We start from the raw sequence: 144179 nt of genomic DNA on the forward strand, positions 1-144179 counted from the left end.
AGGTGGAACAGCAGAACTGGTGGATTGTGGGAAAAGACAATAAAACAGTTTGTAAAAGTAATAAAATATTTAATATATGCTTTGAAACCCTGGTATATGCCAAATCTGTGCATGGAATAGAGTCCAAATATATAACTCCACTATGAAAAACTGTTCAGTTATTTACTTGGAATTATTTAACTTGCTGATTTTATTTATTCCTGTATTGATCATATCTACTTTACTCTGTGCATTATTATGATCACTGATGTCAACCCATTATAGGCCATCAAAACCAGTCACTTTGTTACTTATTTACATCAAGGGAACATTTTAACAACAAGCACACCATCTGCACGTTAACAAAAGGCTGAGGGAAACAGGAGTGCCTAGGGAAAACAAACATGGAGCACAGGAAGAAAAACAGAAATTTCCATAAATAAAGTATTGATCTCAGGTGGCCAGGATCAGAAAAAATTGGGACAGTATTCCTTACATTAACTTGTTTGGAAAAAATAAAAAATTGGGAAAGGGGCATTTTAGGGCTAGTAATGAGGTAAAAAAACTAAATAATTACGTGATTCCAAACAGGTGATATTAAAAGGTGATTGTAATCATGGTTTGGTACAAGAGCAGCATCCAGGAAAGGCTGAGTCTTTGATGAGTAAAGATGAACAGAGGATTTCCAGTTTGTCAAAAAATGTGTGAGAAAATTATTTAAATGTTTAAAAACAATGTACCTCAAAGAAAGATTGGAAGGGTCTTGCATATTTCTCCCTCTACAGTGCATAATATAATTAAACGACTCAAGAAATCAGGAGGAATTTAAGTTTGTACAGGCCAAGAACGCAAGCTTAGGCTGAACGCCTGTGATCTTCGATCCCTCAGACGACACTGCATCAAGAACCGCCACTCAACAATAACTGATATAACCACATGGGCAAGGGATTACTTTGGCAAACCTTTGTCAAGCACTACAATACCCTCCTCACTCCCGAGATTGGATGCTTTGAAAACAAACAATATCCTGTAACAACACTTGTTCATTTCAGCCTTTTAAATGACATTATACAAAAAAAAAAAAGAAATTTTGCTTGGGGACTGTGAATTATTCATGTATACTGGACATTTGGAATTAAGAGCATGAAATGTGCAAGATTCTGAAAAAAATTACACATTATTATTACCATTATAACATGTGACATATCAAGTATTGTACATTTATGGCATAATGTAATACATGTTTATAATATTAAAAAGCATATACTAGTTTATACAGAAGTTAAAAATTACATTTTAATTATTTATATGAATATTTTAAATATTTAATTCAAAACTTTTAATTTTAAAAACTCAAACCTTAAAAAGAAAATCAAACTTTTTAATTAAAACATTTAGCTTTGTTCATTTCCCCTTTTCTTATAAACAAACTTTCCTTTTATAGATATATTTTAAAAACAAGGAACATTACTAAAACATAAAACAGAATATTCAGTTTGTCAATATTAATTTTAAATGTTAAATTATCCACATATCTATCTTCCAATATAAATATTTTGAAAATAAATGATATCTAAATTATTCAAATCAAAACCTTTTGCATTTCAGCTTTGAGTTTTTCTTTTCTTTTTTTAACGGGACCTTGTGTGGAACTCATAAAAGCAGTTTCGTTCAACTTGAATGCAAAGAAATACATTACATTTTAAACATCTTATGCTTGATTTTTTGGTGCAGCCAGGGTTTCTGCACCTCTGAAAGCTGGTGCTATCACTACCCACCACTGGCAAGTGCTCTGCCCCACTGCATCGAACATCTTGGCTTAGAATCACTTGACTTCTTATCACTATCCTGTTGATATTCATCCCACTACTCTCAACACTGCAGTCTATTACTATCATCTAGTAATTTAAGCACCTCATCTACTGTCCTTAACATACACGAAAAAGATATGTACAGCATGAAAAATGCAAAAAGTAATACTGATGCACATCTTCTAATTCATAGATAGCATGACAAACTAAACAACATTCAATATGTTAAATCCAAATGTCCAGCTGGCTGGACATAAAACATTTGCTCGAAATTTAAGTATGCGTAAATACATATTCATCGCTTTTATTGTTACCAGTCATTACAAAAACCTTCTAAAAATACATCATTTCTAAAACACTTTGGTTATATGTGCACATTAATAGATAAAAACGTATGTTTTGTTCGGTCACGGAGGCAACAAGCGTCTTTCTCAACAGCTGCCATCTTCGGGTCTTTTTTCAAGAAGCTTAAAAAAATTCTCAATGTCTTTGACCAACCAGTAGAAAGACAGAGTTGTGTTGGAGTGTCTAAAAGTGAGTGTGACCAAGTAAAACTTCCTGTCGAGTTATAAAACCCAGAAAAAAAATGTCCAGTATACTGGACATTAGGAGTGAGGAGGATACGGAGTTACATGCACAAATGTCATAGTTAGACCAATTGGAGCTACTTAAAAATCTCCTAAGTGTGTGTGAATGTGTGTGTACGTCTGCCCTGTGATGTCAATGAATCAGACCCACAACGACCCTGATTAAGATAAAGTGGTGTTAAAACAGATAATAAATGAATGAATTAGAGACAAATGATTTATTCTGGTTTGAAGTGTATACATCTGGTTTTTTTTCTTAATGTCTCAGGTCATAGAGCTTTAACAATTTAATGCACACATTAGAGTCAATAAAGCTTATAAATGCAACATATTCATGTACAAAAATATCCATAAATCTAAGTTAAATGTTCTGGAAAAATTAAAGTGAGGCGTTTGCAAATGTAACATTCATTATTCATTGTTCTAACTATATATGCACAAGAAATCAAAGTTGATGAGCTTCACCTATAAAAGTATAGGTTTAGCCTACTAACTACAGTACATGCAACATGACATTCAGACAGCAGTCTTGCAAAGTCAGCATTAAGAGCTGTGAAATTTGCAACTATTTACTCATCATCATCAGTAAACATTACATTATCATTAGGGTGTCGATGGATCCAAAGCCTAACCCAGAAACACTGCCTGTGAGGTAAAATAAGGTTTTCATTACACTTGCACATTTGTTCTAGACTCTTGTTTGTACTCCAAGTTTTTATTCCTGGGTACTATCCCAGGTGTGTATCTCTGGATCCAAAAAACTATAAGTCAGTGGTTTGCTTCAAGTAATTTTGAGAGTGAATCCTAGGTGGTGGAGGGGTAGCAGAACCATGAATGTAAATACAAAACAAATAAAATAGATAAGCATCATATGAACATTATATATCAGCATTAAACTCACTGTATTACACTGTACATGAAGCAGAGAAAAGCTGTTTTAGATGTTTTACATTCCCAAATCAGAAAAAAGTTGGGACAGTATGGAAAAAAAATAATTGCCAAAGTCCAAGCACAAATTAGCCAAGTGAGGCCAAATACAGTCCAAATTTTGAGCACTGCCTCAAAGTCCTATTTTGTACATGAGTCTCAGATTTGGGTTGATTGACATACTGTAGCTACACTCAGTAAAAAAAAAGTTTTTTTTTATTATTATTATTAAGTAGTAGAACTTTATTGTCACTATAAATTGCAACAGGTACAATTACAGCGAAATTAGTTATCAACCCGTCCAGAACATTCAATATGACAAGGGGGGTGGGGGAGACAGAACAGGAAAACAGGATAAGAAACAAGAAATTATAACACATTGGGAGAGTAGGAGATAAAAAAAAAACAGCAACCAGATTGTGCTCCCTGAGGAGCACACTATGGTAACACAAAAAAAAGCCCCTTACAGCACACAAGCACATGTAAACATAAGAACATAACATAGTCACACAACCAGCCACGGGTTAGGGATGTGGGGATCGATGAAAAGTATCCAACTACGACAAGCAGCCATCCGGCGATTCACAGCCATAACCAGCGGGCGCTGCAGACCCGTCCTGCCGTATTGGTGGAATTAAGCTAAGAGTGGAGACGTTGGGTTGGGGGTTGGGAAAATGTTCTGTCAGCTCTTCATTCCTGTAAGCAAAAAGTCTGTACAAAGTTTGCGATAAGATTGCGTTTACAGCAGTTGCTACCCAGAATGAAAAACAGTCAGAGAGCAGGGGAGGGGAGGTACGAGATGACCCGTAGCAACAGATCCTCTGGAGGAATTTCCTTATCAGCAAGGCCGATGCTGATAACAGGGGAAGCCAAAGAGCAGAAATGACTTGTTTTTTAATCTGAGCACGAGTAAAATTTCTTTAACACATGCTCTCAGATCGAGTCAGTCTCTGGTTCAATCCGTTTTGCAAAGCCGTTAGTTTCTCCAAGATGGAATCCATATTGCGATTTATAGTCACAGTCTGAGTTCCAACGGCTCTGCCCATCATATCAATCAAATTGGGCAGTTTCTGGGGACCTTTGACAAATGACCCAACTCTTTTAATTTCCTGATACAGCAGGGTTAAGCCTAATCCAATAAGCAAAAACCCCACAATCAAAGTTCCGAATAGGTAAACATCCTCTACAGGGGTTGGACAAAATAACTGAAACACCTGGTTTTAGACCACAATAATTTATTAGTATGGTGTAGGGCCTCCTTTTGCGGCCAATACAGCGTCAATTCGTCTTGGAAATGACATATACAAGTCCTGCACAGTGGTCAGAGGGATTTTAAGCCATTCTTCTTGCAGGATAGTGGCCAGGTCACTACGTGATGCTGGTGGAGGAAAACGTTTCCTGACTCGCTTCTCCAAAACACCCCAAAGTGGCTCAATATTATTTAGATCTGGTGACTGTGCAGGCCATGGGAGATGTTCAACTTCACTTTCATGTTCATCAAACCAATCTTTCACCAGTCTTGCTGTGTGTATTGGTGCATTGTCATACTGATACACGGCACCGCCATTGGATGCACATGGTCCTCCAGAATGGTTCGGTAGTCCTTGGCAGTGACGCGCCCATCTAGCACAAGTATTGGGCCAAGGGAATGCCATGATATGGCAGCCCAAACCATCACTGATCCACCCCCATGCTTCACTCTGGGCATGCAACAGTCTGGGTGGTACGCTTCTTTGGGGCTTCTCCACACCGTAACTCTCCCGGATGTGGGGAAAACAGTAAAGGTGGACTCATCAGAGAACAATACATGTTTCACATTGTCCACAGCCCAAGATTTGCGCTCCTTGCACCATTGAAACCGACGTTTGGCATTGGCACGAGTGACCAAAGGTTTGGCTATAGCAGCCCGGCCGTGTATATTGACCCTGTGGAGCTCCCGACGGACAGTTCTGGTGGAAACAGGAGAGTTGAGGTGCACATTTAATTCTGCCGTGATTTGGGCAGCCGTGGTTTTATGTTTTTTGGATACAATCCGGGTTAGCACCCGAACATCCCTTTCAGACAGCTTCCTCTTGCGTCCACAGTTAATCCTGTTGGATGAGGTTTGTCCTTCTTGGTGGTATGCTGACATTACCCTGGATACCGTGGCTCTTGATACATCACAAAGACTTGCTGTCTTGGTCACAGATGCGCCAGCAAGACGTGCACCAACAATTTGTCCTCTTTTGAACTCTGGTATGTCACCCATAATGTTGTGTGCATTGCAATGTTTTGAGCAAAACTGTGCTCTTACCCTGCTAATTGAACCTTCACCCTCTGCTCTTACTGGTGCAATGTCAGAGTCAGAGTCAGAGAGGTTTTATTGTCATTTCAGCTACATACAAGTACATATTGAAACGAAACAATATTCGTTCCTCTAGGATCACGGTGTAACACGGTACAAAAAGTGCAAGACAATACAAAACAGTGCAAATACAACAATAATACAAAAAATCCTATAATAAATAACTACAAAAGATATTCCTAATTATCCCTAATCTAAACAAGTAATTAGAAGACAGGACTAAAGACAAGTGTTAGTACATGATGGTGAATAGATGGTACAATGGTTCATGAGGTAGTGACATGTTGTACATTAGCAGCGTAAAATTGGCAATGCAGATAAGGTGCCTAAAAAGTAAATATGGTGCAAAATACAAGTAAGGTGCAGAAATTATTGTGCATTTCCAGGAGGTGTGCAAAAATGCAAGTAACAGTCAAAAATGCAAGTAACAGTCAATACAGATCAGTGTGTGGCAGCAGAAAATTTCCGGAGGAAATTTGATTTACAGTTACAGTTGATTTACAGTCCTGAGTTTAGAAGTCTGATTGCTTGAGGGATAAAACTGTTACACAGTCTGGTTGTGTTAGTCCGGATGCTGCGGTATCGTCTCCCAGACGGGAGCAGAGTAAAAAGTCCATGTGATGGATGGGTTGGATCGTCCACAATGCTGAGAGCTTTGCGGATGCAGCGGGTGTTAAAAATGTCCGTGAGAGATGGAAGAGCGACCCCGATGATCTTTTCAGCTGTCCTCACTACTCGCTGGAGAGTCTTGCGGTCCGACGCAGTACAATTTCCGAACCAGACAGTGATGCAGCCGCTCAGGATGCTCTCGATTGTTCCTCTGTAGAACGTGGTGAGAATGGGGGGTGGCAGATGAGCTTTCCTCAGTCTTCTCAAAAAGTAGAGACGCTGCTGGGCTTTCTTGGTGATGGAACTGGTGTTAAGGGTCCAGGTGAGATTCTCCTCCAGATGAACACCGAGAAATTTGGTGCTCTTGACGATCTCAACAGATGAGCCGTCGATGTGCAGTGGGGAGTGGTCCCTTAGTGTCTTTCTAAAGTCAATGACCATCTCTTTGGTTTTATCCACATTCAGAGACAGGTTGTTGACTTGGCACCAGTCCGTTAGATGTTGTACCTCCTCTCTGTACGCTGACTCATCGTTGTTGCTGATGAGTCCCACCACAGTTGTGTCGTCTGCAAACTTAACGATGGAATTCGAGCTGTGCATTGCTGTACAGTCGTGCGTAAGCAGAGTAAACAGCAGTGGACTGAGCACACAGCCTTGGGGAGCGCCGGTGCTCAGTGTGGTGGTGCTGGAGGTGTTCTTACCGATCCGGACGGACTGAGGTCTCTCAGTCAAGAAGTCCAGGATCCAGTTGCAGAGAGAGGTGTTCAGGCCCAGCGTGCTCAGCTTTCCAATTAGATGCTGAGGAATGATGGTGTTGAATGCTGAGCTAAAGTCTATGAACAGCATCCTGACGTAAGTGTTCTTTCTGTCCAGGTGTGTAGAAGCCAGGTGAAGTGTGGTGGATATGGCGTCGTCCGTTGAGCGGTTAGGACGGTACGCAAACTGCAGTGGGTCCATGGTGGGAGGCAGTAGTGTCTTAATATGCCTCATGACTAGTTTCTCGAAGCACTTCGTGATGATAGGCGTGAGTGCTACGGGACGATAGTCGTTGAAGCATGACACAGATGACTTCTTTGGCACGGGTACGATGGTGGTCGTCTTGAGGCACGTTGGAACGATGGCGCTGCTCAGGGAGATGTTGAAGATGTCAGTGAATACATCTGCCAGCTGGTCTGCACATCCCTTGAGCACTCGGCCAGGAATGTTGTCTGGTCCAGAAGCCTTCCGTGGGTTGACTCTGTGCAGAGTTCTCCTCACGTCCGCTGTGGTGAGACGAAGCACCTGGTCGTCACAAGGTGGGATCATCTTCCTCGCCAACATGTTGTTCTGCGCCTCGAACCGAGCGTAGAAGTCATTCAGCGCATCTGGAAGGGAGGCATCACTGTCACAGACGGGTGGAGTCGTCCTGTAGTTGGTGATGGCCTGGATGCCCTGCCACAAGCGCCGTGTGTCACCGCTGTTCTGGAAGTGGCTGTGGATGTTCTGGCCGTGTGCGCGCTTTGCTTCTCGGATCGCCCGGGACAGTCTGGCTCTCGCTGTTCTCAGAGCCGGCTGGTCACCTGCTTTAAAAGCGGAGTCTCGGGCCCTCAGCAGTGCACGCACCTCTGGAGTCATCCACGGCTTCTGGTTGGGTCTGGAAGTGATGGTTCTAGTGGTAGTGACGTCCTCAATGCACTTGCTGATGTAGCAGGTCACTGAAGTCGTGTACTCCTCTAGATCAGTGTAATCGCCGTATGTTGCAGCCTCCCTAAACATGTCCCAGTCAGTGCACTCAAAACAGTCCTGAAGAGCAGAGATGGATCCTTCTGGCCAGGTTTTCACCTGTTTCTGTACAGGTCTGGAGCGCCTGATGAGTGCTCTGTATGCTGGAATTAGCATTACAGAGATGTGGTCTGAGTATCCGAGGTGGGGGCGGGGCTCCGCCCGGTACGCACCGGCAATGTTCGTGTAAACATTATCCAGCGTGTTCGCTCCTCTCGTAGCAAAGTCCACATGCCGATGGAATTTAGGGAGAACAGACTTGAGATTTGCATGATTAAAATCCCCAGCGATAATAAACAGTCCGTCTGGATGAATGGTCTGTAGTTCGCTGATGGCTCTGTAAAGTTCGCTTAATGCTTCCTTCGCGTTCGCGCTGGGTGGGAGATACACCGCGACAATAAGCACGCTGGTGAATTCCCGTGGTAAATAAAAAGGTCTGCATCTAACAACAGCAAATTCCACCATCGGAGAACAGTACGCCACAACAAGCACAGAGTCCTTGCACCATTCGGTGTTAATGTAAACACAAACGCCTCCTCCTCGTGTTTTACCGGACTGAGCTGCATTTCTATCGGCGCGATACGATGCTAGCCCGTCTAGCTGAATGGCACTGTCTGGAATGTTGTCGCTAAGCCATGTTTCAGTGAAAATTAAAACACAACAGTCTCTGTGTGTTTTATGTGCAATTAATGAAGATTGGCCACCAGACTGGTCCAATTTAGCCATGAAACCTCCCACACTAAAATGACAGGCGTTTCAGTTATTTTGTCCAACCCCTGTATGTCCTCTAATGAAAGAGGTGCCAGGCACACAACCCTCCACTTCTCCCACGAGTCCATCACGTATCCCGCCATCTGCGTTCCGCCGGGGCATGTGGGTTCCCTCGAACCCGAACTTCTCGATGAGAAGATGGTGTCAATAGCATTCAGAGACCATTTAACCAATTCCATAATTTGTTCTTTGAAGAGCAGTGCTAAGAAAATCCCTGTAGAGTAGAGTAGACGAGACAAGACGATACAGGAGAAGCCAAGCAGGAAAGATAAGGGAGGAGAGAGAAGTGCGACCACCTTCCACGAGAGCAAGAGCAAAATCCATTTATAAGTTCTAAATGACATGTACAGTACAATGACCGGATTTAAACTCTAGCAGTAGTTTGAATTCTTGAATTCTAAAGTTCTTTCCATAGATTTTCAATTGGATTCAAGTCGGGGGATGGACTGGGCCATTCTAGCAGCTTTATTTTCTTTCTCTGAAACCACTTGAGAGTTTCCTTGGCTGTGTGTTTGGGATCATTGTCTTGCTGAAATGTCCACCCTTGTTTCTTCTTCAGCATCCTTGTAGCTGGCAGCAGATTCTTATCAAGAATGTCTCGGTACATTTCTCCATTCATCCTTTCTTCAATTACATGAAGTCTACCAGTACCATATGCTGAGAAACAGCCCCACACCATGATGTTCCCACCTCCAAACTTCACTGTTGGTATGGTGTTTTTGGGGTGATGTGCAGTGCCTTTTCTCCTCCAAACATGGTGTGTGCTATGACATCCAAAGAGTTCAATTTTGGTCTCATCTGACCAGACTATATTCTCCCAGTATTTTATAGGCTTGTCCAAATGTTGTGCAGCAAACTTTAAACAAGCTTTAACATGCTTTTTCTTCAGAAATGGAGTCTTGCGCGGTGAGCGTGCATAAAGGCCATGGCGGTTGAGTGCATTACTTACACTTTTCTTTGAAACAACTGTACCTGCTAATTCCAGGTCTTTCTGAAGCTCTCCGCGAGTGGTCCTTGGCTCTTGGACAACTCTTCTGATTATTCTTTTGACTCCTCTGTCAGAAATCTTGCAAGGAGCACCTGGCCGTGGCCGGTTTATGGTGAATTGATGTTCTTTCCACTTCCGGATAATGGCCCCAATGGTGCTCACTGGAACATTCAGAAGTTTAGAAATACGTCTGTAACCAATACTATCAGTATATAAGGTTGCGAAGGTCTTGAGAGAGCTCTTTGCTTTTACTTATCACGAGATGCTTCTTGTGTGACACCTTGGTAATAAGAAACCTTTTTGTAGGCCATCAATTAGGACTGTTTTGGCTTTCCATGCCTTTTTGCACCTCCTTTTCTTCATGTGTTCAATACTTTTTCCCTGAGTCATTTCACTTTATTACACATAACTGAATTTTTGGACTTATTTGTTTTGACTGCTTTATATGTGTGGATTACTTGGGTTGTTACCAACATCTGGTGAAAATTTCATGTCAATAGTCCCATTAGAAATAAATTTACTGAGAAAAATGTTGATGCGTTCAATACTTATTTCCCCCGCTGTATATGGAATGAAAAACTATGTATATGGAATGAAAGCTGATATATATATATAAGGAATGAACAGCAAGATACAGTATATAGAATGAAACTGATATATACGGAATGAACACTGATATATATGGAATGAAATGGAATGGAATGAAAAAGACACTGTTTTTAATTACAGGTAAACTGAAGGTGTGGACATTTCTAGGGATGCATCCTTAAACGGAACACAAACCCACAATGCTCTTGAGATTTGAGCATTTCTGCACTGTTCAATAAGCCACACACTGGACAAAATTAGAATTTCATTTCACTTTCATGAAGTATTGGGAACAATACCCAGAGGACCATGTACTCAGCTTCAGAGGGCCATCCACTCCTCACATCATAGACAGCATTGGGAATAACATGTGCTTAAGAACTTACATACAATGACAGAGCTCTCACTTTTATGCAAAGATCAACAATCTTGATAATACAGTGCACACATTTTCAGCTGAAATTCACCTGGAATTCAGATGTGCGCTGATATTAGATGCTTCAGATGGCTGCCAGAAATATTTTTCTTGATGCTGTTTTTAGCTCTTGTAAATGCGACCTTGAGACAGTAAACTAAACAAAGAGGACAAATTAAAACACTACTAAGAACATTAGGTATTTATATAGAATAAATGTGTCTAATTCCTAGCTAAATACAAAAGGTCTGAAATTAAGAAACATTTACATGCGTACTTGCGTAATGTTTCCCACTTATTTACTGTATATGGACAAAAAAATTTTTCTTCGTGTGTAGTCAGATAAAAGGAATGGCTGTTCCTTGGAACATTCATTTTTACTTTATTTCTCGAGAATATTACTTCAATCATTAAGAACAACCAAACACTTTGTCTGCAATCAAATAAAAATCAAAGTAAATGTAAGGAACACTGCGTTTTTATTTTATTTGCATTTTCCATACTGTCCCAACTTCTTCTGATTTGGGGTTGTAGATTATTTCTACATCCTTTTCCCTTTATTATTTTACAAGCACCAAGTCAATAGATTTTCTTGAGATTGTGTACTGGTAGATTCCCTGCTTTAAGAAACTGTACACTCTTATTGAGCTGTGCTTAAATTTGTCAAACAATTTATTTTACACTTTATGCCACAACAATAATTTAATAAACCCCAGTCTTGGAGGCCCACTGTCCTAGAGAGTTGTCCATGTCTGATTTGTGTTATAAGCTAATTACCAAGCAACACATATGCTAAATAAGGTGTTATGGGAGCAGGAAAGCCCAAAGACATACAGTCAGGTCAATTAGAGCTATTAAAATCGCCCAAGTGTGAGTGTGTGTCTGCCCTGTGTTAAACTGGTGACCTGCCCAGGGTGTTTCTTGCCCATAACCCAGTAAAACAGATTCACAGACGATGCGTGAATGAATGAATAAGCTATACCTTATGTCACTTGATAACCAGTTCATTTCTACCTTGCATTATTATGCTTTAGGTCACTAGATTGCATCCATCCCTTGGTTAGGCTGCATGCCATTTCCCTCCAGTTATTTATAAGCTTGATGTCAGCATATTCCACTCTTTCATGTTCTCTGTGTCACTTGCAGCATTACGTACCACTGTCATACAGGTCACAGCCATGGCTGCAGTCCAGCATCACAGGAAAACACCTTTGATCTGCTGCATGTTACGACAGAAAAAAAAAGGTTGTCCTGTCCTTCCTGTTTTGGATTAAGTGCATCCTGACATGTACCAGCTGGGCACCACCACTGCAGTGGCCAGCCTAAAATATCAGGCCAATTTTAACAGGTGGCTATTTTAAAAATATTTATAACCTTAAGTCAACATTAAGATAAGTAATTAATTTTACAGCAAGTCAAGTTTATTTACATTTAAAAGACAAGATTAGCTATATTGTGAGATAAATCAACATCAGAACAAAACTGTGATTAAAAATAAAACTAATAGATACAGATAAAAAATAAAAATAAGATAATAATAAAATGTACAATCCCAACTCAGAAAAAGTTGGGACAGTATGGAAAATGCAAATAAAATAAAAATGCAGTGTTCCTTACATTTACTTTAATTTAAAAGCAGACAGTTTGAACACAAGATATTTCATGTTTTGTCTGCTCAACTTCATTTCATTTGGTAATATACCTCCATTCCTGCAATTCAAACATGTAACACATTACAAAAAAAGTTGAGACGGGGGCAAGGGATTTGCATATTTCTCCCTCTACAGTGCATAATATCATTAAACCATTCAAGAAATCTGGAGGAATTTCAGTGCGTAAAGGCCAAGGGTGCAAGCTTAAGCTGATCCCTCAGATGGCACTGCATCAAGAACACTCACCAATAGCTGATGTAACCACATGGGCAAGGGATTACTTTGGCAGACCTTTGTCAAGCACTACAATATGGAGTTACATGCACAAACGCCACTTAAACCTTTACTGTGCAAAAAAGAAGCCTTATGTCCAGAAGCGGCATCAACTTCACTGGGCTCAAAGGCATCTAGAATGGACCATCACACAGTGGAAATGTGTATTGTGGACAGATAAATGAGCATTCAAGGTCTTTTTTGAAAAAAATTGACGCCGTGTGCTTTGGACTAAAGATGAAAAGGAGCAGCCAGACTGTTATCAGCAACAAGTCCAAAAGCCTGGGTCTGACATGGTATGGGGTCATGTCAGTGCCCTTGGCAAAGGTCATTTACACTTCTGTGATGGCAGCATTAATGCAGAATAGTACATTGAGATCTTAGCGCAACATATGCTGCCTTCAAGACGTCATCTTTTCCAGGGACCATGCATTTTTTAACAAGACAATGCAAAACCACATGCTGCACACATTACAAAGGCATGGCTGCAGAAGAAGAGGGTACGGGTGCTGGACTGGCCTGCCTGCAGTCCTGACCTGTCCCCAATAGAGATTGTGTGGAGAATTTTGAAACAAAAAATGTGACAATGACGACCCTGTACTGTTACAATTCTTAAGACGTGCTTGCAGGAAGAATGAGACAAAATAAAACCTGAAACTCTAAATCACTTGGTATCCTCAGTGCCAAAACGTTTTTTTAAGTGTGATGAAAAGGAATGGCAACATTACAAAGTGCTAAATGCTTTACTGTCAACTTTTTTTCTGATTTGGGGTTGTAATAAATATGGTGCAATCTTTAAAGACTATTCTTGAAGACTAAAAGTGCTTAAAAACTAGGCTCTGTCAATATTGCTTAGTGATTTATCGGCAAGCAATAGTACCTCACAACCTCACAAACATTGCAGCTGCATTTTAAATCAGTCAATTTTTTTTATCTAGTCAGAAGCCCATCAAAATACAGAATAACTTTGGATTTTAGAGTAATAAGATTGAAATTAATTAAATGTACTTTAAAAAGCTCACCAATGTTCATTGTGTCTTCAAATGTGTTCTCGTATTTTGGTACATGCACATATTTGTAAACAGAATAGGGAAAAAGTAGTTAGAGAATAGAAAATAGGAAATATTTAGGTGTCCAGGCACCAAAAGTTCTTAATCGCTACTGTTTCGGTTGGGGACATCAAAAAATAAATGCATGGATGAAACCGCAGGTCATATGGACATGAGACTTGGTCAAAAGTTAGAAGTCTTACAGCCTAAGCTCAGCCCATTTTTTTTCTGATGGTGTCGCTTTAGTGTACTTTAAGGTCCATATCTATGGATCTATGTTATCTATGTTATCTATGATAACTTGTCTCATTCATGCCTTACACAAAAGCTTAAGAACCATATAGCCACCCACTTAAATTTTAAGCTAATTTTGCAAATTATGCAAATTCACACAATGTTTTGAGTGCAAATTAGTTCCTGGGTTTTTACCCCACTGAGCCATAGGCACTTGAAATTATGAAAAAAAATAATGCTGTGCACTAATTTCACATATATAGAGAGTTTTAAAACACCTCACTCTCACTGCTGGACTGAGAGTAGTCCACCAACTAAAAATACCCAGCCAACAGCGCCCCATGGGCAGCGTTCTGTGACCACCGATGAAGGTCTAGAAGATGACCAACTCAAACAGCAGCAATAGATGAGCGATCGTCTCTGACTTTACATCTACAAGATGGGCCAACAAGATACGAGTGTCTAATAGAGTGGACAGTGAGTGGACACGGTATTTTAAAACTTCACTCATACCAGTACAACACAAATATATATATATATATATATATATATATATCCCATTGGATAATTACTGCATGGGTGATTATGTTTCAGCTGGCAACAAGTTATTTAACCCTAACTGATGCAGTGAGTAGCTTCTCATTTGTTAAACAGCCATGTCGAAAGACACATCCTGTGGTTGTGGAAAATCTGTTTCAGAAGGGTCAAATTATTGGCATGCATCAAGCAGAGAAAACATCTAAGGAGATTGTTGAAACTACTAAAATTGGGTTAAGAACTGTCCAAAGCATTATTGAAAAGTGGAAGGACAGTGGGGAAACATCATCTTTGAGGAAGGAATGTGGTCAGAAAAAAATCTTGAATGATCGTGATCGGCGATCACTTTAACGTTTGGTGAAATCAAATTGTAGAAAAACTACAGTAGAACTCGGGAATATGTTTAATAGTGAAAGTAAGAGCATTTCCACGCACAATGCGAAGGGAACTCAAGGGATTGGGACTAAACAGCTGTGTAGCCTTAAGAAAACCACTTGTCAGTGAGGCTAACCGGCAAAAACAACTTTAAATTGCTAAGGAGCATAAAGATTGGACTCTGGAGCAATGGAGGAAGGTCATGTGGTCTGATGAGTCCAGATTTACCCTGTTGCAGAGTAATGGGCGCATCAGGGTAAGAAGAGAGGCGGCTGAAGTGATGCACCCATCATGCCTAGTGCCTACCGTACAAGCCTGTGGGGGAAGTGCTATGATCTGGGGTTGCTGCAGTTGGTCAGGTCTAGGTTCAGCAACGTTATGTGCCCAAAGGCACGGGCACATTCCAAGATGACAATGCCAGGATTCATCTGGCTCAAATTGTAAAAGAGTGGTTCAGGGAGCATGGGACATAATTTTCACACATGGATTGGCCACCACAGAGTCCAGACCTGAACCCCACTGAGAATCTTTGGGATGTGCTGGAGAAGACTTTGCACAGTGGTCCAAATCTCCCATCATCAATACAAGATCTTGGGGAAAAATTAATGCAACTCTGGACAGAAATAAATTTTGTGACATTGTAGAAGCTTGTGGAAACGATGCCACAGCAAATGCGTGCAGTAATCAAAGCTAAAGGCGGTCCAACCAAATATTAGAGTAACCTTTTTTTTGGCCAGGCAGTGTATATATACTTTATTTGTATACGAAAATATATAAACATGGTTGCTTAATGTTCACAAAGAACAATAAGTAAATGAAATACAGCCACACTGCTTGATTTCTCTTTCTCTAGACCAGGTTAATCAGGTTGATATAGAGAGCAGTTTTAAACCAATCTGCCTTTCTCTCTGTTATTCACTCTGTAAACTTCATTACCATGGCAGCAGCATCTGTGCATCTTTATGTCAGCTGTTATGTGATATGTGAAGGGTTCTTGGCCTGTCCAACATGTCCTACATTGTCATTATTGTACATTACCTAAGAAGCCACAATGAAACAAATAGTGTTTATGTGTGACCAGTGTTTTATCTAAAAAAGTGCAGTGTCACAAAACTTTGGTATATATCACTAAAGATTAAATTAACACAATTGATCTGTCTGAAAACGTAGTGATCTCTCTACATAGACAGCATTTACAGTATCTCAAAAAAGTGAGTACACCCCTCACATTTCTGCAAATATTTCATTATATCTTTTCATGGGACAACACTATAGACATGAAACTTGGATATAACTTAGAGTAGTCAGTGTACAGCTTGTATAGCAGTATAGATTTACTGTCTTCTGAAAATAACTCAACACACAGCCATTAATGTCTAAATAGCTGGCAACATAAGTGAGTACACCCCACAGTGAACATGTCCAAATTGTGCCCAAAGTGTCGATATTTTGTGTGACCACCATTATTATCCAGCACTGCCTTAACCCTCCTGGGCATGGAATTCACCAGAGCTGCACAGGTTGCTACTGGAATCCTCTTCCACTCCTCCATGATGACATCACGGAGCTGGTGGATGTTAGACACCTTGAACTCCTCCACCTTCCACTTGAGGATGCCCCACAGGTGCTCATCAATTGGGTTTAGTCCATCACCTTTACCTTCAGCTTCCTCAGCCATGCAGTTGTCACCTTGTAGGTGTGTTTGTGGTCATTATCGTGTTGGAAAACTGCCATACGGCCCAGTTTTCAAAAGGAAGGGGATCATGCTCTGTTTCAGAATGTCACAGTACATGTTGGAAAGCCAAACAAGTTTATCTTGGTCTCGTCAGACCACAGGACATTCCAGTAATCCATGTTCTTGGACTGCTTGTCTTCAGCAAACTGTTTGCGGGCTTTCTTGTTCGTCAGCTTCCTTCTGGGATGACGACCATGCAGACCGAGTTGATGCAGTGTGCGGCGTATGGTCTGAGCACTGACAGGCTGACCTCCCACTTCTTCAACCTGGTAGCACTCATGTGTCTATTCTTTAAAGCCAACCTCTGGATATGACACTGATCACGTGGACTCAACTTCTTTGGTCGACTCTGGCCTGTTCCGAGTGGAACCTGTCCTGGAAAACCGCTGTATGACCTTGGCCACCATGCTGTAGCTCAGTTTCAGGGTATATCTTTTTATAGCCTAGGCCATCTTTGTGGAGAGCAACAATTTTATTTCTCACATCCTCAGAGAGTTCTTTGCCATGAGGTGCCATGTTGAATATCCAGTGGCCAGTATGAGAGAATTGTACCCAAAACACCAAATGTAACAGCCCTACTCCCCATTCACACCTGGCACCTTGACACATGACACCAGGGAGGGACAACGACACATTTGGGCACAATTTGGACATGTTCACTGTGGGGTGTACTCACATATGTTGCCAGCTATTTAGACATTAATGGCTGTGTGTTGAGTTATTTTCAGAAGACAGTAAATCTACACTGTTATACAAGCTGTACACTGACTACTCTAAGTTATATCCAAGTTTCATTTATATAGTGTTGTCTCATGAAAAGATATAATAAAATATTTGCAAAAATGTGAGGGGTGTACTCACTTTTGTGAGATAATGTATGTCATCATACACGTCTCGAGAAGACAGCTGTCTACATTTTTAGACATCTTAAAAGGCTGCCTACCAAGATGCCTTTCTGACTAAATAACAAGAAAGCATCCAATGCAGCAGTGAAGGCAATCCAATAATTCAGTGTGGCACAACTTTTCTCATGAAAAACTACAAATATGGCGGATGAATGCAGAGCAACGAACAAACAAAGTTCTATTGAAATGTAAATAAATTCTTATTGATTTTTAATTTGTATAAAGGTGTACAAGTGTAATTTATTTGCAAATTCGGCTTCTCATGAACAATTTGTCCATTTTTGGTACACAGAGGGAGATGTTAGCTGGCATGCTAGCAGGTTGTGCCGCCTCAGCCCATTGGTTTGAATAGCCTAAGGCTACCTGTGTTTGCTTAGTAAGTGAAAACTTCGGTGACGTAATCACCATAATCACTTTTTTTTTTTCCTGTTTTTCTCCCAATTTTTTCCCCCAATCTAGGGGGAAAGGGGGGTATCTACCAATACAACCCTTCACTGCTGACTGAGGAGATTCGCAACTGACACACACCCCCTTCGACACATGATCAGTACTGACTGCCTTTTTTCACCTGCACAAGCCGAGTTCATATACCTACCAGCCTTGTGTACGGAGAGCCAAACCCTGATCAGCATTATTCCCCAAGTCTGCACAGGCGTCATCAATCAGCCAGCAAAGGTCGTAATTGCAACAGTTATGAGGAACCCTGGTCCGGCTTACCAACCCTGTGAACAACCACCAATCGTTGTTCATGTGGCTGCTCAGCCCAGACGGATGGCAGAGCTGAGATTTGATATGATGTATTCGAGATCCCAGCTCTGGTGTGCTAGCGTGTTTTACCGCTGCAGCAGCATAATCGCTTTCTAAGTAGTGCATCCAAATAATCTCCTTCATGAGTTCGATGTCTTAGTAGACTCCTGCTACTTAGGCAGCTGCCTAGGTTGGCAGTAAGCAGCAAGTCACTAGGTTTTCAGAGAGACCAATTGTTTTAAATAAATAAATAATCAAATAAATAAAATATATTAACTTCTGTTAAACAAATCACTTAAAGTTTAGAAAAAATCAAGTTGCCATTTGAGGTGTAAGATATTGCTGTAATGTCTTGCCATGGGTGGCATGGTGGCTCGGCAGGTAGCACTGTTGCTTCAATGGAAGATGGTCCTGGGTTTGATTCCCAGGTGGAGCAGTCTAGGTCATTTCTGCATGTTCTCCCTGTGTCTGGGCGGCACGGTGGCTCAGTGGGAAGCACTGTTGCCTCACAGCAAGAAGGTCCTGGGTTCGATCCCCAGGTGGGGCGGTTTGGGTCCTTTCTGTGAGGAGTTTGCATGTTCTCCCCATGTCTGCGTGGGTTTTCTCCGGGTGCTCTGGTTTCCTCCCACAGTCTAAAGACATGCAAGATAAATTGGAGATACTAAATTGTCCATGACTGTGTTCGATATAACCTTGTGTAAACTGATGAATCTTGTGTAATGAGTAACTACCGTTTCCTGTCATGAATGTAACTAAATTGTAAAACATGACGTTATAATCCTAGTCCAAAAACATGTAAGTCAGGTGAATTGGAGAAACAAAATTGCCTGTGATGGTGTTTAACAATAAACTTGAACTAATAAATCACATGTGATGTAACTACCTCCCCTGTCATTAATGTAAGCAAGATGGTAAAATCCTGTTCTGCCATTCTTGTATTAAATGAATGTGTATAATTTATTTCATCTTAAAAAAAAAACACTAGCAGCTGTACTGGGGAATTACGAAGTTCGCAGTGATTTGAAGTAATTTGTATTTTATGATCATGAGGTATTTTTTATTTACAAAGATTAATTGTGACTGAAAGCATGACAAAGATAAGTCTGGCTGTAATATGGTGGCTTAATGTATTAGGGGATACTGCTTGCTCAGCATCCCAATAACATCATGCATATGCAAATATGAGGAGGAAAAACAAGTGCTTCTCATTAAATGGGATTAGCTCTTGCACTTACAGTATATAATATAAATGGCAATTTTTAAAAAATTACAATTAAAAAAGTGTGTCATGGCTGTGAAATAATTATAGATGCTACAAAACATGCATTTAGGTCTATTAAAATGTATTAAATGCTTATACAGTGAGTGCCCAATTAAAGTAAACATGATTTTATTTATTTATTAGGATTTTAACATCATGTTTTACACTCTTTGGTTACATTCATGACAGAAATGGTAGTTACTCATTACACAAAGTTCATCAGTTCAATATCAAACACAGTCATGGACAATTTAGTATCTCCAATTCACCTCACTTGCATGTTTTTGGACTGTGGGAGGAAACCAGAGCACCCGGAGGAAACCCGAGCACCCGGAGGAAACCCACGCTGACACGGTGAGAACATGCAAACTCCACACAGAAAGCATCCGGATCGCCAGGGGATTGAACCCAGGACCTTCTTGCTGTGAGTCGACAGTGCTACCCACTGAGCCACCGTGCCACCTAGTAAACATGATTTTCACTCAACCACTTATCCAATCGGGGTTGCGGGAGGGTGTTGGAGTCTATTCCAGCTTTTCAATGGGCACAAGGCACAAAGTAACACCTTGGACGTGGTGCCAGTCCATCGTCGGAAAGACACACATACACACACACCCATTCCCTTATAGGGCAATTCAGTGTCTCCAATTAGCCTGACTGCATGTTTTTGGACTGTGGGAGGAAACCAGAGCTCCCGGAGGAAACCCACACAGAAACAGGGAGAACATGCAAACTCCACGCAGAAAGGACCCGGACCGCCTCACCTGGGGATCGAACCCAGGACCTTCTTGCTGTGAGGCAACAGTGCTACCCACTGAGCCACGCACTGAGCCACCGTGCCACCCCATGTAAACATAATTTTCACTCACTCACTTTCTTAACCACTTATCCAATTAGCCTATTTCAGCTTTTCAATGGGCGCAAGGCACACAATAACATCCTGGACGGGGCACCAGTCCATTGCAGGGCAGACACACATACACACACACCCATTCACCTATAGGGCAATTCAGTGTCTTCAATTAACCTTACTTGCATGTCTTTGGATTGTGGGAGGAAACCGGAGCTCCCGGCGGAAACCCACGCAGACACAAGGAGATCAACCCAGGACCTTAACAAGTTTAGTAATCAAACAAAGTAAATAAAACATCTACAGCGTGCAATGGAAAAAGATAATAGAAAGGGATAGCAAAGAAGTTAAAACTGGTTTGGCACAGGCCGCATCCAGCGTGAGTCCAGATGTGGGGCTTGCTCTGGAAAAGGGCCTTCATGATGACTCTGGGGCAGCTCCCTTTTCCAGGGTGGTTTCCTAATGACAAAGTGTGATGGCATTATGCAGAAAACTGGACCAGATCAAGCACGGATCATAGTTTTAGAGAAAGCAAATTGCCATCAGAGAAGCAAATATGCCATATAGAAACTGTGTATACCTGTGATAAATTCACCTGGGGTGAATTAATGTTTAATAAGGTGCAGGTGACCTAAGGTGAGGTCAGTTAGAAGGAAGTTGGACATCAATCATCTGTGCCTCCATGCCCCCTGTACTGGCTATATTTGGCACAGCAGAAGGACATAATATCGTAATGCCTAGTTCACAGTACACGATTTTTGCCCTGATTTTCTTTCGCCGACTGGTCGCCACTAGATGTGGCAGCTCGGGAGCAACTCAGCATTTGCTCGGGGCTCGAAACTCGGCTCTCGATCTCTATGTGTGAACTGTTCAAGAACTCGATCCAAGCGGCTCGAGAAAAATACTAGATAAATGCTAGATGTTAAATATCTGAACCAGTCGCCGACTCAAAATCCTGTAGTGTGAAAGGTGTTGCGAGCAGGTTGCAAGTGACAGCGAGTGCTATGTGGAACTACAGCCAATGAAAACGCCAGAAACTGGGTGAGGGGAAACCCGGGGGAGGAGTGTAAAAACGTGGGACAGGGGCATAATATAGTTTCGGCACACACAAGCTTTACAGTATTTTGTGATCTTATCGTCCATGCCAAACCATAATACCAACGCTGCATTGCAAAAATATTTATTAACCTCCAAGCCCAATCCACTTGGATTCATTTATTTTTCCTACTTGCTTTTATGTTGCACATCAGTGCACAAACAACTTTGATTGGACTTTGGACATGGTGTCATTAAACCCCTCGTCACTTCTCGCATGTGTTTTCGTGACTGAACGTAGTTTGGGAGACCAGATAGACTCGCCTGAGATTCCTCCTGGTGATAGATCGTGTAGTGCGTGACCCCCTATCGTCGATCAGTCGTGTAGTGTGAAATACACAACAACTTAAGACTCCCGATTGCAAGAGATCCAGTTGTTGGTTTGGAAAGTCGTGTAGTGTGAACTTGGCATAACCAAGCCCCCTCTTCAGCCGATCTACAAATGTAAGCTATCTGCTGTTCCATTGTACTGCTGTATTCTAATCCTTTGTTCATACTAGAAGTTGAAAATGATTTCTCTATGTTGTGCATCTGTTGTGCTCTCTTGTTAAAGACACTGACCAAGACCAGTATTTGACCAATATTTACATATTGTGTTTTACAATGTGCTTTAGTTTCTTTATAAAGCCTGGGAAAAGATAGCAAAATTTTTGATTTACCAGAGCCAGTCAACTGAATGTGCTATGCCTAATCTGCATAAAATTAATACAATCTTAATTCAATGTTACCACTGAGACATTTTTTTACCCTTAATGGTATAAACTAAATTAAACTTTCATATTTCTTTACTTTAATATCATTACGTTTAATAGTAAGTGATAAACATGCAGTTCAGCGTGATTTGATCTAATTGTGACTGCATAGATGAAGGAAAATTATAAGCATAATGAGTTTTAATGTTGTGTCTGCATCTACTTCTGATTTCACTTGAGTTCATTCTGTTCTGTTCTCACTGCTATATTTAGTTATTCATATATTTCAATTAGAGAAAATGTACAAACTACTTACTTTTGTTCACTGAGAGTTTATTTGGGTTTCTTACTGCCCTTCCTTCCATAACATCTCTGTATAATCACAAATTAGGCTTTACATGACTTGTAGTTTCACCAAACAGTGGGGCAGTGGTAGCCTAGTGGGTGCAGCTTGGGCTATCATTTGGAAGATTGATGGTTTACATCACACTGTTGGGCTCTTGATCAAGACCCTTAACCTGGCATTCTGACCCCAGCTTCCCAACAACATGAGATATGTGGAAAAATAATTTCATTGTACTGCACTGCACTATAAACTATATTGCCAAAAGTATTCACTCACCCATCCAAATAACTGCATTCAGGTGTTCCAATCACTTCCATGGCCACAGGTGTATAAAACCAATGCTTCTACAAACATTTGTGAAAGAATGGGTCGCTCACAGGAGCTCAGTGAATTCCAGCGTGGTACCGTGATAGGATGCCACCTGTGCAACAAGTCCAGACAAGAAATTTCTTCGCTACTAAATATTCCAATGTCAACTGTCAGTGGTATTATAACAAAGTGGAAGCGATTTGGAACGACAGCAACTCAGCCACGAAGTGGTAGCCACATAAAATGACAGAGCGGGGTCAGCGGATGCTGAGGCGCATAGTGCGCAGAGGTCGCCAACTTTCTGCAGAGTCCATCGCTACAGACCTCCAAACTTCATGTGGCATTCAGATCAGCTCAAGAACAGCGTGTAGAGAGCTTCATGGAATGGGTTTCCATGGCCGAGCAGCTGCATCCAAGCCTTACATCACCAAGCGCAATGCAAAGCGTCGGATGCAGTGGTGTAAAGCACGCCGCCACTGGACTCTAGAGCAGTGGAGATGTGTTCTCTGGAGTGACGAATCACACTTCTCCATCTGGCAATCCGATGGACGAGTCTGGGTTTGGCGGTTGCCAGGAGAATAGTACTTGTCTGACTGCATTGTGACAAGTGTAAAGTTTGGTGGAGGGGGGATTATGGTGTGGGGTTGTTTTGTTTTGTTTAGTTCCAGTGAAAGGAACTCTTAATGCTTCAGCATACCAGCAGATTTTGGACAATTTCATGCTCCCAACTTTGTGGAAACAGTTTGGGGATGGCCCCTGCCTGTTTCAACATGACTGCACACCCAGTGCACGAAGCAAGGTCCATAAAGACATGGATGAGCGAGTTTGGTGTGGAAGAACTTGACTGGCCTGCACAGAGTCCTGACCTCAACCCGATAGAACACCTTTGGGATGAATTAGAGTGGAGACTGCGAGCCAGGCCTTCTCGTCCAACATCAGTGTCTGACCTCAACAAATGCGCTTCTGGAAGAATGGTCAAAAAACAAATTTATAATTGTTTATGATCTGGCTGTAACTGACTTACAGTGATGGCTTGAAATCAGAAACTTGAAGCTGGTGTGGTGGTCTGTTGTGGCAATGTAAAAGCATTGATCCAGGTGTGTTTTGGAAAGTCTGTTTTTATCCTGGCTCATAACAATGTTCAAGCTCTCTTTGTGTATCTAAATTGGGGAATCATGTTTATTCAGAAATCAATTTTAGTAACATACTTGTGTTGCTCTTTAATGATCTGATTTTGACATGTCCAATAATTCCATTTTAAACTGATGGTTTGTTTGTTTATTAGGATTTTAACATCATGTTTTACACCTTGTTTACATTCATGACATAAACGGTAGTTACTCATTACACAAGATTCATCAGTTTACAAGTTAAATGTTATTCATTTAATGCCAAGTTCACACTACACAACTGGATCTCTTGTAATCGGGAGTCTTTTAAGTCGGTGTGTATTTCACACTACACGACTGATCGGTGATAGGGGGTTTCACACTACACAATCTATCACCAACTGGAATCACAGGCGAGCTTCTCTGGTCTTCCAAACTATGTTTTTTTTTTTTTTATTAAAACAAACGCAAGAAGTGACGAAAGGTTTAATGATACCATGTCTAAAAATGTACGTCAACAAGTAGGGAGCGATCAAAGTTTGTCTGCTGATGTGCAGCGTAAAATCAAGGAGAAATAAAATAAATGAATCTGAGTGGATTTGGCAACACGAACAGTATGGATCGTTCTATAGTGATTTGGAGGTTAATAAATATTTTATTTTTATGTTATGTTTTGTAGAGAATGATAAGGTCAGAAATACTGTAAAGCTTGTGTGTGTGCCGAAGTATTCTGATATAAACTATATTATGCCCCTGTCCCACCTTTTTACAACTCCTCCCTTGCGTTTCCACTCACCCCATATCTTGCGTTCTCATTGGCTGTTCGATATAGCACTCATTGCCAGTCAAGCAACTCAGATCCAGATATCTGACATGCTAGAAATCTCGATTCGAGCCGCTCGGGACGAGTTGCTGAGTAGTTCACACATAAGGATCGAGTGCTGAGTTTCGATCGCTGAGCGAATGCCGAGTTGCTCCAGAGCCGGCAAATCTAGCGCTGACCAGTCGACGAGCGAAAATCAAGGCAAAAATCGTGTAGTGGGAACTAGGCATAAGATGAATCGATATTCACTTTAAACAGAGGGCAATGGTGCTAGTTACGTCACCTGGTTGACAGCACTTCACAAAGTTGCCAGGTAGGGGTATTTTCCAGCCACATTTATTTATGTGAGGATACTTTCTTTATTTGTATTATTCATTTATTTATATAATGTTGGATTTATTTCATTTCAGTTTTTTTTATTTTTTATTACACAATAAGCATTATTTGGCATAGTTTTTACCTACCTCAGAAATAAAAGTGCATTCATTATTCAGATAAATAAAAAAAGATAAGCACAAATACAGTATTTTATTTTATTATCTTTAAAGATAAATAATAAAAAGAAACTGTCATAATTTGTCTTCAAATTCATTTTGTTTAAAAAAAAATCGGGGGAAAAAATCGTATCATGATCCCAGTATCGTGAATCGTATCGCATCGTGGGTAGAGTGTATCGTTACATCCCTACTTGCATGTTTTTGGACTGTGGGAGGAAACCAGAGCTCCCGGAGGAAACCCACACAGACACGGGGAGAACATGCAAACTCTGCACAGAAAGACCCGGACCGCCCCACCTGAAGATCGAACCCAGGACCTTCTTGCTCTGAGGCAACAGTGCTACCCACTGAGCCACCGTGCCGTCCACTGATGGAAGAAGCATTTTTGGCCTCCGCAGTCTATTGGAAAAGCTTTCAACTTTGTGTCGAAGTTTAAGGTAAGCTTTTTTAAATAACTGAATGTCTGTGCCCCTGTCCACAAAACAAGGTCCATAAACAAACATAATTTAAGAAGATCCGAGGAAGGCCAGTAGTTTGCACAATGCCATGGTATTCTTTCTATTTTACTAATTCTGGAATAAACTGGTTTGGTTTTCTCTAGGTACTTTGTTTATATCTTACATCCTGTCCAAATGTGTTACTTTTAAAATAAGTTATGCTTTATTGTTTTAAATATCTGAAAATAACAAGGAAGGCATTCACTATAGTATGTGGCTCCTTTACTGGTCCAGCCATTCAGGTTGGTAGTTTAATGAATAATCCCTCTTTCTCTTCTGATTCAGTTTATATGCTATATTTGCTGTATTTTTTCCTCTTTCTGCACCAGCTTCAAATCTGACCTATGGATAAACAAAAAGGCAGATAAAAATAGAAACTGTATGGAGGAGGAGCAGAAGGAGCGCTGTGTGTGTGCAACCTGACCGTTGGATGCCTCTAGTAGGCCGAGGTCATACTGAAGGGCTCGCTGAAGTGCCTCTTAGGGCTCTTATGCTCTTTCGTCTTCCACTTTGCTTTTCCCTTTGCATCTATTTACTTCTTCTGGCTCAAAGTTGTTGTTTTTTTCTGTTATGGAGCCTTTCTTTTGGACACATCTGATTTAAGGGTTCTAAAGCACATGCACACTGTACTCAGAGGTAGTGTGTGTGTGTGTAACTGTATTTAACATATGGAAAAGCTACAGCATAGGAGATGAACAGCTGCAGTTGCAACTTCGCAGAGCTTAAATAAAATAAAAGTAAACCAGTTTCATAGCCTGCCAGCTGACCAAGATATGCAAACTGCCAAAATGACTTAAACTGGTCCGATATGGAAAAATGCTTTAATGTAAGTTAATATAAGTTTATTAGGTTCAGGCATCTTAACCACACCCATTGCTATGAAATTTATTTTATGTAATAATGCCAACTTTGTTACAACAGTTTGGAGAATAACCTTTCCTGTCTCAGCACATAGATGTGGTTTGATGAGGTTGGTGTGGGGAACTGTGCACTCTAATCTTTCCAGATCAGTACCTGACCTCACAAACGTACAAATTCCCACATACACATCCAATTTCTCTTAAAATACCTTTACAAAAAAGTGCAGGCCATTACAGTTGCAAAAAAGCTAGGGGTGGGGGTTGAGTGAGGACAACACTGTATATTAGTGATCATGACTTCAGACCGTGTTATGCTACAAGCTTATGGCCAGCTGTCCACATACTTTTGGACATTTAGTGTACGTCTAGCTTATGTACCCTTAGCACTTGAGCCTTGAGTATCCACTGGCCACCTTATTTAAGCTACAGAATTCCAATTGGAATGTTCTGTGAACTTTTATTTTATTTTATGTTGTAACTGTGAAACACATGCCAGCCAGTCTGGTTGGCCCAGAGGCCCTTATCCTCATGTCCAGTCACAGCAATGATTATTATTATCTGGACCTAAAAAAATCGAATAAAGACTGTATTGCAGGGTCAGTTGGTAAAGGATTGAAACCATGTATTATGGAACCCTGTATTCACTTAATGGCTTGAAGTCATATGCTCCTGTCTTATACCTAGTGTTTCCAGTTAACTTTCTATCTGTGACCCTGAACCGAGTAATTACATTAGTAAAAATGACAGAATGAATGATAAAGTATTGGGTGGATTCTTTATTAGCGTACATAAATCAATATGTTGGACTAAGAACGATAGCAGGTTCAAAATTTACCATACCAATATGACTTCTTTTTTTTCTTTAAGTCTCACTTTTTTTATTTTCTTTAAGTATTTAAGTGCAAGTCAAACACGTTAACTTGTCAAATTCATTAATGATTCAGTTTTTTAATTGATTGTTAATGTAGTGGCTGAGAGGAACATTGAGAGAAGGAATACAGAAACAGCCTAGGCATTGGGAGGTGCACTTGTCAGTGCGCTCGTTAGTCTACTAACTAGCAGCTAACTGCTAATAAAATAATTGTAAAAATATGTAAGTAATATTAAGCAACGAATCACCATGTTCAGCAAACGTTACCATGTGGAAGTGAGTTTAAACTCGAAGAAGTGTTTTAAATTGCCCTGATATGTAATCGCCTCTCTCCTGTTCACACTGACAGAACCTGTCTGTGCTACTGAGCTGCTTGAAGCAGTCTGCCTGTTTTATATGACTCAAAGAGCCAATCAGAAATAAGCAAAGAAATAACTTCATACTGAACAGCAAGCCTTTGCTTGCGTTGTGCTTGGGGGGTGGGGGGATGGCAGTGAGAAAATCTGGGGGGGCAATGTCTATCCCAATCCCAGGTACCGGCCCTGCAGGAAGGTCATCCGGCATAGAGTTTGTGTCAAAACAATGACAGATTAAAATACAGTTTAAGTTTCATTTCGTTTTAATTTATTAAATTGTAATATAATATTTATATAAATGCTTTATGTTGATATGGAATTTATCCAAAACTCTGTAAGTGCTAGCCATGTACTCTTAAACTTAATACAATTTCATCCAAACTGCCTACATATTATTCAATAAAAACATAGCAACATGGTTTTACAATCTATCGGTAATCAAAATTTACTTTATGGGAGCAGGTAACATTCTTATTGCATCTTGTACTAACTAAACATTACCAAATAATTATAAAGTATAAAACTTTATGTAGATATAAGATGTCATTTTGTTTATGAAGTTGTAAAGCAAGGGCGGCACAGTGGCTCGGTGGGTAGCACTGTTGCCTCACAGCAAGAAGGTCCTGGGTTTGATCCCCAGGCAGGGCGGTCCAGGTCCTTTCTGTGCTGAGTTTGCATGTTTTCCCCGTGTCTGCGTGGGTTTCGTCCGAGAGCGCTGGTTTCTTCCCACAGTCCAAAAACATGCAGTCAGGTTAACTGGAGACACTGCATTGCCCTATAAGTGAATGGGTGTGTGTATGTGTGTCTGCCCTGCGATGGACTGTGTTACTGTGTGCCTTGCGCCCATTGAAAAGCTGGGATAGGTTCCAGCACCCCCACCCCGCGACCCTGACTGGATAAGCGGCTGAATGAGTGAGTTTGAGTTTTAATTTTTATAAAGTTTATTAAATTGAAATTTTATATTTATTTAAATGCTTTACGGTGATCTTTATCCAAAACTCTAGAAGTGCTTTCCATGTTAAATTTAATACAATATTATTCAAACTGCCTATATATTATTCAACAAAAACATGGCTTACAATCTATCGCTATTAAAAATTTACTTTATGGGAGCAGGTAACCTTCTCATTGCATCTTGTACTAACTAAACATTACCAAATGATTATATGGTATAAAACTTCATGTAGATATAAGATGTAATTTTTTTTATGAAGTTGTAAAGCAAAGACTAATTTCTAAATTACAAGTCACGTACAGTAATGCTAAGTTGTTTCGTTCATTGTTTATTAGAATTTTACTATCAGTCTAATTATTCGCCACAAATGATCACCAGTGACTCCTGCTGTTTGGTTGTAGTTCTGAGGCTATATGTAAGATTCTGCCTTGAAGGTTGGCACAGTGCAGAGGAGTCCCCAACTGGGAAAATGCAAAAAGGGGTAAAGACAACTTCATTAATTAACCACCTCATTTCCTTCCATTCCTGACTTTTGCTGTCAACTTTCACTGCTTCTATACACAAACACCAGATCCCAGATTCCATTACCCATCATGCTTTATCTCCTTATTATCATTGGCTCTATAGGTTGAAATTACATTTTTCTTTTTTGCTGATAAGGTTGATAAGGCCATATTGTTTTTTCTTACTGGTAACTTGTTTTTCACTGGAAAGAGAGTTAGGGAGCAAAAAGTGACAGAGAGACCAGAACAGAGTGAATGACCAGATGATGATGCCCCCAAGCAAACTCAGCCAGACATTTAAAATTAATGATGTAATCTGGGCCATAAAGCAGATATGGCCTCAGCTCAGACAGAAAGAGAATGAACGTGGAACTTTCAACAGAATCTCTTAGAGGCACTACCAGGAACAGTTAAAGCAGGTTCTGAGTGCCTTAGGGCTTAGCCTAGAGTTTATTGGAAAAGTTCCCTGTGTCTGTTAGGAAGTTAGCTTTACATAGTTATAATTTAGGATTGACCACAGGTGTATCGTTGAATCATCAAACTAGTACAATCCCAATTAACTCAAAAATGTCCACAATTGACTATTTTGTTAGTATTTCATTTATTTATTCATTCATTTATTTATTAAGGTCAGGTTCCCAGTAAGTCTGACACTATATAAAAACACAGGACATAAGGCAGCAACACACCCTGAACTAAGTTAAAAGTGCTAATCTACCGGTGGTGCAGCAGTATAACTTCAAAACTCAGCTCTGCCATTCAGCAGGCTGGGCGCCTACATGAACAACGATTGGCTGTTGTTCCAGGGGGGTGTCGGACAGGACCTCATTACTGATGCAATTACAACTACTAATGCAATTAATGCAATTACGACTACAACTACTGTACTGGCTGATTGATGGTACCTGAACAGAGACGAGAGCTAATGTGTTGAGCAGGGTGTGGCTCTTCGTACACAAAGCTGATCTGCATATGAACCCACCTTGTGCAGGTGAAAAGATGCAGTCGGCAACTGAACATGTGTCAGAGGGGGCGTGTGTTAGTCTCGGCTCTCCTCAAATGGGGTGGACATACAGTGCATCCAGAAAGTATTCACATTTTGTTATTATTATGTTACAGCCTTATTCCAAAATGGATTAAATTAATTTTCCCTCAAAATTCTACACACAATACCCCATGATAAAGTGAAAAATGTTTGTTGGATGTGCCATCCTGGAGGAGCTGGACTACCTGTGCAATCGGTCAAGGACACTAGCAAAATGCAAAACTAGAGAAGAATCAGTCAGGAAGGATAAGGAGAGAGTATTTGTCTGTTGCCACCACCTGCAAAACCATTCCCTTTTTGGGGGTTGTCTTGCTGTTGCCTCTCCTGTGCACCCGTTGTCACTTTCATTTGCACCTAAGCAGGTGAACTTGATTCACAATCACTTATGCTTCCTAACTTGGCAGATTAATATCCCTGAAGTTTAACTGACTTTTTGTTATACTGTGATGATTAAGTGTTCCCTTAATTTTTGTAAACATTATATATTAAAATACAAAAATGGTAGTAGGAGAGAAGTAAGTACAGCAAAGAGCAGAACAGAGTAAGTACTAGTCAAATTATTGTGTTGCTATTAAATTTTCATTTTGGTTGATGGACTATTCTCAGTCCAGCAGGGACAGTGAGGTGTCCTTATCCACAACACACACTAACACACCACCATGTCAGTGTCAATGCAGTGCTGAGAATGATCCACCACCCAAATAATACCTACTCTGTAGTGGTCCTGGGAGAGTCCAGACCATTGAAGAACATGCATGTAAGGGGGCTAACAAAGCATGCAGAGAAACAGAAGGACTACAGTCAGTAATTGTAGAACTACAAAGTGCTCCTATATGGTAAGTGGAGCTGATAAAATGCACAATGTGTGTAGAAACAAGGAGGTGGTTTTAATGTTATGGCTGATCAGTGTACACACGTGTACAGTACAATGAAATTCTTTCTTCGCATATCCCAGCTTGTTTGAACGGCGCCCCTGGAGCAGAAAGGGGTTAATAAGGACATTGCTCAGCTGGCAAATGGCAGAGCTGGGATTCAAACCCTCAACCTTTCAGGTGATAGCCCAAAGTCCTACTCACTAGGCTACCACTGTTCCCAATGTTTCTACATGCTTGCAACCTGAAACACCTGAACTCAATTATTAAAAGGGGTATTCACATATTTTAGCTATATAGTTTATGTGCTAAAGTGCAATGGCTGCTATAGTCAACTGTACTCTGTCTTTCTGCAATCATTGCACCACTCTCAAGAAACATGACATTTTAGTGCTCATTAGCACAGCAGAGCAAACACTGCAGCAGAATCAACACAGTGCTGCTTGCTCTCCCCTGGAGGCCTTGAAGAGAGCTGATTAAATTTGCCTTTTCCACTCCTGTGCACTTCTTGCCACATTTCCCTTTGAAAGAAATGTTGGAGACAGCAGATTTGTTCTGTCGCTTTTATGTCAGGACTCAGTTAATCCTATACGCTTCTAATGGAAAGTGGTATGAAAAAGAGATGATGTTAATTGTGCATATGTTTCGTGAGCTGTACCCGCTGCGCCAGTATTTCCTTCCACTTTGTTGCTTTTCCAAATATTAAAAAAGGCTGAGTGCTTGTACAAGTTAACAGCTTATCCAACCGCATATGTGTTGAATAAAGCATATGGATTGCATATGCATTTATGTTCCACTCTGTTGGATAGAGAGGAGTAAACATTATGGATTCATTTGCAAGCTGTTGAAGAGTTGAGGAGATTAATTACAGTGTGCACAGATAGCACCATGACACATTTTTACATTTACATTTTCAGCATTTAGCAGACGCTTTTATCCAAAGCGACTTACACAATGAGCAATTGAGGGTTAAGGGCCTTGCTCAGGGACCCAACAGTGGCAACTTGGTGGTGGTGGTGGGGCTTGAACCGGCAACCTTCTGTTTACTAGTCCAGTACCTTAACCACTGAGCTATTACTGGCCCACCCTAATGACACCCTAATGTAGTGGCATTAATTGGCTCTACATAGAATCAAATAGGCACACACATGCAGTGCATTAGAAAACTATGTATTTTTTTTCCACATACTTTTCTCACAACATAGGATTTTACTATAAATCATACTCTTTTTGTTTGTACTTAATTACAAAAATTTTGGTAGCTATTAATAGTAGATATTTTTATTTTATTATTTTAAATGTAATTAATTTTTGGTACCATCATGGATCAATGCTATTTATCTTCAGTGGTGGTGTCAAGCAATTTTGAGTTCTCACCACAGTAATGATTAAATGGTTAAGCTTAGGATTTTTCTTCATTTTTCTCCCAAATTGGTGTAGTCAATTTGCCTTCCGCTGCTGGGGGATCCCTGATTGCAGTCGAGGTGGGTATATTGCTGCTCACACCTCCTCCGACCCACATGCAGCCCCCCCTTTGTGGAACCCTTTTTCACCTATGCACTCTGCACAGAGGCCTCTTTATCTGCCAATCAGGGTCCTTACACAGCGTTTGAAGACCCACCCACATAGTCCGGTCATCCCACCCTAGCAGAACTGTGTCTGTGTCAAGTTCAGAATCTCGGCACTGGTGTGCTAGCGGAATATCGCGCTGCGCCACCTGGGCGCACCCCAACTAATTTGAAATGGAACAATATAAAGGCATGATTTGAGGAAAAAAGTCGCTATACTGTGCATTGTTTTCTATTTCTGACCAGACCGACAGTCCAAACTGCTCAAAGACCTCCCCAATACATGATATTCTTACCCCAATATCTTTCAGTAAGGATGGTGTTATCTAGCTCATGTTACCTGGTAGAACAACACCACGCATATTGTTAAAAATTATAAACACTTCAGTTTTATCAGACATTCAGACATTTATTACAGTGTCTTTCAAGTGATGTTTTGGTAAAATCCTTTGAATAAAAGCTTTGTCCATGTAACTGTACATAAAAGTCCTGTTTGTATCGAACCATGAATATGAACAATACTGCTTTCATTTATAGCCACTGATTGCTGTAACTTAGTCTGAATGACAGTTGGGGTCACAGTACATATTTGTACTTATTCTCCTTTTACAAATGAACATCATAGCCTAGGCCAGTGGTCCCCAACCACCGGGCTGCGGACCGGTACCGATCCGTGGGTCATTTATTACCGGGCCGCACAGAAATAATAAATAATTAGAGATCACTACAAGAGCAATTTTAATTTCCAAAACTCGCTGCTCAGGTGGCGCAGCGGTAAAAACACACGCTGACACGCTGAGCGGTCACATGAACAACGATTGGCCTGTTGTTCATATAGGGGCGGGGCATTAAGCTGGATAGGGACTCTCTCATAACTGATGCAACTACGACATCTGCTGGCTGGTTGATGGCGCCTGCACAGAGGCAGGGAAAAGAGTGCGGATCAGGGTGTGTCTCTCCGTACACAGAGCTGATCCGCAGCTGATCTCGTCTAGTGAAGGTGAAAAGATGCATACGGCTGCTGCCACGTGTCGGAGGGGGAGTGGGTTAGCTTTGTTTGCCTCAAATCAGAGCCAGGGCCGGCTTTAGTGGAGAGGAAGCATGACACAATCGGGCAATTGGACGCGCTAAAAGTCGGGAGAAAAAGGGCATAAACAAATGCATAAACAAAATATACAAAAATTAAAAAATTCCAAAACTCTTCGGGTGTTATTGTCCCCAATCACCACTAGGTGATCTCGTGCATCGAAAAAAAGCTTAGGATTCACACTGATTTTCCATTCTATAGTTATTCTATTTTAAATCCTCCCGCCCACGCCGGTCCTTGAAATTATATCTTGTATGAAACCGCTGGCCTAGGCAGTCTGACTAATGTCTTACTTTAATTAAGGACTGAACTTATCTTTGAGGTATGTTGAGTGCCATTTAGATAGATTTTGTATTATTAAGGTGCTAATAATAAAAAAAAAATTTATTTGTTAGTTTTTTTGTGCAAATAACTGAGTAATAACTAAAATAACTAAATGTATTTGGCTTTTTCGTTTAATTTGACCTAGGGACATGCTTAGCTCTTCAACTCTGGTCACTGCTTGTGGAGTATTATGGAGTATTATACACTTTGATCTAATAAATTCATGAATTATTTTCTTGTGGATGAATGAAAAAATGAATTTTATGAATGAATGATTAACAAACCATATACAGTATATACAGTAGGGCCAAAAAGTATTTAGTCAGCCACTAATTGTGCAGGTTCTCCTACTTAGAAAGATGAGAGAGGTCTGTAATTTTCATCATAGAATTTATTTGTAAATTATGGTGGAAAATAAGTATTTGGTCAATAACAAAAGTTCAACTCAATACTTTGTAACATAACCTTTGTTGGCAATGACAGAGGTCAAACGTTTCCTCTAAGTCTTCACCAGGTTTGCACACACTGTAGCTGGTATTTTGGCCCATTCCTCCATGCAGATCTCCTCTAGAGCAGTGATGTTTTGGGGCTGTCGCTGGGCAACACAGACTCCACAATTTTTCTATGGGGTTGAGGTCTGGAGACTGGCTAGGCCACTCCAGGACCTTGAAATGCTTTTTACGGAGCCACTCCTTCGTTTCCCAAGCGGTGTGTTTGGGATCATTGTCATGCTGGAAGACCCAGCCACGTTCCATCTTCAATGCTCTCACTGATGGAAGGAGGTTTTGGCTTAAAATCTCACGATACATGGCCCCGTTCATTCTTCCCTTAACACGGATCAGTCGTCCTGTCCCCTTTGCAGAAAACCAGCCCCAAAGCATGATGTTTCCACCCCCATGCTTCACAGTAGGTATGGTGTTCTTGGGTTTTTCTTCTTCCTCCAAACACGACGAGTTGAGTTTTTACTGGTTTCATCTGACCACATGATATTCTCCCAATCCTCTTCTGGATCATCCATATGCTCTCTGGCAAACTTCAGACAGGCCTGGACATGTACTGGCTTAAGCAGGGGGACACTGCAGGATTTGAGTCCCTCTCGGCGTAGTGTGTTACTGATGGTAGCCTTTGTTACTTTGGTCCCAGCTCTCTGCAGGTCATTCATCAGGTCCCTCCGTGTAGTTCTGGGATTTTTGCTCACCGTTCTCATGATCATTTTGACCCCACGGGATGAGATCTTGACCCCAAGGGAGATTATCAATGGTCTTGTATGTCTTCCATTTTCTTACAATTGCTCCCACAGTTGATTTATTCACACCAACCTGCTTGCCTATTGTAGATTCACTCTTCCCAGCCTGGTGCAGGTCTACAATTTTCTTCCTGGTGTCCTTCGACAGCTCTTTGGTCTTGGCCATGGTTGAGTTTGGAGTCTGACTGTTTGAGGCTGTGGACAGGTGTCTTTTATACAGATAACGAGGTCAAACAGGTGCCATTAATACAGGTAACGAGTGGAGGACAGAAAAGCTTCTTAAAGAAGAAGTTACAGGTCTGTGAGAGCCAGAAATCTTGCTTGTTTGTTATTGACCAAATACTTATTTTCCACCATAATTTACAAATAAATTCTTTAAAAATCCTACAATGTGATTTCCTGTTTTTTTTTTTTTCTCATTTTGTCTCTCATAGTTGAAGTGTACCTATGATGAAAATTACAGACCTCCCTCATCTTTCTAAGTAGGAGAACCTGCACAATCAGTGGCTGACTAAATACTTTTTGACCCCACTGTATATATATATATATATATATACTGTATATACTGTATATATATATATATATATATATATATATATATATATATATTAGTAAGTAAGTAGTAAAGTAGTAGACACTGTACAAGATATTCATAAAAACCCCATGTGCCAGCCACCATTACAACAAACTGTAGAACAACTTTATGAACGTTTTTAATCATTCACTTTGTGCATGTGAATAGTGTCTATTCTTCATTCACTTATTGCAAATGAAAACAGCGAGAGTTAAGTTTTAAGAAAGTGCTGTTGTTGGCTTTGGCAGGACCCAGCGTGTTGTGTATGTTGAACGCAGTGTGTCATCTTTTTAGTGCAAGCTTCAATAAGCAGTTGGTAACTAAGCGGATAAATTGAAAACAGTTGGATTGTCTAAATGAATGCATTGCTGTAATGCATTGTTTAGATACACCAGATGTCGATGTTTCCCACATAAGCCAGGCTTTATTTTCTGCGCGCTAATGAATTTCGCTACAGCTACTGAGCAAACTTTTCTGCTGTGCTATGTTAAATGTGGCACCTAAAGTGGTAAAAAGACATCATTTTTTATTTAAGCCACACTGTGAATGTGACTGTAATGACTAGCGAACGGTCACAACTACATATGTTTTAATTAATTAAATCCATCAGTAGAGATGTGTGATTTGTCACGACAGTTGCACTGCATGCTGCATTTCAAATGCCTTTTATTTTACTTACTTATTAGTAAATTGCACAGACAGCTGCCAATGTATTAGGTACACCTTCCTTGTATGCTTACTTAAAGGCCATTTTATTGGGAGCACCTACCACATACAGATGGTAATTAAAGGGCACCAGAGCAGCATTAGTGCACCTTAGCATACATTTCCTAAGTAGAACATTTTTGTATAAAATATTTGGTTAATTATAATGGGGGTTAAGCTTTTAGGCCAGTAATCTCTTGTACCACATAACCACTCGCCCACCTGTCAAAATGTAAAGAACGACTCCTATTAAACTATACTAAATTACTTTTGTCCAAATTTCTGTTAACCAACACCTCTATTTTGCACATTTTCTTGCCTCATTATAAATTAGGTCACAGAGACCTGCTTAGCATGTGTATACATTTTAAAGAGCATAACCGGATGCATAGTGTTTAATTAACAGCATAATTTAACAGTATACATCAACAGAGTTGGCAATAAGTTGGCAACATATGTGGAAAAAACTCATTTAATATGCAAGGAAAGTTATTCACAGCGAAAGCTATTTGTGACAGTATAAATTAACCCCCATGACATTTACACTCACAAGGTTACAAGATTTTGTCCTTATAAGGCTCTTTGAGAATGGGTTTTTTTTATCGGGCCCATGCTTTTTCTTTAAAATAAATACTAACATTTAGGCCAAATGACAAATAACTAAGTGCATTTTCTGAGCAATATATGGTGCTGTTATGTACAGAAAGCACAAGACAAAAATATGTCAGATTCATATGAAGTACTGTATTTTCATGTTACCATTTTATGCCATTTATGATATTTTACAGATGCAAATAACAATTTGTACAGAGGCATCAATAAGTAGTTACAGAGGCCGCACAGGTGGCGCAGCAGTAAAACACGCTAGCACACCAGAGCTGGGATTTCGAATACATCGTATCAAATCTCAGCTCTGCCATCCGGCTGGGCTGGGCAGCCACATGAACAACAATTGGCTGTTGTTCAGGGTGGGATGAGCCGGACCAGTTTTCCTCATTACGACCTCTGCTGGCTGATTGATGGCACAGAGTTGGGGAATAATGCTGATCAGGGTGTGTCTCTCCGTGCACAAGGCTGATCAGCATATGAACTCGCCTCGTGCAGGTAAAAAGAGGCAGTCGGTACTGAGCACGTGTCGGAGGGGGCGTGTGTCAGTTGCAAAGTTCCTCAGTCAGCAGTGGAGGGTTGTATCGGTAGAGGTGAAGCGTGACTACACTACGGGAGAAAATGGGGGGGGGGGGATTCGGGAGAAATAGATAGATAGATAGATAGATAGATAGATAGATAGATAGATAGATAGATAGATAGATAGATAGATAGATAGATAGATAGATAGATAGATAGATAGATAGATACAGTGTATCACAAAAGTGAGTACACCCCTCACATTTCTGCAGATATTTAAGTATATCTTTTCCTGGGACAACACTGACAAAATGACACTTTGACACAATGAAAAGTAGTCTGTGTGCAGCTTATATAACAGTGTAAATTTATTCTTCCCTCAAAATAACTCAATATACAGCCATTAATGTCTAAACCACCGGCAACAAAAGTGAGTACACCCCTAAGAGACTACACCCCTAAATGTCCAAATTGAGCACTGCTTCTCATTTTCCCTCCAAAATGTCATGTGATTTGTAAGTGTTACTAGGTCTCAGGTGTGCATAGGGAGCAGGTGTGTTCAATTTAGTAGTACAGCTCTCACACTCTCTCATACTGGTCACTGAAAGTTCCAACATGGTACCTCATGGCAAAGAACTCTCTGAGGATCTTAAAAGACGAATTGTTGCACTACATGAAGATGGCCAAGGCTACAAGAAGATTGCCAACACCCTGAAACTGAGCTGCAGCACAGTGGCCAAGATCATCCAGCGTTTTAAAAGAGCAGGGTCCACTCAGAAAAGACCTCGTGTTGGTCGTCCAAAGAAGCTGAGTGCACGTGCTCAGCGTCACATCCAACTGCTGTCTTTGAAAGATAGGCGCAGGAGTGCTGTCAGCATTGCTGCAGAGATTGAAAAGGTGGGGGGTCAGCCTGTCAGTGCTCAGACCATACGCCGCACACTACATCAAATTGGTCTGCATGGCTGTTACCCCAGAAGGAAGCCTCTTCTGAAGTCTCTACACAAGAAAGCCCGCAAACAGTTTGCTGAAGACATGTCAACAAAGGACATGGATTACTGAAACCATGTCCTATGGTCTGATGAGACCAAGATTAATTTGTTTGGTTCAGATGGTCTCAAGCATGTGTGGCGGCAATCAGGTGAGGAGTACAAAGATAAGTGTGTCATGCCTACAGTCAAGCATGGTGGTGGGAATGCCATGGTCTGGGGCTGCATGAGTGCAGCAGGTGTTGGGGAGTTACATTTCATTGAGGGACACATGAACTCCAATATGTACTGTGAAATACTGAAGCAGAGCATGATCCCCTCCCTCTGGAAACTGGGTCGCAGGGCAGTGTTCCAGCATGATAATGACCCCAAACACACCTCTAAGACGACCACTGCTTTATTGAAGAGGCTGAGGGTAAAGGTGATGAACTGGCCAAGCATGTCTCCAGACCTAAACCCAATAGAACATCTTTGGGGCATCCTCAAGCGGAAGGTGGAGGAGCGCAAAGTCTCGAATATCCGCCAGCTCCGTGATGTCGTCATGGAGGAGTGGAAAAGCATTCCAGTGGCAACCTGTGAAGCTCTGGTAAACTCCATGCCCAGGAGAGTTAAGGCAGTTCTGGGAAATAATGGTGGCCACACAAAATATTGACACTTTAGGAACTTTCACTAAGGGGTGTACTCACTTTTGTTGCCGGTGGTTTAGACATTAATGGCTGTATATTGAGTTATTTTGAGGGAAGAATAAATTTACACTGTTATATAAGCTGCACACAGACTACTTTTCATTGTGTCAAAGTGTCATTTTGTCAGTGTTGTCCCATGAAAAGATATACTTAAATATCTGCAGAAATGTGAGGGGTGTACTCACTTTTGTGATACACTGTAGATAGATAGATAGATAGATAGAACCACTAGTTATTGGTAGTTTTTTATTGTGGTTCTGTTCTACTACACAATGTGGTTAAATGGATCTGACAAAGGGTGCATAGCAACAAATGTGCTGATCTCTACTGCAACCAATTACCATTAAATATATAAGAATGCAAGCACTTGCTGGCAGCTGCAACAGCATACTCCAAGCTGTTATGATAGAATTTAAACAGTGTGTGTGTGTGTGTGCCTGGCCTGGGATGGACTGGTTCCAAAAGCATCCGAGGATTCCAAAGCATCCTGTCACTCACTGGATGTAAAATGATTGTTCTGTCCAGGCATTACAATCAAGTGGCTGTAGCACTGAAATCAAGTGGCTTAAACAAACTGGATAAAGCTATCACATTGTATGATTGTACGATGGTGTCCCAACAGCGGAGCAAAGACTGTAGCAGAGTGGATTGGATCAGAGCTACGTCCCTGGCTGGAGCAGAGAGGTATGGAGGGATGTTCTAACCTGAAACCTACTGTAGCGGAGTGATGTCCTTTGGAGCGACAAGATTAATAACAAGGCAAGGCAAGAAGGCATTCTCTTTCAATGTTAGGCCTTCAGTCTTCTAGCTCTCTACATGGCCAACTGGATTATGCTGAATAGATGTATGTGATTTGGAAGACTAAACATTTCTTGGGGTTGACACCACCTCATGACTCAAGACTTGTCTGTCAGGATAACCTTAAAGTTCTTTACTGTCTTAAAACATGGGTGTTCCTCCAAGATTAATTTTTCCGCCTATTCGCATGGCCTAAAAGCAATGTAATGCAAAAAAAAAGCAAAGCAAATGTAATAATGCACTTTCTCTCATTTGGTCCACACTAAACCTTATGTAGTTTTTGTATTAAAAATACAATTATACAATTAAAAATTGTGCTTCTGGTGGTAGTGAATCAGTAGCAAACCTTGTCTCTTAAACCACAGCCCTCTGTCCTCCAACCACGCTCACCCCATCTGAAAAAATATCCAACCTAGTTCAATGTGTCCAAAAACTTACCTTAGCTTGTGTTCCTTAAAATAAGAATATATAGCCATGTATTGTTCTATTAAGAATATAAAACAAACAAAAATTAAGATAAAAACTGAAATGGAATTGTGCACACAATTTTGGGTCATGCAACTCTCTAGGTAGATATTATTGCAGCTACAACAGTGGGCAGAATTTGTTATAACATTAGCAATAACAAAGTCTGCCCATTTGGAGGGATGAAATGGAACTGAAACAAGACAACTAGACTTTGCAAGACATAAAACTATGCTAGCACACGAGCCCCGAGATTCTGAACCCCTCAGTTCGAAACTTGCTGTTGCCACCGGTCGGCTGGGTGCCATATAGCAGGCATAACTGGCAGTGCCTGCAGGGCGGGAGGACCGGACTATGTGGGTGGGAGGACCGGACTATGTGGGTGGGGTCCTCAAACGCTGTGTAAGAACCCTGATTGGCAGATACAGAGGCACCTGTGCAGAATGCATGGGTGTAAAAGGGTTCTGCTGAGGGCTGTGAACAGGTTGAAGGAGGCGTGGGCAGCAATATAACCTCCTCGACTGCAATCAGGGATCCCCCAGCAGCGGAAGACAAATTGACTACGATAAATTGGGAGAAAATTGGAGAAAATGCATAAATAAAATAAAAAATAAAGAAACAAGAACAGTACTATGAAGTGTCTTGTTGGCTTATTAAACAAAGGAACAAACAGAAGTATTAATTGGCAAACTAATCAGAGATACAGTGAAAAACAGAAGTAGACAATGACAATGAGCTAATCACAGACGAGGTGAAAACCAGGCTTGGGAAACGGAAACTGAAAATAAACCAAATTCATGTAGAGCGCAAAGAGGGGGGACCAAGGAGGATGTTACAACAGGGCTTTGGTCAGCCCCCTCAGACATCACCAGTCTTGACTGTGCTGATTTTTTTTCTCTTTTTCTCTGAATTACCCTGATTGCATTTCGCTTCACCTCTACCGATACAACCTCCACTGCTGACTGAGGAGCCTCACAACTGACACACGCCCCCTCCGACACGTGCGCAGTACCAAGTGCCTCTTTTCACCTGCACGAGGCGAGTTCATATGCGGATCAGCCTTGTGCATGGAGAGCCACACCCTGATCAGCATTATTCCCCAAGTCTGCGCAGGCGCCATCAATCAGCCAGCAGAGGTCAGAATTGCACCAGTTATGAGAAACTCAGATTCGGCTCATCCCACCCTGAACAACAGCCAATTGTTGTTCATGTGGCCGCCCAGCCCAGCCCAGCCGGATGGCAGAGCTGAGATTCAATACAATGTATTTGAAATCCCAGCTCTGGTGTGCTAGTGTATTTTACCGCTGCACCACCTGAGCAGTCTGTGTTGATTTCTTGCTGGCCGATAGCCGTATCAGCTGTGGTGGGCTATGGTATTAGACAGCTGCACCACTGAAGCATGTGTTGCGCGTTATAAAGCTCAAAATACAAAAACGAAGGTCCTGCACTGTTAAGCAGTTCATACTAACTTTTTTTAAATGTTGCAGGTGTAATTTTTGGAATAAGAATATATCTTATGAATCTTTATCTATATAAGTTAATAAATTAACACATCAAATAATTTGTTATGGTTTTTGAACTGATTATGCTAATACAGGGAAAGTTATTTTCCAGACTGATGATGTGTGGTTTACATCAGTCTGGGTTTAAAGAGGCAGAACGAATAAGATATAATGAGACAGATGGCTACCTTAATAAGCAAATCCATTCAGATTCAAAATATCAAATCAAGAATGTCACATTTTGTGTGCTTCCACACATTTTCTCATCTTTCTTCCTCACTGTGCATGAGGGTCAGTATTGTCACAGTAATCAAATCATCCTCATTTACCCAGAGGTAAAACTAAATGATTTTCTCTTTTGCAAACCTACAGTAATTATGTACCTATGAATAATTCACAAGACAGGGGTTGGAATAATTTTTAATCAATGTTAAGTCGATGACAGTGAGAGAGAGAGTGTGTAGGAAGCCACATGTCCTACTTCCTCTCTCCAAATGGTACTGTGTTGTTGTTGTTATGGCAACATGTGTATGTGTCACCTCGAAGTTCGGTTTCTTCTGGCTAATTTGGCTAATTAACAGTGTGACTGTGGCTCACTGGGATCTGCACACATGTGCCTCATATCATTCCAAAGATGCATACAAACACAAAAACACATAGTACTGGTATATCCGCACAGTGTTTTTATGTTTGTGTCATGCTACAAGCCAGTATTTGTCACTTTCATGGTTTGTGTGGGGAGTGACAGGAACACTGAGGTAAGAGTTTAGTCTTTTTTAGCACAACCAATCCAACAATAGATAGTTTATCCTGAAAGTAAAGTACTTCAACAAGTGTAATGGTAGCTTTTACAAATTCTCTCTCAGAAAAAAGGTTCAGTAGACAAAGTAATACAGACCACCTGGTGAACCCACTACTAGTCATCCTAATGATCATTTCCTAATTCACCCCTCTCTCCTATTACAGCTTTTGCCTAAACAACACCCACATCTGCCATAGTACACGATGATTGCTTAGAACTTCCTCCTCTATCATCTCTTGATTGACAGTCACTTGTGTCTTATAAGTGTTAAGCTGCTTTGCTTCGCGGTTAAGAAAGTGAGTGAGTAAGACAAAACATGAAATATCTCAGGTTCATACTGTCTGCAATCAAATAAATAAGTTGATGTAAATGTAAGAATGTGTACATGCGTTTTTTATTATTATTTGCATTTTCCATGCTGTCTCAACTTTTGGGGTTGTAGATATACAGTAGATATATAGGTATAGATATAGCTAGATAGATGCCACTGAACATAGTGGCACTGAACTGTTTATAAATTGGATAGAATGCATAAGAAACATTTTTTTAGAAACTTTTGCTTTATCTCTTGCATTAAGGCTTTGTTTTTGGGTTAGTCCAGAAATGGACTAATGCAATGCACTAATGAAACTGGACTAATGCACATTTTAAATTTTTTTATTTTTTTATTTTAAATAATGAATGTTAAATGATCTAGGCCATCGAGAACAATCGCCATTTTAATATTTAACAACGCAACATTTGTAAAGGCACTATTATAGTGGTAAACATGTAATTTGGAGTGAAATGTGCAGCAACAATGACAAGTAACATTCCGTATATGTTATAATGAAGTAGCTTTGTAGTAAAAGCATGCAGTTGCTAGACTGGCCTGTCTGCAGTGCAAAATACAACAACAGTCTGTTAGGCAGGTGAACTATCAAGCAGGAAAAAAACATAATTTTTACAACCAAGGCGAACGCTGGGGGGGTGGGGATTTGCCCCAACCCCAGATTTTCTCACTTAGTCTTAGTAAAGCCGTGTGTGCGCATGCATATCAGCATAACAACCTGATTGTTACTCTGCTGTTTGTGTAGCGCAGTGGGCAGAGCGCAGCGCACATATTTTTCCGCCCTAGGTTCAAATCCAGCTTAGGGCAAAACTAAAGTAACACAAGCAGGGCCGGCACTGCTTGTGTGTAGCAGCGCCAAAACTAAAGTAACACAAGCAGGGCCGGCGCTGCCAAGCAAAGCAGTCCAGAACTGGGGCTGTTCACAAAACAACAATTCATGTCCACGAGGTGTGAACAATTACAGTACATTTAGAAAAAAACTTGTGTGTGTGTGTGTGTTTTTGAACCCTCTACTGTTTTTTTTAACCAGTTACAAAAATAATTTAAGCAGAAGTAGGAAAATAATTTAATTCTGAACCATTCAAAACTGTGTGTGTGTGTGTGTGTGTGTCTCTGTGTGTGTGCGGCTCTATCTATTGGAGGCACATAATGAAGATGGTGTTAATTGGGCCCGGGACATTGGGGAAGAAAATAAAATGAGACATGAGGACTGGAGACTAGGGAGGGCAAACTGAGCATTAAAGTTAAGGATTTAGTTTTAAATGAGGCCATCAGCCATCACCCACTGCAGCCAGTTAATGAGGACATGCTAAAATTACACACACACACACACACACACTAAGGCTAAATGTCTAATGTCAACACAGCCTAATCAGACCAAATGTATTCATTGAACAGTAGGTTAATTGCAAATGAAAGGTTTATCTCGTAAGGCAAATATATGGATAAATATCAAAGTATATCATAGTAGAATATCAAAATATGGTATTTAGAGTATGGTGTTTTAATATTTAACTTAGTTTTCTTCCTGTTGTCCTTTAGAATCCAGGTTGCCTTACTTTGACAGCATTTACTGTAAAAACTTTGCAGTGGCCGCTCATATGGCACAGCGGTAAAACACCTAGCACACCAGAGCTGACATTTCGAACTCGTCAGGCTGGGCAGCTACAGTGTATCACAAAAGTGAGTACACCCCTCACATTTCTGCAGATATTTAAGTATATCTTTTCATGGGACAACACTGACAAAATGACACTTTGACACAATGAAAAGTAGTCTGTGTGCAGCTTATATAACAGTGTAAATTTATTCTTCCCTCAAAATAACTCAATATACAGCCATTAATGTCTAAACCACCGGCAACAAAAGTGAGTACACCCCTAAGAGACTACACCCCTAAATGTCCAAATTGAGCACTGCTTGTCATTTTCCCTCCAAAATGTCATGTGATTTGTTAGTGTTACTAGGTCTCAGGTGTGCATAGGGAGCAGGTGTGTTCAATTTAGTAGTACAGCTCTCACACTCTCTCATACTGGTCACTGAGAGTTCCAACATGGCACCTCATGGCAAAGAACTCTCTGAGGATCTTAAAAGACGAATTGTTGCGCTACATGAAGATGGCCAAGGCTACATGAAGATGGCCAACACCCTGAAACTGAGCTGCAGCACAGTGGCCAAGATCATCCAGCGTTTTAAAAGAGCAGGGTCCACTCAGAACAGACCTCGCGTCGGTCGTCCAAAGAAGCTGAGCGCACGTGCTCAGCGTCACATCCAACTGCTGTCTTTGAAAGATAGGTGCAGGAGTGCTGTCAGCATTGCTGCAGAGATTGAAAAGGTGGGGGGTCAGCCTGTCAGTGCTCAGACCATACGCCGCACACTACATCAAATTGGTCTGCATGGCTGTCACCCCAGAAGGAAGACTCTTCTGAAGTCTCTACACAAGAAAGCCCGCAAACAGTTTGCTGAAGACATGTCAACAAAGGACATGGATTACTGGAACCATGTCCTATGGTCTGATGAGACCAAGATTAATTTGTTTGGTTCAGATGGTCTCAAGCATGTGTGGCGGCAATCAGGTGAGGAGTACAAAGATAAGTGTGTCATGCCTACAGTCAAGCATGGTGGTGGGAATGCCATGGTCTGGGGCTGCATGAGTGCAGCAGGTGTTGGGGAGTTACATTTCATTGAGGGACACATGAACTCCAATATGTACTGTGAAATACTGAAGCAGAGCATGATCCCCTCCCTCCGGAAACTGGGTCGCAGGGCAGTGTTCCAGCATGATAATGACCCCAAACACACCTCTAAGACGACCACTGCTTTATTGAAGAGGCTGAGGGTAAAGGTGATGGACTGGCCAAGCATGTCTCCAGACCTAAACCCAATAGAACATCTTTGGGGCATCATCAAGCGGAAGGTGGAGGAGCGCAAAGTCTCGAATATCCGCCAGCTCCGTGATGTCGTCATGGAGGAGTGGAAAAGCATTCCAGTGGCAACCTGTGAAGCTCTGGTAAACTCCATGCCCAGGAGAGTTAAGGCAGTTCTGGGAAATAATGGTGGCCACACAAAATATTGACACTTCAGGAACTTTCACTAAGGGGTGTACTCACTTTTGTTGCCGGTGGTTTAGACATTAATGGCTGTATATTGAGTTATTTTGAGGGAAGAATAAATTTACACTGTTATATAAGCTGCACACAGACTACTTTTCATTGTGTCAAAGTGTCATTTTGTCAGTGTTGTCCCATGAAAAGATATACTTAAATATCTGCAGAAATGTGAGGGGTGTACTCACTTTTGTGATACACTGTATATGAACAGTGATTGGCTGTTGTTCATACTTGGCAGGAAGCCAGATAGGGACCTCATAACTGATGCAGTTACAACCTCTGCTGGCTGGTTGATGACGCCTGCACAGAGTCGAGAAATAACATGGACAGGGTGTGGCTCACCGTATACAAAGCAGATTCGCATAAGAACTCATCTCGTGCAGGTGAAAAGATGCTGTCGGCTGCTGCACACTTGTCAGAGCGGGCGTGTGACAGTCTCGCTCACCTCAATCAGAAGTAGGGATCAGCATCAGTAAAGAGGAAGCATAGTGCAATCGGGTAATTGGATACGAGTAGACTGGGAGAAAAATTGGGAAGAATGCAGTGTAGGGATTTGGTTGCCCTGGTTAAAAACCATTCTGTGTAACGTACAAATATTCTATCAGTACTTAAAATAAATATTAATAGCAGTATAATGACACTATCAATAACATTTACATTTACTGGCCGAAAGGAAGGAACACCCAGGACACGTCCACACGCACGCACACACACACACAGCAATTTTAATAAGTCCAGTTGGCCTGGCCACGACATTGGACTTGTATGAGGAAATCAAAGCACCCAGACGAAACTCACACAGACACAGCAAACTCCACACACAAAAGGACCTCTGTCACTCAGCGATAACACTGCTCCATCATGCTGTTCTGTTGTTAAGAAAAAAAAAAAATAGTAAAAGCCATAACTAATAAGTACACTCCAGCAGCTTTCTTTTCTAGCACTTTACTAAAAAACTGGGACTGCAGAAACAAAACCCTTTCTTACTGTCACTTACAGAGGAGTAATTATTAAAGTACTGCATATGAAATACTAATTTTGTTACTATCTATATTGCATTTTTTTAATGCTTAATTGTTATATTACTCTAATAATTAATTAATAATTTGATATTCAGATGTGTGAACAGATTAAAATTACACATGCAAAGATTTGCATTTATCAAAAGAAGAACTGTGACAAAGCAATGAAAACATTCACTCACAGTTTCACATAGTGTTGCTGACAACATGAATTAGGATTTTCAAAAAATCTTAAATGAGAACACAACACATATAGAGATAAGTCATTATCTTCTTAAACACGCTTCTTAACAACATGTTTAATGAGCTGTTTTGACTGCAATAATACAATGTTCTTGTGCAATGGGCCATGTCAAGTAATTTAGTAACGTCAGACAGTAACTTGCAATTTATTAACTTAGTGTTTTCCTTATTTTTTCTACTAATCATATAGGACACACACCAGCAGCACTCATATGATATGACTGAAAGCCACTGTACATCTGTCCATTTTAATTCAGGACTAGAGTCAATAAGTACTAATTTACTTGTGCTCTGAAATTCTTTGCTATGTGGCTAATGAACAACAGATGGTCATTCAGTGTTTTTTGATCATTAACTTCCTGGAACATTACAAACGTCCTCAGAACCCTGGCTTGTATTTTTTTTTTTATTGTATAATAATTGTATTTTTGTATAACAATATAGAGGTCTAAATAAAGGTTAATTAGAATGAAATCAAAAGCATATTAAATCAAACCTAAAGTTATAACCAGAAAGCAAATGGACATAAACAATACTAATACAGATTAGAACTAAAGTAATAAATAAATAAATACATTAGTTCCAGAACCAAAACTAATCAGACTGACGTACAGGCTTTGGTTATAAAAAATAAAGACAGAACAAAAATGGTTACAAAAGATTATAAAAATAAGGACTAAACAAAAAACAAGTGGACTAAATACTAGAAGTAGTCAAAAATTAGAGCTCTAAAGAGTGAGAATAAAGATAGAAGTCAAAACTGAAAATTACACAAGTATAATATAAAAACATTAAAAAACAACAGTTAAAAATCTATTTAAAAATACAGTTAAACCTCAACTTTACCTTTACTTCTGTATTGTTTTCTTACACTTCCTAATTGTGGAAATGCTTGATTTTGGAAAACCGTATTCCTTAGCTGTTGTGCCATTATTTCCTATGGAGTGTGGCGGTGCACAAAGCTTAGTGTGACATTGTACTAAAAAAACGAGCTAGGAATTTTGTTAGTGGACAGAACCTATGAGCAGTAATAATAAGGAGTGGTTTTTGTTCCTGTGTTCTTTTAATACATAGTCACATCAAGCTGATTTTTTAACGATAGACTCATTTGGAAAGCTGATTCTCACCATTTCTTAGAACCCCGAGCTATAACACAAGTTTAAAAGTGAAACAGGAGGAAAATCCAACTGAACACTGACAGTATGTGTGGATGCTTTCAGAGTGGATTTGACTGTTATTTCACACAAATTCATATTCGTCTCATATTTGCAATTTAAAATTAAATAAATAATAATAAAAAAAGCTGAACAAAGCGGCAGTCGCACACACCGAGTGTAAAGGAAACGTTAAGTTTCAAAGATTTGGAGTTTAGGGACGTCGAGTTACAAGTACAAAAAAACACTATTTTAGACTGGGAACCCAACCTAAAATGTATTTATATTTAAATAATTATTAATTTATATCTAATAATCTTACTACATAATAATCCTACATTAAGAGACTGATTAAATACTGGGACTATAAAAGACTGGAACTAAATGCGCCAAAGTTGAATTCACTGGGATTAAGGCAAAAGTCTTTAATACTGAAGCAGCATATGGACTGCCAATAAAATAAGCCTTAAAAATGTGGACTGGCTGGAATAGCTGCTAATATGCCAGATTCAGTTTATTTGCCCATATACCTTTATTTAATAAACAGTATAATACATATGATTTGCATAACAACAAAATTACCAAATCATCCACATTTTTTAGGCACATAATTAGGTATGGATTTCTGGCACATATATGTAATAATTATTTATAAATATAGCTTCACATACCAGACAGATGAACTAAGTGGGCATGAAGTTACTGATTAATGACTTTAGCCCATCTGTTGCTCTGTACATTTATATCACACTCCATGTACCATGTAATAATCAAATGATGATGTTTTGATGATGGACCAGTCCCAACACTGTAATTACACTCACATGGTAATGACAAGCTAGTGCATAAATATATCAGGTGCAACAGTGTTTTTTTTAAATGCCATTTAAAATTACTGGCCTCTTTATCAGGAGCATATACCCTGTTAACTTGCAGAGTACGTTTACATTTACATTTTCGGCATTTAGCAGACGCTTTTATCCAAAGCGACTTACATTACAGTTACAGTATACAGTGTGAGCAATTGCGGGTTAAGGGCCCAGCTCAAGGGCCCAACAGCAGCAACCTGGCAGTGGTGGGGCTTGATCAGCGACCTTCTGGTTACTAGTCCAGTACCTTAACCGCTAGGCTACTGCTTGCCCTACAGTATGTGTTCAGTTAGTGACTAGAATTAGTTTCTCTTTCTTTTTAAATGCATGGTGTGTTTTAATCTTACTTTAGTCATTCATCAATGGACACATGTGGATCAGAACATGCTGCTGACTTATATTATCATGTAAGAATCACTGCAGTGCTAAGAATGGTCCACTCACCATCTCCTCACTGCGGGTCTTTTGGGGGGTCCCTTTTGATTGACAAATAGGGTAATGGTGGTGTTAAAAGTGTAGATAGCAACAGATGAGCTCCAGTCTGTAATTGTATACCCACAAAGTTCATCTGTATGTTAGGTATACATATAAAATAATCAATAAATGTGCATACCAAATAAATGTACCTAATAAAGTGCTGGGTAAATGTATTCTTATTGTGTAAAACATACTTTTTTTTATATTTTTATGGTTTGTTTTTAAGTTTATACAGCATACTTTTAACCATTAGATTCAATTTAATAATTAGAAACTCGCACTAAGACAAAGGTTACAGCAGCTCTAGCCCAGAGTAACACAGATAAAGACAGTGTAAATAAAATAGGTAGAAAAATAAAAATAAAGACTATATAAGGCAGTTACTATACTACAGTATTAGGACAAATATTAACTATATGGGACCAGCAACAATATTGCAGAAGTGGCACTCTGTCCACTACTGATATGCATTGACTAGTGATGTAGAGCCAGATGAAGTGATCATGGATGAGGTATCTGCAGGTATACTGAGGGGTACATGTGATATTCTATTATAGTAAAATATCGTAATAACAAAATATACATGCAATAATAATAATAACAACAAAAAGTAAACAGAAGTATATGAACACCAGACCATGGGGTTTTTGGTCGGTCCTGAATTCTGTAAAGTTGCTTTGAGACAATGTCCATTATAAAAAGCGCTATACAAATAAATTTGACTTGACTTGACATCCTATTCCAAAACCATGGGCAATAATATGGAGTTCTTTTAATGGACTTTGCTTTGTGTACATGGGCACTGTCATGCTAGAACAGTACAGGGTATTTCCTATAATGTTGCCACAAAATTGGAAGCATTATTTAGTTTATATAAATTGGCTTTAAAGTCCTTTTTGCAATTTGTATGACAAAAACAATAACAATCATGAGAATTATGTGAATAAAAAAAACTTGGTTATGAGGAGTGTCCTTATAAAGTATCTTGTAACTCAACGTCCCCTAAACTCCAAATCTTTAAAACTCGATGCATACAGTGGAGAAATTTGTACCCTTAAACTCAAAGTTTTTCTTAAATTCGACATGTTCAGCTTTTTTATTTATTTATTTAATTTCAAGTTAACAATGAACAGCAGTTTTGTTCAGCGCTTGACCTGAGCAATGCAGTAAAACAATCAAAGTGTGCATACAAGACGAGTATGCATTTGTGTTGAATAACTGTCAAATCTAGTCTAAAAGTGTCCACATGTATCTGTGTTTAGCTGGATTTTCCTCATTGTTTCACTTTTAAATGTGTTATAGCTCGGAGTTCTGAGAAATTGTAAGAATCAGCTTTTCTGAGTCTAATGTATAAAAAAAAAAAAAATGCAAACACTAAGCTTCTCTTAATTATTACTGCTCATAAGTTCTCTCCACTACTGTCAAAAACAACCCCATTATTTTACATTAGCCTAAAATATATACAGTTCCACGAAACCATGGAATGCATTAACAGGTTTCCCATACATCCTTATGGGGAAAAAATACCTTGAAAGTCAACGCCTTTTAAACTCAATGCCAGTCCCATAATCAATTGACGTTGAGTTTCAAGGTACCACTGTACTTTTATCTATATAATGTATGTAGCCAGATCTTATGCAGGGTTTTTAGGTGCTAATTTATATTCTGTCTCTGTAACTTGTGCAATAGTGATTTTAATAAAAGCCAATCATTACACCATATCAACCCTTCTTAGTTTCTTAGCATTAACAACAACATTAAAAGTCCATTTTCTCACATAAGTGTCATGTGAAGGCCAGATCTCCAGCTGAAAAAGTGATTTAATAGAATGTTTAATGCTTTACTTTACACATTGTGTAGCAAGCAGGTTCTTTCTCTTGACAGTAGAGCAGGTAGAGCAACTTCTACTTAGCATTAATTAATGTTTCTGTCTTCCAGTTTAGCTGAGTAAGCTGTAATGCTGGTTGTGTGCAGTTTCTTGACCCCACTTTGATGTGCATAACCAAACAAGTTAAAGGCACCAAGTTAAAATACATTCACACACAAGCAGACAGTGATTAGGGTAGGGAATACAGTTGTGAGAGGGCATGTTTCATGATGAATCAACTCAGTTTGCAACTCTTTTTAGCTTTGCTAACAAGTGTCTGATGCAAAATGAGACTAAGCATGCTCTTAGCTATCAGTAGCTAGAACTCATAAAATTAATAAAAGACCTTGGTTTTAGTATATTGGAGAGTTCTTTTTTTATATATAACAAAATTATAAAACATATGTTTTGGTTTTGTCAGATTAGAAGATTTTGAGATTCATTAAGGTAATTTTATGAGGTGAACTGAAAAAAACCTATGCAGGGATTCTAAGGAGATCAGACGTACATTGGATTCAAAAAGCATTAATAGCACTTGAATATTTGCATACATTATTGTGTGTATTATTAGAAAAATTGGATGCACCTGGCCGGAATGTGAGGTACCAGAGTAAAAGGTCTGAATAATCACATAAAGAAAAGATTTAGTTTTTTGACTTGTAATTACTTTAAAAAAAAAAAAATTAAAAATGATAAAACAAGTTTTCACTGTGCTATTACAGTGGGGCCAAAAAGTATTTAGTCAGCCACTGATTGTGCAAGTTCTCCTACTTAGAAAGATGAGAGAGGTCTGTAATTTTCATCATAGGTACACTTCAACTATGAGAGACAAAATGAGAAAAAAAAATCCAGGAAATCACATTGTAGGATTTTTAAAGAATTTATTTGTAAATTATGGTGGAAAAGAAGTATTTGGTCAATAACAAAAGTTCTTAACACGGATCAGTCGTCCTGTCCCCTTTGCAGAAAAACAGCCCCAAAGCATGATGTTTCCACCCCCATGCTTCACAGTAGGTATGGTGTTCTTGGGATGCAACTCAGCATTCTTCTTGCTCCAAACACGACGAGTTGAGTTTTTAAAGTTCCATTTTGGTTTCATCTGACCACATGATATTCTCCCAATCCTCTTCTGGATCATCCATATGCTCTCTGGCAAACTTCAGACGGGCCTGGACATGTACTGGCTAAAGCAGGGGGACACGCCTGGCACTGCAGGATTTGAGTCCCTCTCGGCGTAGTGTGTTACTGATGGTAGCCTTTGTTACTTTGGTCCCAGCTCTCTGCAGGTCATTCATCAGGTCCCTCCGTGTAGTTCTGGGATTTTTGCTCACCGTTCTCATGATCATTTTGACCCCACGGGATGAGATCTTGCGTGGGGCCCCAGATCGAGGGAGATTATCAATGGTCTTGTATGTCTTCCATTTTCTTACAATTGCTCCCACAGTTGATTTATTCACACCAACCTGCTTGCCTGTAGATTCACTCTTCCCAGCCTGGTGCAGGTCTACAATTTTCTTCCTGGTGTCCTTCGACAGCTCTTTGGTCTTGGCCATGGTTGAGTTTGGAGTCTGACTGTTTGACCTCGTTATCTGTATAAAAGACACCTGTCCACAGCCTCAAACAGGTGCCATTAATACAGGTAACGAGTGGAGGACAGAAGAGCTTCTTAAAGAGGAAGTTACAGGTCTGTGAGAGCCAGAAATCTTGCTTGTTTGTGGGTGACCAAATACTTATTTTCCACCATAATTTACATTCTTTAAAAATGTGATTTCCTGGATTTTTTTTCTCATTTTGTCTCTCATAGTTGAAGTGAACCTATGATGAAAATTACAGACCTCTCTCATCTTTCTAAGTAGGAGAACTTGCACAATCAGTGGCTGACTAAATACTTTTAAGCCCCACTGTATGTCTTAATAAATGTAGCCAGATGGGTAACAATGGCAGTTATATTTATTCAAAATCAAATTCTCAACAAAATGAAATTTACAATCAGCATTGTTCAATCATAGTAAGAATCAGTATTGTTCTGTCATAGTAAGAAACAGTATTGTTCAAAGTGAGAATCAGCATTGTACAATCATAGTAAGAACCAGCATTGTTCAATCATAGCAAGAATCAGCATTGTTCAGTCAGTAAGAATCAGCATTGTTCAATCATAGTAAGACTCAGCATTGTTCATAGTAAGAATCTGTATTGTTCAGTCAGTAACAATCAGCATTGTTCAATCATAGCAAGAATCAGCATTGTTCAGTCATAGTAAGAATCAGCATTGTTCAGTCATAGTAAGAATCAGTATTGTTCAGTCATAGTAAGAATCAGCATTGTTCAGTCATAGTAAATATCAGCATTGTTCATAGTAAGAATCAGCATTGTTCAAAGAAAGAATCAGCATTGTTCATAGTACGAATCAGCATTGTTCAAAGAAAGAATCAGCATTGTTCATAATACGAATCAGTATTGTTCAATCATACTAAAAATCAGCATTGTTCAGTCATAGTAAGAATTGGCATTGTTCAATCATAGTACGAATCAGCATTGTTCAATCATAGTAAGACTCAGCATTGTTTAATCATAGTAAGACTCAGCATTGCTCATAGTATCAGTATTGTTCAGTCAATAAGAATCAGCATTGTTCAATCATAATAAGAATCAGCATTGTTCAATCATGGTAAGAATCAGCATTGTTCAATCATGGTAAGAATCAGCATTGTTCAATCATAGTAAGAATCAGTATTGTTCAATCATAGTAAGAATCAGTATTGTTCAATCATAGTAAGAATCAGTATTGTTCAATCATAGTAAGAATCAGCATTGTTCAATCATAGTAAGAATCAGCATTGTCCAATCATAGTAAGAATCAGCATTGTTCAATCATAGTAAGAATCAGCATTGTTCAATCATAGTAAGAATCAGCATTGTTCAGTCATAGTAAGAATCAGCATTGTTCACAGCAATAATCAGTATTTTTCAATCATAGTAAGAATCAGCGTTGTTCAATCATAGTAAGAATTAGCATTGTTCAGTCATAGTAAGAATCAGCATTGTTCATAGTAAGAATCAGCATTGTTCACAGCAATAATCAGTATTTTTCAATCATAGTAAGAATCAGCGTTGTTCAATCATAGTAAGAATTAGCATTGTTCAGTCATAGTAAGAATCAGCATTGTTCATAGTAAGAATCAGCATTGTTCATAGTAAGAATCAGCATTAAATCATAGTAAGAAACAGCATTGTTCACAGCAATAATCAGTATTTTTCAATCATAGTAAGAATCAGTATTGTTCAATCATAGTAAGAATTAGCATTGTTCAGTCATAGTAAGAATCAGCATTGTTCAGTCATAGTAAGTATAAGCATTGTTCATAGTAAGAATCAGCATTGTTCAATCATAGTAAGAATCAGCATTGTTCAATCATAATAAGAATCAGCATTGTTCAATCATAGTAAGAATCAGCATTGTTCAATCATAGTAAGACTCAGCATTGTTCATAGTAAGAATCTGTATTGTTCAGTCAGTAACAATCAGCATTGTTCAATCATAGCAAGAATCAGCATTGTTCAGTCATAGTAAGAATCAGCATTGTTCAGTCATAGTAAGAATCAGTATTGTTCAGTCATAGTAAGAATCAGCATTGTTCAGTCATAGTAAATATCAGCATTGTTCATAGTAAGAATCAGCATTGTTCAAAGAAAGAATCAGCATTGTTCATAGTACGAATCAGCATTGTTCAAAGAAAGAATCAGCATTGTTCATAATACGAATCAGTATTGTTCAATCATACTAAAAATCAGCATTGTTCAGTCATAGTAAGAATTGGCATTGTTCAATCATAGTACGAATCAGCATTGTTCAATCATAGTAAGACTCAGCATTGTTTAATCATAGTAAGACTCAGCATTGCTCATAGTATCAGTATTGTTCAGTCAATAAGAATCAGCATTGTTCAATCATAATAAGAATCAGCATTGTTCAATCATGGTAAGAATCAGCATTGTTCAATCATGGTAAGAATCAGCATTGTTCAATCATAGTAAGAATCAGTATTGTTCAATCATAGTAAGAATCAGTATTGTTCAATCATAGTAAGAATCAGTATTGTTCAATCATAGTAAGAATCAGCATTGTTCAATCATAGTAAGAATCAGCATTGTCCAATCATAGTAAGAATCAGCATTGTTCAATCATAGTAAGAATCAGCATTGTTCAATCATAGTAAGAATCAGCATTGTTCAGTCATAGTAAGAATCAGCATTGTTCACAGCAATAATCAGTATTTTTCAATCATAGTAAGAATCAGCGTTGTTCAATCATAGTAAGAATTAGCATTGTTCAGTCATAGTAAGAATCAGCATTGTTCATAGTAAGAATCAGCATTGTTCACAGCAATAATCAGTATTTTTCAATCATAGTAAGAATCAGCGTTGTTCAATCATAGTAAGAATTAGCATTGTTCAGTCATAGTAAGAATCAGCATTGTTCATAGTAAGAATCAGCATTGTTCATAGTAAGAATCAGCATTAAATCATAGTAAGAAACAGCATTGTTCACAGCAATAATCAGTATTTTTCAATCATAGTAAGAATCAGTATTGTTCAATCATAGTAAGAATTAGCATTGTTCAGTCATAGTAAGAATCAGCATTGTTCAGTCATAGTAAGTATAAGCATTGTTCATAGTAAGAATCAGCATTGTTCAATCATAGTAAGAATCAGCATTGTTCAATCATAATAAGAATCAGCATTGTTCAATCATAGTAAGAATCAGCATTGTTCAATCATAGGAAGAATTAGCATTGTTCAGTCATAGTAAGATTCAGCATTGTTCAATCATAGTAAGAATCAGCAATGTTCAGTCATAGTAAGAATCAGCATTGTTCAGTCATAGTAAGTATAAGCATTGTTCATAGTAAGAATCAGAATTGTTCAATCATAGTAAGAATCAGCATTGTTCAATCATAGTAAGAATCAGCATTGTTCAGTCTTAGTAAGAATCAGCATTGTTCAATCATAGTATAAATCAGCATTGTTCAATCATAGTATAAATCAGCATTGTTCAGTCAGTAAGAATCAGCATTGTTCCTAGTAAGAATCAGCATTGTTCCTAGTAAGAATCAGCATTGTTCAATCATTAAGAATCAGCATTGTTCAATCATTAAGAATCAGCATTGTTCAATCATAGTAAGAATCAGCATTGTTCAGTCAGTAAGAATCAGTATTGTTCAGTCATAGTAAGAATCAGCATTGTTCAGTCATAGTAAGACTCAGCATTGTTAAATCATAGTAAAAATCAGCATTGTTCAGTCATAGTAAGACTCAGCATTGTTAAATCATAGTAAGAATCAGTATTGTTCAGTCATAGTAAGAATCAGCATTGTTCAATCATAGTAAGAATCAGCATTTTCAGTCATAGTAAGAAACAGCATTGTTCATAGTAATAATCAGCATTGTTCAATCATAGTAAGAATCAGTATTGTTCAATCATAGTAAGAATCAGCATTGTTCATAGTAAGTATCAGTATTTTTTAATCATAGTAAGAATCAGCATTGTTCAATCATAGTAAGAATCAGCATTGTTCAATCATAGTAAGAAACAGCATTGTTCAAAGTAAGTATCAGTATTGTTCAATCATAGTAAAAATCTGCATTGTTCAATCATAGTAGGAATTACCATTGTTCAATCATAGTAAGAATCAACATTGTTCAGTCATAGTAAGTATCAGTATTTTTCAATCATAGTAAGAATCAGCATTGTTCAATCATAGTCAGAATCAGCATTGTTCAGTCATAGTAAGAATCAGCATTGTTCAATCATAGTAAGAATCAGCATTGTTCAGTCATAGTAAGAATCACCATTGTTCAATCATAGTAAGAATCAGCATTGTTCAATCATAGTCAGAATCAGCATTGTTCAGTCATAGTAAGAATCAGCATTGTTCAATCATAGTAAGAATCAGCATTGTTCAGTCATAGTAAGAATCACCATTGTTCAATCATAGTAAGAATCAACATTGTTCAATCATAGTAAGAATCAGCATTGTTCAATTATAGTAAGAATCAGCATTGTTCAATCATAGTAAGAATCAGCATTGTTCAATCATAGTAAGAAACAGCATTGTTCAAAGTAAGTATCAGTATTGTTCAATCATAGTAAAAATCTGCATTGTTCAATCATAGTAGGAATTACCATTGTTCAATCATAGTAAGAATCAACATTGTTCAATCATAGTAAGAATCAGCATTTTCAGTCATAGTAAGAAACAGCATTGTTCATAGTAATAATCAGCATTGTTCAATCATAGTAAGAATCAGTATTGTTCAATCATAGTAAGAATCAGCATTGTTCATAGTAAGAATCAGTATTTTTCAATCATAGTAATAATCAGCATTGTTCAATCATAGTCAGAATCAGCATTGTTCAGTCATAGTAAGAATCAGCATTGTTCAATCATAGCCAGAATCAGCATTGTTCAGTCATAGTAAGAATCAGTATTGTTCAATCATAGAAAGAATCAGCATTGTTCATAGTAAGAATCAGCATTGTTCAATCATTGTGAGAATCAGCATTGTTCATAGTAAGAATCAGCATTGTTCAATCATAGTAAGAATCAGCATTGTTCATAGTAAGAATCAGTATTGTTCAGTCATAGTAAGAATCAGTATTGTTCAATCATAGTAAGAATCAGCATTGTTCAGTCATAGTAAGACTCAGCATTGTTAAATCATAGTAAAAATCAGCATTGTTCAGTCATAGTAAGACTCAGCATTGTTAAATCATAGTAAGAATCAGTATTGTTCAGTCATAGTAAGAATCAGCATTGTTCAATCATAGTAAGAATCAGCATTTTCAGTCATAGTAAGAAACAGCATTGTTCATAGTAATAATCAGCATTGTTCAATCATAGTAAGAATCAGTATTGTTCAATCATAGTAAGAATCAGCATTGTTCATAGTAAGTATCAGTATTTTTTAATCATAGTAAGAATCAGCATTGTTCAATCATAGTAAGAATCAGCATTGTTCAATCATAGTAAGAAACAGCATTGTTCAAAGTAAGTATCAGTATTGTTCAATCATAGTAAAAATCTGCATTGTTCAATCATAGTAGGAATTACCATTGTTCAATCATAGTAAGAATCAACATTGTTCAGTCATAGTAAGTATCAGTATTTTTCAATCATAGTAAGAATCAGCATTGTTCAATCATAGTCAGAATCAGCATTGTTCAGTCATAGTAAGAATCAGCATTGTTCAATCATAGTAAGAATCAGCATTGTTCAGTCATAGTAAGAATCACCATTGTTCAATCATAGTAAGAATCAACATTGTTCAATCATAGTAAGAAACAGCATTGTTCATAGTAAGTATCAGTATTTTTTAATCATAGTAAGAATCAGCATTGTTCAATTATAGTAAGAATCAGCATTGTTCAATCATAGTAAGAATCAGCATTGTTCAATCATAGTAAGAAACAGCATTGTTCAAAGTAAGTATCAGTATTGTTCAATCATAGTAAAAATCTGCATTGTTCAATCATAGAAGGAATTACCATTGTTCAATCATAGTAAGAATCAACATTGTTCAATCATAGTAAGAATCAGCATTTTCAGTCATAGTAATAATCAGCATTGTTCAATCATAGTAAGAATCAGTATTGTTCAATCATAGTAAGAATCAGCATTGTTCATAGTAAGAATCAGTATTTTTCAATCATAGTAAGAATCAGCATTGTTCAATCATAGTCAGAATCAGCATTGTTCAGTCATAGTAAGAATCAGCATTGTTCAATCATAGAAAGAATCAGCATTGTTCATAGTAAGAATCAGCATTGTTCAATCATTGTGAGAATCAGCATTGTTCATAGTAAGAATCAGCATTGTTCAATCATAGTAAGAATCAGCATTGTTCATAGTAAGAATCAGCATTGTTCAATCATAGTAAGAATCAGCATTGTTCATAGTAAGAATCAGCATTGTTCAATCATAGTAAGACTCAGCATTGTTCAATCATAGTAAGACTCAGCATTGTTCAATCATAGTAAGAATCAGCATTGTTCAATCATAGTAAGACTCAGTATTGTTCAATCATAGTAAGAATCAGCATTGTTCAATCATAGTAAGACTCAGTGTTGTTCAATCATAGTAAGAATCAACATTTTCAGTCATAGTAAGAAACAGCATTGTTCAGTCATAGTAAGAATCAGTATTGTTCAATCATAGTAAGACTCAGCATTGTTCAATCATAGTAAGACTCAGCATTGTTCAATCATAGTAAGAATCAGCATTGTTCAATCATAGTAAGACTCAGCATTGTTCAATCATAGTAAGAATCAGCATTGTTCAATCATAGTAAGACTCAGTTGTTCAATCATAGTAAGAATCAACATTTTCAGTCATAGTAAGAATCAGCATTGTTCAGTCATAGTAAGAATCAGTATTGTTCAATCATAGTAAGAATCAGCATTGTTCATAGTAAGAATCAGCATTGTTCATAGTAAGAATCAGCATTGTTCAATCATAGTAAGAATCAGCATTGTTCATAGTAAGAATCAGCATTGTTCAATCATAGTAAGAATCAGCATTGTTCATAGTAAGAATCAGCATTGTTCAATCATAGTAAGAATCAGCATTGTTCATAGTAAGAATCAGCATTGTTCATAGTAAGAATCAGCATTGTTCAATCATAGTAAGAATCAGCATTGTTCATAGTAAGAATCAGCATTGTTCAATCATAGTAAGACTCAGCATTGTTCAGTCATAGTAAGACTCAGCATTGTTAAATCATAGTAAAAATCAGCATTGTTCAGTCATAGTAAGACTCAGCATTGTTAAATCATAGTAAGAATCAGTATTGTTCAGTCATAGTAAGAATCAGCATTGTTCAATCATAGTAAGAATCAGCATTTTCAGTCATAGTAAGAAACAGCATTGTTCATAGTAATAATCAGCATTGTTCAATCATAGTAAGAATCAGTATTGTTCAATCATAGTAAGAATCAGCATTGTTCATAGTAAGTATCAGTATTTTTTAATCATAGTAAGAATCAGCATTGTTCAATCATAGTAAGAATCAGCATTGTTCAATCATAGTAAGAAACAGCATTGTTCAAAGTAAGTATCAGTATTGTTCAATCATAGTAAAAATCTGCATTGTTCAATCATAGTAGGAATTACCATTGTTCAATCATAGTAAGAATCAACATTGTTCAGTCATAGTAAGTATCAGTATTTTTCAATCATAGTAAGAATCAGCATTGTTCAATCATAGTCAGAATCAGCATTGTTCAGTCATAGTAAGAATCAGCATTGTTCAATCATAGTAAGAATCAGCATTGTTCAGTCATAGTAAGAATCACCATTGTTCAATCATAGTAAGAATCAACATTGTTCAATCATAGTAAGAAACAGCATTGTTCATAGTAAGTATCAGTATTTTTTAATCATAGTAAGAATCAGCATTGTTCAATTATAGTAAGAATCAGCATTGTTCAATCATAGTAAGAATCAGCATTGTTCAATCATAGTAAGAAACAGCATTGTTCAAAGTAAGTATCAGTATTGTTCAATCATAGTAAAAATCTGCATTGTTCAATCATAGTAGGAATTACCATTGTTCAATCATAGTAAGAATCAACATTGTTCAATCATAGTAAGAATCAGCATTTTCAGTCATAGTAAGAAACAGCATTGTTCATAGTAATAATCAGCATTGTTCAATCATAGTAAGAATCAGTATTGTTCAATCATAGTAAGAATCAGCATTGTTCATAGTAAGAATCAGTATTTTTCAATCATAGTAAGAATCAGCATTGTTCAATCATAGTCAGAATCAGCATTGTTCAGTCATAGTAAGAATCAGCATTGTTCAATCATAGCCAGAATCAGCATTGTTCAGTCATAGTAAGAATCAGTATTGTTCAATCATAGAAAGAATCAGCATTGTTCATAGTAAGAATCAGCATTGTTCAATCATTGTGAGAATCAGCATTGTTCATAGTAAGAATCAGCATTGTTCAATCATAGTAAGAATCAGCATTGTTCATAGTAAGAATCAGTATTGTTCAGTCATAGTAAGAATCAGTATTGTTCAATCATAGTAAGAATCAGCATTGTTCAGTCATAGTAAGACTCAGCATTGTTAAATCATAGTAAAAATCAGCATTGTTCAGTCATAGTAAGACTCAGCATTGTTAAATCATAGTAAGAATCAGTATTGTTCAGTCATAGTAAGAATCAGCATTGTTCAATCATAGTAAGAATCAGCATTTTCAGTCATAGTAAGAAACAGCATTGTTCATAGTAATAATCAGCATTGTTCAATCATAGTAAGAATCAGTATTGTTCAATCATAGTAAGAATCAGCATTGTTCATAGTAAGTATCAGTATTTTTTAATCATAGTAAGAATCAGCATTGTTCAATCATAGTAAGAATCAGCATTGTTCAATCATAGTAAGAAACAGCATTGTTCAAAGTAAGTATCAGTATTGTTCAATCATAGTAAAAATCTGCATTGTTCAATCATAGTAGGAATTACCATTGTTCAATCATAGTAAGAATCAACATTGTTCAGTCATAGTAAGTATCAGTATTTTTCAATCATAGTAAGAATCAGCATTGTTCAATCATAGTCAGAATCAGCATTGTTCAGTCATAGTAAGAATCAGCATTGTTCAATCATAGTAAGAATCAGCATTGTTCAGTCATAGTAAGAATCACCATTGTTCAATCATAGTAAGAATCAACATTGTTCAATCATAGTAAGAAACAGCATTGTTCATAGTAAGTATCAGTATTTTTTAATCATAGTAAGAATCAGCATTGTTCAATTATAGTAAGAATCAGCATTGTTCAATCATAGTAAGAATCAGCATTGTTCAATCATAGTAAGAAACAGCATTGTTCAAAGTAAGTATCAGTATTGTTCAATCATAGTAAAAATCTGCATTGTTCAATCATAGAAGGAATTACCATTGTTCAATCATAGTAAGAATCAACATTGTTCAATCATAGTAAGAATCAGCATTTTCAGTCATAGTAATAATCAGCATTGTTCAATCATAGTAAGAATCAGTATTGTTCAATCATAGTAAGAATCAGCATTGTTCATAGTAAGAATCAGTATTTTTCAATCATAGTAAGAATCAGCATTGTTCAATCATAGTCAGAATCAGCATTGTTCAGTCATAGTAAGAATCAGCATTGTTCAATCATAGCCAGAATCAGCATTGTTCAGTCATAGTAAGAATCAGTATTGTTCAATCATAGAAAGAATCAGCATTGTTCATAGTAAGAATCAGCATTGTTCAATCATTGTGAGAATCAGCATTGTTCATAGTAAGAATCAGCATTGTTCAATCATAGTAAGAATCAGCATTGTTCATAGTAAGAATCAGCATTGTTCAATCATAGTAAGAATCAGCATTGTTCATAGTAAGAATCAGCATTGTTCAATCATAGTAAGACTCAGCATTGTTCAATCATAGTAAGACTCAGCATTGTTCAATCATAGTAAGAATCAGCATTGTTCAATCATAGTAAGACTCAGTATTGTTCAATCATAGTAAGAATCAGCATTGTTCAATCATAGTAAGACTCAGTGTTGTTCAATCATAGTAAGAATCAACATTTTCAGTCATAGTAAGAAACAGCATTGTTCAGTCATAGTAAGAATCAGTATTGTTCAATCATAGTAAGACTCAGCATTGTTCAATCATAGTAAGACTCAGCATTGTTCAATCATAGTAAGAATCAGCATTGTTCAATCATAGTAAGACTCAGCATTGTTCAATCATAGTAAGAATCAGCATTGTTCAATCATAGTAAGACTCAGTGTTGTTCAATCATAGTAAGAATCAACATTTTCAGTCATAGTAAGAATCAGCATTGTTCAGTCATAGTAAGAATCAGTATTGTTCAATCATAGTAAGAATCAGCATTGTTCATAGTAAGAATCAGCATTGTTCATAGTAAGAATCAGCATTGTTCAATCATAGTAAGAATCAGCATTGTTCATAGTAAGAATCAGCATTGTTCAATCATAGTAAGAATCAGCATTGTTCATAGTAAGAATCAGCATTGTTCAATCATAGTAAGAATCAGCATTGTTCATAGTAAGAATCAGCATTGTTCATAGTAAGAATCAGCATTGTTCAATCATAGTAAGAATCAGCATTGTTCATAGTAAGAATCAGCATTGTTCAATCATAGTAAGACTCAGCATTGTTCAATCATAGTAAGACTCAGCATTGTTCAATCATAGTAAGAATCAGCATTGTTCAATCATAGTAAGACTCAGTGTTGTTCAATCATAGTAAGAATCAACATTTTCAGTCATAGTAAGAAACAGCATTGTTCAATCATAGTAAGAAACAGCATTGTTCAATCATAGTAAGACTCAGCATTGTTCAATCATAGTAATAATCAGCATTGTTCAGTCATAGTAAGAAACAGCATTGTTCAGTCATAGTAAGAAACAGCATTGTTCAATCATAGTAAGAATCAACATTTTCAGTCATAGTAAGAAACAGCATTGTTCAGTCATAGTAAGAAACAGCATTGTTCAATCATAGTAAGAAACAGCATTGTTCAATCATAGTAAGACTCAGCATTGTTCAATCATAGTAATAATCAGCATTGTTCAGTCATAGTAAGAAACAGCATTGTTCAATCATAGTAAGAATCAGCATTGTTCAGTCATAGTAAGAAACAGCATTGTTCAGTCATAGTAAGAATCAGCATTGTTCAGTCATAGTAAGACTCAGCATTGTTCAGTCATAGTAAGACTCAGCATTGTTCAGTCATAGTAAGTATCAGCATTGTTCAGTCATAGTAAGAAACAGCATTGTTCAATCATAGTAAGACTCAGCATTGTTCAATCATAGTAAGACTCAGTGTTGTTCAATCATAGTAAGAATCAACATTTTCAGTCATAGTAAGAAACAGCATTGTTCAATCATAGTAAGACTCAGCATTGTTCAGTCATAGTAAGACTCAGCATTGTTCAGTCATAGTAAGTATCAGCATTGTTCAGTCATAGTAAGAAACAGCATTGTTCAATCATAGTAAGACTCAGCATTGTTCAATCATAGTAAGAATCAGCATTGTTCAGTCATAGTAAGAATCAGCATTGTTCAATCATAGTAAGACTCAGCATTGTTCAATCATAGTAAGACTCAGTGTTGTTCAATCATAGTAAGAGTCCGCATTGTTCAATCATAGTAAGAATCAGCATTGTTCAATCATAGTAAGAGTCAGCATTGTTCAATCATAGTAAGAAACAGCATTGTTCAAAGTATCAGTATTGTTCAATCATAGTAAGAATCAGCATTGTTCAATCATAGTAAGAATCAGCATTGTTCAATCATAGTAAAAATCTGCATTGTTCAATCATAGTAGGAATTACCATTGTTCAGCATTGTTCATAGTAAGAAACAGCATTGTTCAATCATAGTAAGAATCAGCATTGTTCAATCATAGTAAGAATCAGCATTGTTCAATCATAGTAAGAATCAGCATTGTTCAATCATAGAAAGAATCAGCATTGTTTAATTATAGTAAGAATCAGCATTGTTCAATCATAGTAAAAATCAGCATTGTTCATAGTAAGAATCAGCATTGTTCAATCATAGTAAGAATCAGCATTGTTCAATCATAGTAAGAATTTGCATTGTTCAATCATAGTAAGAATCTGCATTGTTCAATCATAGTAAGAATCAGCATTGTTCAATCATAGTAAGAATCAGCATTGTTCAATCAGAGTAAGAATCAGCATTGTTCAATCATAGTAAGAATCAGCATTGTTCAATCATAGTAAGAATATGCATTGTTCAATCATAGTAAGAATCAGCATTGTTCAATCAGAGTAAGAATCAGCATTGTTCAATCATAGTAAGAATCAGCATTGTTCAATCATAGTAAAAATCAGCATTGTTCAATCATAGTAAAAATCAGCATTGTTCAATCATAGTAGGAATTACCATTGTTCAGCATTGTTCATAGTAAGAAACAGCATTGTTCAATCATAGTAAGAATCAGCATTGTTTAATTATAGTAAGAATCAGCATTGTTCAATCATAGCCAGAATCAGCATTGTTCAGTCATAGTAAGAATCAGTATTGTTCAATCATAGTAAGAATCAGCATTGTTCATAGTAAGAATCAGCATTGTTCAATCATTGTGAGAATCAGCATTGTTCATAGTAAGAATCAGTATTGTTCAATCATAGTAAGAATCAGCATTGTTCATAGTAAGAATCAGCATTGTTCAATCATAGTAAGAATCAGCATTGTTCATAGTAAGAATCAGCATTGTTCAATCATAGTAAGACTCAGCATTGTTCAATCATAGTAAGACTCAGCATTGTTCAATCATAGTAAGAATCAGCATTGTTCAATCATAGTAAGAATCAACATTTTCAGTCATAGTAAGAAACAGCATTGTTCAATCATAGTAAGACTCAGCATTGTTCAATCATAGTAATAATCAGCATTGTTCAGTCATAGTAAGAAACAGCATTGTTCAATCATAGTAAGAATCAGCATTGTTCAGTCATAGTAAGAAACAGCATTGTTCAATCATAGTAAGACTCAGCATTGTTCAGTCATAGTAAGACTCAGCATTGTTCAGTCATAGTAAGTATCAGCATTGTTCAGTCATAGTAAGAAACAGCATTGTTCAATCATAGTAAGACTCAGCATTGTTCAATCATAGTAAGACTCAGTGTTGTTCAATCATAGTAAGAATCAACATTTTCAGTCATAGTAAGAAACAGCATTGTTCAATCATAGTAAGACTCAGCATTGTTCAGTCATAGTAAGTATCAGCATTGTTCAGTCATAGTAAGAAACAGCATTGTTCAATCATAGTAAGACTCAGCATTGTTCAATCATAGTAAGAATCAGCATTGTTCAGTCATAGTAAGAATCAGCATTGTTCAATCACAGTAAGAATCAGCATTGTTCAATCATAGTAAGAATCAGCATTGTTCAATCATAGTAAGAATCAGCATTGTTCAGTCATAGTAAGACTCAGCATTATTCAGTCATAGTAAGTATCAGCATTGTTCAGTCATAGTAAGAAACAGCATTGTTCAATCATAGTAAGACTCAGCATTGTTCAATCATAGTAAGAATCAGCATTGTTCAGTCATAGTAAGAATCAGCATTGTTCAATCATAGTAAGACTCAGCATTGTTCAATCATAGTAAGACTCAGTGTTGTTCAATCATAGTAATAATCAGCATTGTTCAATCACAGTAAGAATCAGCATTGTTCAATCACAGTAAGAATCAGCATTGTTCAATCATAGTAAGAATCAGCATTGTTCAGTCATAGTAAGACTCAGCATTGTTCAGTCATAGTAAGTATCAGCATTGTTCAGTCATAGTAAGAAACAGCATTGTTCAATCATAGTAAGACTCAGCATTGTTCAATCATAGTAAGAATCAGCATTGTTCAGTCATAGTAAGAATCAGCATTGTTCAATCATAGTAAGACTCAGCATTGTTCAATCATAGTAAGACTCAGTGTTGTTCAATCATAGTAATAATCAGCATTGTTCAATCACAGTAAGAATCAGCATTGTTCAATCATAGTAAGAATCAGCATTGTTCAATCATAGTAAGAGTCAGCATTGTTCAATCATAGTAAGAAACAGCATTGTTCAAAGTATCAGTATTGTTCAATCATAGTAAGAATCAGCATTGTTCAATCATAGTAAGAATCAGCATTGTTCAATCATAGTAAGAAACAGCATTGTTTAATTATAGTAAGAATCAGCATTGTTTAATTATAGTAAGAATCAGCATTGTTCAATCATAGTAAAAATCTGCATTGTTCAATCATAGTAGGAATTACCATTGTTCAGCATTGTTCATAGTAAGAAACAGCATTGTTCAATCATAGTAAGAATCAGCATTGTTCAATCATAGTAAGAATCAGCATTGTTCAATCATAGAAAGAATCAGCATTGTTTAATTATAGTAAGAATCAGCATTGTTCAATCATAGTAAAAATCAGCATTGTTCATAGTAAGAATCAGCATTGTTCAATTATAGTAAGAATCAGCATTGTTCATAGTAAGAATCAGCATTGTTCAATCATAGTAAGAATCAGCATTGTTCAATCATAGTAAGAATTTGCATTGTTCAATCATAGTAAGAATCTGCATTGTTCAATCATAGTAAGAATCAGCATTGTTCAATCATAGTAAGAATATGCATTGTTCATTCATAGTAAGAATATGCATTGTTCAATCATAGTAAAAATCAGCATTGTTCATAGTAAGAATCAGCATTGTTCAATTATAGTAAGAATCAGCATTGTTCATAGTAAGAATCAGCATTGTTCAATCATAGTAAGAATCAGCATTGTTCAATCATAGTAAGAATTTGCATTGTTCAATCATAGTAAGAATCAGCATTGTTCAATCATAGTAAGAATTTGCATTGTTCAATCATAGTAAGAATCTGCATTGTTCAATCATAGTAAGAATCAGCATTGTTCAATCATAGTAAGAATCAGCATTGTTCAATCATAGTAAGAATATGCATTGTTCAATCATAGTAAGAATCAGCATTGTTCAATCATAGTAAAAATCAGCATTGTTCATAGTAAGAATCAGCATTGTTCAATTATAGTAAGAATCAGCATTGTTCATAGTAAGAATCAGCATTGTTCAATCATAGTAAGAATCAGCATTGTTCAATCATAGTAAGAATTTGCATTGTTCAATCATAGTAAGAATCTACATTGTTCAATCATAGTAAGAATATGCATTGTTCAATCATAGTAAGAATATGCATTGTTCAATCATAGTAAGAATCAGCATTGTTCAATCAGAGTAAGAATCAGCATTGTTCAATCATAGTAAGAATCAGCATTGTTCAATCATAGTAAAAATCAGCATTGTTCAATCATAGTAGGAATTACCATTGTTCAGCATTGTTCATAGTAAGAAACAGCATTGTTCAATCATAGTAAGAATCAGCATTGTTTAATTATAGTAAGAATCAGCATTGTTCAATCATAGTAAGAATCAGCATTGTTTAATTATAGTAAGAATCAGCATTGTTCAATCATAGTAAGAATCAGCATTGTTCAATCATAGTAAGAATCAGCATTGTTCATAGTAAGAATCAGCATTGTTCATAGTAAGAATCAGCATTGTTCAATCATAGTAAGAATCAGCATTGTTCAATCATAGTAAGAATCAGCATTGTTCAGTCATAGTAAGAATCAGCATTGTTCAATCATAGTAAGAATCAGCATTGTTCAGTCATAGTAAGAATCAGCATTGTTCAGTCATAGTAAGAATCAGCATTGTTCAATTATAGTAAGAATCAGCATTGTTCATAGTAAGAATCAGCATTGTTCAGTCATAGTAAGAATCAGCATTGTTCAATCATAGTAAGAATCAGCATTGTTCAATCATAGTAAGAATCAGCATTGTTCAATCATAGTAAGAATCTGCATTGTTCAATCATAGTAAGAATCAGCATTGTTCAATCAGAGTAAGAATCAGCATTGTTCAATCATAGTAAGAATCAGCATTGTTCAATCATAGTAAGAATCATCATTGTTCAATCATAGTAAGAATCAGTATTGTTCAGTCATAGTAAGAATCTGCATTGTTCATAGTAAGAATCTGCATTGTTCATAGTAAGAATTAGTATTGTTCAATCATAGTAAGAATCAGTGTGATGATGCTAACTGGACTAGCATATCACTAATCAGTAAGTACAAGACAGAGACCAAACTATGAATGTAACTTTTTCTTTTAAATATATAAAGAGACATTAAAATAGCAATGTGCAATGTAGTGCTGATAAGAACATTAAATGTTTTAATTGTGGGCAAGATGGGACATTAGTAGAGCATGTAGAATGACTAAAAGTAGCATTAGCCAATTGTGTTACACACCTAAGCCCAATAGTGATGCAGTAAGTGCCACATATGCTGATACAATCATCCTGGTACAAATAGGCAACCATAGTTTTAAAGCTTTGGTAGACACGGGAGCAAGCCAAACCTTAATTACCAAACAGAGTTTGCCGTGGACACACACTCTACAATCAAGGAAGGTAAAAGTTAGGTGCGTTCATGGCGATGAAAAAATATACCCTACAGCTGAAGTACAGATTAACATTAAAGGACAGGTTTATCTGTTAACAGTAGGAGTAATGGAGAAAGCTCCATACCCAGTTATTTTGGGGAGAGATGTTCCGGTGTTGTTAGACTTACTAAATGAACTTTATCCCACAGCCAATGTGTTTGTAACCACGCGTAGTCAAGTTAAGGCCCATAGTGTTGATGAAAACAAGCAGCTGTTTGCAAAATTACCATTTTCAATCAAGTCCAGGAGAAAGAAAACAAAGACAGAGCGGAGATGTGATAAAAGGTACAGTGGTGAAGGAACAATTGCCGGAGTTCAATTTGGACGAGTCAGGTCCTCCCTTAGATACTGGTTACATGCAGAGAGATGATGCTACTCTGAAGCCAATGTTTGCGTTGTGCGGTAAAACTGCCATGAGGAAGGAGGGTGAAACCTACTTTGAGCTAAAAGATGGGAAGCTGTATAAAGTTAAAGCAGGACAGGCACTGCTAGTAATTCCCTCCAAACTTCGAGCTAAGGTCGTCCTTACATTGGCACACACTTAACCCTGGGCAGGCCATTTGGGCCATATGAAAACTATCCAGAGGCTAACAAGTAGATTCTACTGGCCTAGATTGCACCAGGATGTCACTGAGTTTTGCAAAAAGTGCCCCGCATGTCAAAAAACTGCACCAGTAAAACGGTCTGAAAGGGTGCCACTTATCAGTTTGCCAATTACCGGGGTGCCGTTCTCGAGAATAGCAATGGATGTAGTAGGCCCACTCCCACGGTCTAGAAAAGGCAATCGCTACATTCTAGTCATCTGTGATTACGCAACCCGATACCCTAAAGCTTTGCCATTCAAGAAAATAAAAACAAGGCAAATTGTAAGCACCCTAATACAATTGATATCAAGAGTAGGCATCCCTAATGAAATTTTGACAGACCAGGGCACTCATTTTATATCGAGGCTTTTAAAAGTTTTTTGTTCGTTTGTGTTTACTGCCATCCCAGCTCAATTAGGCTATGTACATGGCATTAGAGGTGGGTTCAAAACCAAGTTTAAGCTAAGTAAAAGTTAATGTACTATATTTGGCTTTTAATCTTTAGGTAATTCAAAAAAATTCAAGATTTTTTTGTGGGTTATTGCGTTCGAAGAGGTCTTTCATATTAGTGTCTCTGTAAAATATTTTTCTGGTATCTTCAATGGCTTGGCATTTTGTCAGGATATGTTTTATTGACAATTGTGATCCACAGTACCGGCGCATCTTCCCCCAAGAGAAGGTGTCACCATTTGGTTGTGTCTTTTTACTGGATACTGGGTAGAGGTCCTGTCGAGTCGTGGCTTGATTTCGTACAGTTTGTTAGCTGTGTTACGATTCCATTCCTCCTGCCATGCGTTTTTACAAAGTAATTTGGCTGTGCAGAGGGCATCGGTGGGTGGGACATAGCACCAGGTGATCTCTTTTTTCTGCAGCTTTCTTTGCCGGGTCGTCTGCTTTTTCGTTGCCTATGATATTGCAGTGGCTGGGGATCCAGCAATACGTGACGAAGAGCTCTAAGATAACTGGGTGATCCGTTTGGAGGGAAAGCAGAGCTTGTAAGCACGATTTAGAGTCTGAACATATTAAGAACAACTTGTGCGGGCTTATCTGAATGTAATTCATGGCCAGGGGAATGGCGTGGGCTTCTGCTGTGAAGATGGAGCTGTATATCATCCACTGAAGAGCTTCTAGGAAGGTTTTGATACGGAGTCTTAGTGGTTTGATGAGGCTTCCTTTGGTCTCATATAGGTGGTGGTACTGGTTTTTGAAGAGAGACTGGTGGGCTGGGTTTTCTTTATCCCCTTGGTTCTTTATGGCATACTGTAGGCTTATTCGTAGTCTCCGAATATGTAGAGGTGGTTCATCTGCTTCTGTGTAGAGGCTTTCTACAGGTGATGTTTTGTATGCTCCCAGGGCCATTCTATGTCCTTGATGGTGTTGAATGGTTTCAGGTAGGAAGGCCTGGTTCCTCCGTAGACAGCACTACCATAGTCTAGGTGTGATCGAATTAATGTGATGTAGAAATGTGATGCTAGAATTTTGAGGATGTTCAGTATCTTCAAGCATTTGGTTTTAAGTGATTGTATATGGGGAGTAAAAGAGCGTTTATTGTCCAGTAATAGTCCTAAGAATCTGACGTTTTTTCTACCTTCATGGCTTCTCCGTCTAGGGTTAGTAAGGGATCCTGATGTAAGGATCTCATTTCACAGAAGTGGTTGCAGACGAGAAGAGATTTTAAAAGAGATTCTAAAACTGTTAGGAATTAAGGGTATCAGGACTACTCTGTATCACCCACAGACAGATAAACTGGTGGAATGGTTCAATCAGACACTGAAGAACATGATACACAAGGTGGTGTCAGAAAAAGGTTCTGATTGGGATGACTGGCTACCCTATCTTTTGTTCGCCTATTGAGAAGTTCCTCAACAGTCAAGCGGCTTCTCGCCTTTCCAACTGCTGTATGGGAGAGAGGTGCGAGGCCCACTAGATGTGCTTAAGGAGACATGGGAGGAAGATCAGCCAGAACAAAAGCTGAACATTTTGACATACGTGCTGAAGATGCGTGAGAAGATGCAACAGCTTACAGAACAGGTGCAGCAGAACATGGCAGTAGCCCAGAAACAACAGAAGAGCTGGTATGATGTAACAGCAAAAGAAAGAACGCTAAAGGTCGGTGATAAAGTTCTCATACTATTGCCCACATCAGACATAAGCCTGCTAGCAAAATGGAAGGGGCCATACGAGGTCAAGAGAAGAGTGGGTCAAACGACATATTAACTCCTGCTTCCAGACCGCAAAAAGAAGATGCAGACTTTTCACATTAATATGTTGAGACTGTGGAGAGAGGACAAAACCACTGTCTCAAATGTGGATTCGAGCGGTGGAGGAGGAAGAGGAGACTTCAGAGCAGTATTTCCCAGTGAGAGGTGGGACAACTGCACAGCCAACTTTGTTGCATCTATCCCCACAAAGACTAAGGAAGATGGAACAAGCGATCCCTGAAGGACTGTTCAGCGAAGAGCCAGGAAGAACAGATCCTACTGAGCACATGTTTAAGCTGAACCTGACAGAACCCATCAGACAGTCTAGCTGCAGACAGTCTAGCTGCAGGGTGCCGGCACGCTTAATACCAGAGCTCAGGTAGAGACCATGCTACAATTAGGGGTCATTGAGGCTTCGAAGAGTGAATGGTGCAGTCCGGTAGTGCTGGTCCCAAAGAAAACAGGGGGACTAAGATTTTGTGTGGACTTTTCCAAGTTGAACAGTGTTTCTGCATTCGTACCCAATGCCAAGAGCGGATTAATTGATTAAACGAAATTTTTGACCACCTTGGACATGAGTAAAGGATATTGGCAGATCCCACTGAGTGGGGAGGCCAGAGAATTGACAGCGTTCAGAGCACCGAGTGGCCTTTACCATTTTAAAGTCATGCCATTCGGCATCCAGGAGGCAGCAGCGACTTTCCAAAGGCTCATTGACAATGTCTTGAGGGGATTTGAAAATTTTGCAGCTGCATATATCGATGACATTGTGATCTATAGTACAACATGGACTGAGCATGTAAGACAGGTAAAGCTGGTGCTAGAGAGAATTAAGGAAGCAGGTTTAACAGTCAGTCCTACAAAGTGTAGCATCGCACAACCTGAGGTGTCCTACCTGGGGTATGTCTTGGGAAACGGGGTAATAAGACCCCAAGTGGACAAGGTGGAGGCGATTAAAAACAGCCCAGTGCCAACAACCAAGAGGAGAGTGAGATCCTTTCTAGGCTTGGTTGGCTGGTATAGACGGTTCATACCCGACTTCTCCAGTAGGGCGGCAGAAGGACCATCCACTGAAGGTGATGAATGGCAGAATGTGAACAGGCGTTCAAAGATCTGAAGGCTTGTTTATGCTCAGCTCCGTTGTTGAAAAGTCCAGAGTGGGACAAGCCATTCGTAGTGCAGACGGACGTGTCTGGGACAGGACTAGGAGCCACACTTCTACAGGGAGAAGGGATGGAACAACGTCCGATATTATACATCAGTAGGAAGTTATTCCCACGGGAGAAAAACTATTCTACAGTCGAAAAGGAAGCATTGGCTATTAAGTGGGCCCTCGACTCCCTAAAATATTATCTGCTGGGACATGGGACCTTGAAAAACGACCATGGTGCTCTTCAGTGGATGAGGAGGATGAAGGATACCAACGCGAGAATAACAAGGTGGTACTTATCTCTGCAGCCCTTTAGATTCGAGGTACGGTACCAAAAAGGGGCAGATAATATCAACTTGAGCTCTGAACTTGAGGTGGGGGGTATGTGATTATGCTAGCTAAACTAACATATCACTAACCAGTAAGTACAAGACTGAGAGACTACACTATGATTGTAACTTTTATTTCAAAATATATAAAGAGACATTCACTTACCGGTTTTCTGGAGGAAATGGTGGTGCGGGTCATTCTGTCCTCTTCGGGGTCTGTTGGCCTGGGGGGGGCTACAGGGAAAAGGGGTGCAGGTCGACCTGGAAAAACAAAAAGATGTTAAAGTCTTAACTTTGATATGGTATATTTAACATGCATGTGAATTAAGTGAAGACTAGATCCAACTATTTAATGCTTTGGTTGTGAGTTTGGGACATGTTGGTTTTCCTTGAGAATACCTAAGTGTAATATTAGTTTAGTCCAGCGGGAGGGGCTATAGGGTAAGCCAAATATATGGTGGGGGTATTTTTTCTAGAGGAATCGCCTCACTGCAGAGAAAGAGAGAGAGAGACTGAATTGTAATGCAAAACTCACTGCTGATTATACCCAAAGTGAGATAGGGAATTTTTAGTAAGATTAGTGAAGGCATGATAACTAAAATGACTGTGGCAAAACTGCATTTTATTTGTTTTTTTTGTTTGTTTGTTTTTTTGTAAGTTGTTGTGTGAATTACTGCTGGAGAAAGATCTTTATGGACTGATGAATATTTTTATATCCTGTGCACAATAAAGAAGAAAAAGAAAGAAAAGCTGAACTTCTGACTTTCTGCTCTGTTCCTGCTAATATTTCAACATGGTAACCTCCAGGCCACTTTACCAAGTTACCACAATTAGCATTGTTCGGTCATAGTAAGAATCAGCATTGTTAAATCACAGTAGAATCAGCATTGTTTAATCTAAGAAAGAATCAGCATTGTTCAGTCATAGTAAGAATCAGTATTGTTCAGTCATGTAAGAATCGGCATTGTTCAGTCATGTAATAATTGGCATAGTTCAGTCATGTGAGAATCGGCATTGTTCAGTCATGTAAGAATCAGCATTGTTCAGTCATGTAAGAATTGGCATTGTTCAGTCATGTAAGAATTGGCATAGTTCAGTCATGTGAGAATCGGCATTGTTCGGTCATAGTAAGAATCTGCATTGTTCAGTCATAGTAAGAATTAGCATTGTTCAATCATAGTAAGAATCAGCATTGTTCAATCATAGTAAGAATCAGCATTGTTCAATTATAGTATCAGTATTGTTCAATCATAGTAAGAATCAGTATTGTTCAATCATAGTAAGAATCAGTATTGTTCAATCATAGTAAGAATCAGTATTGTTCAATCATAGTAAGAATCAGTATTGTTCAGTCATGTAAGAATCAGCATTGTTCAATCATAGTAAGAATCAGTATTGTTCAATCATAGTAAGAATCAGTATTGTTCAATCATAGTAAGAATCACCATTGTTCAGTCATAGTAAGAATCAGTATTGTTCAATCATAGTAAGAATCACCATTGTTCAGTCATAGTAAGAATCAGTATTGTTCAGTCATGTAAGAATCAGCATTGTTCAATCATAGTAAGAATCAGCATTGTTCAATCATAGTAAGAATCAGTATTGTTCAATCATAGTAAGAATCAGTATTGTTCAATCATAGTAAGAATCACCATTGTTCAGTCATAGTAAGAATCAGTATTGTTCAGTCATGTAAGAATCAGCATTGTTCAATCATAGTAAGAATCAGTATTGTTCAATCATAGTAAGAATCAGTATTGTTCAATCATAGTAAGAATCACCATTGTTCAGTCATAGTAAGAATCAGTATTGTTCAATCATAGTAAGAATCACCATTGTTCAGTCATAGTAAGAATCAGTATTGTTCAGTCATGTAAGAATCAGTATTGTTCAGTCATAGTAAGAATCAGCATTGTTCAATCATATTAAGAATCAGTATTGTTCAATCATAGTAAGAATCAGTATTGTTCAATCATAGTAAGAATCAGTATTGTTCAATCATAGTAAGAATCAGTATTGTTCAGTCATGTAAGAATCAGCATTGTTCAATCATAGTAAGAATCAGTATTGTTCAATCATAGTAAGAATCAGTATTGTTCAATCATAGTAAGAATCACCATTGTTCAGTCATAGTAAGAATCAGTATTGTTCAATCATAGTAAGAATCACCATTGTTCAGTCATAGTAAGAATCAGCATTGTTCAGTCATGTAAGAATCAGCATTGTTCAATCATAGTAAGAATCAGCATTGTTCAATCATAGTAAGAATCAGTATTGTTCAATCATAGTAAGAATCAGTATTGTTCAATCATAGTAAGAATCAGCATTGTTCAATCATAGTAAGAATCAGCATTGTTCAGTCATAGTAAGAATCGGCATTGTTCAATCATATTAAGAATCAGCATTGTTCAGTCATAGTAAGAATCAGCATTGTTCAATCTAAGTAAGAATTAACATTGTTTAGTCATAGTAAGAATCAGCATTGTTCAATCATAGTAAGAATCAGTATTGTTCAATCATAGTAAGAATCAGTATTGTTCAGTCATAGTAAGAATCGGCATTGTTCAGTCATGTAAGAATCAGCATTGTTCAATCTAAGTAAGAATTAACATTGTTTAGTCATAGTAAGAATCAGCATTGTTCAATCATAGTAAGAATCAGTATTGTTCAATCATAGTAAGAATCAGTATTGTTCAGTCATAGTAAGAATCAGCATTGTTAAATCATAGTAAGAATCAGTATTGTTCAGTCATAGTAAGAATCGGCATTGTTCAATCATTGTAAGAATCAGCATTGTTCAGTCATAGTAAGAATCAGTAATGTTCAGTCATAGTAAGAATCAGAATTGTTCAGTCATGTAAGAATCGGCATTGTTCAATCATAGTAAGAATCAGCATTGTTCAGTCATAGTAAGAATCAGTATTTTTCAATCATAGTAAGAATCAGTATTGTTCAATCATAGTAAGAATCAGGCCGCTCAGGTGGCGCAGCGGTAAAAACACATGCTGCAACCAGAGCTGGATCTCGAGTACGTCGTATCGAATCCAGCTCTGCCTTACCGGCTTGAGGCTGAGTGGCAATATGAACAACGATTGGCCTGTTGTTCAGTTGGGGGGCGGGACAAAGGCCGGATGTGGGTCCCTCTCTGTCAGAATGGCAATTACGACCTCTGCTGGCTGTTTTGAGGCGCCTGCACAGAGATGAGGAAGGAGTGTTCTTAGGGTGTGTCTCTTCGCATACAACGCTAGGTGGCACAACACTTGTCAATGTGTGGGTGGCAAAAATGCAAATGGCTTGCTGCTTATATGTCGTAGGGAATGTGGGTTAGCTTCGATCTCCTCGGTCAGGGCAGGGTTCTACATAGGCAGAGAGGAAGCACGATGCAAATTGGACGCGGTAAAAGGGGGAGAAAAAAGGGGAGGAAAAAAAATAAATCATAGTAAGAATCAGCATTGTTCAGTCATAGTAAGAATCAGCATTGTTCAGTCATAGTAAGAATCAGCATTGTTCAGTCATAGTAAGAATCAGCATTGTTCAATCATAGTAGTATCAGCATTTTTCAATTTTAGTAGAACCAGTATTGTTTAATCATAGTGAGAATCAGCATTGTTCAATCATAGTAAGAATCAGCAAGATTTGTGACTGCTCAGGTGTACTTTTATTACCCTTGACTTGAAAAGCAGAAAAAAGGGAAGGAAATAAAGTCAGATTTGCTCTGAAAATAACATCTAATTATTCTCAATGACTAATTATCGGTCATTTAAAAATTCCAGTCCAAGGATTCTCCTGCAATGTGTCTAGGGCTGCTTTCAAAACAAAGACATAATTAAAGAATTTCTCCTGCTGGGTTTTCATTGTGAATGTGTTTGTGTGTGTGTGTGTGTGTGTGTTAGAATAGAAAGTGTATTATCAACTCTAAAAACGCTTCCTGAAACCCTGCTGTTTTCTTAACCAAGCTGGCAAGGTTGACATTTTAAATAACCTGTTCTAAAATTGTATGCTCATGGATGGTCATAGGTGTGCAATTTCAGTGCAGTGACTTAAATTCCTTTGATTCTAATTATTTTCTTGAACTTCATGAAACTGCCAGTGGGTCCAAAATTAAAAATTTTTTATAGCAGGAGTCAGCAACCTATGCCACGTGTCACAGCTGGCATGTGGGACATGTTTGCCTGGCACATTGATTTGTGAGAGTAAATGCAATAAAGGATATTTCAAACTCAAGGCTGCGCCTTATTGGTTAGATCCTTACTTAGAATGAGCAGTGAAGTTTTTACTCCTTGTCTAATCAAGGTGTCAGGAGTAAGTTTCAGGTTCATGTGAACTTAGTAAAATACAGAAGCTGAACTCACTAAAGTTGACGTTTGTTCTTTTCAACAAGAGGACAGATTTATATGGATTTATTTAACCAGGCTGTGTACTGGATCATTTGTCAGACCTTATGTATACACCACCATTCTAAGACAAAACAACAAAGTTGTTTTAAGTATGATGCTGACAAAACGAAATCAATCAAATGAGCCATTAAAAGGTACAAGAGACAGTGTTCTTCAAGCCATGGTAAAAGTTATGTTATTCTTTCAAGTTACAAGATAGATCAGTGTATTGCTAAACACAGAAAGTTTAGCAGAAAATGACATTTAATTTCTTGTTAGATCAAAGTCAGTACAAACCTGCTATCAAATAAAGTGATAAATTAAACCCAATGTAGTGTTTAGCTGTTCTAGTATGGATTTTCCTGACATTTACTTAGTTGCATCTTACAGCAAAAGCCTTGACATGAAAAGAGTTTACAATGTGTCAAAAAGATCTCATTGTTGATCAGTCTCTCTATATATATATGATCCGACATCATTCTGATCGTGTCATTTTGTGCTCTGTAATAACGCTCCGGCCGTCTTAACCCTTTTAAAACGGCAAAATACAGTCGCTAATCTGTTATTGTTTTTATCTGAACTTACATATTACTTGTTTATTTCTATGCTACACTTGCAATATATGTTTTGTGTACATTATTTTGACTCATGACTTGACTCGAACTTTAGCCTAAAGACTCATGACTTAACTCGGACTCTAGCCTAAAGACTCGAGACTCGACTCAGACTCGTATTTTGTGAACATCTCTGCTCTCATCAGTCAAGAAAAGTAAAATCAAGGCATTACATATATCATGGAACACAGTAAAGACAGTCATTAACAAGTAAATAAAATCTGGTACAACGATGATATTACTAAGAACTGTATGTCACTCCAAAATTGATGAAAAGACATAAAGAAAAACTGGTCGGAAGGCTCTTTTTGTCAAGTACTGTTTGTGTACTACATGTGACATCTAATGTAATCTTTATATGTCTGAGCTGTGGGGTAGGGTGGCAAGATAGAAGCTTTTTCTTACAAAGAAAAACATCCAAGTCGAGCTACATTTTGCAAAAACCTACATTAGGTCTACCAAAAGAATGTGGGAAAATGTGTTATGTCTGATGAAACCAGGGTTGAAGTTTTGGCCATATTCCAAAGGATATGTTTGCTGCAAAAACAACACTACGCATCACCAATCTACCACAGTAAAGAATGGTTGTACTTTGCATATGTATGTGCATTATGCTTTGGGGTTGTTTTTGTAACTGAGGCTTTTTCACATGACAGCATGTCAACAACCTGACTCCTACCTAAAAAGACTAAAACAAGTCGCTTATACAATGTATTGGTTTAAGAGAGAGCAGAATTATGCAAAGGAGCGGCACGGTGGCTCGGTGGGTAGCACTGTCACCTCACAGCAAGAAGGTCCTGGGTTTGATTTCCAGACGGGGTGGTCTGGGTCCTTTCTGTGTGTAGTTTGCATGTTCTCCCCGTGTCTGCGTGGGTTTTCTCCAGGAGCTCCGGTTTCCTCCCACAGTCTTAAAACATGCAGTTAGGTTAATTGGAGACACTGAACTATAGATGAATGGGTGTGTGTATGTGTCTGCCCTGTGATGGACTGGCGCCCTGTCCAGGGTGTTACTGTGTGCCTTGCGCTAATTGAAAAGCTGGGATAGGCTTCTCACCCCCACGACCCTAATTGGATAAGCGGTTAAGAGAGTGAGTGAGTGAATGAGAAATTTATGCAACCACATAATTGTAAGATTTTTCCACCTCAACCCCCACCCCACAGAAGATTTTAGTTTGTTTTTCATTAAATTGTACAGACAGATTAAAGGTCATATTAAAGGTGGAAAACATTATGGAATTATTCATCTTGGCCTTATTCTTTTACATCAGAAGACAAGAATGAATATGTAAAACTGGCATTGTAACAGGGGTGTGTAAAACTGGCATTGTAACAGGGGTGTGTAGACTTATATTATGTTCACTGTATACACACATGCTATTGCTGGCCTTCTAGAACTTGGCCAAAAACCCTCAGATGGGTAAGCAATGGGACATACATGTGAAAAAAGGGGAGAGAGTACAGATGGATATGAAGAATTTTGCAGGTAGGAATAAAAGGTTATCAAAGGTAAAAAGAAGAGGGGTGACTGAGAAAGGTACAACATAAAGGACATCTGAAAGGACACAAACAAAGAGTATGGGATATCAAAGCAAAGACAGTGGCTAAAATATATTATTTGCCTGAAGAACTTTTGAATGATGAACTATTTTAGTAGTAGTTGTCACCAGTAGTGAACCATGACTCTTTAACCTCAGCCCTCTGTTAAATAAGGCTTTAGTGTTTAGCCTGAAGTGGAATTTCATTTTTCATCCAATTACAATTTTTGGAGATTACAATTTTTTTTAACTAAAATAACAGCATGTATCCTATTGTTCACAGTTTTTTTGCAGATGCTAAGACACAAAGTTTGATACTTGTAGCACAATTTTGGAAATCACTAACTCATGGAGCCTATCTGTTGACTTGGTACACTAAACCATAAGCACATTCTCTGTATTATACTTATATAGCAATTCTAGAACACACTTTTTGCACACTAAACACAGCTCATTACACTAGACAGATCATTCAAAACTGAGAATCCTGTGGGTTTTTATTCTCACAGGTGAAAACTCTTTTGGCTAATTACTACAAACATTTAATAATCAGAGCCTGAGATTTTTAAAGAGGCCATATGTTACATATGTTGGTTTGCACAACTATGGAGGCCAGTACTGGACAGAGGAGACAAGAAAGAGAATTACATTTACATTTTCAGCATTTAGCAGACGATTTTATCCAAAGCGACTTACACAATGAGCTGAACACAATGAGCAACTGAGAGTTAAGGGCCTTGCTCAGGGACCCAACAGTGGCAACTTGGTGGTGTCGGGGCTTGAACCGGCAACCTTCTGTTTACTAGTCCAGTACCTTAACCACTGAGCTATCACTGAGCTATCACTGAATTAGGAAGAGGAAGACGACACGCAACCATCGTGAATGAGATCCGGGCCACTTTGGTTGACCATTTCACACTGTCATACCGTACTCTGTTGTTTGATGTCATAGAGTGATGTAGCTAGATGCTGCTGCAGTGGAACACAAGTTCCTTTACATTGATAAAGCTGGCTTCAACTTTGCCAAAACAAGGCGCAAGGGAAAGAACATCATAGGATCGTCAGTGTCCCTGGGCAGCATGGTGGCAACATCACAATGTCTATTAGCCCAAATGGTTTTGTTTATAGCATGCTACTCTGAGACATTGCCATTTTTGTCATTGTAAAACGGCCACAAGATCTCGACTTCACAGGCAAAATGCAATACTATTTTGAATCATTTAAGATTTAAGTGATATTTATCTTGGGTGTACTAATTTTGTATACTGTATGTACACCGAGCAGCCATAACATTGTTTCTAAACTCACTGTCCATTTTATCAGCTCCACTTACCATTAAAGAAGCACTTTGTAGTTATACATACAATTACTGACTGTAGTCTATCTGTTTCTCTGCATGCTTTGTTAGCCCCCTTTCATGCTGTTCGTCAATGGTCAGGACCACCACAGAGTAGGTATTATTTAGGTGGTGGATCATTCTCAGCACTGCAGTGACACTGACATGGTGGTGGTGTGTTAGTGTGTGTTGTGCTGGTATGAGTGGATAAGACACAGCAATGCTGATGGAGTTTTTAAACACCTCACTGTCACTGCTGGACTGAGGAATAGTCCACCAACCAAAAATATATCCAGCCAATAGCGCCCCGTGGGCAGCATCCTGTGACCAATGATGAAGGTCTAGAAGATGACCAACTCCAACAGCAGCAATAGATGAGCGATCGTCTCTGACTTTACATCTACAAAGTGGGCCAACTAGGTAGGAGGAGTCTAACAGAGTGGACAGTGAGTGAACACTGTATTTAAAAACTCCATCAGCGCTGCTGTGTCTCATCCACTCATACCAGCACAACACACAATAAGACACCACCACCATGTTAGTGTCACTGCAGTGCTGAGAATGATCCACCACCCAAATAATATATGCTGAACTCAAACCAAATGAACACATTTGGAAACAACTGATGCATTCAACTCTTTTGACTGCATGAGCAAAAATAATAATCACACTTTAAAATCATCTTGTGGAACACTTTCCGTAATTTCCTTCAGAATTAATAAAGAAAATAAAAAAAACATCCATCCATCCATCCATCCATCCATCCAAAAAATGTTAATATTGAAAACCTTAGGTATTCGTCTCACCAGAACTTGTTTTTTAAATCATGTTTCCTCACAAAACATAGATTTCCATCTGAGCCTGGGAAGCTTAATTAGCAGAAAACTAACACATCAGAACCTCACTGATGATCAAAAACGCCGCTTACAGTTTAAATATCCTGTTAGTTTGGTGAGAAGAACAAATTAGCTTTCTGCTTTGCCCACATTGTGTGCCTCTGAGTGAAATGTGAACCCATAATTGAAATCGTGATCCACTTTTAGAGCAGCAGAGTCATGCCAAACTGCCTCATGTTATATTACTGAAGGCAATTAACTAATCAGACATGACTCTAGGGCAGAAATAATGTATTTGCACTGTGTAATGAACTTACCTGAGCCAAAATACCAAAGGATGCTAACATGATATGTGTATGGGTGTGTTTCATAGCCGATGGGAGTCAGATTGAATTAGAGTTACTAGCATAGTCACAAATAACTCCATAATCATCACAGATTAGGTCAACTAATTGGAACAGTTACAGGATTCAAACAGCTTTAAATAGCTCAAATTAACATTGCCCAATTTAGTGAGGCCTATTTAAAAGGATCCTATTTCTATGTCTGTTTATGTCTTTTTTGTCCTGTCTATATATTTTTCTCATCCCATTTCCTTTTTTATAGCTCTGCATCAAATCAAAACATTTTGAAAGTATCCAATAAACACATTTCAAATTAAGTGTGGTTAAGTGATTTTTGGACAGTAACATGGATCATCTGGACTTGGTTTCGATCCCTACCTCTGTTCATGTCTTTAAGTTTTACAATGTTCTTTTCATGTATGAGTTGCCTTTGGGTATCCTTTAATACTTTCTAATACTAACATATAGAATAACATATAGAAGTAGGACTGGGTGTTCCAAATTGCCACTAGGTGTAAGTGAATAGGGGTGGCTAAGTGGGTAGCACTGTCGCCTCACAGCAAGAAGGCCCTGGGTTCGATCCCCAGGCGGGGCGGTCTGGGTCCTTTCTGTGTGGAGTTTGCATGTTCTTCACGTGTCTGCGTGGGTTTCCTCCGGGAGCTCCGGTTTCCTCCCAGTCAGGTTAATTGAAGACACTAAATTGCCCTATAGGTGAATGTATGTGTGTGTGTGTGTGTCTGCCCTGCGATGGACTGGCACCCCGTCCAGGGTGTTGCTTTGTGCCTTACGTCTCCCCCCTCCTTTCCCACCCCTCACGACCCTAATTGGATAAGCGGTTAAGAAAGTGAGTGAGTGAGTGTAAGTAAATACATGAATGTGTGATGCCCCTCAATGGATTGGAAACATGTCTAGACTTTACTTACTTACTCACTCACTCGTCACAACAGATCATTCTGGTCCATATACCTGATTCAACATAGCTTTTATGCCAGTTACAATGACTAGGCTGTTCGACCATCCCTTAACCCATTCCAATCCCCATCCTCAGACATGGCCAATCATGTCTGCGTAGACACTTAACCATGAGATTCAAATCCCTGACTATCATTATTTACCACTGTGCCACGTGAGAGCTCTTTTTTAGTCTTTTCCAGGACAATTATTTTCCTACTTAAATGTATACAAATCAAGATTATTTATCTGAAGAAGGGTTAGGGACTGAGAAAACATAGAAACATAAATTATGAAGACATATCAGATACCAGGCCATTGTGTACAATGAGGATTTTATTAGATTTCCAAATGTAGTTATTTTGCAGTGTGTTGCCAATTATCAGCCAACTTGAGGAAAAATACTGATGACACATTGCAAGTTCAAATCTCCATTCTGAGCACTTTGACTCAATGTTACAGTGTTATTCTAAAAATCTAACAACTGTTTTTAGCCAATTAGCAAAAAACAGAAAACATTTACTCAGATCTACACTGATGGTTACAAGGCATGAACAGTACAGTGGTATCTTCAAACTCAACGTCAGTTGGTACTGGGAGTGTCGTTGAGTTTAAAAAGGTGTTGAGTTTCAAGGTATTTTTTCCCATGAGGATGTTTGGGAAACCTGTTAATGAGTTACGTGGTCCCATGGAACTGCATATATTTTAGGCTACTGTAAAATAATAGGGTTGTTTTTGACACTTATACACTAAAAATAACATAAATATAATATAAAAAAAACTGAAAAACTAATAAAAAAAACAGTCAAAAATAAATAACTGTTGCACAAAGCTTAACGTGACTTAACGTACTAAAACGAGAGAGGAATTTTATTAGTGGAGGGAACTTAGCAGTAATAATTAAGAGAGGTTTAGTTTAGTGTTTTATAATGTATAGTGTTTCATTATATATAGTGTGTCATAATTTTAAAACATTAAGTCACGTTAAACTTTTTTTTTAACAATAAGCGTTTTAGACTCTAAAAAAAAAAAAGCTGATTGTTACAATTTCTCAGAACTTCGAGCTATAACACAAGTTTAAAAGTGAAACAGAAGGAAAATCCAGCTAAACATAGATACATGTGGAGCTTTCAGAGTGGATTTGATGGTTATTCTACACAAATGCAGATTCGTTCTACATTTGCACTTTGATGACGTCTTACTGCACTGCTCAAGCGAAGCGCTGAACAAAGCGGCTGTTCATTGTTAATCTGAAATTAAATAAATCCATTCTTTTTAAAAAGGTGAACTTGTTGAGTTTAAGGGAAATGATGATTTCTCGACAAAGGCATTGAGGTTCAAAGATTTTGAGTTTAGGGGACGTTAAGTTATAAGGTACCACTGTATTTTGTTATTTATTCTGATCAAAATGTTTACATTCTTCTAATTAAGTTAACAATGGTTGGCAAATTGGTCAAGAGCCTTAGTTATCTCTAAAATAAGGGTTCAGGTTAAATTCATTTTTGCCACAATATCGCCTAGTAAATGTTTGCAATTGAACATCCTATTTAAAGATACCATAAATGGCAAATCTGCTGCTGACCATAACTGTTTTGATGGTTGGTGTGAATAAAGATGCTGATTACCAGATTCAGATGATAATTTAAAACAACAGAAAATTACTGTCAGATTTCATAATTCTACATTTAAAATCATTCATCGCAATGCATCACAACGTTGCATAACCTCTTTTTTTATTTGAATAGTTAAATGAGTTAGTACTGCCCTACCACTATCACAACAGCTACTACTGTTAAAATTACTTAATCTTTCTCTCCCTCGTTCCAAACCCAACTGATTTGCACCACTGCCAGCTTTTATGAGAAATTAACATTTACATGAGAAATTAACACATTATCAACAACAATTATTATTACAGTGGTACCTTGTAACTCGACATCTCCTAAACTCGAAATCTTTAAAACTCGACGCCCTTTGTGGAGACATCTGTACCCATAAACTTGACGTGTTCAGCCATGTTTTTATAAAAAAAAAAATCTGCATTTGTGTGGAATAACAGTCAAATCCACTCTAAAAGCATCCACATGTATCTGTGTTTAGCTGGATTTCCCTCACTGTTTCACTTATGAACTTGTGTTATAGTTGAGGAAATTGTGAGTCAGCATTTCTGAGTCTAAAATGCTTATTGTAAAAAATATAAAGCTGGATTAATGTACTAAAAGAACGACTCAGGAACACTAAACTTCTCTTAATTATTATTAGTTCTCTCCACTGATTAAATTCCTGGCTCGTTGTTTTTGTACAATGAGTCACGTTAAGTTTTGGAAGAAAAGCAGAAAAACGCTCATGTGAATGCGCCTTTACTGAACGGAATACGGTATTTTAAGATCAGACATCTCCACAATTAAGAAGCATAAGGAAACAATAAGTAAAGATAAAGAGCAAGTTTTATTGTACTTTTATATTGATTTTTAACTGTTCTTCAATTGTATTTCAGTTATTTATATTATACTTGCGTTATTTTTAGTGTATAAGTGTCAAAAACAATCCCATTATTTTACATTAGCCTAAAATATATGAAGTTCCATTGGACCATGGAAACATTAACAGGTTCCCATACATCCTTATGATAAAACAACATTAGGCCAACATTTGTTAGTATTACTAATGTCACTTAATAGACCTTTATTCCTGTTCAAACAAATGAAGCAAAGAAAACAAGTTGCACATTTTATTTCACTCACTGCACTAAAAACTATAGGCACCTTGTGATTATGCTGATATAAAGTGTTGTTTTAATGTTTCATAAACCTCCACAAAACAAACTAGAAACCTGGACAGAAAATGCTGTAACAAGATGAAAACACAGAGACTTAAATATCACTTGTAGGAAATTTTATCATGTCAGAAAATGCTTTGATTGCACTCAGGTGGCGCAGCGGTAAAACACGCAAGCACACTAGAGCTGACATTTCGAACTCGTTGGTTTGAAACTTAGCTCTGCAGGCTGGGCGCCAACATGAACAACAATTGGCTGTTGTTCTAGGGGGGTGCCGGACGGAACCTCATAACCGATACAATTACGACCTCTGGCTGATTGATGGCGAGTTAAGGGATAATGCATTGATCAGGGTGTGGCTCGTACACGAAGCTGATCCACATATGAACTCGCCTCATGCAGGTGAAAGGATGCAGTCGTCAAAAGGCTACTGTTTCAAGCCCCACAACAGCCAGGTTGCCAGTGTTGGGCCTTGGGCTGTAGTGATTAACAGCTTAATGCGGTAAATGGCTAACAGAGTGCACAGGGAGGACAATATCACACAAAAAACATCATTCCCAAAAGGTTTTAAACATAATCCAATATGCCACTGACCTTTTTATAGCGCTGCCAATGAGATAAATTGTTTATATGGCATAGTTAGAAGTGACAAACAGACGTGGCAAAAAGAAACTGATTCTCACTGTTTCACAATACCCCAAACTGTTTAACTTTAAATCTAGCATGACAATTTGAGGGGAAAAAATGAAGCACAGTAGTATGGACAGTCTTGTTGTGAACAAAGTGTAAAATCCTTATTACATGAATTTGTATATACACGGTGCTGGAAGGGTTTAAGATCAAGGCTTGGTGTATACCAGTCAAGTTCTGCAACACAATTAAATAGCAAACCATTTTGTCGACCTTTTTTATCCATAGAAACAGTCATGCTAAAATAAGAAATTATCTTTTCAACACTTTTTTTTAAATGCATTTTTCTCCCCATTTTTCTCCCGATTTAGCGCATCCAATTTGTCTTCCGCTGCTGACAGATTCCAGATTTGCATCCAAGGAGAGCACGCCGACCAGTGGCAACACCGAGCCTTAAACCCGGGAGTTCAGAAACATGGTGCTGGTGCGTCAGCTGTGCCACCTGGGTGCTTTTTCAACACTTACCACAAAGTAGGAAAAACCCTATTGTCTGAAATTTCATTTTAAGTTGTTTTACAACCTTAGCTGAACCAAACCCGTTTAGTTTAAAGTAACAACTGAACAAAACCTGGCAACAGCTAAGGGCTAGGCCAGCTTTCTCTATATGTTGACAGACAGTAAATAATTTAAACTGTATAAAACATATACAGTAATTTGTAGCCTACCAGGGAAACAAGCAATTGCACATTTGCTCTGCTCAGTTGTTGGCAAAGATGATTTGCTTTGCTGGCAGCAACTGGCATCTAAATCAGTGGTTTCAATGCAACTCAGTAGAGAGGGTGTGATTTCATCAAGTACCAACACCTTGTAATTTGTTTCAGGGCTGCTATTAAAGCATTGGTGATGAGCTACAGTTTTATACACTGAGATGTGCTGAAGACAAACTTAATTCTAGCTCATAATTTCATCTTTAGCCAAATGCTGGCATATATATATATATAATTTTATTTTTTTTCTCCCTTTTTAGCACATCCAATTGCCCGATTGCGTAATTTTTTCTCTCCACTAATGCTGGCCCCACTCTGATTGAGGAGAACGAAGCTAACCCACGCCCTCTCCAACACGTGGGCAGCAGCCGTATGCAATTTGTCACCTATAGCACTGTGTACGGAGACACACACAGCACTCTTTTCCCGTCTCTGTGCAGGCGCCATCAATCAGCCAGCAGAGGTCGTAATTGCATTAGTTATGAGAGAGACCCTATTCCTATCCGGCTTTTTTTAATATCTCACCCAACAGGCCAATCGTTGTTCATGTGGGTGCTCAGCCCAGCCGGCAGGCAGAGCTGAGATTCTATACGATGTATTCGAGATCTTAGCTCTGGTGTTCAGCGTGTGTTTTACCACTGCACCACCAGAGCGACACCTTCCACCACTTTAACATTGGGACATTTGGGATTGCACATCTTAATCTAAGGCCTAATTTATTTATGTATTTATTATTTAGTGCTACTGATGTTTTACAATTCATCATTTGAGTTTACTGGCTGTTTTGTTGCTCATAGATTTATCTGATAGATTTGAACTGTTTTTGCTCATACATTCAATTTTATTTTACAGTAACCTTATGTACAGTTAATTAGGGCAACTTTATCAGGACAGAAATTTGACATGATGGAAAGGTGACTTCTAATTAAAATACCACTCTGAAAGTTACTGATTTATAGTACAACATATTCTAATATCATGTGCACATTAACAATGGCTAAAATAATAAATTGTTATATTCTAGAAATGGATGTGTAAGTAACCTTCCAGATATCTGATATTTTATTGTTTTCTCATCTGTTCCAACAAGTCAGGAGCAATAAACACAATGACACTCCAAAAGCAGATTTATTTCAGGTAATAAACTGCTGAACTATTCTCTTAGGTTAGCCATTCATCAGGTTTAAAAAAAGGCATTGTGTGTGTTCCACATTTAGAGAGACGGCTAATAAAACTGCTCTAATAGGATGTCACACCAGAGCCATGGCCAGCCGCTTTGTCACTTTAAACCATTGCTTTTTTTTTAACTTGTCAGGCTGTAGCACTGTTATAATGTAAAAGAAAGACTGAGAACAGAAGTTTGGCTTTAGTGCATGTGATGTAAATAAAATTAAACATCTAATCTGCATGTTTTTCTCATGCATGACGTGTCCCATCTTTGAAAAAAGCAAGCAATTAAGCCCCAAGGTTGCAGGGCAAAAATACTTATATACTATGCATAACATACATTCTATTGTGTATGTGCAGTAATATAACAGGGAAAATAATAATGTTGCTCATTTAGTTTAATCGTATTTAGACAAAATATTGCCATTTTAATGTTTGCATGATGAACATTTGTTAGCACAGTTTAATTGCTTTAGCAGATTAACATGAAAGCTGCAATTAAAATCATACTAATGTTAGAGGGCAAAAAGCCTAGAGAGAAGGAGTAAGCAAAGAGTGTAAAGAGAGAGATATATTAATAGATGTGTGTAAATATTAATGTTATGTGTAATGTATATAATAAATGACTGTTTTGAGATAATGAAAAGCAAATGTAAATTATATAGCATATAAAGTCTCATCATTATTAGTTTTGCTGGCGTACAAGTAATTGTATATAATTCATCACTGTCTAATAATTAGTTTGAGATAGTTGAACATAAAAGGAGCATTTAAGATCATTAATGTTACAGGGCAAAGAGCCCGAGGAGATAAATATGTTAGATGTATGTACAAACCCAAATGCAAATAAAATAAAAATGCAGTGTTTCTTACATTTAGTTTGACTTTTATTTGATTGCAGTTTGAACCCAAGATATTTCATGTTTTGTGTGCTCAACTTCATTTAATTTGTTAATAAACATCCAGTCTCGCATTTCAGGCCTGCAACACATTCCAAAAAAAAGTTGGAACGAGGCAATTTAGGGCTAGTAATGAGGTGAAAAAAAAACTAAATAATGATGTGATTCCAAACAGGTGATGTCAACAGGTGATTGTAATCATGGTTTGGTACAAAAGCAGCATCCAGGAAAGGCTGAGTCTTTGATGAGCAAAGATGATCAGAGGATTTCCAGTTTGTCAACAAAATTGTGAGAAAATGATTGAAATGTTTAAAAACAATGTACCTCAAATAAAGATTGGAAGGGATTTGCATATTTCTCCCTCTACAGTGCATAATATAATTAAATGATTAAATGATTCTGAAGGAATTTCAGTGCATAAAAAGCTAGAGCACATGCCTCAGCTGAAGACCAGTCATGTTTGATCGTTTAGGCAACACTGCATCAAGAACTATCATTAATCAGTAGCTAATACAACCACATGGACAAGAGATTACTTGGCAAACCTTTGTCAAATACCGAGTTACATTCACAAATGCCACTCAAAACTTCACTGTGCTTAAAAAGAAGCCTTACTGGGTTCTCTGGGCAAGGGGCCATCTGGGATGGATCATTACACAGTGGAAACGTATTGTGGGCAGACTTTTTTTTTTTTCTACTTCCTTGTCTTTGTTCCAACAGTTATACAGGATTTAGTTTCAGCGCAACTCTGACAATGTAAAACAACTGAGCTATGAATATGTACAGATAGAGGTGGAAGGTCTATAATTGCCAACCCCACCAGCACATCGCCACGGAGGAAGCTTGTGGTGACACTGAAGAGGGGGGCCTGCCAGGGGTGGATACGTCACCAGACGGTACTTTCCCCACATGAATAGCTTGTATATTTGTTAAAATACATGCAGATATGAGTATTATGACAACGTGCAAGCTAGTAGTGTTTTCCATTCATCACATCAGTGTGTAGTTGTCATGCAGCAAAAGTTGTTCATTTGATATTTGTTTGTAAAGTTTAGATGCAAAAATACAAAAGATGACATGATGACATTAAGAGTTGAGAGTTTTTGGATGAAGTGTTTGCTTTTTCCAAAACTCTGAGATGTCTGGTGTGTGTGTGTGTGTGTGTGTGTGTGTGTTTGGCTGCTGTGTGTTGAATTTTGACAAAAATTTCCAAAATTGGGTCAAAGTGACTGCAAAAACTATAATAGACCAAAGATAAAAAGAAATAAATAAGGCTTTTGTGCATGACATTACAACAATGAGTAAATAAGAAAGATTTGGTTAAAATACATGTGCTTGGTATTAAAAATGGACTTACAAGACCAAATGGTGCAAATGTTGATGGCACATTGTATGGCCAGACATATGCGAACATCTGACCAAAGAATGTTGACCAAACCATGAGCACTAATTTGGAGTTCTCTCACCTTTTGTGGCTATAACAGCTTCCATCATTTATTTTTTTCTGGGAAGGCTTTCCACAAGACCTTTGGTGTATCTGGGGAAACTTGATGCTTTTACTTTAAAAAATAACATTTGTGAGGACAGGCACTGATGTTTGATGAGAAGACATGGGTCAAAATCAGTGTTTTAATTCATATGAAGCAGTTTAGTTGAGTTGAGGACAGGGCTCTGTGCAGTCTACTGCAGTTTAGTTTGTCTTTAGCTTGTCCTTATTTACCTCATCTTGTGCACAGGGGTCCTAAAAGAGTCATACCCCAAACTGTTGCCACAGAGCTGAAGGCATGTAAATCATTTTTAAATGATTTATTTTATTCACATGTAATCAATTAGTGGGTGTGCAGATACTTTTGGCAATACAATATACATCAGCTTACCAGGTGAACAAGTTCTAATAGCTGATGTGATTGTGTAACAGAATGGGATGTTGAGTTTTATATTGTGTAATCATTTCACATTTCCACCCTCCAGCATTGTGTTTGTGCCTCATGCATTGTGTGTGGAGCGATGTGCTGGCTCATATTGCTGGCTGATGTGAATCACTGAATGGGGATTGGCAAGAAGAAAGCTTAGTGAAGCCAAGCTAAGCTTCAGAACAAAAAACAGAATCCAACCAATCAGAGCATTCATCTGTCACTTTTCCTATTTTTGCAGTTTGTTTCTTATACATTTGGACACACAAACAAATCAGCCTACTGGCTCCATATATACAACCCCAAATCAGAAAAAGTTGGGACAGCATGGAAAATGGAAAATGCAAATAATACAAAATATCAATTCCTGCATTTCAGGCCTGCAATACATTGCAGAAAAAGTCAGGAGAGTAAAGCATTTACCACTTTGTAATGTTGCCATTCCTTTTCACCACACTTAAAAGACGTTTTTGGCACTGAGGATACCAAGTGATTTAGAGTTTCAGGTTTTATTTTGTTCCATTCTTCCTGCAAACACGTCTTAAGATGTGCAACAGTGCGGGGTCGTCGTTGTCACATTTTTCCTTTTAAAATTCTCCACACATTCTCTTTTGGGCACAGGTCAGGACTGCAGGCCAGTACCCGTACCCTCTTCTTCCGCAGCCATGCCTTTGTAATGTGTGCAGCATGTGGTTTTGCATTGTCTTGTTGAAAAATGCATGGACGTCCCTGGAAAAGATGACGTCTTGAAGGCAGCATATGTTGCGCTAAGATCTCAATGTACTTTTCTGCATTAATGCTGCCATCAGAAAAGTGTAAATTACCTTTGCCAAGGGCACTCACACAGCCCATACCATGACAGACCCTGGCTTTTGGACTTGTTGCTGATAACAGTCTGGATCGAAGCACACGGCATCCATTTTTTTAAAAAAAGACCTGGAATGCTGATTTTTCTGACCACAATACACGTTTCCACTGAGTGATGGTCCATCCTAGATGCCTCCAAGCCCAGAGAAGTCGACACAGCTTCTGGACATGGTTAACATAAGGCTTCTTTTTTTGCACAGTAAAGTATTAAGTGGCATTTGTGTATGTAACTCCGTATTGTAGTGCTTGACAAAGGTTTGCCAAGGTAATCCCTTGCACGTGGTTATTCCGGCCCATACCAAATTTTTTTTGGAATGTGTTGCAGGCCTAAAATGCAGGAATTGATGTATATTAACACATGAAATTAGGTTGAGCAGACAAAACATGAAATATCTCAGGCTCATCTTGTCTGCAATCAAATAAAAGTCAAAGTAAATGTAAGAAACTCTTTTGTAAGAAATGTAAGAAAATTTGCATTTTCCATACTCAACTTTTTCTGATTTGGGGTTGTACATTTTTCTGGACCCTTGCTATACACTAGTGCTTCGTGTTACTGAATCGTTAATTAATAACTGGATTCATAAATATGCAAATGTGACTTTTAGTAATGTTTTTTTTTTCCATATTAAATCTTTGGGTAAAGCTTATTTGAGACTTAAAAACATTCAAAAGCATAGCATAAACACTTTAAATAGCACTTCGAGTATTCATTAACAAAAAAAAAAAACAGGGGGACCATTATAGGTTTTAAGATGTATGTGATTCAAAATGTGTTCTGCACCCAGGCATTTATTGTAGAGCATTAAACTGTTTTAATAGGCTTTTAGTATGGTTACAGCGCTCCTTTTAGCTAATTTGCCATAGTCTCCCATCATAGATTCCTAAGATAAGATTCCTTTATTGATCCCCATGGGGGACATTCGAGAATATATTTTGTTAATGCATTTTCTCCCAACTTTTTAACACATCCAATTGCCCGATTGTGTCATGCTCCCTCTCCACTAATGCCGACCACCGCTCTGATTTGAGGAGAACGAAGCGAACCCACGCCCCCTCCGACACATGGGCACCAGCCGTATGAATTTAGTCACCCACACTAGGCGAGTGCATGTATGCATATCAGCCTTGTGTACGGAGGGACACACCCTGATCAACGCACTCTTTCCCCGCCTCTGTGCAGGCGCCATCAATCAGCCAGCAGAGGTCGTAGTTGCATCAGTTACGAGGAGTCCCTATCCGGCTTAATATCCTACCTCTATGTGAACAACAGGCCAATCGTTGTTCATGTGGCTGCTCAGCCCAGCCGGATGGCAGAGCTGAGATTCGATACGATGTATTCGAGATCCCAGCTCCGGTGTGCTAGCGTGTGTTTTTACCGCTGCGCCACCTGAGCTGCCTTCTTACTGTTTTTAACTTGTCTTTCAGGATCAAAGAGTATCTATTATCAATAGCATTTTTGCATTTGTGTTAGACTAATACAAATACACGCTGTGTTAGGCTATCATAACGCACTATGTGACTCTTGTGTTTTTATGCAAGGAGATTAGCTGGCTGTATAATTCTGGTTAAGTGACACCATTAGGAGGACAGCATAAAGTAAGTGCAGGCAGGAAAAGTCCCCAGGATCAGTGTTGCTACGCAGGGCTTTCTCCACAATGACGTCCAATTTGAGCCAATTCGAAGTCCATTTTCTTATGTGTGATTCTTACCACTAAAATTGCTTCCGATTCAAAAAAAAAAAAAAAAAAAAAAAAAAAAGTTTCTAAATTCTTTACTAAATCCATGTTTTACCTTCCTACTCCTGCTTGGCTCTGAGACAGATCAATTTATTTCAGCCAGACAATGAGCTTTTATATGAAAACACAAACTGGGCAAAACCAAGCAGCAATTCAATCCAGTCTGCTTCTAATATGCCAGACAAACTAAACTCTCCCTCTCTCTCTGTCAAGCTCCGTGTCTTTGTTAATGGGTAGAAGGGCTGTGGGCTGGAATTCCCCCTATCTCTGTTAGCATTCTCTTCAAACCACAGGACCGAAGAAATCTTACTGAACAGCTCCATTACCACCCAGACCTCTCCATGAGTAAGAGATGGGATGACCTGAAAGCAATACAGAGCAAAAATGTAATTTATCTTAAAACAATCTTCACACTTGTTCTCTTTCTACTTGAATAGAGTCTCTTTCTGTGATCTGTTACAGCAGCCATGTCTTTTTTTTCCATCTTTTGATTTCATCAGCATGTGGCTGTTCACCATAAATGACAGGAATCAGCTTGGGCTCTTTAGTAGAGTTCCACCGCCCCCTTTTGGACGAGTATGAAAGTACTTAATCACTGTCCAAAGGTACAACCATAAGGAAAGTGCATTAAATCTTTCATAATCAAACCATCTTAGTAAGATGCTGTTTTGTTGTATTGCCTCACTTGGCTTGTGTTCCAGTTGTAACTTGACCTACAGATCAGACACCAGTCTACAGGATTGGTTATCCAACACCTATATCTCTCTGCAGAAATAACTCAGACTCAGACTTAGCTTTATTGTCATTCAAAACCATGTACATGATTAGAACGAAATGCAGTTACTTAGGCCTCGGTGTGTGTAACATAATGAAATATGAATAACAAATAACTATGTTATGTTAAGTATAAAATAAAACTTAAGATATAAAAAAATAAGTATAACAATAACTAAGATAGGGTATTTTACATATTTACATTTACATTCACAAGTATTGCACAAGAACTACAGTAGCTTTACGTGGATCAAAAGTGCATGATTTCAAAATATATCAGCAGCACCAGGTCACAGGTGTTTAAAGTAAATAACTGTAACTATGTGGCACAATTTTACTTTTGGACATCTAAGTTCTTTTGTGGCTTTCAGGACAAGCTTCATTGGGGAATATAAGCAGGCTGGCCACTTTTAAGTAGATTTAGTCTCACTGTTGTTCAGTGTAGTTCAGGGGCCTTACAACCTGCTTTAAAATACTTCTCAGACTAAACTTTTTCTTACTTCTTCTAGTGTTCCATTACAGTTTTTCAGACCCAATTTCTGAAACTATGTCTCCTTTTGTCAAAACTTCACACAGCTGCCAAAGCCACACACACACACCCAACATGCAAAACGTCCAACACATTTGGAAAAGGCAAACACTTTATCCAAAACTCTTAACTCTTGCCAAAACTGTATTTCTGCATCCAAACTCTACAAACAAATATCGAATGATCAGCTTTTGCTACATAACAACTACACACTGATGTGATAAATAGAAAACACTACTAGCTTATGGTTTTGTTTTGTTTTTTTGAGTTTTCAGTGTGCAGGGTGCAGCAGTCTACTGTCATGTGTACATGTATTCTAAATTTTTTACTGTAGAAATACTGCAACACATGCTGTATACACTGATCAACCATAACATTAAAACCACCACCTTGTTTCTACACTCACTGTCCATTTTATCAGCTCCACTTACCATATAGGTATGCTTTTGTTAGCCCCCTTTCATGCTGTACTTCAATGGTCAGAACGCCCACAGGACCACTACAGAGCAGGTATTATTTAGGTGGTGGGTCATTCTCAGCACTGCAGTGACACTGACATGGTGGTGGTGTGTTAGTGTGTGTTGTGCTGGTATGAGTGGATCAGACACGGCAGTGCTGCTGTGTCCACTCACTGTCCACTCTATTAGACACTCCTACCTAGTTGGTCCACCTTGTAGATGAAAAGTCAGAGAGAGTTGGTCATCTTCTAGACCTTCATCAGTGATCACAGGACGCTGCCCATGGGGCGCTGTTGGCTTTTAGGTTGGTGGACTATTCTCAGTCCAGCATGGACAGTGAGGTGTTTAAAAACTCAGTACAACACACACTAGCACACCACCACTATGCCAGTCTCACTGCAGTGTTGAGAATGATCCACCACCCAAGTAATACCTACTCTGTAGTAGGCTAACAAAGCATGCAGAGAAACAGATGGACTACAGTAAGTAATTGTAGAACAACAAAGTGCTACTATATGGTAAGTGGAGCTGATGAAATGGGCAGTGAGTGTAGAACCAAGGAGGCAGTTTTAATGTTATGGCTGATCTGTATATACAGGTCCTTCTCAAAAAATTAGCATATTGTGATAAAGTTCATTATTTTCCATAATGTAATGATACAAATTAAACTTTCATATATTTTAGATTCATTGCACACCAACTGAAATATTTCAGGTCTTTTATTGTTTTAATACTGATGATTTTGGCATACAGCTCATGAAAACCCAAAATTCCTATCTCAAAAAATTAGCATATTTCATCCGACCAATAAAATAAAAGTGTTTTTAATACAAAAAAAGTCAACCTTCAAATAATTATGTTCAGTTATGCACTCAATACTTGGTCGGGAATCCTTTTGCAGAAATGACTGCTTCAATGCGGCGTGGCATGGAGGCAATCAGCCTGTGGCACTGCTGAGGTGTTATGGAGGCCCAGGATGCTTCGATAGCGGCCTTAAGCTCATCCAGAGTGTTGGGTCTTGTGTCTCTCAACTTTCTCTTCACAATATCCCACAGATTCTCTATGGGGTTCAGGTCAGGAGAGTTGGCAGGCCAATTGAGCACAGTAATACCATGGTCAGTAAACCATTCACCAGTGGTTTTGGCACTGTGAGCAGGTGCCAGGTCGTGCTGAAAAATTAAATCTTCATCTCCATAAAGCTTTTCAGCAGATGGAAGCATGAAGTGCTCCAAAATCTCCTGATAGCTAGCTGCATTGACCCTGCCCTTGATAAAACACAGTGGACCAACACCAGCAGCTGACATGGCACCCCAGACCATCACTGACTGTGGGTACTTGACACTGGACTTCAGGCATTTTGGCATTTCCTTCTCCCCAGTCTTCCTCCAGACTCTGGCACCTTGATTTCCGAAAACAGTACTTTGGACCACTGAGCAACAGTCCAGTGCTGCTTCTCTGTAGCCCAGGTCAGGCGCTTCTGCCGCTGTTTCTGGTTCAAAAGTGGCTTGACCTGGGGAATGCGGCACCTGTAGCCCATTTCCTGCACACGCCTGTGCACGGTGGCTCTGGATGTTTCTACTCCAGACTCAGTCCACTGCTTCCGCAGGTCCCCAAAGGTCTGGAATCGGCCCTTCTCCACAATCTTCCTCAGGGTCCGGTCACCTCTTCTCGTTGTGCAGCGTTTTCTGCCACACTTTTTCCTTCCCACAGACTTCCCACTGAGGTGCCTTGATACAGCACTCTGGGAACAGCCTATTCGTTCAGAAATTTCTTTCTGTGTCTTACCCTCTTGCTTGAGGGTGTCAATGATGGCCTTCTGGACAGCAGTCAGGTCGGCAGTCTTACCCATGATTGCAGTTTTGAGTAATGAACCAGGCTGGGAGTTTTTAAAAGCCTCAGGAATCTTTTGCAGGTGTTTAGAGTTAATTCGTTGATTCAGATGATTAGGTTAATAGCTCGTTTAGAGAACCTTTTCATGATATGCTAATTTTTTGAGATAGGAATTTTGGGTTTTCATGAGCTGTATGCCAAAATCATCAGTATTAAAACAATAAAAGACCTGAAATATTTCAGTTGGTGTGCAATGTATCTAAAATATATGAAAGTTTAATTTTTATCATTACATTATGGAAAATAATGAACTTTATCACAATATGCTAATTTTTTGAGAAGGACCTGTATATATAGCTACTTTCCAGCAGTGACCTTCAGATTAGCATGGCACCCCTATACACTTCAGCTCTGGAACTGGCAACCATAAAGCTTCAGGGCAAACATTCTGGTTTTACACAATTGCATGCCCCTTAGTTATAGAGACATAGAGGCATATTTTCTCAATGTCTGTTTCTGTTCTTAGATAAATTTTTGTGTCTCCTTAAAATCCTTTTTTTTTTTTTTTTTTTTTTTTTTTTTTTTTTTTTTTTTGCTAAGCGGAGTAGGAAAATGTCACAGACGCGCAGAAATATTGGGAATTAAATGTGTGTTGAGAGGAGAGAGAGAGACAAAGAGAGAGGTACCGATAAAAAGAGAGGGAGAAGGTCTTTGATGTCTGTTCCCCTCTGAAGTTAGATTTCTTCAGGTGTCTAGGTCTGTAAGGTACTGAAACAGAACATTCATTCAAAGCGTTGCTTTCTCATTCTTGCTCTTTTAATATATCTGTGCATCCACAAGAAGCCTCTAATATGTTATCTAAAACTACAACAAATGTACAGTAAAAGGAAAAAATCCATGTCAATTTTTTAAAATATACAGACCCAATTTCCAGAGAAAATTACATTTTGTATAGTGCAATAATAACAAGTATCTGTAATGTGTAAATTATTTTAAGCCTTTATTTAACTATTTTGTGAATATAAATAAATTTAGTATTTGCTGTCTTCAGCATTATTAAAAAAAAATGTTGGGCAGAGGCAAAAATGTTGTGAGAGAGTGCATAGAGGTTTGGGATATCAATCAAAAGGCTGTGGGATTCGGCCGCTCAGGTGGCACAGCGGTAAAAACACACGCTGGAACCAGCCAGCTGAGGCTGAGCGGCCACATGAACAACGATTGGCTTGTTGTTCAGATGGGCGGGACTAAGCCAGATGGGGTCTCTCTCTCTCATGACTGGTGCAATTACGACCTCTGCTGGCTGATTGGTGGCGCCTGCACAGAGATGAGGAAAGAGTGCTCTTAGGGTGTGTCTCTCTGTACACAAGCTAGGCTGCACTGCACTCGTCAAAGTGTAGGTGATAAGATGCATACGGTATGCTGCCTACGTGTCGGAGGGGGCGTGGGCTAGCTTCGTTCTCCTCAATCAGAGCAGGGATCAGCATTGGTGGAGAGGCAATCGGGCAATTGGACGCACTAAAAAGGGAGAAAAAGGGGAGAAAATGCACAAGGAAAATTTAAAAAAAGGCTGTACTAAGCTTCCACTGTAGGGCCCTAAGCAAGGTGTGGGGGATGGGGGGGAGGTGGACACAAAAGCAGAGCTCCTGGTTTATTTACCTTAGCTTAAACAATTAATGTGAATTAATATAACAAAGTCAACAATGTATGAGGTGTGGAGATGTTTGTGTGTTTACAGTTGTAAGTGCTTGAGGCCGGATTCGAACCGGCAACCCATGGAAAAAACTCAAAAAGGAGGTAGTAAAAAAGGCGGAAACGGCAAACAAAGGAAACGCTGAAAATGGCGTGCTCAAACAAAGGGAGACAATTGTAAATAGTCCAACACAAAATTACCCTCAGCCTAAGGGCTGGAAACACTCCTTTAACTAAAATTTGTTTTTTAAAGAAATAAACTTAAAGACTGGGAGCTGAGCCCTTTAAGTTCAGTTTATACCTCAGTTAGTCCGTCTATTTATTTTTATTTGTTTCAGCTTTCTGTTATTTTTTCTCTCTTTTCTCTTACTTGTTTGTTGTAGCTTTCTTAACTTTACCTTTTCTTTTTCTTTCACCTTTTGCTACATACTATACCGTCTGCCCCTCTACAAAGGTGCAGCACTGAGCCATGGTTTGAGTGAGCTTTTATGCAGAGCCTTGCAGGTATGTCTGATCAGCAGTAATCAATGCTGGGGCTTCTGGGAACTGGAGTTCTGAGAGCTGCTCCCAGCTGCTCTCTTACTGTGCCGCCCAGGCCCCCCTGCTGGTGACTGTGGGCGTGGACCGACCCCTTACACAAGGTCCTTAACCCTCTTGGATCCTGAGGCACCATGCAATGGCTGATCCAATGCTCTGACCAAACAAGCTGGAACAAGCATGCCGAAAAAGAAGTTCATTGTACTCTACAAGTGTATATATATATACAACCTCAAATCAGAAAAAGTTGGGAAAGTATGGAAAATGCAAATAAAACTAATAATTTTTCTGTTCATATTTTGTCAGGTCATCTTTGTTTCATTTGTTAATATACATCCATTGATGTATGTTAGGCCTGCAATGCATTACAAAAAAGTTGGGATGGTAAAGCATTAACCTTTTGTATTGTTGCCATTCTTTATCACATCACTTAAAAGACGTTTTAACAGTAAGGATACCAAGCAATGAAATGTTTCTGGTGTTATTTTTTTCATATTCTTCCTGCAAATATGTCAAATATCATCTGTCTTCATACCTTATATTTAATAATTTACAATTAAAAGATGATACTTTTGTATCATTTATTGATATAAATTATTCATTTCATTTTCATTAACTTCTTCATCCTATTCAGAGGTGGGTCTGGTTCAGATGGTGCTAATCCACCTCAGGGCCATTCCCATCTCCCGAGACATAGCCAATCGTGTCTGTGTAGATGCCAAGCCGTCTAATGGCACCAACAGATTTAAACACGGATCTGAGTGGTAGTGGGCTAGCATAATGAATTATTTCATATGAATGTATATAAAGTTATATACAAATACATTTATTGAAATTTTCAGATTACCAGTATTTATTATTATAAAAAAAAAAAAAAAGTTTAGGATAAAAACAAAATCATGTTCTAGTTAGTAAGAGAAAAGTTACCAAGTTCCACAATTATAACTGGAAGCTGCTGAAACACAGGTGACACTCTTTACCGTCATGTGAACTTTGAGATTCAGCTAAATAGTGTTGCTGATGACAAGGACAAATAAAAAGCAGAAGCTGGAGTTTCTTTCTTGCACAATAGCTGTTGTTACAAGATCAAAAATCAAATAAAAGAAAATATGAGGAGAAAATGTCTTATTATAAAAGCTATAATAATTAAAATCTGGTTATTAGGGAGAACATCACAGTAGCGTGAAATATTGTGTAAGGGCCTAAACAATTATTTTATTATTTAGATTAGTTTCCCTACAGTCTGGCAGGTGTGACAAATGCGACAGTACCTGGAACGTTTTTTAATCAAAGGCCAAAAGAAATGCCGCAGATCCCATAAATGCATCTTTTGAACTCCCGGGTGACCAGAACACGAATGGCTACATGCTAAAGTGAGGACTTGCATACACTAGGGCCAGCCACAGTCCATCTAAGACCAGTTGCCTAATGTCCGTTCTCAGCATTTGTTTGAATACTTTCAAATTTTGGCACAAATTATCTTGTCTACAAGATTCCAACTGTTCTACTGTGTAAAAGCACAGGAAATCATCTTAAACATTGTGATGGTAATACTAGAAAGTAAGAACAAACCAATCCCCCTATTATATGCCATGACTCGTTCTAAGGGTTTGGGCCATAACCTATAAGTGATGGTGATATGATGGAGATGATAAAGTTAGGCAAGAATCAAAAACAGATGATGCCTAGTTCACACTACACGATTTTTGACCTGATTTTCGCATCTGGCTCGAAAATAGGCTCTTGATTGCTATGTGTGAACTGTTCAATGACTCGACCCGAGCGGCTTCCCGATTGCTCTTGGAGCGCTCGCAGACTCAAGAAAAATACCTAGCATGCTAAATATCTGGACCTGCTGGCGATTCATGTAGTGTGAAATTTGTTGCGATTAGGTTGTAATTGTTGTGAACACAGAAGGAAAAACCTGGGGAGCAGTTGTAAATGTGTGAAACAGGGGCATAATAGAATGTCTATCAGAATACATCGGCACACATACAAACTTTAAAGTATTTGTGACTTATCATTTACGCCAAACCATAATACCAACGTTGCATTGCAAAAAATATTTATTTGACTTCCAATTCTCACTGCAGAACAGACGATCCCTGCTGGCCGCGTAGCCCAATCCACTCCTTCACGCAGATTCATGTATTTTTTCCTACTTGCTTTTATGCTGCATAACAGCTCACAAACAACTTTGATCGTTCCCTTCTTGTTGATGTGCATTTTTCACTTCTCACGTGTTAAAACGAATTTTGGGAGACCAGATAGACTTGTCTATATATATATATTCTATAAATGTATATAAGTGATAAAAATGGTATTGGCAGCTTCTGGGGGGAAAAGTGTGTCTACTAATTGTTTTGAATGGTCATATAGAAGTCATCAAATATGTATGTATGTATGTATATATATATACAGTGCCTTGCAAAAGTATTCAGCCCCCTTGAACTTTTCAACCTTTTGCCACATTTCAGGCTTCAAACATAACGATATGAAATTGTAATTTTTTGTGAAGAATCAACAACAAGTGGGACACAATCGTGAAGTGGAACAAAATTTATTGGATATTTTAATCTTTTTTTAGAAATAAAAAACTAAAAAGTGGGGCGTGCAATATTATTCAGCCCCTTTACATTCAGTGCAGCAAACTCACTCCAGAAGTTCAGTGAGGATCTCTGAATGATCCAATGTTGACCTAAATGACTGATGGTGATAAATAGAATCCACCTGTGTGTAATCAAGTCTCCGTATAAATGCACCTGCTCTGTGACAGTCTCAGAGTTCTGTTTAAAGCGCAGAGAGCATCATGAAGACCAAGGAACACACCAGGCAGGTCCGAGATACTGTTGTGGAGAAGTTTAAAGCCGGATTTGGATACAAAAAGATTTCCCAAGCTTTAAACATCTCAAGGAGCACTGTGCATGCGATCATATTGAAATGGAAGGAGTATCAGACCACTGCAAATCTACCAAGACCCGGCCGTCCCTCTAAACTTTCAGCTCAAACAAGGAGAAGACTGATCAGAGATGCAGCCAAGAGGCCCATGATCACTCTGAATGAACTGCAGAGATCTACAGCTGAGGTGGGAGACTCTGTCCATAGTACACAATCAGTCGTACACTGCACAAATCTGGCCTTTATGGAAGAGTGGCAAGAAGAAAGCCATTTCTCAAAGATATCCATAAAAAGTCACCTGGGAGACACACCAAACATGTGGAAGAAGGTGCTCTGGTCAGATGAAACCAAAATCGAACTTTTTGGCCACAATGCAAAACGTTATGTTTGGCATAAAAGCAACACAGCTCATCACCCTGAACACACCATCCCCACTGTCAAACATGGTGGTGGCAGCATCATGGTTTGGGCCTGCTTTTCTTCAGCAGGGACAGGGAAGATGGTTAAAATTGATGGGAAGATGGATGGAGCCAAATACAGGACCATTCTGGAAGAAAACCTGTTGCAGTCTGCAAAAGACCTGAGACTGGGACGGAGATTTATTTTCCAACACGACAATGAACCAAAACATAAAGCAAAATCTACAATGGAATGGTTCACAAATAAACGTATCCAGGTGTTAGAATGGCCAAGTCAAAGTCCAGACCTGAATCCCATCGAGAATCTGTGGAAAGAGCTCTCCATCCAACCTCACTGAGCTCGAGCTGTTTTGCAAGGAAGAATGGGCAAAAATTTCTGTCTCTCGATGTGCAAAACTGATAGAGACATACCCCAAGCGACTTGCAGCTGTAATCGCAGCAAAAGGTGGCGCTACAAAGTATTAATGCAAGGGGGCCGAATAATATTGCACGCCCCACTTTTCAGTTTTTTATTTCTAAAAAAAGATTAAAATATCCAATAAATTTCGTTCCACTTCACGATTGTGTCCCACTTGTTGTTGATTCTTCACAAAAAATTACTATTTCATATCGTTATGTTTGAAGCCTGAAATGTGGCAAAAGGTTGAAAAGTTCAAGGGGGCCGAATACTTTTGCAAGGCACTGTATATATATATATATATATATATATATACAGGGGTTGGACAAAATAACTGAAACACCTGGTTTTAGACCACAATAATTTATTAGTATGGTGTAGGGCCTCCTTTTGCGGCCAATACAGCGTCAATTCGTCTTGGAAATGACATATACAAGTCCTGCACAGTGGTCAGAGGGATTTTAAGCCATTCTTCTTGCAGGATAGTGGCCAGGTCACTACGTGATGCTGGTGGAGGAAAACGTTTCCTGACTCGCTTCTCCAAAACACCCCAAAGTGGCTCAATAATATTTAGATCTGGTGACTGTGCAGGCCATGGGAGATGTTCAACTTCACTTTCATGTTCATCAAACCAATCTTTCACCAGTCTTGCTGTGTGTATTGGTGCATTGTCATCCTGATACACGGCACCGCCATTGGATGCACATGGTCCTCCAGAATGGTTTGGTAGTCCTTGGCAGTGACGCGCCCATCTAGCACAAGTATTGGGCCAAGGGAATGCCATGATATGGCAGCCCAAACCATCACTGATCCACCCCCATGCTTCACTCTGGGCATGCAACAGTCTGGGTGGTACGCTTCTTTGGGGCTTCTCCACACCGTAACTCTCCCGGATGTGGGGAAAACAGTAAAGGTGGACTCATCAGAGAACAATACATGTTTCACATTGTCCACAGCCCAAGATTTGCGCTCCTTGCACCATTGAAACCGACGTTTGGCATTGGCACGAGTGACCAAAGGTTTGGCTATAGCAGCCCGGCCGTGTATATTGACCCTGTGGAGCTCCCGACGGACAGTTCTGGTGGAAACAGGAGAGTTGAGGTGCACATTTAATTCTGCCGTGATTTGAGCAGCCGTGGTTTTATGTTTTTTGGATACAATCCGGGTTAGCACCCGAACATCCCTTTCAGACAGCTTCCTCTTGCGTCCACAGTTAATCCTGTTGGATGTGGTTTGTCCTTCTTGGTGGTATGCTGACATTACCCTGGATACCGTGGCTCTTGATACATCACAAAGACTTGCTGTCTTGGTCACAGATGCGCCAGCAAGACGTGCACCAACAATTTGTCCTCTTTTGAACTCTGGTATGTCACCCATAATGTTGTGTGCATTGCAATATATACAGTATATATATCAGTTTTCTTTCCATATATATATATATCTGTTTTTATTCTATATATATCAGTTTCCTTTTATATATATTGGTTTTCATTCCATATATATCAGTGTCATTCCAAATATATCGAGTTTCATTCCATATATATCAGTGTTTGCTATATATTTCCTGTTTGGCTTGCCATTATTATTATACATACATACAGTGTATCACAAAAGTGAGTACACCCCTCACATTTCTGCAGATATTTAAGTATATCTTTTCATGGGACAACACTGACAAAATGACACTTTGACACAATGAAAAGTAGTCTGTGTGCAGCTTATATAACAGTGTAAATTTATTCTTCCCTCAAAATAACTCAATATACAGCCATTAATGTCTAAACCACCGGCAACAAAAGTGAGTACACCCCTTAGTGAAAGTTCCTGAAGTGTCAATATTTTGTGTGGCCACCATTATTTCCCAGAACTGCCTTAACTCTCCTGGGCATGGAGTTTACCAGAGCTTCACAGGTTGCCACTGGAATGCTTTTCCACTCCTCCATGACGACATCACGGAGCTGGTGGATATTCGAGACTTTGCGCTCCTCCACCTTCCGCTTGAGGATGCCCCAAAGATGTTCTTTTGGGTTTAGGTCTGGAGACATGCTTGGCCAGTCCATCACCTTTACCCTCAGCCTCTTCAATAAAGCAGTGGTTGTCTTAGAGGTGTGTTTGGGGTCATTATCATGCTGGAACACTGCCCTGCGACCCAGATTCCAGAGGGAGGGGATCATGCTCTGCTTCAGTATTTCACAGTACATATTGGAGTTCATGTGTCCCTCAATGAAATGTAACTCCCCAACACCTGCTGCACTCATGCAGCCCCAGACCATGGCATTCCCACCACCATGCTTGACTGTAGGCATGACACACTTATCTTTGTACTCCTCACCTGATTGCCGCCACACATGCTTGAGACCATCTGAACCAAACAAATTAATCTTGGTCTCATCAGACCATAGGACATGGTTCCAGTAATCCATGTCCTTTGTTGACATGTCTTCAGCAAACTGTTTGCGGGCTTTCTTGTGTAGAGACTTCAGAAGAGGCTTCCTTCTGGGGTGACAGCCATGCAGACCAATTTGATGTAGTGTGCGGCGTATGGTCTGAGCACTGACAGGCTGACCCCCCACCTTTTCAATCTCTGCAGCAATGCTGACAGCACTCCTGCGCCTATCTTTCAAAGACAGCAGTTGGATGTGACGCTGAGCACGTGCACTCAGCTTCTTTGGACGAATAATGCGAGGTCTGTTCTGAGTGGACCCTGCTCTTTTAAAACGCTGGATGATCTTGGCCACTGTGCTGCAGCTCAGTTTCAGGGTGTTGGCAATCTTCTTGTAGCCTTGGCCATCTTCATGTAGCGCAACAATTCGTCTTTTAAGATCCTCAGAGAGTTCTTTGCCATGAGGTGCCATGTTGGAACTTTCAGTGACCAGTATGAGAGAGTGTGAGAGCTGTACTACTAAATTGAACACACCTGCTCCCTATGCACACCTGAGACCTAGTAACACTAACAAATCACATGACATTTTGGAAGGAAAATGACAAGCAGTGCTCAATTTGGACATTTAGGGGTGTAGTCTCTTAGGGGTGTACTCACTTTTGTTGCCGGTGGTTTAGACATTAATGGCTGTATATTGAGTTATTTTGAGGGAAGAATAAATTTACACTGTTATATAAGCTGCACACAGAGTACTTTTCATTGTGTCAAAGTGTCATTTTGTCAGTGTTGTCCCATGAAAAGATATACTTAAATATCTGCAGAAATGTGAGGGGTGTACTCACTTTTGTGATACACTGTATATATATATATACATACATACAGTGGGGGAAATAAGTATGTGATCCCCTGCTGATTTTGTAAGTTTACCCCCTTACAAAGACTTGAACAAGCTCCCTTGAGATCATTAACAAGCTCCTCCCGTGTAATTCTGGACTGACCTCACCTTTCTCAGAATCATTCTTACCCCACCAGGTGAGATCTTGCATGGAGCTCCAGAGTGAGGCTGATTGACTGTGATCTTGTATTTCTTCCATTTTTGAATTATCGCACCAACAGTGGTCTCTTTCTCACCAAGCTTCTTGCTGATGGTCTTGTAGCCCATTCCAGCCTTGTGCAGGTCTACAATCTTGTCCCTGACGTCCTTTGATAGCTCTTTGGTCTTGCCCATGGTGGTCGAGAGATTTGAACAGAAGAAACTGATTCTGTGACAGGAGTCTTTTATACAGGGACAGGACTAATTTGTTTGCCTCATGGGCACATAACCGGTCTGTGGGGGTCAGAATTCTTGCTGGTTGGTAGGGGATCAAATACTTATTTCCCTTAATTAAATACAAATTAATTTATAACTTTTATTTAATGTTTTTTCTGGATTTTTTTTTGATATTCTGTCTCTCTCTGTTAAAATAAACCTTCCATAAAAATTATAGACTGTTCAAGTCTTTGTAAGGGGGTAAACTTACAAAATCAGCAGGGGATCAAATACTTATTTCCCCCACTGTATATATATATATATTCACATTTATAATGTCAAATAACAGTCTATGTACAATAGTAATATGCACGCACCGAAGTGAACAAAGCACACGATACAAAAGACACAACAAAGCTACACAAGTAGAATCTAACTAATAGCACACAGTCAACTAAAGGGACAGTGGTAGCCTAGTGGGTAGGGCCTTGGGCTATCAACTAAAAGGTTCGAATCCCAGCAGCCACTGTTGGGCCCTTGAGCAAGGCCCTTAACTTTATCTGCTCCAGGGGCGCCGTACAATGGCTGATCCTGCGCTCTGACCACAGCTTCCAAACAAGTTGGGATATGCAAAAAAATAATTTTGTTGTACTGTACACCTGTATATGTATATATGACAAATAAGGGCATTCTATTCTATTGTCTATTCTAATGTATTGGCAGCGAGTGAGCACACATTCTATAAAGACAGTGGCCTTCATTCATGCAGATCTGTGCCTTTGATTAGACGTTTATTCCAATGGCTGATTCCAAAGCTGTGCGATCTATTCGCTGTCCTCTTGCCAAGCCTCGGGACAGTAATCTAGTCGCTGTAAACCTGTTTGAGAGTGTCAGGGAGGAGCACAACAGCAACTAATACAACTACTTAACTACTAGCCAAATCAGTAGGGGATTCAATCATATTTGATGGCTCCTATATGACCATTCAAAACAATAAGTAGACTCACTTTTCCCCCAGAAGATGCCAATACCATTATTGGATTCTCCACTATCGTAGTAATACTAAATTGTACTCTTCTAACATACTGGTGCTTGTGAAGGTTTGGGAAGCACTGACATAGCTCCTAAAACCGTGTTCAGTTTTCACCTCTGGTTACTGCCTGTGAGGAATTAAACATGTTTGACACCCTTTCAGTTGTGTACATAAAAAAATCACAAGAGCTGAATTTTCACGCTTCAAGCAAAACAAGTGATAGTTTTCTACCCACTGTTTACATTGTCTTGTCTGCAAGAACGACAAATTCCACAGCATTGTTAAGATGCTGCAAGTAAGCAAAGGAAAATAAGCATGAAGAGCAACAGAGCAATTTCATTCCTAGAGTTATTTGCTGCTGCTTTTTATGGACTTGGTTTGATTTTTTTATTGTGGTGCCACATCAGTGACAATGCAGCAACTATACTGGAGGTCTAAATCTCCAGAAGAAAACCTTAACCTTAACAAAACCAGATTTGTTACATTTCAAGTACAACCCCAAATAAGAAAAGGTTGGGACAGTATGGAAAATGTCAATTAAAAAAAATGCAGTGTTTCTTTTTACTATTGACTTTTTTTTTTATTGCAGACAGTATGAACCCAATTTCTTTCCTGTTTTGTCAGGTCAACTTCATTTTATTTGTTAATACACATTCACTTCTGCATTTTGTTAATGTACATCCACTTCTGCCATTCTGCAACACATTCCAAAATGTTGGGATGGAGGCAATTTAGGGCTAGATATTCCGCTAGCACACCAGCACAGAGATTCTGAACTCTTTGGTTCCAAACTCGGCGTTGCCACCGGTCGGCTGGGCACCCTCTGGCAGGCATGATTGGCAGTGCTTGCAGCAGATACTAATTAGCCACCGTATCTGCAGGGTGGGGGCTGGACTATGTGTGGGTGGGTCTTCATACGCTGTGTAAGGACTCTTATTTGGCGAAGAGGCGTGCACAGCCCTACAAACATAGTGACTTGCACTTCTCTATTTTCCCTTTTTTTTATCCCCTTATCGATTCACTCCGTCATTCACCTACACAACCATCTAAAATACCTTAGCAACCACACACAATCACCTATCTAAGCAAAAGTATTTACACCCTCACTAACTGCATGCTTGCAAATACAGTCACTTGCCTGAGCAAAACTATTTACACCCCCACTAATTGTATGTTTGCTAATACAGTCACTTAGCTGAGCAAAACTATTACTTACACTACACTTTACTCACACCCAACTATAGGCTTACACACAATCACCTATCCAAGCAAAAGTATTCACACCCCCCACCAACTGCATGCTTAAACCCACACAGTCACCTGCCTGAGCAACAGCAATTCAATTCCTCAGCAATCACCTAGAACATCACAGCAATTACCCACCAGGACCCTAGCAGCCACTTTAAACATCTTAGCAATCACCATGGCAACTATGTAATATCTCCAGTACACCTTGGAAACCACCTAGCTACACCTGAGCAATTAACCTGTTAGCTTTCATTAAAAGCCCATAAAACCCAATTAAAGCTCTTTTATTTTAAACACACTCTAAGAAGGACCAATTCATTAGAAAATACAATTATGATTAAAAGAGTTGAGGACAGTGCACTTCTCTTAGGTTGCCACTTTTGGGCCCCTGAGCAAGGCCCCAAACCCTCAATTTTTGAATTGTATTGTAAGTTGCTTAAAAGTGTCCGATAAATGTAAATAAATGCAAGGAAGTAATAATGACGATGTACACCAATCAGCCATAACATTAAAACCACCTCCTTGTTTCTACACACACTGTCCATGTTATCAGCTTCTCTAACCATATAGGAGCACTTTGTAGTTCTACAATTACTGACTGTTGTCCATCTGTTTCTCTGCATGCTTTGTTAGCCCCCTTTCATGCTGTTCTTCAATGGTCAGGACCCCCACAGGACCACTACAGAGTAGGTATTATTTGGGTGGTGGGTCATTCTTAGCACTGCAGTGACACTGACATGGTGGTGGTGTGTTAGTGTGTGTTGTGCTGGTAGGAGTGGATCAGACACAGCAGCGCTGACAGAGTTTTTAAATTGACAATAGTCCACCAACCAAAAATATCCAGCCAATAGCGCCCCGTGGGCAGCGTCCTGTGACCACTGATGAAGATCTATGATGATGTCTAAGATGACCAACTCAAACGGCAGCAAAAGATGAGCGATCGTCTCTGACTTTACATCTAAGGTGGACGAACTAGGTAGGAGTGTCTAAAAGAGTGGACAGTGAGTGGACACAGTATTTAAAGACTCCAGCAACGCTGCTGTGTCTGATCCACTCATACCAGCACAACACACACTAACACACTACCGCCATGTCAGAGTCACTGCAGTGCTGAGAATTATCCACCCTCTTGTCTCTAATAAGGTGGTTCTTTAATAAGACTTTATCCCTTATATTGGGGTTTTTATCTCTAATAAGTGGTGTGCTTCCAGTTAGTGTTGTGCCTCAATATTGTTCTGATGGTTTATTCTAGTGTAACTGAATCTCCCAGACTAAAGTGTGTGCTGTTTGGGGTGACACTTGTGATGTGGTTTATCGTGTTGGCATGTTTGTAATTGGTGGTGTATAGATTTATCTTACATGTAATTTATTTGTATATATTTCTTTTTTTTCTTTGTGTTTCCCTTTCCAGTGTTTTTTTTTATTTTTTTTTTATGTGTTTTGCCTTGATAACGTTGGAACCATGCAATTATTACCCACTTTTAACTCGGTGAGGTTTGATAGCTTTCATGCCTCAGGTGCTTTCATTAAATCCCACCAAATATTTTCTATGTGATTTAATTCTGGTGACTGAGAAGGCCACTACAGGGTATTCCAGTACTGATTCCTTAACCAAGCTTTGGTTGACTGATTTCCTAATCAGGCTTTGAAAGAGTGCTTGGGATTATTATATTCCACAAAAATTCAATAATAAAATTCAATTATAAATTCATGATGCCAGTCACAGTCAAAATTGCAAATTCCTGCAGCAGAAAATAACCATACCCACATCATCATCCACCTCTATGCTTGACTGGGGGGATGATTTTCTTCTGGTCATAAACCTTGCCTGAATAATATTACCAACAGGTCCAGTTTTGATTTGTCACTCCATATAACTATTTCCCAGCTAATTTCCCTTACTGTGATGGGACTGCTAAGGCCTCTGGACAACACTTGGTCAAAACAAAAAAGGGTCACCGCTTAGGTGGGGCAGCGGTAAAAACACATGCTGGAACCAGAGCTGGGTTCTCGAATACATCGTATCGAATCCCAGTTCTGCCTGCCGGCTGAGGCTAAGCGGCCACACGAACAACGATTGGCCTGTTGTTCAGATGGGCGGGACTAAGCCGGATGGGGTCTCTCTCTCATGACTGGTGCAATTACGACCTCTGATGGCTGATTGGTGGCACCTGCACAGAGATGAGAAAAGAGTGTTCTTAGGGTGTGTCTCTCTGTACACAACGCTAGGCTGTCAAAAGTGTAGGTGATAAGATGCATACGGCATGCCGCCCACGTGTCGGAGGGGGCGTGGGTTAGCTTCGTTTTCCTCAATCAGAGCAGGGATCGGCATTGGTGGGGAGGAAGCATGATGCAATCAGGCAATTGGACGCGCTAAAAAGAGGGGAAAAATGCATAAAGAAAAGAAAAAAAGGGTCAAATGGTTAAATTATGTTGTAACCCAACATGAGGTCATATGTTTGGTGAGACAGACTAGCAGTGGGTATTAAGATCGGCAATATAATGTAGGGGTTTAATATTTGTGACATGGCAGTATTAACAAAATCTTCTGCTACTCTAAAATACTACATCATTTGTTTTCTTTGTTCATTCACTATCATTCAACAGTAACATTAAACTGAAAGTTATAATGCCACAGACTCCTCAACACATCATTGTCTATCTAAGGTCAGCTTGTCTTAAACTCAACACAGATAGGGTAAGGAGAACACCAACGGATCTAAGGAAGGGACCAACCTAGCAGTTTAACTTTGCATAGATGGAGGCCACAAGTATTTCAGTGGGAACAAATTGTATTTACATACAGGTGTATTACATTCCAACATACTCTATCTCTCTCTCTCTTTTTCTCTATCTAGATACATCCTGGCACCAAGATGTTGGCAGCAGAACCTTTAACTCTTCTAAGTTGCAAGGTGGGGACTTCATGGATCAGACTTTTTTGTCCAGCACATCCCACAGATGCTCAATTGGATTGAGATCTGGGGAATTTAGAGGCCAAATCAACACCTCAAACTCATTGTTGTTCTCCTCAAACCATTCCTGAACCATTTTTGCTTTGTGACAGGGCGCATTATTCTGCTGAAAGAGGCCACAGCCGTCAGGGAATACCATTTTCATGAAAGGGTGTACATGGTCTGCAACAATGCTTGGGTAGGTGGTACGTGTCAAAGTAACATCCACATGGATGGCAGGACACCAAAGTTTTCCAGCAGAACATTGCCCAAAGCATCACACTGCCTCTGCCGGCTTGCCTTCTTCCCATAGTGCATCCTGGTGCCAAGTGTTCCCCAGGTAAGTGATGCACATGCACCCAGCCATCCACGTGATGTAAAAGAAAACTTAATTCATCAGACCAGGCCACCTTCTTCCATTGCTCCGCAGTCCAGTTCCGATGCTCATGTGCCCATTGTTGGTGCTTTAGGCAATGTACAGGGGTCATCATGGGCACCCTGACTGGTCTGCGACTATGCAGCCCCATACACAACAAATTGCGATGCGCTGTGTATTCTGACACCTTTCTATCAGAACCAACATTAACTTCTTCAGCAATTTGAGCTACAGTAGCTCATCTGTTGGATCGGACCACACGGGCCAGCCTTTGATCGTCATGTGAATCAATAAGCCTTGGCCACCTATGACCCTGTCGCTGGTTTACCACTGTTCCTTTCTTGGACCGTTTTTGATAGATACTGACCACTGCAGATCGGGAACACCCAACAAGAGCTGCAGTTTTGGAGATGCTCTGACCCAGTCGTCTAGCCATCACAATTTGGCCCTTGTCAAACTCGCTCAAATCCTTACGCTTGTAAATTTTTCCTGCTTCTAACACATCAACTTTGAGGATAAAATGTTCATTTGTTACTTAATATATCCCACCCACTAACAGTTGCCGTGATGAAGAGATAATCAGTATTATTCACTTCACCCATCAGTGGTCATATTGTTATGCCTCGACAATTACTGACTAGTCCATCTGTTTCTCTGCATGCTTTGTTAGCCCCCTTTCATGCTGTTCTTCAATGGTCAGGACTCTCCCAGGACCACTACAGAGCAGGTATTATTTAGGTGGTGGGTCATTCTCAGCACTGAAGTGACACTGACATGGTGGTGATGTGTTAGTGTGTGTTGTGCTGGTATGAGTGGATCAGACACAGAAATGCTGATTGAGTTTATAAACACCACACTGTCACTGCTGGACTGAAAATAGTCCACCAACCAAAATCATCCAGGCAACAGCGCCCCATGGGCAGCATCCTGTGACCACTGATAAAGGTCTAGAAGATGACAACTCAAAAAGCAGCAACAGATGATCTACAGTACAAGGTGGACCAACTAGGTAGGAGTGTCTAATAGAGTGGACAGTGAGTGGACGGTATTTAAAAACTCCACTCATACCAGCACGATACACTAACACACCACCACCATGTCATTGTCACTGCAGTGCTGAGAATGATCCACCACCTAAATAATATATGCCCTGTGGTGGCCCTGTGGGGGTCCTAACCATCGAAGGACAGGGTGAAAGCAGGCTAAAACAGTATGTAGAGAAATAGATAGACTACAGTCAGTAATTGTAATGAGCAAGTATGTGAGTGTGTGTATTATTCTCTCTTTAAAATGTTTTACTTTGTATTCTTTACTAAATTTTGCTCATTAGTCTTCATCTGAACAAAGAGTTAATTGGTGGGTAACACTATGCGCTCTACTCTTTTTGCAATCTTAATGAAGATTTAATGAAAGCCAGCAGTTTTGCCACACAGCTTTATCCGCTAGATATAAACCACCCACCCCGGCACACATGCATGTTGTTAACCTACAGGCCATTTCTTCATACTAGAATGGCTTTGCTTTGTCACACAGCACACTGAAGCCTTAATCACTTCAGAGACAGAGAACAAGCTAATGACACTGGCAAATAAGAAAGGAAAAAAAAAGGGAAATCAGGCAGTAGTGTCTAGCTCAGAGCTACTGAAAGAAGAGATGAAGGATGTTCAGATGGATTGGGCAGACAGAGGGAGAGAGAACAGAAGTTTTATTTCGACCTCAGTTTTAAAGCCAAGGCAGAGGTCCCTCAGAGACACAGACTTTCTGTTGTGGTCCATTTATCTCTATGTTTCAGTCTGTCTGTTCACAGCAGAATTAATTTATCTAACATTTATCTCTGCCGAAGGCTATACACACATATACACTTGCACCTGTTCCATAAAATGTACACACAGCATATAGACATATCATCCTTTGACATTACTTCAAACATAAAGTGACATTGTAAGGTCTAAAACCACAACCTGCAAAACAGCTTTCCTGCAACTTGATATTGATTCCATAAGTTACTGGAACTGTACTGGAAAGATGGAACACAAATCTATAATTGTAAAAACAAGCAATGGACAAACACTGAAAAATCCGGAGCAATGAAATATTTACAAACAAGACGGGACAAATCGACACAACTTGCCATAGCTAACGAAAATAACAAAAATGTAGAAGCAGTGAAACACGCTAGCACACCAGAGCTGGGATTTCAAATACATCGTATCGAATCTCAGCTCTGCCATCCGTCTGGGCTGGGCAGCCACATGAACAACGATCCGCAGTTGTTCAGGGATGGGAAAGCCGGACCAGGTTTCCTCATAACTGGTGCAATTACAACCTCTGCTGGCTGATTGATGGCGCCTGCACAGATTGGGGAATGATGCTGATCAGGGTGTGGCTCTCTGTGCACAGAGCTGATCCGCATATGAACTCGCCTCGTGCAGGTGAAAAGAGGCAGTCAGTACTGATCACGTGTCGGAGGGGGCGTGTGTCAGTTGCAAAGCTCCTCAGTCCTCAGTGGAGGGTTGTATCGGTAGAGGTGAAGCGTAACGCAACCAGGGTAAATGGATACGACTAGATTAGGGGGGAAAATTGGGGGGAAAAATTCGGGGTAATTACAAAATACCAATACTATAAAAGAAAAAAGACACGGAACATAGGAAGAACCTGGAGTGTTTGCACCAAAACTGTCCAGAACTCATTACGGACTTTATCACAGACTGGACTGAATAATAAAGAACTCCAATTGCTTGTGTATTCTTTTCACTAATTAACTTTTAGTTTAAATTATTTTTGTGTATGTATGATTTGTGTAAGTCAAATTCAAAATATTCTTCAGGCCACCCAAGAAGGATGGGTCTCTGCTGAGTCTGGTTCCTCTCAAGGTTTCTTCCTGTAATTTTAAGGGGTTTTTTTTTCTTGCCATTGTCGCCCTTGGCTTGCTCAACAGGGGTTTTTGGTCTAGGCCGCTCAGGTGGCGCAGCGGTAAAAACACACGCTGGAACACCGGAGCTGGGATCTCGAATACATCTTGCCTGCTGGCTGGGCTGAGCCACCACATGAACAACGATTGGCCTGTTGTTCAGATAGAGGTGGGATATTTAGCCGGATAGGGACTCTCTCATAACTAATGCAATTACGACCTCTGCTGGCTGATTGATGGCGCCTGCACAGCGCCACACTGTACAGTATACAGCGAAGTGCTCTTCTCGGATGCAATCTGGTATCCCTCAGCAGCAGAAGACAAATTTAGTGAGCTAAATCGGGAGGAAAATGGGGAGAAAATGCATAAAAAAAAAGAAGTTGACAAATTAGCCTGCGTCTGCGCTTTCCTGTCCTTGACTGACAGCCAAACTATGCCGCACAGAGGGATAGCAGCTGCGATCTTTGCATGTGTTTTTTTGTCATTGAAACAGGGATCCTCGTTGATGGAATAAAAGTCAAAGTAAATGTAAGAAACATTTGCATTTTTCATACTTTTTCTAATTTGAGGTTGTACAAAACTGACAAAGTTCAACAGACATAAAAGGAAAAGATGTCTTTAGATAAGGAATTTGTCAAATTGTGGAAATCCAGCATAGGGCTAGTGCTAATTAGTAAGCCCGTTTATAAAGCTCTGTGCAGCTGAAGCCACAGTCAAATTTGACATTATGGTAAAAATCAAATTTAAAAAAAACCAAATCACTTTTTTTCATGTCACATTAACACAGGTGTGAAAGGCCTATTAGCGTCACATTGCATGTGCAAATTTGATGATGACATTGGAGCTGTGGGCAGTGCAGTCTTGATTGATAAGCAGTAGAGGAGGGGACCCAGAACGCAACCCCGGGGGTCAGTGAGACATTGACCTGTCAGGAAGTTCAGGATCCAGCTGCACAAACTACTGTTCAGATCCATATTGCAGAGCTTGCTGTCAGGTCTCGGGGGGACAATGGTATTAAATGCTGAGCTGTAGTCTACAAACAGCATTCTCACACATGTGTCCTTTTAGTCCAGGTGGGAGAGGGCAGCTGTGTAGTGTCAGGGCTATTGCATCTGTGGACCTGTTCAGTCTATAAGCAAACTACAGGAGGTCCAGGGTTGCAGGTAGTGAGGAGAAGATGAAGCCTCTGTCCAGACTCTTGAAGCACTTGCTTATGATTAGAGGTCAGAGCAACTGGGTGCCGGGCATTTAAGCAGGTAGCACTGACCGACTGTCTTTGGAACGGGGACAATGGTGGCCAGGTTAAAGCATGCTGGCACAATGGGGAGAGAGAGAGAGAGGTTGAAAATGTCTGTAAACACTCCTGCTATCTGATCTGCACAGACTTTAAGAACACGTCCATGAATGCCGTCAGGTCCGGCTGCCTTGCTGGTGTTAAAACGCTTAAAAGACCTGTACATTACAGCCACTGAGATAAGGAGTGGGTTAGGTTCAGTAGCAGTGGGATTGGCCTCAAAACTTGAGTAAAAAGCATTTAGCTCGTCTGGAAAAGCAGCGCTAATGTTTACTGCACCGCAAGTTTTCACTTTAGAGTCTGTTATGGTGTTTAACCCCTACCACATGTTCTCACATTGGTGCTGTTAAACTGTGATTCCGCTTTAGGTCTGTACTCATGTTTAGCTGCTTTTATGGTTTTACAGAGAGCATGGCTGCCTTTTTTATACACCTTCGCATCTCCCAATTAAAAGCAGCAGCACGTTTATTTAGAGCTGCACGAACCTCACAGTTGAGCCATGGTTTCCGATTGAGTTAAACACAAATAGTTTTAGTGGGAACAACATCCTCTATGCATTTTCTGATGAATCCACTGACTGATTGTGTGTACTACAACAGCAATCTGCATGAGATAATAAGATATTCCAGGTCAATGAAGTGTACATTTCTCTGATCACACCAAGCATTGCTGATCATAAAACATACACCACCTGCTTTTCTCTTCCTGGAGAGGTCCTTTGTTCTGTCAGCGCGATGCACAGAGAATCCCGGTGGCTCAACGGCTTAGTCCTGAGAGTCCAATGACATTCATGTTTCTGTGAGGCAAATTATACAGCAGTTCCTTGTTTCTTGCTGGAAAGAGATCTGTGCCCTGAGTTCGCTGAGTTTTTTGTCCAAGGACACCTAGCATGCTGGGGAGTCTGCGTTTTCGGCGTCTGCGGAATTTCACCGGACGCACGTATGGCCCAGATGAATGAGGCGTCTTCTGTGTTTACAAACAATGGAACTGTGTTAAGATAACTCGAAGTCCGGTATGCAGTGAGTGATTGACGATCTAATGTCCAAAAGTGTCTGTCATGGATGAATGTGCTGGCAACATTCAGTGCTAAAATAGTAACATATAGACTAACAATTAACAAAAAACTACAAAGACTGGAGACAGCTTCCAATACAGCAGCCATACTTTGTGCCATCTTGGTAGAATGGTAGGAACTCCTATGAATTTTCAGTTGCAGATTTTATGTTCTTTTTTTTTTTTGTCCCTGACTTACTCACTCACTTAACAGCTTATCCAATCAGGGTAGGGGAGTATGGGTTGGTGCTGGAGCCTATCCCAGCTTTTCAGTGGGCACAAGACACACAGTAACACCCTGGACGGGGTGCCAGTCCATCACAGGGCAGACACACACACACATTTACCTATAGGGCAATTCAGTGTCTCTAATTAACCTGACTGCATGTTTTTGGACTGTGGGAGGAAATCAGAGCTCCCGGAGGAAACCCACACAGACACGGGGACACCATGCAAACTCGGGAATTGAACCCAGGACCTTCTTGCTACTGACTTAGCCAAAAAATTGGCCCAGGCCAAAAAATTAAAACTGCAACTGAAAATTTATAGGAGCTTAAACAGCAGAATATACATTTATAGAATATACATTTTGTATGTGTTTCACTTTATCCTGGTCATTATCACTGTGGGTCTGATTCATTGGACAAAAGGCAGAAAACACCCTGAAGAGGTCGTCAGTCGTACACATTGCTGTGTAAAGTGCTTCTATAAAGTATTGAATAAATACTAGTGATGTCCCGATCCGATCTCAAAGATCGGAATCGGGGCCGATCAAGGCATTTTTTAACTGATCGGTATTGGCTTTACTAAGGCCGATCCTAATCCCGATCCTTTGTTTTACATCAGCATGTCCTCTCTGTGGAAATACTTTAAATTTGAAAGTGAAACAAGTCCAACAGTGAAGTGTAATGTCTGCAATGCGAGCGTTACACGAGGTGGTAGGAGCAGAGCTGCGTTCATTACTGTAGAATTTTACTGTTTGTATGGTGGGTGAGTCAAGGATCACTCCGGTTTACAAAACAATAACTTTTAATCCGAGTATGAAAACTTCAGGACCATAACATACATCTTTTACGTGTTTACGTGTTACAAGACTGAACGACATCTCAGTATCAAGCACTCTGATTGGCTTAGTTATGTAACCGAGCGTCATAGTGATGCACTTGCTTAATAAAGAAATAAATACACGGTATATTCACAAATTGTCGGGTTGTTCTTCTGTTACAGTACCGAATAGCGGACAGCTAGTGTCATCGCGTTAGCCAAGCACGCTATTCCATGCACTATGGAAGCCCCAAACGGTCAAAACACACACACTTCGCGTAGAAATGTCCATCAAACCATTGTCACAATACAACCAACAGAACCATTGTTACAGTCACAACACGCATACAAGTACGGTGGCTCATAAGAAACAAACCAGATATTATTTAACAAAACAATCTACAATTACTACCAATTTGATACGGCACCTAAAAAATTAACACTCAGCCGAATACAGCGAGTTCATTATTATATGATGAGAAGAGGAACCGGCTGTCCGCTAACACGGCAGAGATGCTGATTTTTCTCAAAAAGAACCTTCACTTCATTTTGAGTGTTCTAGTGTTACTACTACAATGCTGCACTAAGTTTGTTTACTTTTATTTTGTAAAAATAAAAGAACATTAAGCAATAGCTTGGATGCAGCCAATTCTTTTCCTACAGCACTGCAGAGCTATTCAGTTGTTAAACATATACATTGGATTGATTTGAATAACTGTAATGTACTTGAAGTGTGCACTGTGTGAACAGTATTATCTAGTTCTTATCTAGACAATATCTAGAAAATACAAGTATCGATTTGAGACTCGGTATCGGATCGGGATCAAAATTAATGATCGGGATTACATACATTATTTTATTTTTAATCCAATTTATTTACTAATTATTATTATAATATTACAAAAAAATATATGAAAAAAATGTACTTAAATTAAAACATTTTCACTTCGCCATTTTTTCCATTAGTCTACATTTTACCCATTAATTTAATCACCCGTAATAAGAATTATATTAAATTAAGTAAAAATTACAATCCAAAACAAAATTTTGCAGCGAGGTCTGAATACTTTCTGAATCCACAGTAGCAATGTCAATTGGTATTACAAAAGCAACCAATCAAAGTACAGAACTGTCACACACTGTGTATAAGTAATGTCTCTTTAATGAGTACTATGTAAAATAAGTATTTCTGTCCTTTTGCAAGTGAAACATCTCTATTATAGGTATACTTATATAATGAGTGTGTAAAAGAGGGCTCTAGATAATGGTTTATAATGATCACCTTGCAAACACACAGACATGGAGTTTTTACATCATGGAATTGAAGTTTTGTCAAGGTGCATGTAAAATGGTCCCTCTTGTATTCACATTATGGAGGCAAATGTAATTTTATAGAACAAAATGACTATGTATATAAAATAATATCCTCTTTTATTATAGGATGAGATAAAGACTTAGCTCTGCTATATAGAGTTACATTGCCACCTGTAGGCTGAGAATAGAAGAAATCAAAACCAAAGCCAAACTTTCCAAAGTGACTGGTGTATTATATCAAATACAACTAAGCAGTCATTGTTCTTTAAAAAGGAAGAAATTCAACCCTGAATGTGGGTATACAAGATGGTGATAAATTCATCTTACAGGAGAGAGTAGGAAGTAGAAATTAATTAGCAGAAATCTACTTTATTTCTATGCCTCACAGTCATGTTTGTTATACATAAAAGATCAGAGCTCCACATTAAAGCCTTGATGACAGGTCATAATCAACACTTTAGGATATTATGATTAGGATATATTAGGACACACATCTTAACTGCAATATGACTGTAAATTTGTTAAAGGACTTCACCTTAAGCCTGCTACACTTCACAGTGTATCACAGAGGGTCCAAAAAGTAGAACTATGGGATGAAGTAAGAAGCTTTAACCCTGAGGCAGTGTTGCCAGATTTGGTCTGAGGAGTTTAACCAAGATTTAACCAGTCCAAACAGTAGAGACATTCCCAAAAAACACTCACTTAATAACTCACCGTCTTAACCGATTATCCAATCAGGGTCGTGTGTGTGTGTGTGTGGGGGGGGGGGCTATTTCAATGGGCGCAAGACACACAGTAACACCCTGAACCGGGCATCAGTTCAACGCAGGGCAGACACCCACACATACACACACCTATAGGGCAATTCAGTGTCTCGAATTAACCTGACTGCATGTTTTTGGACTGTGGGACGCAGACACGGGGAGAACATGCAAATTACACACAGAAAGGACCCGGACCGCCCTGCCTGGGGATCGAACCCAGGACCTTCCTGCTGTGAGGCGACACTGCTACCCACTTAGCAACCGTGCCGCCCCTTTTAAAATCAAAACTTGTGTTTCGACCCTGACACAGACACCACTGTTCCATGCACAAAAAATCAAAAAAAAAGTTGGGACAGCAGAAATATGTATAGATAACAGTGATTTGCAAATCCCTGTTTCCTGTGATCAATTAAAACAATACAAATACAAATATTTTTAATCTGTTTGTATAAATTTGTTGTTGCTATTGTTGTTTTTTACTTTGGCCCAATGAACACACTATTGACTATTTTAAACAAAAAACTATTGGTGGACTAGGTTTTTACTTTGAATCACAAATGAGCTTGAGCCCAAAGGTTCAATCAAGGTTGCGAAATCCCAGAAATCTGAAGACACTGGTTTTGTCTGACACCATGAGCAAAGGACAAAACCTTGATTATAAGGTCCGTGCCAAAAATAGTGAATTTTACAACCACAGGATACTTTACAAAACCATAGTATTCTGTCTGGAAAAAGGTTAAAACCTTGAGGCAGAAATTGCTATGAATGTTGGCATATGTATTTTCTTTATGTTTGACTGGATGTATTTGTGCTAAAGAGGTAGCAATGCAGAACAGCCTGACTAAAGAAAATAATTGAGAGCAATTTTTCTGCTGGACGGGAGAAAAAGTGATTGCCCAGGGCTCTTTTCAACACTCTCTCAGAAATACAAAGTTATAATGTAATGCCTTTGTAGCTTAGAACATTAGACATTGAATTATTTATGTGCATGTTTCTGGTGAATAGTAATGCTCTAGGTGTAGTCTCTTTAATATTAAATGCAAATGTTTTAATTGAGTGTGTGTTTTGTTTTATTGCAAAATGTTATAATGACTTAGAAGAATATTAGTACATTTTAAATTGAACAAATATTGCAGATTTGTGCCTGTGAATGTGTGCACATAAACACTGAAATGTGCTTCAGTGTGTAGGTGAACACAAGGCTTTGGGGTAAAGAAAAAATAATGAAAAGATCAAACAAATACAAATGGAATTTAAGCATATGGTTACCTGACAGGTAAAGAGTATAATTAAGCAATAGAACACGAGAGGGAGTGTGTTATCGACCTCGAGTGTTCTATTGCTTTTATACAACAGTTTTTACAAAATAAAGAAAGAAAATAAATCAAAGAAGCCCTGAATTTCATATTAAATATGCTTTAATATTGACAATACCTTCCGCCAAAAAGTAGTTCCACAACGAATATAAAGTTTAACACTACAAAGCAGACATCCCAAGTTGCAAAAACTCATTTTAGGGAGGTAAGAACAACAAGAAGAAGAAAGCAAGAACCTCCGAAGGGAAAAAAAGAAATAAAAAACCTCTCGCACACACCAAAGGCTATGGATGAAAACAGAACTACTAGGAGCTGCTAACTGGGCTTAACTAACTGTTCGCATTACAAACACATTAATGTTCCCTACATAGTGCACTAGATTGTGTATCAGATCACGGATATATGTTCCCTACACAGTGCACTAGATAGTGAATTAGACAATTGGTTATGTTCCCTACACAGTGCGCTAGATTGTATATCAGATAACGGATTTAAAACGCGACTGGGAAAATGCGTTTGTGTGCATGAAGCTTGTCGTTAATGGCAACGCGTCAGCGGAGTAATACAGTTGTGGTGTGAAAAGACCGTGCTGTTATCACATACGTATATCGGCACGATTAGAACGCTTCTCAACCAATCAGATTGTAAGGTCGGAACTAACTGTTGTATAAAAATAAGTATAAGAAGCATGTGGAATACACACATACACTCTCAACAATTTAAATAACATCAAATGCACTGAGCTAGAAAAAAATAAAACTAAAAGAATCAAAATAGTTTTTTTCACTGTTTTGTCTGTCTATATATGAAAAAAAGAAAGAAAATGAAAAGCATGAAATATGAATGTAAAATTAAATAACTATTACACAGTTCAGAACTAGGGCGGCACGGTGGGTAGAACTGTCGCCTCACAGCAAGAAGGAGCTTGAAGGCCCGGGTTCGATCCCCAGGTGGGGCGGTCTGGGTCCTTTCTGTGCAGAGTTTGCATGTTCTCCCCATGTCTGCGTGGGTTTCCTCCGGGAGCTCTGGTTTCCTCCCACAGTCCAAAAACATGGTCAGGTTAATTGGAGACACTAAATTGTCCTATAGGTGAATGGGTGTGTGGGTGTATATGTGTGTCTGCCCTGTAATGGACTGGCGCCCCGTCCAGGGCGTTGCTGTGTGCCTTGCACCCATTGGAAAGCTGGGATAGGCTCCAGCAATCCCCCCATGACCTAATTGGATTAGTGGTTAAGAAAGTGAGTGAGCGAGTGAGTTCGTTCAGAACTAATGTGCCAGTGAAAGTGTGCCACAACAACCAAATCCAAAACTCATTGTTATTATTATTATTATTATTATGGGAATATAACCTACCAATCACATGTTTAGAATACTTCCTTTTTCCAGTTTTAAGCAGTTCAAGCTCAATTAATAACCTAAAAATGTACAAAGATATATTTTTTTTTATTGTAAACTCTTGAGTTATAATAAAAAGACTTTAGGATTAATTAATCGCATGCAGCTGTTTTGCAGCAATGGAAGTAAATGAAGCTTTAAAGTTTCCTTTAAATTTTGTTGTCCCCCAGTGCTGGAACAGACTAGTACTACACCCTTCAGGGCAGCACTGATAATGTTGCACTGCAGGACATGATATATTGCTATTTTAGTGGTGAGAATATGGCAATTGACAAAATCAGACCATAAGAAAGCCAAGGAGTCATTGAGTACACTTTCCTACACCATCAAAAGTTATTCTGAAACTGGGATTAAGTGTCAGGATCAAGACGGGTGGATTCAAAGCCACAACAGCAGACGACAATATTATGATAGTCAACAGCTTGCGTGATAAGCAGCATGTGGTCTTGCATTCTCTTGTTGAAAAGGCATGGACATCTTTGAAAATAAAGTCATATTGAAGGCAGCATATGTTGCTCTAAAATCTTAATGTACTTTTTTTGCAGCGGTGCTGGCATCACAGAAGTGCAAATTACCATTACCAAGGGCACTGACACAGCCCCATACCATTGACAGACCCTGACTTTTGAACGTGTTGCTGGTAACAGTCTGGATGATCCTTTTTTTTCTTTGGTTCTGACCACACAGCGTCCATTTCTTCCAAAAAAGATCTGGAATACTGATTCATCTGACCACAATACACGTTTCCTTTACACGTTTTTTTTTTGTTTTTTTTTTGCACAGTAAAGTTTTAAGTGGCATTTGTGAATATAACTCTGTATATTAGGTTTTGCTAAAGTAATCCCATGCCTGTGTGGTTAAATCAGCTATTGATTCAGTGTTCAGCTCAGGCTTGTGCCCTTGCTATTTTCACACTGAAATTTCTCCAGATTCTTAGAATTATTTATTGGTTATTATGCACTGTAGAGGGAGATGCTGTCCAGTCTTTCACTGAGGTATTGTTTTAATCATTTCAATCATTTTCTCACGCATTTGTTGACAAACTGGAGATCCTCTAGCCATCTTTGCTCATCAAAGACTCAGCCTTTCCTGGATGCCGCTTTTGTACTAAACAATGATTACAATCACCTGTTGACATAATCTGTTTGGAATCACATCATTATTTAGTTTTTACACGTCATTACTAGCCCTAAATTGTCCCTGTCCCAACTTTTTTTGGAATGTGTTGCAGGCCTGAAATGCAGGAATGGAGGTATATTACCAAATGAAATGAAGTTGAGCAGATAAAACATGAAATATATTGGGTTCAAACTGTCTGCAATCAAATAAAAGTCAAAGTAAATGTAAGGAACACTGCATTTTTATTTTAATTGCATTTCCCATACTGTCCCAATTTTTTTCTGATTGGGGTTGTATATCAGCAAATGACAAGACATGAAATATATTGGGTATATACAGTGTATCACAAAAGTGAGTACACCCCTCACATTTCTGCAGATATTTAAGTATATCTTTTCATGGGACAACACTGACAAAATGACACTTTGACACAATGAAAAGTAGTCTGTGTGCAGCTTATATAACAGTGTAAATTTATTCTTCCCTCAAAATAACTCAATATACAGCCATTAATGTCTAAACCACCGGCAACAAAAGTGAGTACACCCCTTAGTGAAAGTTCCTGAAGTGTCAATATTTTGTGTGGCCACCATTATTTCCCAGAACTGCCTTAACTCTCCTGGGCATGGAGTTTACCAGAGCTTCACAGGTTGCCACTGGAATGCTTTTCCACTCCTCCATGACGACATCACGGAGCTGGCGGATATTCGAGACTTTGCGCTCCTCCACCTTCCGCTTGAGGATGCCCCAAAGATGTTCTATTGGGTTTAGGTCTGGAGACATGCTTGGCCAGTCCATCACCTTTACCCTCAGCCTCTTCAATAAAGCAGTGGTCGTCTTAGAGGTGTGTTTGGGGTCATTATCATGCTGGAACACTGCCCTGCGACCCAGTTTCCGGAGGGAGGGGATCATGCTCTGCTTCAGTATTTCACAGTACATATTGGAGTTCATGTGTCCCTCAATGAAATGTAACTCCCCAACACCTGCTGCACTCATGCAGCCCCAGACCATGGCATTCCCACCACCATGCTTGACTGTAGGCATGACACACTTATCTTTGTACTCCTCACCTGATTGCCGCCACACATGCTTGAGACCGTCTGAACCAAACAAATTAATCTTGGTCTCATCAGACCATAGGACATGGTTCCAGTAATCCATGTCCTTTGTTGACATGTCTTCAGCAAACTGTTTGCGGGCTTTCTTGTGTAGAGACTTCAGAAGAGGCTTCCTTCTGGGGTGACAGCCATGCAGACCAATTTGATGTAGTGTGCGGCGTATGGTCTGAGCACTGACAGGCTGACCCCCCACCTTTTCAATCTCTGCAGCAATGCTGACAGCACTCCTGCGCCAATCTTTCAAAGACAGCAGTTGGATGTGACGCTGAGCACGTGCACTCAGCTTCTTTGGACGACCAACGCGAGGTCTGTTCTGAGTGGACCCTGCTCTTTTAAAACGCTGGATGATCTTGGCCACTGTGCTGCAGCTCAGTTTCAGGGTGTTGGCAATCTTCTTGTAGCCTTGGCCATCTTCATGTAGCGCAACAATTCGTCTTTTAAGATCCTCAGAGAGTTCTTTGCCATGAGGTGCCATGTTGGAACTTTCAGTGACCAGTATGAGAGAGTGTGAGAGCTGTACTACTAAATTGAACACACCTGCTCCCTATGCACACCTGAGACCTAGTAACACTAACAAATCACATGACATTTTGGAGGGAAAATGACAAGCAGTGCTCAATTTGGACATTTAGGGGTGTAGTCTCTTAGGGGTGTACTCACTTTTGTTGCCGGTGGTTTAGACATTAATGGCTGTATATTGAGTTATTTTGAGGGAAGAATAAATTTACACTGTTATATAAGCTGCACACAGACTACTTTTCATTGTGTCAAAGTGTCATTTTGTCAGTGTTGTCCCATGAAAAGATATACTTAAATATCTGCAGAAATGTGAGGGGTGTACTCACTTTTGTGATACACTGTATATAAATATATAATTAGCTTCTTTTAGGCTTGTGGTTTAATTTTGACCCATTCACCATGCCAACTGCCTTCAGTTTTTCAAGATTACAAGGGTCACTTTGATAAACTTGCAAATTTAAAGTAATTCATACATTTACAATGGGATTAAAGGTGAAGGGTAAAGCAATGCAGGCATTTTTACCAATGCAGGCAGATTTAGTTTTCTTGAGTTTCTTATCCTAATGTGTTGCTCCATTCATGTTGCATTTGATGAAGTCTGATAAAACCATTTTCTCTAAATATGGCAAGCTTTATTATGATTTACAGTTGTTTGTTTGTTGTTGTTGTATCTACCCTGTTCTGATTTGTGTAAATGAATATGTGTGTACAGTCACGGTTAATAGAAAGTTTTGCTATTTTGCTGATCTTACTCCAAATACTCCCACTTCCTAATACCTAGAGAAGATGTAGTGGCTGCTATAAATGATCACTACAAATAAGTGATAGTGAATGAATGAGTTTAGTATGTTTTGCAATAGACTGCTACCTTGTCCAGCATGTATTTCTATATTGTGTACAGTGCACCAAAGTGGTTGGTTCATTTCGGGGCATATGAACCAGCGCATATGTAATATTAAATTTAATAGCGCCTGCTAAAAATGAATAATGATAAAATGTAGTGTTAATTTACTGACATATCATTATAGTAAGGAATAAAATGTCTTAATGACTCAATTTGTCTGACTCAGACACACTTTCACATAGTCATACACATTTTTGTAGATGTAGCTCAAGACGGGACTGACTGAATTATGAAAAGCCATTTCGCAATTTTAGTATATTAAAGCTAAATAAATAGGTAGGACATTAGGACATCAGGATAGGTACAATCCATTTAAAGAGAGGGAGAGATGTGTTTCCCTACACTGGCCTGTAAGTAATTGAAGAAGGCTCATTACATCGCCTGATGATGTATAATGCAGGTTCATTCCATTACTGTATTAGAATTACTTTCTGGTTTCTCCACTCTCCACTCATTTGTCATTGAAGAATAATCGGCATTAGAGAAAAGAGATAATTAAAGTGTTGTGATTAAATGACATTAAAACAGGGTGGAAAGAGGATGAAAAAGTGAGGGCTACATGTATTCATCTTTATGCATCCTATTTTAGATGCAATTCAGACACATTTCAGAAAGAAAAAACATGCATGTCATGTATACTGCAAAAAAAAATTGTGATTTTCCTTTAGCAATGCAAACCTGTGCAGACAGCACAAAAACAAGGGCTGAACAATGGTAGCTTGTCAGTAGTGAGCTGTAGTGAGAATTTGCTCCAAATTCATAATAACTGAGCCACCACTTTCTATTACATTTACAGGTAAGTACAAGTCAGCTTAAGTGCTTAGTAAAGAGGTGGGTTTTTAATCGTTTTTTAAAGACAGCAAGAGACTCAGATGTTCGAACAGAGGAAGTTCGTTCCACCACTTGGGTACAAGTACAGAGAAAAGCGAGCTTTGATTAGACCTCAAAGGTAACTTGGGGCTGGTCCATTTTTGGCTTTGTAGGCGAGCATCAGTGTTTTAAACTGAATGCAGGCAGCTACAGGAAGCCAGTGAAGAGAACACAGCAGTGAGGTGATATGCAGCATTTAGGTTGGTTAAAAACCAGACTGGCAGCTGCATTCTGAATGAGCTGGAAGGGTTTAATAGTGGACATAGGAGCACCTGCCAGGAGGGAATTGCAGTAGTCCAACCGTGAGATTACAAGTGACTGGACCAGATTCTGAGTGGTTTCCATAGACAGAAATGGCCAAATCTACCTGATGTTGTAGAGGAGGAACCGGCGTGATCTTGTCATGTTGGCTACATGAGAAGAAAAGGTCAGCTGGTTATCCAGGACAACACCAAGGCTTCTTACATCATCAGATGGTCTGATGGAGATTAATCTCCAGAAATAAGTAACAGCTCGGTCTTAGGTGCAGACTCAGTGCAGACTTAGAAAAGTTGATAGAAGTGGTTACCAGGTCCAGGATTATCTCACTGAATTAAGTTACTATGTAACATTAGATATTTATTGTCCCAAGATTACAAGGATTCCACAGGTAAATGTGCAGATCTTTTTAAATATTTAAAAAATTAAATATCTAATGGAATTTTAAGTCAAAATATTGTCTGGGTTTGAACGTACATTTACCTTCTTTTTTACAAACCAGTCTTGAGGAATTTGGGCATATGTTTGCAGTTGTTGTCTTGTTAAAACATCCAGTTTTAGGTTCTTAGACTGTAATTTCAAAATAAGTGTAATGGCACTCATGGGAATTGCAAGTGTGGTCTATTTAATAAGTTTGTTTGTTTGTTTATTAGGATTTTAACGTCATGTTTTACGTTATATCAAACATGCTCATGGACAGTCTTTGGACTGTGGGAGGAAATCGGAGCACTCGCAGTAAATCCACGCAGACACAGGGAGAACATGCAAACTCCACACAGAAAGAACCCAGGACCGCCCCACCTGGGGATCGAACCCAGGACCTTCTTGCTGTGAGGCGACAGTGCTACCCACTTAGCCACCGTGCCACCCTATTCAATAAGTACTGTAGATGTAATAAGTAAAGGGTGGTGCCTCTGACGATAGATGTGGTACCAAGTATAACTTATTGTGAGTAATGACTGAGAAAAGAGAAACATACGGGAAGTGGCACTAACTTGAAGGTATTTACCAAATGTTATTATTATTATAATTAATAAGGGATTTAATCTGCATGTGAGAATGTGAGAAAGACGAGCCCTCTGCCAGTTGAGCTGTAACGCAGTATATTAAACATTATGAAAAACAAAAATTAATCAAGAGTGGAACAGTGGCTTGCTCCTGAAACCAAAGGGGGAATGCAGAGATTAGATAAGACAGCAGCCCTATACACCAACAAGTTTTAACCCCAAAAAAGCATAGCAGATTGATGTTACTGTAGGTGTAGATTTACATTTGTGCATGTGAAAGATTTTAACAATTTTACAAATCACCTACTTACACATATATTTGTTGTTAAAATAAATGAATCATGTAAATATCACTAACACTTACACTTTTAGTTATTAAAAAAAATCAGAACCTAGCTCAGTTGGTTGGTGTAAAATAGCTGAAAAAAACATTTCAGACAGCAAATGATGAAACGAAAAAGCAGTTTTAAGATTATGCTTATGATGCCGCTCAGGTGGCGCAGCGGTAAAGCACACGCTGTTCACCAGAGCTGAGATCTCGAATACATCGTGCCGGCTAAGGCTGAGCAGCCACTTGAACAACGATTGGCCTGTTGTTCAGATAGGGGCGGGATTAAGCCGGATGGGGACTCTCTCTCTCTCAGACTAGTGAGATTACGACCTCTGCTGGCTGGTTGGTTGTGCCTGCACGGAGATGGGAAAAGAGTGTGGTAGAGGGTGTGGCTCTCCGTTCACAGTGCTGTACTGCACTGCACTCGTCAAGTGTAGGTGATAAGATGTTCGATTGCTGTGCATGTGTCGGAGGGGGCGTGGAGCAGCCTCGTCCTCCCCAATCAGGAGCAGGGACCAGCATTAGTGAGAGGATGATTGACGGGTAGAAATTGGATGCGCTAAAGTGGGAGAAAAAGCGGGGAAAAAACACATTATGCTTATATTTAAAGCCTTAATATCTAAAACATTTATTTTATGTAAAGCCTAGTTCACACAACATGATTTTTGCCCTGATTTTCGCTCACCGACAGGTCGCTGCTAGACGTGGCAACTCAGCGTTCGCTTGGGGATCAAAACTCAGCTCTCGATCGCTATGTGTGAGCTGTTCAACGACTCCATCCGAGCGCTCGCAGACTGAAGAAAAATATCTAGCATGTTAAATATCTGCATCAGTCGCCGACTCAAAATCCTGTAGTGTGAAAGGCGTTGCGAGCAGTTTGCAAGTGCTATGTCGAACTACAGCCAATGAGAACGCAAGATACGGAGTGAGGGGAAACCCGGGGGAGGAGTTGTACAAACGTGGGACAGGGACATAATAATGTTTCTATCATAATACGCCGGCACACAAACAAGCTTCACAGTATTTGTGATCTTATCGTCCACGACAAATCATAATACCCATGCTGCATTGCAAAAATATTTATTAACCTCCAACTCACTACAGAACAGACAATCCCTGCTGGTTGCATAGCCCAACCCACTCAGATTCATTTATTTTTTTCACTTTGCTTTTACGCTGCACATCAGCGCACAAACAACTTTGATCGCTCACTTCTTGTTGATGTGCATTTTTGGACATGGTATCAATAAACCCCTCGTCACTTCTTGTGTGTTTTTGTGACAAAACATAGTTCGGGAGACCAGATAGACTCATCTGCGATTCCTCCTGATGGTAGACCGTGTAGTGTGAAACCCCCTATTGCTGATCAGTCTTGTAGTGTAAAATCCACAACGACTTAAGACTCCCGAATGCAAGAGATCCAGTTGTGTAGTGTGAACTTTACAGCAACCTGACAGCTCTAAAAGTCGTGTAGTGTGAACTTGGCATAACTTTTAATAGTGATATTAAAATATCAAATACTGCTATTATATTTATATTTATGTCTTTACATTATTTTTTATCAGTACAAATTAAAATACAGACATTATGTGTATGTGTAATTTAGATGCAGTCTGTGTGTATGTATGTGTGTGTTAGAGAGAGAGAATTATTGGCTGACCGCATGAGCAGATACAGTTGTCCTAGAGCCTGTCCTAAGCCTTTTGATAAAGCCTTTTTAATTACATTTCAAAAAACAATATTAAAGATTACTGAGGTGTGCCTGATATTTTTCCACAATATTTTTCTCCATAGCCCCACTGATATGAAATTGTTCAGAATGATTGACATGTGGGTGTGCTGTTGTGTGTGTGTGTGTGTGTGTGTGTGTGTGTGTGTGTGTGTGTGTGTGTGTGTGTGTGTGTGTGTGTGTGTGTGCCAGAGATGTTCACAAGTCACAAAATACGAGTCCGAGTCGAGTCACGAGTCTTTAGGCTAGAGCCCGAGTCAATATAATAAACACAAAACATGTATTGGAAATGTAGCGTAGAAATAAACAAATAATATGTAAGTTCAGATAAAAACAACAACAGATTAGCGACTGTATTTTGCAGTTTTACTTCATGCCTTTACTTTCCTAGGTACCAGTTAAAAGCTTAAACTGACGTTTTGTTTTCATTGCAAATTACAGCACAGCGGCCAAAATCCCAAACACAGCAAAAGATCCATAACCACTGCTTACCTTAGCTTATGTTGTTCCAGATGCTATTACATTTATAACCGTGTGTTGTCCCATTAGGAATATTATCCGTATTTTGTAAATGTGCTTATAATTAAAAACCTCCAAACTTTTCCCGGTTGTGAAGTAAAACACAAACTCGTTAAAAAGCCAATCAAGCGTTTCATTGACACACATCATTTGTGTGACGCTGCAAATTAAATACATGCATTTAACAGCATTTCTTACTAACAATTACAATCAGAAGATCTGATTGGCTCAGAAAGCGGTTCTTAAAATCATTAGTGCCAATTCTGTAGGAGCGTTCCATTCACATTATCTGTTACTGTGAAGTGCACTACGTATTCAAAGTAGGGAGTAGGGAGCGACGCTTCATCACTACACTGGAAGCTGGCTGGAACATTTAGCCATTGTGTGTGTTGCGGGTTAAGACGACCTGAGCGTTTTTAGAGAGCAGAAAATGACATGATCAGAATCATATATATATGCAAGTCACACACAAAGCGACTTCAGACTCGACTCGGACTCGTTTCAAATGACTTGTGGACAACAAAAGTCAGCAACATTAGTTATGTGTGACAATTATTTTATATATATATATATATATATATATATATATATATATATATATATATATATGTGTGTGTGTGTGTGTGTGTGTATATATATATATACCTGTATATATATATACACATATACAGTATATATACAGGGGTTGGACAATGAAACTGAAACACCTGGTTTTAGACCACAATAATTTATTAGTATGGTGTAGGGCCTCCTTTTGCGGCCAATACAGCGTCAATCCGTCTTGGAAATGACATATACAAGTCCTGCACAGTGGTCAGAGGGATTTTAAGCCATTCTTCTTGCAGGATAGTGGCCAGGTCACTACGTGATGCTGGTGGAGGAAAACGTTTCCTGACTCGCTTCTCCAAAACGCCCCAAAGTGGCTCAATAATATTTAGATCTGGTGACTGTGCAGGCCATGGGAGATGTTCAACTTCACTTTCATGTTCATCAAACCAATCTTTCACCAGTCTTGCTGTGTGTATTGGTGCATTGTCATCCTGATACACGGCACCGCCTTCAGGATACAATGTTTGAACCATTGGATGCACATGGTCCTCCAGAATGGTTCGGTAGTCCTTGGCAGTGACGCGCCCATCTAGCACAAGTATTGGGCCAAGGGAATACCATGATATGGCAGCCCAAACCATCACTGATCCACCCCCATGCTTCACTCTGGGCATGCAACAGTCTGGGTGGTACGCTTCTTTGGGGCTTCTCCACACCGTAACTCTCCCGGATGTGGGGAAAACAGTAAAGGTGGACTCATCAGAGAACAATACATGTTTCACATTGTCCACAGCCCAAGATTTGCGCTCCTTGCACCATTGAAACCGACGTTTGGCATTGGCACGAGTGACCAAAGGTTTGGCTATAGCAGCCCGGCCGTGTATATTGACCCTGTGGAGCTCCCGACGGACAGTTCTGGTGGAAACAGGAGAGTTGAGGTGCACATTTAATTCTGCCGTGATTTGGGCAGCCGTGGTTTTATGTTTTTTGGATACAATCCGGGTTAGCACCCGAACATCCCTTTCAGACAGCTTCCTCTTGCGTCCACAGTTAATCCTGTTGGATGTGGTTTGTCCTTCTTGGTGGTATGCTGACATTACCCTGGATACCGTGGCTCTTGATACATCACAAAGACTTGCTGTCTTGGTCACAGATGCGCCAGCAAGACGTGCACCAACAATTTGTCCTCTTTTGAACTCTGGTATGTCACCCATAATGTTGTGTGCATTGCAATATTTTGAGCAAAACTGTGCTCTTACCCTGCTAATTGAACCTTCACACTCTGCTCTTACTGGTGCAATGTGCAATTAATGAAGATTGGCCACCAGACTGGTCCAATTTAGCCATGAAACCTACCACACTAAAATGACAGGTGTTTCAGTTATTTTGTCCAACCCCTTGTATGTATATATATATATATATATATATATACACACACATATATATATATAAATAATTGTCACACATAACTAATGTTGCGGACTTTTGTTGTCCACATGTCATTTGAAACGAGTCTGAGTCGAGTCTGAAGTCGCTTTGTGTGTGACTTGCATGTGACTCAGACTCAAGTAACAGTCCTCATCTCTGGTGTGTGCTACTATTAAGCAATAGAACACGAGAGGGAGTGTGTTATCGCCTTTGGCTCGTGCCTGCGACCAAATCACAGCCGTGATGTTATTCGCGATAACACACGACCTCAAGTGTTCTATTGCCTTTATACAACAGTTTTTACAAAATAAAGAAAATAAATCAAAGAAGCCCTGAATTTCATATTAAATATGCTTTCATAATACCTTCTGCCAAAAAGTAGTTCCACAACGAATATAAAGTTTAACACTACAAAGCAGACATCCCAAGTTGCAAAAACTCATTTTAGGGAGGTAAGAACAACAAGAAGAAAAAGGCAAGAACCTCCGAAGGGAAAAAAAGAAATAAAAAACCTCTCACACACCAAAGGATATGGGTGATAACAGAACTCTTAGGAGCTGCTAACTGGGCTATTAAGCTAACTGTTCGCGTTACAAACACATTAATGTTCCCTACATAGTGCACTAGATTGTGTATCAGATCACGGATTTATGTTCCCTACATAGTGCACTAGATTGTGTATCAGATCGCAGATTTATGTTCCCTACACAGTGCGCTAGATTGTGTATCAGATCGTGGATTTATGTTCCTTACACAGTGCGCTAGATTGTGTATCAGATCGCGGATTTATGTTCCCTACACAGTGCGCTAGATTGTGTATCAGATCGCGGATTTATGTTCCCTACACAGTGCGCTAGATTGTGTATCAGATCGCGGATTTATGTTCCCTACACAGTGCGCTAGATTGTATATCAGATAACGGATTTAAAACGCGATCGGGAAAAAAAGGCCGTGTTGCCTGCGTGCGCGTTTGTGTGCATGTTAATGGCAACGCGTCAGCGGAGTAATACAGTTGTGGTGTGAAAAGACCGTGCTGTTATCACGAATATCAGCACAGTTAGAACGCTTCTCAACCAATCAGATTGTAAGGTCGGAACTAACTGTTGTATAATTTCTAATATCCTCTCCATACACAGTATATTTGCATTTTGATCAGCGGTATACACATACAATATGAAATATGAAAGAAATATTTAGCCCATTTCACCAGGATCATGGTATTACATACACGGTATTTGCAGCAACATGGTACATAGAAATACATGTCATGCGAAATAGCTTAACAGTGTAGGAACAGTGTAAAAATGTAATCACAGTAGTAGCACAGTAGTAACTTAATGATTAACCTACTCTACAGAACACCAGGAGCAGCATCGGAATGACCTAAGCTTCTAATTTATTATCATTTACAGAGTTAGTATGATCGAGGTCTGCATAAAATTGATTTTTAAAGTCACACACTTGTCTACTCCTGAAAAATGTAATTTCATGTCCATCTGCTCATGAGTCATTTTCAAAATGTGATGGCTGTCGGGTTAGGAAAATGTGTCAATTTTAGGATGTTCTAGCTTTACAAATAAAATCCACTTTAATTCCCCGAACATATTTAGTAAAATAAATAAAGAAAAACAAATATGACATGTCTTGAACTTGAGTCACTAATAAAACTTAAAGACAACTGTATGTGAAAATAGGAGTGTATTTATTAAAGTACTTGAAAAATGATTTAATTGATTATCAATAAAAGTGAAAGTATAATTGCTGTCTAAACAGACCCTGCAGAGCTGTCAGAAGCTAGCGTGGGACTCTGGAAACCCAGGGGTCAGCAAGTGAGTCTGGCAGAGCCTGGTGGCTGCCTGAAACAAATAAAGGAGACAGAGGTGGCAGGAACTGGCAGAGTCAGTGACTGGGCTAAGACCAGCAAGATAGTCTGGGTGCCGATGGGAACTGGCAGAGTCAGGAGTCAGGGGGCTGGCTGGGACAGACAGACTAGCTAAAGAACCGGCTGGAAACAGCTGAGACAGAGAACTGGCTATGACCAATTGATTAACTAAAGGATCCTGGGGATTCATTGGGTCGACAGGCAGCTGTGAGGTCAGAGAGTCTTCCCAAGAGGACACTCAGTGGACACTGGATGCCGTACATCATTCACAGTGGGCACTTAGTGACGGACAATGTCTCAGCGAGCACTAGAAGCTGGACAACTTGTAAAGTAAGCACTGGAGCTATTTGGAAATGATGAAAAGAGTGTGAAGATGGCAACGAGTTTACAGTTGCTGGCAAGTGTTCACTGGCGCCGAGTGGGACTGACAGCAACGACCCTGGATAGCCATCTGGAGTCAGTGGCAAGGACCCTGGAGAGCGGTCAGAAGCTAGCATGGGACCCTGGAAACCGAGGGGTCAGCAAGGGAGCTATGAGACCAGCTGAGTCTTGCAGAGACTAATGGCTGAAACAAATAAAGGAGACACAGAAGCGACAAGAACTGGCAGAGTCAGTGACTGTTCTGAGACCAGTAAGATAGTCCGGGTGCCGACGGGAACTGGGGGGGTCAGGGGGCTGGCTGGGACAGACAGACTAGCTAAGCTGAGACAGAGAACTGGCTTTTACAAACTGATTAACTAAAGGATCCTGGAGATTAATTGGGTCGACTGGCAACTGTGAGGACAGAGTCTTCCCTAGAGGACACTGAGGGGGTTGCAGGGTGGCGGGTGTTGTCCCCTGTGAACACTGGATGTTGTACATCATTCCCAGTGGGCACTGGGTAATGGACAATGTCCCCAGCGAGCACTGGAAGCTGGACAACTTGTACAGTAATCACTGGATGATAAGCAACGTCCCCAGTGTGCACTGGAAGCCTGGCAATTTTGACAGTGGGTACTGGGTAAAGGGGGGAAATTCCTAGCGGACATTGGAGGCCAGGCTACTTTCATAGTGGCCGCTGGGTGATGGATAATGTCCCCAGTGGGTACTGGAAATCTGGCAACATTCAACAGTCCTAACAAAATGAAGACACCTTGAAAACATCTCTGGGTGGTGGGCCATAACATTGATCAGCCATAACATTAAAACCAGCTCCTTGTTTTTACACTCCCTGTCCACTTATTATATAGAAACACTTTGTAGTTCTACAATTACTGACTGTAGTCCATCTATTTCTCTACGTACTTTTTAGACCTGCTTTCACCCTGTTCTACAATGGTCAGGACCCCCACAGGACCACCACAGAGCAGGTATTATTTAGGTGTTGGATGATTCTCAGCACTGCAGTGACACTGACATGGTGGTGGTGTGTTAGTGTGTGCTGTGCTGGTATGAGTGGATCAGACACAGCAATGCTGATGGAGGTTTTAAATACTGTGTCCACTCACTGTCCACTCTGTTGGACACTCTTACCTAGTTGGTCCACCTTGTAGATGTAAAGACAGAGACGATCGCTCATCTGTTGCTGCTGTTTGAGTTAATCATCTTCGAGACCTTCATCAGTGGTCACAGGACACTGCCCATGGGGCACTGTTGGCTGGATGTTTTTGGTTGGTGGACTATTCTCAGTCCAGCAGGGACAGTGAAGTGTTTAAAAACTCCATCAGCATTGCTGTGTCTTATCCACTCATACCAGCACAACACACACTAACACACCACCACCATGTCAGTGTCCATGCACTGCTGAGAATGATCCACCATCCAAATAATACCTGCTCTGTAATGGTCCTGGGAGAGTCCTGACCATTGAAGAACAGCATGAAAAGGGGTTAACAAAGCATGCAGGAAAAGAGATGGACTACAGTCAGTAATTGTAGAACTACAAAGGAGGATGTTATGGCTGATCGGTGTAGATTGTAACTGTATATAAAATGACATGTCTGTTAAAACAATTTAGTTAACTATGAATAAATGCAGGATGTATTTGAAAAAAAGCCACAAGATAATAAGTACATCATTACCCTGAATTTAAGTGTGATAGGTACTATCTCTGTACATATTCCTTGTTTGCTTGCTCTTCGCTAGTCATCGGACTCTGGGGGTATTTTCAGGCTTTACCTCAATGAAAGTAATGACTTTGTTATGCACTTGTAATTAACTACTTTACATTTACTCCAGACTAATGAAGACTTTCCCTCAGTACTACATCTTATCGGAATTTTACTTGTTAATAGTCAAGCAATATACTGAGCCCAAGAGCCCATTTGATGATAGATTAATATTCAAATAATTGCAGAACACTTTCTACAATTAACACTGTTCCGTAATCACTCATCTTTTAATGAGTGAGCAGTGAGCAGCTTTCGATTCCTCTGTTGGTCTTGATTGTGGTTCCTCACTAACATTTGTTAAAGCCAGTGCTGCACTGTGCTGTAATTGGTCCGATTTTTTTATTCAGTTATTGGATGTAATTATTCACTGAATAATGAACAAATGTTGAACCCAAGCATATAAAATACACTATATGGGCAACCCTTCTAATTTTTGAATTCATTTGTTTCAGCCACAACAGTTTCTAGCAGATGTAATAAATCACTTAAATAAAGAAAAATGTTTGCCTCCAAGTTTGCAGCAACAGTTTAGGAAAGGCCAAAGCATAGGGGCACAGTCATGAAGATAGCTCAGTTTAAATAAACTCCAGTGACCTGCACAAAGCCCTGACCTCAGCCCCACAGTACATCTTTGGAATGAACTAGAATATCAGCTGAGGCATTTTTGACCAACATCAGCGCCCAGCCATACAAACGCTTTTTTTGACAGAATGGGCACAAATTCCCACAGAATAAGTTTCAGAAACGCGGCTGTTCTTACAGTTAAGACCACAAGGAGATCACTCTTTTAATACCATTGTTTTTTTTAAATGGGACATTCAACAAGCTCATGGTCAGGTGTCTAAACACTTTTGATCCTAAAGTGTAAATTTATTTTTATTTGCAGAATAAGTAATTATTTTACTGCAGTTATCAGCGTTAGTTATAATATTTATAACATAATTTTTAAAGTTTGTGTGTCTCAGTGTATGACACATTTATCGCAGGGCATAATGAATGTTATCGGCTGCTTCATTAGGGGGCACTACAGCGGATCATTTGTCAGCATATTTGATCCCTTTCCGATGCCAGCTCCTGTTTATCCGGTGATTAAACATGAAATAAAAATGTGGGGGTGGGGGGGGGGTGTTCAAATGGAGTTAAAAATCTTAGCAGAGCTGTCGACCTGGCCTGGCAGGTGATAAGAAGTGGCAGCAGATGGTATCTGGTATCTATAGTATTTACCTTTCAAGTTGGAGCAGCAGGGACAGGGCAGTGGGAATTTTTAGTGACTATCATGTGATGGAAACACTTGGTAAGTGTCTTATATGTTGGTACTAGAATCCAAAATTCACACAAGCATTTGCTGACACACAGACACACATACACTCAACAAACTGTGCAAAATTGCACAAAGCTCACCTACCCCTAACACCCTGATGAATTTAATCACAGGGCACTGTTCCAGCAGTAAGAAAGCAATTATCTCTGCAATGTGAACCCCTTCCAGAGCCGTCCGCTCACATTTGTAAGACTGCGGCTCTCAGCTTTGGTGCCCCACTACTTTTCCCTGTGATGAATTACACTAGCTGAGTCTGTGCCACTCTCTTGATAATGAATATCAGTTTTTTTAATCAGGCTTTCTTAAAATAAATCACTGGAATGTAGTGTGAAATAAACCATAAATGCATAATTAAAGAGATTTGTGAAATCAAACAAAAAGTAATATACTGTGTAATTTATTAATATTTTGTGTATGTTGTGTGTTTTATAATCAGGCACCAACAATCTAATGATGGTGATGATCAGGATGATGATTAAAAGTAATCATTCATAGCCGCTCAGTAATCAAACACACGCTGCAACCAGACTGGGATCTCGAATACATCGAATCTTAGCTCTGCCTTGCCGGCTGAAGGCTGAGCGGCCACATGAACGACGATTGGCCGGTTGTTCTTGTTGGCGGGACTAAGCCGCATATGGGTCTCTGTCAGACTGGTGCAATTATGACCTCTGCTGGCTGATTAGAGACGCCTGCACAGAGATGAGGAAGGAGTGCTCTTAGGAGTGCTCTTAGGGTGTGTCTCTCCGTACACAACACTAGGTGGCACAACACTCGCCAATGTGTGGGTGATGAGATGCATGCGGCTTGCTGCCCACGTGCCGGAGGGGGCGTGGGTTAGCTTCGATCGCCTCGGTCAGAGCAGGGATCGGCATAGGCAGAGAGGAAGCATGATGCAATTGGGCAATTGGACACGCTAAGGGGGGAGAAAATGCATTAAAAAAATAAAAGGTAATCATTCATGTGAATTCCAACAGGCTAATTTAAGGAATTTGGAATGTTTAGTTGATGACATAATTTTCTTTTTTGTGCTTAAAATTTTTGCATAATGGAGGAAACAAACTATTGATTAGATAAACTGGAAATTTTTTGGCAAACAAATTCAACCTCTCTGTGCTCCCGGAGCTCTAACCCATGTGTATGTGCCACGCTCCTGTCAACTTGTGCCTTGTACTTCTAAAAAAAAAGTATGTGGGTATGGCCATAGTTACCAATTTTCTAGGGGCCAGAAGGCACATGTCTAGTGTAAAAAAAATGGACTTGAGTGTATTTAAAATATAATGAAATTTTATTTTTAAGTATGCTATAAATAAACTAGCAAATGTCTGTACTTATTATAAACATGTTAAAAATATATTAATATCATACTTTAATCAAATGATTGCAAGTACACTTATCATACTATTCAAAATAAATACATTACCATGAAGTATACTTTTAGTTAAATTTAAGTTTCATTACATTTAATATACTTCTCAGATACTTGTCTTCAAATAGATGTTTGGTATATTTTTGCAAAGTATGTTAAACAATTGCCTAAGTGTATTTTTTTTCATAAAGTTACTTATTGGTACGATAATAAAACATTTAAAAAAAATTTTATATTAAAATATGATTTTTTTTAAATATATATTTAATTTATATTTAATATATATTTGAGCATGCTTTAATTCTAATACGGAAAATAAATTAATCATATTAAAGAACATATTCAGGTAATTTTTAATACTATGTTATGTATTTTTACTTGGATTTGACATGATGCTGTAATTATACTTGCAAAGAACTAAATAAATATTCATTCATTGTACTTACGGAGTTTAAATAGTAACCTGTATAAACTTCATTAGGTAAATGCTTTTAAAAATATAACTTATTAGGTGTCTCCCTGTGTTTCACCTAATGAGGTCTGGGTTAAACCTTAGCACCCCCATGACCCTAATTACGATAACAAACTGATTAATGAAGGAGTTCAAATCTACATTTCAAGTGTGTTTTCAAGTGACTAGACCTCACAATAAAGCTGTTTATTTAACAGTTAAAATGTTAAACAGTTTATTTAACATACCGTCAGTATTACAGATCAAACTGACTCAAACTGAGCAGATGTTAAAAACATGTAAAAACATTCACTTCAACAATAAGCTGGTATAAATCTTTACGTGTTTAGTCATAAGGAACACGCGTGATTATGCCGCTTCGGTGGCGCAGTGGTAAAACACTATAACACATAAGATCTGACATGTCAAACTCGGGCGTTTGAACCTCGCATCTGCTAAACATCTCAAAACCACCCTCAAAACAATAGCAATTACGACCCCTACTAGTTGATGGTTCCTAATTTAAAAACAGGGATCAGTGCGTAGCTGATAAATTTTGCTATGCACTACAAAGAATCGGGTCTAGAAAGACAGGAAGTGGAAGTCTATAGTTCTAAAGTAAATATATTTGAAGTCTATTTTTTTTTATATTTTTAATGTACTCTAAGTGCACTTGGAATACTGACTAAATGTGCTTTAATTTCACTTTAAGTGTTAAATACACATGCTGTAGTTTACTTAAGTTGAATTAAATATACTTAAAATAGTCTCAATTTAGTACAGTATAGTACACTTAATACAATTAACGTTGAGCTAGCCTTCATTTTATTTTTGTACAACTACAGTATAATAAGTACAAAAATAGTTTTTAGCACTAAGTGTATTGATCATTAGTGTGACAATAATACACTTTAGTGCACTTAGTATGCTCTGGTCCCTTTCCAATTTGGCGCAGTGGCAAAACTTACAGCAGGTTATTGTCGCTGAACTGCTGGATGTCTAAGTGGTGCTTAGAAAACAACATTGCTTTTGTACATAACTGGTCCACTCGAAAGACAGCCTTTTGGTTGTGGTAATTGACTATCCAGAGTCTGAAACTGTGTCTATTTACCATGCCAATCGTAAACCAAAAACATTCTCTAAAAGTATGTTTTAATAGCCTTATTAGTATAAATAATTTAGATAAAACAGTTGTAGTCAGATTTAAATTAGGACTTGGGCAGTGAAAACTTTGATGTTTGTTATGAAAATAAGCATGATCCACTTAAAACTGCATTTGATTCTATTTTACAATGTATGAGTATCAGCCAGAATGTAATGGGACATTACTGGGGTTGGGCTTCTGCCTAAATTGCTTCCATAAGCCTCCATCAAATTAACAATTTTCTACAAGGGAGTCCTTGTGGTCTGTCAAGACAAAAAACTGACGTTTTAACCCTACATCCAGTACCTCTACTTCATGGAGTGAGCTCTACTTTATAATGAAGTTCTTTAAACT

The sequence above is a fragment of the Trichomycterus rosablanca genome, chromosome 8, assembly GCF_030014385.1.
Source record: "Trichomycterus rosablanca isolate fTriRos1 chromosome 8, fTriRos1.hap1, whole genome shotgun sequence".
NCBI classification, from domain to species: domain Eukaryota; kingdom Metazoa; phylum Chordata; class Actinopteri; order Siluriformes; family Trichomycteridae; genus Trichomycterus; species Trichomycterus rosablanca.